The sequence below is a fragment of the Vombatus ursinus genome, unplaced genomic scaffold (genome assembly GCF_900497805.2).
Source record: "Vombatus ursinus unplaced genomic scaffold, bare-nosed wombat genome assembly UNPS02012515.1, whole genome shotgun sequence".
Classification (NCBI taxonomy): Eukaryota; Metazoa; Chordata; class Mammalia; order Diprotodontia; family Vombatidae; genus Vombatus; species Vombatus ursinus.
Genome location: NW_020952293.1, coordinates 2337307 through 2460469, shown reverse-complemented (window position 1 = coordinate 2460469; position 123163 = coordinate 2337307). Strand labels below are relative to the sequence as shown.

At 45.6% G+C, this 123163-nt stretch overlaps 3 protein-coding genes and 2 non-coding genes across 8 annotated transcripts; 4 read left to right on the top strand and 1 right to left on the bottom strand.

Moving 5' to 3' along the window:
- Positions 1–1471: 1471 nt before the first annotated feature.
- On the top strand, positions 1472–34894 carry FUK (fucokinase). Of its 4 annotated transcripts, XM_027857948.1 has the most exons (24): positions 1472–1520; positions 5935–6043; positions 8941–9092; positions 11489–11539; positions 13051–13176; positions 13737–13809; positions 14873–14970; positions 15325–15405; positions 16058–16177; positions 17120–17279; positions 18897–19009; positions 20289–20390; positions 21236–21406; positions 21952–22022; positions 22632–22996; positions 25603–25813; positions 27090–27256; positions 27374–27595; positions 30303–30446; positions 30637–30756; positions 31978–32165; positions 32316–32415; positions 33096–33319; positions 33525–34894. In XM_027857948.1, exons 2-24 carry the CDS (start codon positions 5938–5940, stop codon positions 33609–33611), a joined length of 3252 nt encoding a protein of 1083 aa, XP_027713749.1. In that variant the 5' UTR covers positions 1472–1520; positions 5935–5937; the 3' UTR covers positions 33612–34894. The 4 variants fall into 4 exon arrangements, with proteins under 4 accessions (XP_027713749.1, XP_027713750.1, XP_027713751.1 ...); XM_027857949.1 differs by lacking the exons at positions 33096–33319; positions 33525–34894 and adding an exon at positions 32827–33085; XM_027857950.1 differs by lacking the exons at positions 1472–1520; positions 5935–6043; positions 8941–9092 and adding an exon at positions 12791–12928 and having other exon boundaries at positions 11498–11539.
- Positions 34895–35143: 249 nt separating this feature from the next.
- COG4 (component of oligomeric golgi complex 4) lies at positions 35144–67212 on the bottom strand. Its single transcript, XM_027857952.1, has 19 exons — positions 67039–67212; positions 64411–64493; positions 62062–62176; positions 61035–61209; positions 60073–60266; positions 57730–57835; positions 57080–57237; positions 56214–56272; positions 54094–54227; positions 50321–50439; positions 48946–49112; positions 47586–47751; positions 43708–43770; positions 40559–40675; positions 38116–38208; positions 37082–37165; positions 36886–36987; positions 36078–36206; positions 35144–35807 (listed from the first exon to the last, which is right to left on the bottom strand). The coding sequence occupies exons 1-19, from the start codon at positions 67204–67206 to the stop codon at positions 35673–35675; spliced, it is 2367 nt and encodes a 788-aa protein (XP_027713753.1). The 5' UTR covers positions 67207–67212; the 3' UTR covers positions 35144–35672.
- Positions 67213–67715: 503 nt separating this feature from the next.
- SF3B3 (splicing factor 3b subunit 3) lies at positions 67716–100941 on the top strand. Its single transcript, XM_027857869.1, has 26 exons — positions 67716–67829; positions 68846–68985; positions 69765–70091; positions 71395–71567; positions 72072–72213; positions 74483–74595; positions 75423–75560; positions 75994–76097; positions 77714–77879; positions 79133–79228; positions 81932–82004; positions 87548–87699; positions 88149–88304; positions 89143–89298; positions 89723–89866; positions 90625–90747; positions 91128–91282; positions 93590–93764; positions 94322–94527; positions 94621–94777; positions 95986–96111; positions 96702–96914; positions 97336–97434; positions 98640–98783; positions 99487–99591; positions 100319–100941. The coding sequence occupies exons 2-26, from the start codon at positions 68916–68918 to the stop codon at positions 100457–100459; spliced, it is 3654 nt and encodes a 1217-aa protein (XP_027713670.1). The 5' UTR covers positions 67716–67829; positions 68846–68915; the 3' UTR covers positions 100460–100941.
- Positions 70880–70961, top strand: LOC114039983. The gene has a single exon (XR_003568724.1). It is a non-coding gene; the product is annotated as a small nucleolar RNA SNORD111 (small nucleolar RNA).
- LOC114039984 lies at positions 75040–75128 on the top strand. The gene has a single exon (XR_003568725.1). It is a non-coding gene; the product is annotated as a small nucleolar RNA SNORD111 (small nucleolar RNA).
- Positions 100942–123163: the final 22222 nt, after the last annotated feature.

Genomic DNA, 123163 nt, shown 5'->3' with positions numbered 1-123163 from the left:
TGTGTGTGTGTGTGTGTGTGTGTGTGTGTGTGTGTGTGTGTGTGTGTCCTCCATTGTCTTTGCATTCCCAAAATATAGCACAGTGCCTGGCCTCAAGCAAGTGTTACTGTTGAATCAAATCAAATTATAAAGAAGGGCTTAAGCAGATTTTGGGCAGCTAGGTGGTGAAGGGGATAGAGTGGGGGGGGGGCGTGCAGGGGAGGGGGGGCTCGGAGTTAGGAAGACCTGAGTTCAAATATGGCCCCAGACACTTACCAGCTGTGTGACCCTGGGCGGGAAAGTCACTTAACCCTGTTTGCCTCAGTTTCCTCATCTGGAAAATGAGCTGTATCCACTCGAGTATCTTTGCCAAGAAAACCCCAAAATGGGTTTAGGAAGAGTTGGACGGGACTGAACAACAACAAATGTAATCAACATAAGGTGAAGCAGAGTCATAGTTGAAAGAAGAGTGTTTTAGATCTGTTGTATACAGACGAGAGTCGAAACCACCTGTACTAGCCAAAACGGTTCAACTATAGAATGGACCGGAGCTTCTCGCTTCCCTGAATAAATCGTCTAAGACTGTGTGATCTGTGAGCCATTTGTGAGACCAGGTCACACCCAAAGCGATTTGTATGAAATGGCTCTCTCGGAACTAGGGGAGCCAGATTCAGAGCATTTCCACCCCACCTTTGAGAAGGACTGAGCTGTGACAAGAAGAGGAAATACTGGGGAGTCATTGGCTTCACAGACATCTCGGAGAAGAAGGACATCTCAAAAAAACGGAGGATCTTTCCCCAACTGCCTGTTAATCGAGACACTAGAATACGGGTCGTCCCAAAAGTCTCAGTGTAGCTTTAAGCTACTGAGATTTAAATGTTTCCTGTTTCCTGACCGAAATATTTGCAGTAAACTGAATTTTGTCTCAATCGCAGAGGCAGGGTCAGGCATTAATTAGAGATAGCGATAAACGGTAGTTTCGCAAAGCGCTTTACACGAGTTATCTCATTTGATAAATTTCGTAAATAAACTCCCTAAAGCCCAAGAAGAGGGGACCAAGCGGCCCTTGGGGGCTCACCTAGGCTTAAAACAAGGCAACGATTGTAACTATGAGTTGTTACACTAGCAAGCCCAGGGTTGCGCCAGTCTGCCTGAAATTGATTAGTCTGGGGAAAACGTGGAAGTCCCGGGAGCGCTCGGAGCGAGGGGGTGGAGTCTGTCTCTTCGCGATGCTCCGGGCGGAGGCCAAAGGGCTTTCTGGGAGTTGTAGTTTCTTTGTCTGCTCAAGGGGCCCTCCCTTGACCCTCTTCCCTCCGGGCAGGTTCTGAAGCCCTTTGGGAAGGGTACCAACACAAGAAAATACACCTTATTCCTTCTCCCCATTCTGTCAAAGGTTGCTGCCTAAGGCCCTTGGGGAGTCAAGGTCAAGACCAGGGGTGGAGGAGAACTCCATTTCCCAAGGTGCCCCACGCAGATCTTTTTGGGGGGAGGGGTCGGATTGAGTTAAAGGGCCAAGTCTCCAAAGAGCCTCGCGGTGGGAGGTACGTGTGATGGTGGGGGCGTGAGGATAGGGGTGGGAATCCCAGGAGGTGCCTGGAAGCGGCGAGGCTGGGACGGGGGTGGGGGTGGGGTGGGGTAAGGGAGGGGTATATACTGCTCGGGTCCCCGGGATTTTAGCCCTCCTCCTAACCCCCCAGGGCAGGACCTGGGTCACCTGCCTGTCCCCAGACCAGAAGTTTGCACCTGGAAGAGGACAGGAGTAGGTGTGGGACGTGCTGGAAGTATAGAAGCTGAGCAGAGTGTTAAATCTGGACCTCCCTTTGCCCTCTCACCCTCTGCTTCCCGATCAGCTACCCCTAGATCACACCCTATCTTGTAGGGTGGGGGGTGAGCTGTCTGCCCACGTCCCACTTCCTGCTTTTCCTGGGCTGGGCTTCTGGCCCTTGCAGAGCACCTGAGTTCAAATTCTGAATCAGCCATTTACTACCTGTCTGATTTTGAACTAGAGCCGGCCTTTCTCCGAGCCTCAGTTTCCTCATCTGTAAAATGAGAGGGTTGTTCTAGAAGATAATGTCTAAGGTCACTTCCAAGTTCATTCGTGATCCTGTAACCTCACTTGGCCTCGAGCTGCAAAATAAATATAAAAGCTCATTTTAGACACCTATGTACTATGTGCCAAAACAAGCAAACATATTGTACAATAATGTGTACAATTGATGATCTGGACAAACAAATCTGTACAATATTTTTTCAAAGCCTAATATAAATGACTTGTGGGTTATTCACAGTTTAGCGTTATCTGCATCATAATGGCTAGTATTATACCTCAGTTTTAGGCTTGCAAACCATACAAATAAATATTAGCGCATCTGATCATCACAGCAATCCTGGGATCTCCATTTTACAGTTTACAGTTGCTACCTTTTACAGTTGAGTTAAATAACTTGCCCAGAATCATGCAGCTAGTAAGTGTCCGAGATCACATTTGAACTCGGGTCCCATGTGGCTTCAGGTCAGGGGTTCTCACCCCTTTCACTACTTAACTGCTTATTGAAGCTGCTGGTTGGGAGGGAAATGGGTCTTAGAGATCATCTCATGCACCTCTACTCATTTTACAGATGTAGAAACTGAGGCCTCTGGTGGGGAAGGAGACAGAAGTAACAAAAAGTAAAGATGAGATCATCTCCATCCCTTGAGCCCTTTTGCCTCTAAAAGGCCAGTGAGGATGTGGAGGCGTGTTTGGAAAGCCCCATTGAAAAGGGCATGCTGAGTGTTATTAATAGCAATAATGCCCAAGTAGTAACTGCTGCTATCCGAGGCTAAGTTGTTAGGAGCATTATTACGCATGGTAGAAACTCCAGAAAAGAAGCTAGTGGCTTCTCAGTCCTGTGCTGCTTGGCCCTGACCTTCTTTAAAAACGCTAGTTGGGCTTTCTACGTGCTGTGCCCGCTCTCAGCCTTTCTCAATAGGATCCTGCTGAGCCATGTCTGGGAGAGACCCCCTTTGTAATCAGGAATCTGACTGGCTGGGCTTTCCCCTCTCATTCCAAACGTTAAGGAGCTGAGGGAGCCAGCCAGGCTTGTCTTAGTCATTCTGGGAATCTCCCAGTCATCCACTGTGTCCTGAGAGCCCCTGGAACAAAAGAGGCATAGCCACGTATTCACAAGATGGGTACATTTTATTCCATCACTCTCTCCCTCCTTACGGAGTTCAGTGTCTAATGACCAAGAGGAGACCCAGACATTTCCTACACTGTCAGAGCCGGGGGGGGGGGACTTTAATCATAGAATGCTGATCCTGGGAAGGACCTTAGAACATAGACTATTGAGACTGAACTGGTTGGACTTAAATTTGTTCTACTCTGTTTAAGGAAGCAGGGAAGGTTTTCCAGTCCAGATTTCCATTTAAAAAGATGATTGGGTAATTTAAGGAGTTGGAGGGGACCCTGGGTCCTGAAAGACAGCTCCTCCCAGGAGGGGAAGGCTTCAGGCACATTGCTGGGTCTGCTTTCTCTGGACCAGCCTCCCAGCTTTTGGAAAGGCTAATTACCAGAAGGTTGGGCTGCTAAGGAGAAAAGCTGTCAATGTGACTAAAGAATCCATTTGCTGATAGAGGAACTTTTCTTGACCATGTGTCAATTAGCCTCCCTCCCACCCCTGCCCTCCAATTTGCACAAACATTTCCAAATAAAAAACATTTCTTTTTATTGAAAATGATGTGATCACTTATAGCCTTATACCTTAGGTACCTTGGGGGCAGCTGGGTAGCAAAGTAGATAGCACTCAGGACCTGGAATCAGGAAGACCTGAATTCAAATCCAACATTTAATAGCTATGTGACCCTGGGCTAGTCACTTCCCCGTTTGCCTCGGTTTCCTCATCTGTCAATTGAGCTGGAGAAGGAAATGGCAAACGACTCGAGTACCTTTGCCAAGAAGACCCCAAATGGGGTCATGAAGAGTTGGATACGACTGAAATGACTAAACAACAGAAACAACACCATAAGTAGGGGTTCTTAACCAGGGGTCTGTGATTTTGTTTTAAAAAGTGTAGATTTTTTTTTTGGTAAACATAGTTCAGCAAAATTGGTTTCCTTTGTAATACTATGCATTTGATTTTATGCATTTAAAAATATTATTCTCTCTGAGGAGGGGTTTTATCAGATGGCCAAAGTGAGCCACAATACAGGAAAGTCTAAGCCCCCCTGGCCTAGTGGGTGAGATCATTGTATTAGTTTGGTTACTTATCTTGAAAAGTTTCTCAGAGAATGGAATAATTTGCCTGCACCTTTTGAAACTTCAGCAACCTGAGGCAGCTAGGTGTCGAAGTGGATAGAGCTCTGGCCTTGGAGTCAAAAGGACCTGAGTTCAAATCCAGCCTCAGATACTTGACACTTACTAAGCTGTGTGACCCTGGACAAGTCACTTCACCCCGATTGCCTCACCAGAAAAGAAAAAAGCAAAAAAAAAAAAAAATAACAGGAAACTTCAGCAACCAGGAGAGGCCTGTAAGGGATTGGGCAGAGGAAGGGGTTCCTGTCCTGGGGGAATAAATTGAACTTGATGGGGTGGGTCCTTCCACCTCCATTTCTGTGATCCGCAGGGGCCTGGAGAAGAAAAAATATCAGAGCCAGAAGAGACCTTACTTAGAACACAGGATTTCAGAGCTGGAAGGACACACTGATTAGATGGTAGATAACCTTAGTACATATATCACATGTGTATCATATATACACATGGCATACATATAAGACACACCAATTAGATGACAGGTAACCTTAGCACATGTATCACATATGTATCATGTATACACATATCATACACATAAGACACAGACCAGTTAGTTGGCAGGTAACCTTAGCACATATATCATGTGTGTGTCATATGGACACATAGCATACACATAAGACATACACCAGTGGGTTGACAGGTAACCTCAGCAAGGATGGCACCAGCAGCTGGGAGGGCCACCTGCAGAAGGTAGAATTTGAGCTGAGTCTTGCAGGAGCCTGGGAGACAGTTTGGACTCAGCTCAGACTTTGGTCTGTCCAGCAGACACTTGCCCACTCTCCTCGCTGCTCCATACACACCCCCATGCCTGGAAGTCTTTAGCTTGGGCAGGTCCCTGGTCATTCGCCTGCCCACCTCAGGCACTGCCCGAGGGACGAGGCACTGAAGAGCTGCCCAGAGAACCTTTCACTCCTCAGGAGCTGGGGCCGGGGTTACCTCATGGTGCCTTTTGCCATTTTTCAGTATTTTCTTCTAGGGAAACAGGAGAAATTCCATTCCCAGTGGATACTTTTTGTAAGAGCTCCAGAGAACTGTGTGTGAGGTGGGCTGGTATTTGGCAGTGTAATTTCAGCCTTCAGCGCGGTGATATGAAGAAGAACGTCCCGTAGGAGGAAGTTGCTGCTGCCAGTCTCTGGCTCCTTGACTCTGGGCGAGAGGCAGACAGATGGATGGGTTCTCCGATCTCTGGCCATGACGAGATCAGGGCTGCTCCCCTCCACCTCCTGATTCTTGACTCCTACCAGAACTACAAGCGTAGGACTTGTCATGGAGGTGGGGGGCAGAGGGGGAGGAATAGTGATCTCAGTGCCTTTGTCCAAAGCCTAGAGAATTCCCTAGAATCAAACCACACACAGCAAAATTGGCGACATTGTTTGTGTTTGGAGGGGTGGGGGGACACCTCCTAGGGACTGTGGGACGTTTCCAAGGTGTCTGGGAGGTACACTTGTTTCATGGAGGCAGAGAATGGAAGTAGTTTGGCCTCCGGGCATTTGCTTGGCTCTGGTAAGGTAGCTGAGCCTGCCTGCGTCCCAGCCCTGCAGGAGACTTTCCATCAATCAATTTTAGCTTCTCCGTCTTTGTTGATTTATTTCCTTAGCTCTAAAGATCCTGTTGCCAAGAAGCCCAGGGAAGCTCTCACCTCAATCCAGTCTCCCTTCTCTTCCCAGGTCATGCAGCCAGGGCCTCCAGCTGGGATGGAGCCTTGGCAGGGTGTCGACTGGACCGTCATTGTGCTGACATGTCAGTACAAGCACAGTGTCTATGCCTTTCAGAAAGGTAGGTGGCTGCCGCCCACTCTGATTTCTGACAGCCCCCAGGGAACAAGTCCAGCACCTCCATGTCCCTTAGTAGGGCCAGGGAAGAGGGCACCCCTTGGACACTTCACATCACTGTGCGGATTAGAAACAGTAATATACACTTATGGGTGTACACACATATGTAGAGCACCATCCTAGGCACTGGGGGAGATATGGGATTGAGATAAGGCAGGGTTCATGCCTTTATGGACTTTGCAGTCTAGGAGGGGAATCAGTCAATTAATAAGCATTAATTAAGCACCTGCTATGTCCCAGGCACTGTGTGTGCTGAGCACTAGGGATACAAAAAGAGGCAAGAGAGGGCCTCTGCCCTCAAGAAGCTTCTAGTCTAAGGAGGGAGACGTAAACAGAACAGTATAGTGCGTGACAAGCGTGTCAGAGCAGTGTGAAGCTATGTTTCGTGTGTCCCAAAGGGAAAAGAAGGTCCTGACTTGGGAGGTACACCATGGGGGACCTGGCTGAGACCGGCAGGGGTTCCCAGCCCCCTTCTTCAGGGGGCTTATGCTAAGCAGTCAGCTCTTCCTTTTCCCCCAGCTTGGGGTGGGGCCTCAGGGGAGCCTTTCTCCAAGGTTAGGTCTGTCTGTCTTCTCCCTAATGTTGGGGGTGGGATAGGGTGGAGCAGCCCCCTCAGGAAGCCTCGATCTCCAGGCCTCCTCAGCACATCCTTTCTCCCCCGAAACAGCCTGATGTGAAGACAGATCCCACAAGGGGCAGCCTCACACAATGCAAAGAGCCCTGGCTCTAGGGTGAGAGGATCTGGGTTCAAATCCTACCTCTGAGGCTCCTTAGCTGTGACCTTGGGCCATCCACTTCCCTTCCCTTGAGCCTCCATTCTTATTTGTAACCTGCAGTGGTTGCACCTGATGGCCTCAGCCTTAGAGAGCTCTGATCTCTTGCTTCGTAGGAAGGTGGACCATCTTAGCATTTGGCATTTACCTGTGGGGGAGATGCCCTTCATTTGTAAGGCAGGGGAGGTGATGGCCGTGGTCCTGAGGCGCTCAGCCCGGAACCCTGAGCTCTGGATTCCCTCTGCGAATCATGACTGCAGTGCTCCACCGGCTTCTGTCTGCCTGAGGAGTTCTGTCACACCCAGCCCCAGGCCTGGATGGCTGCTAGTAGTCATTGCGGATTAGCCATCCTCTTTTGGATTACTGGCCCATTCTCATTCAACATTAATTAAGAACCTCCTTCAGGTCAGTCTGTGTTGCTGGGTGGTAGGGCTAGAAAGATGAAGCAGCTGGGTGGTGCGGTGGCTAGAGCACCAGGCTTACAGTCTGGAAGATCTGAGTTCAAATCCAACCTCAGACACTTAGTAACCGTGTGACCCTGGACAAGTCACTTCACTCCTATTTGCCTCAGTTCCTCATCTGTAAAAAGGGGCCGCACTGGAGAAGGAAATGGCAAACCACTCCAGTATCTTTGCCAAGAAAACTGATCCGCTGACTGGACAATAACAACAATAACAATAAGGGCTAGAGAGACAAAAACAAGACAGCCCCTGGCCTCAAGGTGCTTACGTTCTATTGGGAGGAAACCCTGCTACACGAATCTGCTCAGCTAAGGGATGAGTCTGGACCTGGGATTTCCTGTATGAGGGAGGCCTGGTGATTCTACCAATCAGAGGGCAGTGTCTTCTCTGCATCTTTATCTTTGTGCATCTCAGTGGTTCTCAGACATTTTGGCCTCAGGACCCCTTTGCAGTCTTAACAATTACCGAGGACCCCCATTCCCAAAGAGCTTTTGTTTATGTGAGTTACAGCTATCAATATTTGCCACATTAAAAATGAAAATATGGGCAGCTAGGTGGTGCAGTGGATAGAGCACCAGCCCTGAAGTCAGGAGGACCTGAGTTCAAATCGAGCCTCAGACTAAACACTTGACACTAACTAACTGTGTGACCCTGGACAAGTCACCTAACCCCAATTGCCTTAAAAAAAAAAAAACGAAAACATTTTAGTATTATGGAAACTGTTTTGACCTCACATCCCCCCCGAAAAGCTTTCAGGGAGCCCCTTGAGTCTGTAAACCTCTCTCGGAAAACCGTTAGCCTAGAGGATTGAAAGGTTAAGAGACTTATCCAGCTAGGGTGTGTGGGAGGTGATACTTAACTGGGCTCTCCCTGGTTTGGAAACCAGATTTCTTCATCCTACCACATTTGCCTTTTAGAGAATTAAATACAAAATATAAGCCCAAATACTTAAGTAGAAAATATACACAGATTCACTACAAAGTAGTCTTGGGGTGGGAGGAGGGCACTAATTAACAGCCAGCTTGGAAGAGCTGCTTTGCTGCCAGCTGGTCTGGAACAGGTGACAAAGGGCTCTGGAAGGCTGGGGAAGAGAGGGTGAGCTTTGAAGTTAGTCTTGCAACAGCCAGATGTTTGGAGCACCCTCAGTGCTGGTGTCCTCCCTCCAGGCCAGCCTCTAGCCTCCCCCTCAGCGCCATCCCTCTCACCCCATATCGCCTCATCTCATCTCATCCCATCCTACCCCATTCTACCCCATCTTATCCCATCCCATCACATCCCACCCCATCCTGTTTCATCTCATCTCGTTCCATCCCATTGTATCCCATCCTATCTCTCATGCTAGCAAGGTCTGGGGCAGAGAACTTAGTCCTTTAGTGTTTTTCCATCAAGATTTCCTCTGATCCTGTCATAAATCTGAAGATTCGCCCTCCAAACCAACAGACCTTCCTTGGGTGGAGCGGTGACAAAGATAAACCTTTGGACATTTTTTTGCTGCAGCACATTTTTGTGGGGCAGGAGTAGTCCCACTGGGAGAAGATGAGCCAGAGTGCTGCCTGGAGGTGTGGGGCAGGGGAGGATGATGTGATGCCGCCTCCGTTTGGTTCCAGAGCTGGAGGTGCGGCAGAAGCGGGAGCAGGTGCCGCGGCGAACCATCCTGCTCACAGTGGAAGATCCTGAGGCCCAAGTGGGCAGTGGGGGAGCCACACTAAATGCCCTCCTGGTGGCTGCAGAGCACCTGAGTGCCCAGGCGGGCTACACGGTGAGTTCAACACTACCCCCCTACTCCCCACCGCTGCCGGTCCGGTGGAAGAAATCCTGGGCCCAAGTTCAGAGAAATGGGTTATGGTTCTGGTCCCTCCACTTAGTCTGTGGGATACCTTGAACAAGACCAGTTCTTCAGTCTTGGGCCTCAGCTTTCTCATGTGTAAAATGGGTATGACAGTCTTTTCCTACTTACCTAATGGAGATGTGAGTATCAGTGAGATAATAGATGTGGGAGCAGCCCAGATATCAAGGGGGCAAAATCCTAGGGGTCATTCTTGTAGTCGAAAAAATACTGACCATGGACTCAGGAGACTGGGTGTGAGTCCCAGCTCTGCCACTTAACTAGCTGTGGAACTAGGCACGTCACTTAAACTCTAGGCCTCATCTATAAAATGGGGATAATAATAATTCCTGTTACCTCCCTACAGAGTTGTATTAGCATACCGTCACGTACATGTGAAGGATGAACTGTCTTTATTTTTGCTGGTTCATTTCCATTCAATTCAACAGACATTTATTAGGCGCCTACTGTATATAAGGTACTGTGCCTGGCAGGCACTGAGAATACAAGACAAGAAGGGAGCAGACCTAGTCTTTAAGGACTTCCACTCTGTGGGAGAGATGCAGTGTATACATATGTAAGTATATAAAGAGTGATAGAAGATGAGAGGGAGAAAAGGAGGGGGTAGGAGGGGAGAGAAGAGAGGAGAGGAGAGAGAGAAAACAAGGGAGAGAAGACAGAAAAGGGAGAGAAGACAGAAAAGAGAGAAAGAGGGAGAGAGAAGAGAGGAGGGAAGAGAGAGAGAGAGAAAATGGAGAGAAGAGACAGGAAAGAGAGAAAGAGGGAGAAGAGAGGAGGGAAGAGAAAGAGAAAATGGAGAGAAGAGACAGAAAAGAGAGAAAGAGGGAGAAGACAGAGAAAACAGAGGGGGAGAGAGAGAGAGAACAAAAGTAGTACTGAAAACGGTGGTGGGTGCTATTAAGAAAGTTCTCGTGTAGAAGATGGTATCTGAGCCGACTGGACGCTAGGGATTCCATGCAGCAGAGGTAAGAAGTAAGTACATTCCAGCCCAGGGACCACTTGCACAAGGATACAGAGACAAGAGATGGAATATACAGGAAATAGTTGGTGGGTCATTTTTGACTGGAATGGAAAGTGTGTCAAAGGGAATAAAATGAAGAAAGACAAAAGAATAGGAAAATAAGTGACAGATTTTAATTATCAAGCTGAGGCTTTAAATACCAGGTTGAAAGATTTTCAGATTTTATTCTGAAATAATGGTAACAGGGAGTCATTGAACATTTCTGAAGAAGGATGACATGATTGGATCCATTTTGAGACTACCAATTTGGTGGTTGTGTGAAGGGTGATGCAGACAGCAATGAGACAGAGGTGGGGAGATGAACTAGTCTAGGTGAGAGATGAGGGTCTGGACTAGGAGGCTATGTGGGGTAGAGAAAGACAGATACGAGAAAGATTGTGGAGGTAGGATAGTTAAGACCTGGCCAATGTGACTGGATGTGGTTGTGTGTTGGGGCGGGGGGAGGTGAGGGACCGTGAAGAATCAAGAATGATTCCAGGCTTGTGAGATTTATGGTGAGGGCATCAACAGAACAGTGGAGGACTTTGAGAGAAGGACAGGCCTCGGGGGAAGAAGAATAGTCTGAGATGGAAATATGGTGTTGAATTTGCAATGCCTTTGGGACATCTAGGTGATACTCAGCAGGCAGTTGGTAATTTGGGTCTAGAGTTCAGGAGAGAGATTAGGGCTGGATGTATAGAGTTGGCAGTCATATGGTAGCATTTATAGAACATTTTAAGGTTTGCAAAGCACTTTAGCATGTGTCATCTCATTTGAACCTCACAACAACCCAATGAGATGTAATTATCGCCATCTTACAGAAAAGAAAACTGAGGCTGAGAAAATAAAATGATTTGGCCCAGGGTCACACAGCTAGTGAGGCATTAGAGCAGGGTTTGACCTTGGATATGCCTGACTCCATGTCCGGTACTCTGTCCCTGGTGGCACCAAGTTGCCTGGAGATAAAAATGGAACCCATGGGAGCCAATGATACCACCAAGGGAGACAATATAGCAGGAGAGGAGAACAGAAGCCACTTGGGAGAAACTCACTCTTACTAGGCAGGATGAGGAGGAGAATCCGGCAAGAAAGATGGAGAAGGAGCGGTCAGAGGGCTTGGAGAATGAGGAAAGAGCAGTGTCACAGAAGCCAGGGACAAGTGAGTTTCCTGAGTCCCTATGTAGTTGCTCCGGCCTCTTGCCATGCTTGTGTTTGGGGGCCCTTGGGGTAAGAGTGTCAGGTAGAAGTGGGAAGCAGTCCAAAGGTGAGGCCTAGGTCTGAGGCTCCTTGTTGATGTATTTTCCCATAGGTGGTCACTTCTGACGTCCTGCATTCTGCCCGGATACTTATCATGCACATGGTGAGTGGTGGAGGAGAAAGGGAGGACACACTACATTAGGGGTGTATGTTTATGGATAGATTTCGGGAGGTCCGTGAACTTGGGCGGGAAAAAATTATATCTTAATTCAATGTAATTGGTTTCCTTTGTAATCCTATATAGTTTCATTGTATGCATTTAAAAACGTTCTGAGGTGGCTTCATCAGGGTGCCAGGGGGGTCCGGGGCACAAATAAGGTTATGAACCTCAGGAATAGATGAAGCTATAGATGGCCATCTGGGCATAAGGAGAAGGCTCAGTGGTGTGATTGAGAGCTAGGGGACGGGAAGAGAGAGAGAGAGGGACAGAGAGGAAGGACAGGAATAAAGGAAGAGAGAGAGGAGGAGAGAGGAGAAGGAGGGAGAAGAGAAAAAGAGGGAGGGAGAGAAAGAGAGGAGGGATGGAGACAGGGAATTGGGGACTTTGGCTTCTAGCCCCACTTTTCCTCAAGGCAGCCCCTGCCTCTTATGTTTCCCCATCTGCAATGAGGGACATTTAAAGACCATGCTGAGGCAAACACACAGCCCTGGGTGATTCAGGAGCCTTAGATGTGTTGAATAAAATGTTTCGTCTCAGGCTGGCTTCCCCCTACCACGTTGCACACTCCTGTCTTAATCATCCTCTTGGTTAGAGAGAGGGCTTCTGAGCACCTGAATGGTCCAGATTCAATTTAATATCCACTCAAATATGCCAGAATAAATAAAGTCTTCTCTCTTTCAAAGAGGGGAAAATAGGCAACATTTCCAATGTCGCGCACAAAGGATTTTTGGATTATCCATGGTTCTGTGTTATCCAGGCTATTTCTCGCCTCCATCCAGGGAATCAAGAGTCAAATATGTTCATGAAAATAAAGACGCCAACCTTGATTGACTGAAAAGGATAGGGATTCACAGCCTGGTGTCTTAGTTTTGGATTCCTCGAGGTCAGGTGAAGGCTGTTTGGAGCTAGAGGACCCTAGAAAACAGGAGAAAGAACAAGGCCCCCTTGTTCCACCAGCCCCAGAGGCCTGTCTGAATGGGCCTGGGCAAAACATGATCACCTGTCTGGGGGGGGTATATTTTTTGATCCAGACAGATACTGGGCCGGGCTTTGGGACTGATGTAACAGACTGGTCTGGCCTGCCTTGCACTGGGGAGAAGAACCCACTGGTAAAAGAGTAAGGAGAGAGATGTAAAAAGGGAATTAGTCAGAGACAAGGGTTGCAGGTAAATGATCCCAAAGAATTCTGCCCAGGAAGAAGGAGAGAGAAGAGGATCTCCAACAGTCAGAGGAAAGACTTTGAAATCCCCACCAGAAATCTGGGTTTGAGGAGGGGGATGACAGGAGTAAGGACTTCCCTCTCCCGTGAAGAGAAATGGCCCACATGGGGAGGTGAGTGGAGAAAGCCCTGCCTTCTTACTCTCCTTTCTGCCTTCCCTCCACCCAAAGGGCAACCGAGTCTCTCCCTGGACTCAGTCCTGCTTCCTCTCAGGCTCAGCTCATTCCTTCTCCAGGGCCGAGACTTCCCCTTTGACGACTGTGGCCGAGCTTTCACATGCCTCCCGCTGGTGGACCCCACAGCTCGAGTGGAGTCTCTCACCTGTAACCTGGATGTGCTGCTATACATCATGACCCACAAGGTGAGGCCTGGCTTGGGGTCAGACTCATCTGGGCTCATCTGAGTGCTCACCCCAAGGGCTTTCTCCTTCCCTGAAATTTCCCTGTACCCCCTGCCTCACCCTGTCATGAATCAGGGTGTAGTGAGCCCATGGGGACGGCTCCAGGCATACACCATATTTGTAAAGTATTTAGAGCAATGGTCATGCTAATAAATTCTGGTTCTATTCCCCTTCCACAAGGAGGGCTTACTTGCTAGAGGACATCCAGGGTTAGGAGGTGGTTGGATAATCTGGTGCTGGCTTCCCTACATTTCATCAGATCTATGTGAAGTCAGAGGCAGCTGGACAGGAGTTAACCAGTTTCCATTATCATTGGGTAAGATGGCCTCCAGCAGAACTGGAAGACCTTGTATGTTCTTTAGCATTCTCCAAGGCCAAGGGCTAGAGTGGGTCAGAGTCCAAGAGGTAGCTACAGTCAGTTGGGGATGGAGCGGGAAAGGAAGGAAGGGAGCGTTCAAGCCCCACTCTCCATCCTCATCCATTTGGGGTGGCCTGCCCATGAGCTGTGCTCTGTCTTCCAGCTGGGCCGTGGCTCCCCGCCAGGTGTATGGGTCTGCAGCACAGACATGATTCTCTCTATTCCCACAAGCCCAGGTAAGTGGATTTTCAGGTTGAGATTGGCCTGGGGTCTTTAGCAGAGCCAAGGACAACACATTGCCCCCATCCCAAGCTATGGCACTACTGTTTTCTTCTCTTTCTTTACTCCCCACATTCTCAGCCTCATTACACTATCCCTATGGAGGAAATCTTTTCTTTCTGAAAGATATGTGGTGGGGTTACCTCGTCAACTGTCAGTGCTAGGGTCCCCTCTTTTACTGAGAATCTCCACATGAGCCCAAGGGCCCTTGACTATCACTTTTGTATATTTATTTAAGTTTTACTTTCAGTTCTAAATTCTCTCCCTCCCTTTACTTCCTTCTCCCTACTTATTAAGACTATCACTTTTTAAAGAAAATTTTATTTTTTTTTGTTTTTGTTTTTACATCACCTCAATTTCCCCCTATATCTCCTCCTGCCTGCCAAAGAGCCTCATATCAAGCACGGCTTTATTATTTTTTTTCAGTCAATAAGAATTTACTTTCTCCCTCTTACCTTCCTCCCCTTAAAAACACAAAACTGAACACCAGCCACAAAAGAATCACAAACCCTTACATCAAATATACATAATCAGGCAAAGCAAATCGCCACATTGACCACGTCCGAAAATGCCTGTCTTTTTCTCGCATCTGGAGTCTGTCCTCTCTCTATAAGGAGGTGCATTACTGGTCCTTCATAGAGTCCTCAGGTCCTGCTCACTTCATTCTGCATCAGTTCATACAAGTCTTCTCAGATTTCTCTGAATCCGTCCATTTCTTTATTTCCTACAGCACAATAATTACATTCGTTTACTGTCCTTTTTTTTGGCCATTCCCCAATAGATGGGAACCCTTTGAGTTTCTAGATGATTTTTTTTTTTGCTACCATTACTACTATTAGACTGGAAGCTCCTTCAGGGCAGGGATTTTTTTTTTTTTGCTTTTCTTTGTATCCTCAGCTCTTGGCACATAGTAGGTGCTTAATAAATGAGAGTTGACTGACTGTTGATACAAAAAAAAAATCTGTGAATATTTTTTTGAACCATTGCCATTACTGAATAGCCAGCTTCCCTTCTCCTTAGAGGTCTGCTGGGATGACTTCCGAGGAGCCAGGGTGTTCTCTCTGCCTGGTAGTGTGACCTATGCCCAGGACCATGGGGTCTACCTCACTGACTCCCAGGTACCCCCTGCCCCCAGGATACTAGGGTGGACCCAAGGTTGTGGTAGGAGAAGGAGGGCCTCCGGGGTCCCCAGTGGAACTTTTCAGCTCAAGGCCTTCTGTCCCTTTCTCTCGCCCCAGAGCTGCCACCAGCCCCTACTGTACACCTGCCATTCTAGAACGTTTGGGGAGTTTCTGAGAGACCATTTGCCCTCATTCCATACTCCTCTACCCCAAGGGTAATTTCCAGGGAGAGGGTCTGCCTGCCTCCGATTCTCCACCTTACCCAGCATCTTACCTGCTTGGCTGGAGGCTAGGGGTCTGACTTCCCAGCTCTCCCCAGTTACAATGCTGCTTCCTCTTCCTTTGATACAGGGCTTGGTCTGTAACATTTTCTACCGGGGCTCAGAGGTCCAGATCCAGCAGTGCGTGAGACCCGATGGGAAAGTGCCGCTGGTATGAGAGAGGACCGTCGGGCTTGGGAGTCTGGAGAGACCTGGGCTTGGGAGTCTGGAGAGACCTGGGCTTGGGATCTCAGCTCTGACCCTCAACAACCATGTGTCCGCTGTGACCTTCGGTTTCCTTATCTGCAAAATGGGGACAATCCTTGCACGGGTCTCAGGATTGTCATGGGAGTTTGCAAAGGGCTTTTTGTGCACTAGTGGCTAGGTGGCACCATTGTGCACAGAGTGCCGGTTCTGAAGTTAGGAGGACTCCTCTTCCTGAGTTCAAATTGAGCCTAGCTGTGTGACCCTGGGCAAGTTACTTAACCCTGTTTGCCTCAGTTTCCTCATCTGTAAAATGAGCTGGAGAAGGAAATCCAAACCACTACAGTATCTCTGCCAAGAAAACCCCAAATGGTGCCGTGGACAGTCGGACATGACTGAAACAATTGAACAGAACAGAACAGCTCATTTCACCCGCACAGCCTCCACAGGGATTACTATTCCCATGTCATAGGGCAAAAAACCGAGGCTCAGAGAGATCATTAGGAGCCAGTGCAGGCTGGCAGTGAGGCAGGACCACCCTGGCCACCTTCACCTGAGCTCAGTCCATTCCCCTTTTCCATTTCCGGGGCGTCGCTCATCAATCCCTGCTCTTCCTCCAGGTCTCCGGGATCGTTTTCTTCTCTGTGGAAATTGCTGAGCGACTCCTGGCCACTCACGTCTCACCACCGCTAGACGCCTGCACCTACATGGGCCTGGACTCTGGTGCCCAGCCTTTCCAGGTAAATCCCCCGTGGCCCTGCTCCTCCATCTTCTCTATCTCCTCTCTACCTTCTTCTTTTTCTCTGTCCCTCCCTCTCTTTTCTTTATCTTTTCTCTTTCTTCCTTCTCTCTTTTTCTCACCATCTCTTTTTTTCTCTATCTCTCTTCCCCTCCTTTCTTTTCTTTCTGTCTCTTTTTTCTCTTTTCCTTTTTTTCTCACCATCTCTTTACTTCTTGGTCTCTTTTTTCTCTCTTCTTTCTTTTTCTCACCATCTCTTTCTTTCTCTTCCCCTCCTTTTTTCTTTCTCTTTTCTCTCCCTTCCTTCTCTCTTTTTCTCTCTACTTTTCTTTCTTTCTTTCTTTCTCTCTTTTTCTCTCCCACCTCTTTTCTCCATCTCTCTCTCACTCGCCACTTCCTTCTTTCTTTCTCTTTCTCAATCTCTTTATTTCTCTTTCTTCTCTCTTCTCTTTCTCTGTTTCTGTCTCTTTTCCTTTCTCTCCCTTCCTTCTCTCTTTTTCTCTTCTTCCTTTCTCTTTCCCTGTGTGTCTGTCTCTTCTTTTTGAGTGGTGAGGCAGTGATATCACAAAAGTCGTCCCCATAGAGTTTATCCTTCCTCTAAGCTCCCTGTGCCCATTCAGAGCTGTTACTGAGAGACTACTGAATGGGGGAGCCCAGTGGAGGAGGCTTAGTACTAAGAATATGGCAGCACTGTTTTCATCTCATCCTAAATATGCCCAGACACCGACCTGACTATCCCTATTTGCTGGGGAGCCAAGATGGGTAGACATGGCTGTTGTGATATGGCTGTAGACGTTGCTAATACTCAGCAGCCTTCCCCATCCCACCCTGGTCTGTGGCTGATCTAGGCTGAGACTGGGGACTTTTCTGGGGTCCCCTGACCAGTTTGTGACTTTTCTAACTCTAACTAACTTCTCTAACTTCTCTAACTCCTTGCCCATAGCTGTCCCTATTCTTTGACATTTTGCTGTGCATGGCACGGGATGTGAACCATGAGAGCTTTCTGGCTGAGATGGGTCAGGGCGACATGGACCAAACGAGGGGCCAACGGAATGCACGGGCCGTGCTGTGGAAGGAGCTCCGGGACCAGCCTCTTAGCCTTGGTGGGTGTGACCTAAGTCTACTTTGATCCTTCCTAGGGATCGGGGAGCGCTGAGAGGGCTGGATGGGCTATGGCAGGAAACCACAGCCCTTTTAGGAGATTCCCTACCATTCTTGTCTTCTTACACGCTCCCCTCTTCTATATGCTGTCTGATCCAGTTACACCACACCTCTTGCTGAAACATGACCCTCCATCCCAGTCTCCATACCTTTGCAGTGTCTGTACCTCCTGCCTGGAATGCCATCTCCCCTTACCTCCCCTTGTTAGTTTCCCTGGCCTTCTTCAAGACTCAGCCCAAAGCTTATCCACTCTAGGAGATCTTGTCCATTCCCTCCAACTGTTGGTGCCTTCATCTTTAAGGTTCCCTACCACCTCTTCTGAATATATGTTTGTGGTTTGCATGTTGCCTCCCCCGCCTTAGACTGTGAGCTACTTGAGGATTTTATTTGTAGCCCCCAGCACTTAGCTGGGGGCTACAAATGTGCCTGGCACATAGTAGTTGCTTAATAAATGCTAGTCGATTAAAGGAGACTTTGCAAGGAATGAAATCTCTCCTTTCCTTTGCCCTTAGCCTCTTGGCTGAAACAGTGTCCGTCAGCCAACAGCCATTTATTAAGTGCCTACTGTGTGCCCTTGTTTGGATACCCTCCAACAGAAACTGCTGATTTATGAATCGAATGGGCAGATGGTGCTCAAAGGGCAATGCTTTCTGGGCTGTAGTGGAAAGAGCACTGGGTTTGGTGTCCTAAAGACCTGGATTAAAATCCCATCCTTTATACTTACTAGTTGGCTGAGTACAGGAAAATCACTTTGCCTCTGAGCCTCAGTTTCCTCACCTGTGAATTGGGCATGGTGATGTTTGCCGTACCTACTTCACTGAGGGGCTGTGAGTTGCCAGAGGGTTGAAGTGCTCTATACAACTCTCAGCTCTGTAAATGTCTGCCACTGTACCATGGCCCTCCCGGAATGCATCCCGATGAGCCAGAGAATTGGCCCAATTCTTTCCTTCCTCAGTGACATCGTAGCCTTTTGCCTTTGTGGAAGGGGAGCTGTGATGTCCCAGAAATGGCCCAGGGGTTCTTAACCTGGGATAGATTTCTGGGGGTCCACAAACCTGGATGGGAAAAAAAGAATTTACATCTTTATTTTCACTAACATTGGTTTTCCTTTGTATCCTGCATATTTTAATTTATATATTTTAAAACATGATTCTGAAGAGGGGTACAAAGCTTCTCCAGACTTTCACCAAAGGGGTCTAGGTTACACAAAAAAAGAGAACCCCTGGTCTAAGCAGAGGCAGCGGGTGGAAGGGGGAAGGTGGCATCCCATGAATAATAATAATAAAATAAAATAATAAGAATAATCCTGTGAATAATAACAATAATATAATAGTGTACACAGTGCTTTAAGGTTTATAAAGTGCTTTACAGGTATTGTGTCATTTCATAGCCTTCGCTTTTCATTTACAAGGTCTGGTCATCCAGCCTTAGTTCTACGTTGTCCTAGGGGGCTGGTTTGGGCCCTTAGCGGCAGCAGATACTGCTCGAGGTAAGGGCTATATCTTTCCCACCCAACCCTCCTGCCACCCATACACACCCGAGGGTCTGTGTCTCCACAGCATACATCCCAGACGGTACCTACGAGTACATGACCTCATCGGCCAGTGCCCACCTCCGCAGCCTGACGCTCCCCCGGCACCTCTTTGCCCAAATTGTACACTCTCAGGTGGAGGTGAGTGTGCCTTCCCTCCCTGTTCATCCCTGTCAATGCAAAGTGACTGAGTGTGTGCCCTGTACCTAGGGTGTGTGGGGTACTCGGGAAGGACTGGCACCTCTAGTGTGAGGGCTGCTGAGCCCTTTTCAGGGCTGCTTATCCACCTTTGGTTCCACCTGTCCCCCAACTCTCACCTGTGGCTCTCAGAAGCTGTAGCGTGCACAGCGGCCACACCCTGCTGAAACTGGCCAGGCAGATGGGCTAAACCAGGGTGAGGGCAACTGACAGGCGTCAAACCCGTTAGGGAGTTAGGGGAGTGTCTACCCCAGCACGTGAAGGCTTCCCCCGGTGAAACGGGTGGCTGAGAACAGTTTGTTCCAATGGCCACAAACGCGGCTGACACAGGAGCTGTGGAGCGCTTAGAGCTTGGTCAAACATGGAGGACACCAAGGTCACCCCTGCATCTCAGGCCATCGCCAGCCATCCTGACTTTTGTCCTGCCACTGGACTTTGATGACTCTGGAAGAAAGAGTGAGGGAGACGACTCTGCCTCAATCGAATCCAATTCATGAGAAAGTTGACATCATTGTGACGACATTGGTCTTCTTCTAAAACAAAGGATAAACAATAACAATCACCCTGTGCCCCGCCATAGTAGGTGACAGAAGAAAAGAGGCATGGCCCCTGCCCTCAGAGAGCTTACAGTTTAGTTGGGGAGTCAACACCCATACACAAACATACCTCCCTTATTAGACATGATATATTGCAATGTCAGATGAGTGGTATAGCCTCTGAGTGTCATGGGAATTCCGAAGAGTTCGTCGTGGGCTGCTTCTTAATTCGCTGTGTTACCTCGGCAAGTCATTTCCTCCTTTGAGCCTCTGTTTCCTTCTCTGTAAAATAAGAGGCTTGTCTTGGATAAATCTCCAGTTCTTCTGACATCTTATGATAGTCATCAGGAAAAGCTTCCCCGAGGGTAGGACTTGAGATTAGCCTTGAAGGATGGGTAGATAGGGTTGGAACATTTGGAGAGGAAGGGACAGAGCAGTCTGGGCTAGGATAAGAGCATGAGCAAAGGTGCTGAGGTGAGATGAGGGCATGGTGTGTATGTGCGTATGTGTGGTGGGTGGGTCGGGGGAAGCACCAGGAGACAGGGTTGGAGAGGTCAGGTAGGTCCAGATTTGAGACCTGACCCTGTAGGCAGTAGGGAGCCAGAGAGGCTTTTGAGCAGGAGAGGGATTGGGTGGAAATAACCTTCCCAGGCCCAGGTTTGTTTCCTTCCCTCCTGCCTTTGCAGAAGCCTCAGTTCTTAGAAGCCGGCTGCTCTGTGGTCAATAGTCTGTTGGAGGGAGAGGTTCGCCTGGGCCCTGGGAGTGTGATTCAACATTGCCAACTCCAGGTAAAAGCTGTTCTTTCCCCATTTCCCTTCACCCCAGACCCTGAGGGCGCCTCCTGTCTATCTCATGTTCCACCCAATGAACAGATTTGTCCAAGAAGGTAGAGGAGACTGAGGAAGGGGAGCCCCTTTCTCCCTGTCACCTCAGGTTGTCTGAAGAAAGAGAAAAGGAGGGAGGTCCATGGGCAAAGAGAAGGGCCTAGGAAATGAGCCAGCAGGGCAGCCAAATTCAATTAAAAAAACTTCTTATTCAGTGAACAATTAATAAGTGCTTACTGTCTGTAAAGGCTGTTTGAACAGCCTGAGCATCAGATACTCTGGGCCCTAAAGGCCGAGATTGGCACCTCTGAATATCATTGGCCTCAGGTCCTTTAACATATAAAAATATATAAAAATCCCTTTAATAAAAGGATTTGTTCTGTAAAACCTGGACACCGCACTCAAGGACCTAGAAGGCCACCTGTGGCCTCGAGGCCAAAAGTTCCCCATCCCTGGTCACTATTGTACCCACCTAAAGTCATGACAGTCATGCACAATCCACCCGGTAAGGCAGGCTGGAGCTCTCTATTGGGAAAGGTGTTACCTGCCAAACAGCCATGTTCATATTTTATCTAGAGGTCATTGGGAGCCACTGCAGCTTTCCAAGCAGGGGAGTGACGGGCTCGCACTCGTGCTTGAGGAGTAGAATGTTGGCGGTTTTGTTGAGGATGGATTGGAGAGAGGCAAGGCCAGGTCAGAAGACCAATCAGGAGGCCATTGCAATAGTCTCCGGCGCCTCTGACCTTGGTTCTTCCTATCCCTGGGGCCAGTCCCAGCAGCCACCTCCCCACTCCTTCTCTCCCAACCAGGGTCCCATCCACATTGGCCCTGGGTGCCTCCTGCTCGGGCTGGACAGAGCTTCTTCCAGCGCCCTCCGTGGCTTGGCGCTGCACGACGTCATCCTCCAAGGACATCACATCCAGCTGCAGAACACCTCCGTCCGGGTGTTCACTCTCATTGGGCGCCGAGACGACTGGCAGGTAGGGCCTTGCCTGGTGCCGCTGCTCTCTGAGACCCAAAGGTCATAGAGCGTTAGCGCCAGAAGGAACCTTAGAGATCGTCTGCGCCAATCCCTGCTTTCTATAGATGAAGAAACTGACCCGGGGAGGTTACATCGCCTGCCCAAGCTTATGGAGTTAGTAATGACCAGAGCTAGGATTCGAACCCGGGGCCTCTCACTTTAATCCAGTTCTTTCATCTCCAGCGGGCAGGGAGTGAGAAAGAAGATCCTTTCCTTATTCCTAAAAATCTTCTCACTCCACCTGTTAGGGGCCATCCCTATCACTGAGGTTGGCCAGGGAACCCACAAATTGGCCTTTTATCAAAGATAGGTATCAGGGCCTGCAATGAGGTGAAGTGGATAGAGTGGATCGTTGGAGCCCTGCTTCCTGCCTCTGGACTCCTTTATTCCCCAGCCTGGGGCTGATTGGTTACTCATCTCCATCCCCTTTCTGCCTTTGCCACCTTCACCTCCACTACTTTCCAGTTGTGTTCTTTTGACTCTTCCCATCTCTGTCCTCTCCAGAGCCCAGCGCTGGGGAAGGGCACGTATCTCAATGTGCCCTGGACTGAGTTCTTCCAGAGGACAGGCATCCGGTGAGGGCCATGGGATCCACTGAGGTAGCCAGAAGGCCTGGATGACTCCATGGGGGTACAAGAGCACTTCCCACTGGAGAATCCTCCCATCTCAGGAACCCGGGTGCCACCTACCCTCTCCCCATCCTATGCCATGAACTCCAGGTTCCTGAAATCTTAGTCAGGTCCTCTGCCATGTGGACCATTCCATATTATCTAGACAGGCCTGGTTTCCTCCCCTTGTCCCTCGTATTCCCTTTCCCCTGCCATGTGGACCATTCCATATTACCTAGGCAGGCCTGGTTTCCTCCCCTTGTCCCTCGTGTTCCCTTTCCCCTGTCATTTGGCCTAGGGATGGACTTGAACGTTTTCCCCTTGGCTAGGGTGGTGGTGGTGACAATGTGCCCTTTGCCAAGGTGGGCTGACAGTGGTTAATCCTAACCTATGGCTCTGCACCCCTAGTGACATCCTATCAAATGGAATAAGGTCCTCGTGTTGACCTTCTGTCCCAAGGACCTTCCAGCTCTCCCCGGTCACCCTGCACCCTGGGCCTGGTGGAGGGGGCCGAGTTGGGAGTGGACCCCCTCACCTTCTCATGACCCTCTGATCTTCGTCTTTGCCCTGCATCAGGGATGGCGACATATGGGACACGGATGCCCCACCAGGAGAGCGCTGCCTTCTCACCGCTCGGCTCTTCCCGGTCTTCTTTGCCTCCCGGTCCCCAGACCCACAGGATGTGCTCTGGCTGCTGGGGTCCAGAGGTGGAGACTCCCTCCAGGCGTGGAGAGCCGCCTGGCGCATGTCCTGGAAGCAGGTTCAGCTCCACCTGGACCAGGTTGCCACGCTGGCTTCTCGCCGGACCCTCTTCTTCCAGCAGGCCCAGGGGAAGGTGCGGCGTGTGCTGGAGGGGCGTCAGGACCAGAGCCTGCTGCCGCTGATCAGGGCTGCCACCCATGAGGGGTGCCATGGGCTGCTGCTGACGACACTGGACCAGGGTGAGTAAGATTTCCTGTCCTCCATCATTAGATTCCCTCCATAGGGAAGTCTGTAAACCTTTATTAAGCACCTACTATGTGCCAGGCACTGGGCTATGTGCTGGAGTACAAAGAAAGGTAGAAAGTGCCTGCCCTCAAGCAGCTCCCAATCTAATGGGAAAGACAACATGCAAGCAACTATGTACAAACTCAATATACAGGAAAAATTGGAAATAATCAACAGAGTTTAATACCAGCTTATGGGTACTGGGAAAGGCTATCGGTAGAAGGTGAGATTTTAGCTGAGACTTGAAGGAAGTCAGGAGGTGGAAATGAGCCGGGAGAGCCTTCCAGGCATGGCGGACAGCCAGGGAAAATGACCATCCTCTGGAAGACCACTCCAGTAGATAGGGCTTAAGGGAATTCAGACCCCAGCTATTCCTTCCCCTTCTTAACTTGGGGTCGGTGGGGACTGTGGTGAGCTTGGATGGGGAAAAAGTACACCTATATTACCAAAAGCAGTTGGTTTCCTGGGTGATCCTATGTATTTTATTCCATGCATTTAAAAACATGATTCTGAGAAGGGATCTGTAGACTTGATCAGACTGTCAGTGGGGTCCGAGACACCCAAAACGTTAAGGACCCTTGGTCTGGACATTTCTTTTCCCCCTCCTGCCAGGCTCCTCATTGCCTTCATGGAAAACCTCTTCCTTCCAGTTTCTGGTCCTGGATGAGGCTGGCGAGGAAGGAGAAGGCCTCTAGCTGGGTGTTTGCATAGGCAGCTCAGGACATCTGAGGCTGTGTGTGTGTATTTTTAGTATACTAAAAAGGGGTCTTTCATCCCAAATACATCTTCCCCCTCACCTGTCACAGTGCCCAAAATCCCGTCATTGGAAATTCATTCCTACTGCACTTCAAGCTTTTCTGGAATCTTCCATTAAAACCTGACTGTTTCTGGGAAGGATGGGAACATTTTAAAGCTTCTCCATGAATACCTGATAAGTAGGAGAGGAGGAAGGAGAGTCAGGGGCCCGACAGAATGAGACAGGGGATGGGTTAGGGAGGAGGGGGTGCAGCAGAGGAGGGGGAAGGGAGGTAGGAGAGCATCCTTCACAGTTGGCTGAGGGTGGACCCTGGCCTGCCGTGGTCTCCACTCCCTTCAGCTCCCCTGGGGAAGCCCCTTCTCTCTCTGCCAGGTTCCCTCCATCTACACGACCTGAGCCAGCTTATACCCTGAGAGGTGGGTGAACAGCAGGGATTCTGCTGCAGGGGAGGATCCAGAAAGTCTGCCCTATTTGCTGGGTACCTGAGGCCAGATGCTGTAGAGGAAGCTGAAATTGCCTTGTAAGAATACCAGGCATCCACTCCCAAGGCTCTATCACCCCAGTCCTTGGGTTTGTGAACTTTTAAAAGTTTTCTATATTTTGATAACTGTATTTCAATATAATTGTGGCATCTTTCTAGAACGTTGAGATTTGCAAAACACCTTACAAATATTATATCATTTGAACCTCAGAACAACCCTGGGAAGTAGGGGCTATTATTATCCCCATTTTATAGATGAGGAAACTGAGGCCAACAGAGGTTAAAGGACTTGCCCAGGTCATACAGCTAGTAAGTATCTGAGGCATGGTTTGAACTCTGGTCCTCCAGATGCCAAGTTCAGCACTCTGTTCGTTGAACCATCCAGCTGCCTATTGTCACCCTATGTGTTTTATTTTATGCATTTAAAAGCCTTATTCTGAAGTGGGAGTCACCCCCTTCTCATTTGCCAGGCTGCCCAGTGGGTCCACGACATAGCAAGGGTTAAGATCCCCTTCCCTAGACCTTCCTGTGATCCATCCTGAGGCTTGTCTGTCCTCCTTCCTCGTTTGAACCCTGACTGTCCCTGCATTTCCCTTTGAGCTTAGGATGTCAATCTCATGGACTGATTAATACCTAGAATAATGGATAGGGTAGGAAAGGTGCCCTTCTGGGGAGTAGGGACAGTTTCATGCTTTGTCTTTATAAAAACCCAGTGCTGAAAACCCCCAGTGACTGGCACATAGTTGTTTAATAAATGTTTGTTGATTAATTGATTTTATTTTATTGTGAGGCAATTGGGGTTAAGTGACTTGCCCCCAGGATCGCACAGCTAGTAAGTGTCAAATGTCTGAGGCCGGATTTGAACTCAGGTCTTCCTTACTCCATGGCTGAAACTCTATCCACTGCGCCACCTAGCTGCCCCAATTAACTGATTTTAGGGAGCAGATATATGTTTTATTTTGTTTTGTTTTCTAGTTTTAAAACTAAATTCCAATTTTATTTATTTTGCATATGTGTATTTTAGCCAGTGCCTTCTGGAGACACTCTCCCTAGCTTTGTTTAACCCACTAGTCCACTAAAATGATGGGAATTTCTAGAAGGTAGAGGTGGTATTTTGGGGGCAGTTCTGGGATTCTCTTTAAATCCTGTGCATAGACTCTCACTCCTCAGCCTCTGGTGGGGGTAGGAGGAAGTAAGCTTTTTGGCTTCTGCCTGTTGTCATGGGTCGCTGTGGGTGGTCGCCGCTGTTCTGCCTGCTGGGTACCCATCTGGGAGTGATGGGGTCCTCGTGGCCCTCCCCCAACTCTTATTTCCTCTTGTAGTTGCAGCTCAGGCTGAAGATCCCGGTGTGGCCGCCCGGGCCTTGGCCTGTGTAGCTGATGTACTGGGTTGCATGGCCGGGGGCCGTGGAGGGCTTCGAAGTGGACCCGCAGCCAACCAGGAGTGGGCCCTGGCCTTCCAGCACCTGGAGAGAGGGGATGTGGCTAGGGGCGTGGAAGAGCTTGCCCGTGAGAGGACCAAGTGGCTCGGCAGGTGAACTTGGGGATGGGAAGGGGAAAGCCACTCATGGGGATGGAATAATGATGATTAATAATAATAGTAACAATGATGAGAATGATTTCCCCATTAGAATTTCAGCTCCTCGAGGGCAGGAACTGTCTTATTTGTTTTTTCTTTTTATCTCCAGCACTTAGCACAGAGCCTGGCACATAGTAAGCGCTTAACATATGCTCTAACTGTCTTTCTATTTGTCTACTTATCTAATCTGTCTATCTGTCAATTCCACTTCATCTATATCTATCATCTATTATCTATCTGTCCTCTATCATCTATTTCCCTCTATCCTCTGCCTGTCTTGTCTTCTTTCTCCCTCCCTTTGTCTATCATCCATCTATCTATTGATTGATCTAGCTATCCATCTCTCTATCCATCCATCTATCCATCTATCTATCCATCTATCTATCTATCTGTCTCTCTGTCTATCCCTCTATCCTCAATCTAGCTTCCATTTTGCATACTTCAAAGCATTTTTCTGTGTGATGGATGATGAAACAATTTCTCTGACCTGTCAATTAACTGACCTAATCAATCAGCTAGTTGGGCATATGGTCCAGAGTAGAGCCCAGATCACTTATTTCTAGCCCAGCCCACTTTTTTTTTTAGTTTTTTTCTAATTAGGTAAAATCTATTTTTTTTTCTCTCCCATATCTCTACCCCATTATAAAAAAAGAAAGAAAAAAAACCTTGGTAATAATTATTTGTAGTCAAGCAAAATAAATTTCTGCATTGACCACATATAAAAAACACTTTTGATTTTGAATGCTGAACCCATTTCCTCTCTGCCAGATGGGTAGCTTGTTTCATCATTGGTCCTCTGGAGTTGTGGTTGATCATTGCATTGAACAGAGCTCTTAAATCTTACAAAGTTGTTTGTCTTTCCAATGCTGGTGTTACAGCATAAATTGTTCACTTGGTTCTGCTCACTTTGCTTTGCATCTGTTCATACAAGTCTTCCCAGGCTTCTCTGAAACCATCTCTTTCATCATTTCTTAGTAGGACAATAGTGTTCCATTACATTTACATACCATTCCCCAAATGATGTAGCCCTGTTTGTTTGTTTTTTTCACTTTGTCAGACCTCCTACTGTATAAGGGAAGAAAAAGGTGGGGAGTAGAACCCAAAGTGTCTTGGGCCTGGGCCGGTGATATCCTCATCTGTGTAATGGGAGGAGAGGTGGTGCTACGTTGCCTCTGAGGTCCATCTTAGCTCAAGGATTCTCTGATCTTTTCCTCCCGTCTGGTGTTTCTAGGCCAGCCCTGCTCGTGAGAGCTGCTCGGCATTATGAAGGAGCCGAGCAGATCCTTATCCGCCAGGCAGTGATGTCTGCCTGTCGCTTTGTCACCACGGAGCCAGTTGAACCCCCACCTCGGGGGCACTGGGTGGTGGTGGAGTGCCCAGCCAGGGTGGACTTCTCCGGTAAGAACTACATCCTGTGCCCCAGGGGCTGCTGCTGTGTGGGGGTGTTCTCTCTTCGCCACACCCAGGGTGGTTGGATCCCCGGGCCTCGGTGAGTCCAGGGATTTTCTATTGCAGGTGGCTGGAGTGATACTCCGCCCATCACCTATGAGCATGGAGGAGCCGTGGTGGACCTGGCCGTGCTGGTGGATGGGCGGAGGCCCATCGGGGCCAGGGCACGTCGAATCACTCAGCCCGAGCTGCGGCTGTCAATAGGGACCCGTGTGGGTGAAGTGTTCACAGAGCTTGTGTGCCAGAGCCTGGAGGACCTGCAGGATTACTGTCAGCCTCACGCGCCAGGTGAGAGTCTCCGTCCCGGCCAACTCTCCACAATGCGTATGGAGGCAGGACCTAGGCCCTCCTTCCTCTGACCGTTAGTGCCACCCTGTAAAATGGGGTGATCAGAGCAGATGATTTCTGAGGTCCTTTCCAGGCTCCTAATCCTATGAGTCACTGAGCCCAGGGTCCAGAAAAACCTTACTTCAGATCCAGCCGCAGATACTTACTAGCTGTGTGACCCAGAGCAAGTCACTCCACCTCTGCCTGCCTCAGTTTCCCCATTTGTACAGTGGGGATCATAATAGCACCTACCTTCCATTGTGAGGAAAAACTGAGATAATAGTTATAAACACTTGGGATAGTGTCTGGCACATAGTAGACACTTAATAAATGCTTATTCCTTTTCCTCCCCTTCCCCTTCCTCTTATTAACTAGTGGAGGTCAAGCATTCATTAAGCACCTGCTATGTTCCAGACACTGTGCCAGATACTAGGGATGCAAAGCCTCCTTATTCTCAAGAAGCTCACATTCTAATGAGGGAGACAACATGGCTTCTTCTAAAGCAGAGAGATGGTCTTGGAGAGGAAGTCAGTCATACAGTGTTAGCATTTGTGGTGAGTCTTAAAGGAAACCAGGGATTCCCAAAAGCAGAGATGAGGAGCGAGTTCATTCCAGGCAAGGGGTACTGCCAGTGCAAAGACACAGAGGTGGGAGATGGAGTGTTGTGTATGAGAAACTTCAAGAAGTCTAGTTGAGGGACAGCTAGGTGGTGCAGTGGATAGAGCACCGGCCCTGAAGTCAGGAGGACCTGAGTTCAAATCCAGCCTCAGAGCAAGCACTTGACACTTACTAGCTGTGTGACCCTGGGCAAGTCACTTAACCCCAATTGCCTAAAAAAAAAAAAAAGTGTAGTTGACTTCTGCGTGCATACATGGAGCTAATGTACTCAGGTGCCTGGTCAACAGACAAAGGAGAGTAAGGGATAAAAAGGTAGGAAAGGGAAGAGGAAGCCAAGCTGTGAACAGCTTTCAGAGCCAAATGGAGGACTTTGAATTTGATTCGAGAGGCAAGAGGGAGCCTCTGGAATTTCTTCCCCCCATTTGACCCCTTCGCTTCTTATCCTAGATGCATTAACATTATCTGGGCAGAAGCTTTTCAGTTTCAGTTTCTTCTGCTGTAGACAAGTATGTTCCCTCAGTTACTTCACTTTCATCTTTTCTAAGGGGGCCCTATTCCCACTGGCTTACTTCCCCTCACTCTTGATTCCCTCTTCTTGTTCGATATTCCCCCGCTTCCTTTCCTCCCCTTCATGTAGTCCTGTTCCTTAGTTTTCAAATTTCATTTGTTTTTCATCCCTTTCCAAAAAATGATTTCTCTTATTCTCTTCATTATCCGCCTTCTCTTTCTGTTTACACCCTTATTCTCTGACTGGAATTTCTTGAATTGGGGATGACACATTTTAAGAAAATTGTTACCATGAATGACTGGAGTTGGAGAGAGACATGAGACATGGAGAATAAATAACAGTGTCTTGCCATAGTCCAGTTGAGGGGTAATGAGGGCCTATGCTGGGGTGGTGGCTTTGGGAATGCAGAGGAGGTGTGCTAGAGATATTTTGGAGGCAGAGACAATGAGATTTGGCAACTGATTGGATGTGTGGTGCGAGTGAGGCGTCAAAAGATAACTGACACCAAACTTGGGTGACTTTGGGAGGATGGTAGTTCCCTTGACAGAAATAGGACATTTTAGAAGAGGAGAGGGTTTGGGGGGAAAGAGGACGAGTTCAGTTTTGGTTAGGCTGATTTTGAGGTACCTGTGGGACATTCAGTTTGGCCATTGGCGATGGCTAGTACTGGAGCTCAGGAGAGAAACTAGATCTGGATATATCTGGGAATCATCTGAATACAGATGGTAATTAAAACAAAGGAGCTGATGAGATCACCAAATCAGAGTGTGTAGAGTGAGGAGAGAAGAGGAGCCAGGACAGAGGCTTGGGGGACCCATCAAAAGAGACAGGAAGACAACACAGACAAGTAGGAGACCAAGAGAGCAGTCTCATGAAAACCCAAGGAAGAGATGGTAGTCGACAGTGTCAAAGGGTGCAGAGAAAGATGGAGGATGAGAATTGAGAAGAGGCTATCAGATTTGGCCATGAAGAGATCATTGGTCACATTGAGGGAAACTAAGGGGAGCTTAGGCCACTTCCTGCCTTTTTTCCACCATCTTGGCTCCACTCCCATTAGTCACTTTGGAGAGAGCGGTTTCAGTTGAGTAATGATGATGGAAGCCAGGTTTCAAAGGGGTTGGAAAAGATTAAGAGGAGAAGCCATGGGAGGAAGTGTAGGCAGCTTTTTCTAGGAATTTGGCTAAGAAAGAAAGAGAGAAGATGAAAGCTTGTGGGGGATAAGAGTTTCTAGTGAGGCTTGTTTTTAAGGACTAGGATGCTTGTAATGTGGTACTTCAGAAATGGGTGCTGGTGAGTTTGTACTTATGTCTGAATGTCCTTGATGTGTTGATCAATTATGCTGACTTTTTTCCTCTCTCAAAAAAATTGTTTATCATATGGGATGACTCTTGGGGAGGGAGATAGATACATGAGATGCTCTGGTGATGTAAGAAATGGAAGATCAATTTAAAAAAAAGAAACGTGTGTTGGATTGGGTTGAATGTCTTGGTTTAGCTTGGGATGGCGGGTTTAGTTCTCTTCCCCTCCTCTATTTCCTTTCAGGGGCTCTGCTGAAGGCAGCTTTCATCTGTGCCCAGATTGTGCAGCTCCCCTCCCCAGAGTCCCTGCAGACCCAGCTTCACCATGGCTTTGGGGGTGGCTTCGAGCTGCACACGTGGTCTGACCTGCCTCATGGCTCTGGCCTGGGTGAGTGGCCCCTCTGTTAACAGTGCTGCCCTTGGTCTGTGCTCTGGTCCCATTCTGTCCACCTCTCTATTCCAGACTCTTGGCCAGGGCCCTAGCCTTAAGTTTCTCTTTCTGCCAGTCCCTTCCCAGCCTCAACCCCTTCTGCCCAGTAAGGTGCTAAAGCAGATGCTGCTTTCTCCTAACACTGTAGGCACAAGTAGCATCCTGGCAGGGGCAGTGCTGGCGGCCTTGCATCGGGCAGTGGGTAGAGCAGTGGACACTCACGCCTTGATCCATGCTGTGCTACATTTGGAGCAGATGCTTACCACGGGTATGATGGGGAAAAGGAGGGAGAGAGGTTGGACCTTGGAGGAATGGGAGCTTAGGAAATGGCAGTGGGGTAGGGGCCCCAGCCCTTGTAAATGGGGCTCATCTAGAATTTTCCCAAGGCCCATAAACCATCAAGCATTTATTAGGTGCCTACTACGTGCCAGACACTATGCTAGTATGCTGGGAATCAAAGACAAAAAAAAGAATAGCCCCTACCCTCAAGGAGCTTACATTTTTATCACCCATGACCTGGCCATATCCCAGAACTCCATCTAGGGGACCTTCATCTCATAATCTACATGTGATCTGCCTGGCATTTTCGTCTCCCTCCATACTTAATGCTGCCCACCAAGTCTCTGGTTATTTTCAGCCCTTCTGGCCACTTCTTGGGGATGCTGAGGGACTGTAGACATTTGTGGACTCAGTTGTAGTCACCCTGGGTGCTTGGCATGGGAAGACCATTTTTGCTTCTGAGTTTCTCCTGGGCCCCTGTGCTCATACCTATGGTCAGAAGCTGGAAATTTCATCTCCTGTACTTCATCAAGGATATATTCCTGGGCTGGATACAGCTGGTCCAGGCAAGTTAGAATTATAATGATCATATCTATCTCACATATTTATAGAGCTTTATCATTTACAGAGTCCTGAGACTGAGCAAGGGTAAGGGGTCTGAAGAGAGTAGCACAGCTGTGAGGTGGCAGAGTTTGGGCTTTGGTGTCTTTTGGCTCTTTGCTCTTTTGCTCCTCTAGACTAAAAGCTCTGGAGTAAGAGAAAGAAGAGTTTGCTTTCCCTCTTTTAATTATGTCCTATTTATCCTGTACGTGGCCTGCCTGGTTTACATGTTGTCCCCCCCCCCCGTAAGCTCCCTGAGGGCAGGGACAGTCTTTTGCTTCTTTTAAAAAAAAATTACATTATTTATTAAATATTTCCCCATTACACTTTTAAAAATTTTGAGTTCCAAATTCTATCCCTCCCTCCTGCTTCTCCCCTCCATTGAGAAGGCAAGTGATGTGATATCAGCTACACATGTGAAGTCGTGCAAAACATAATTCCTTACTAGCCGTGTTTTTTGCCTCTTTTGTATCCCTAGCGCTTAGCACATAGTAGGCACTTGATATCTATTGAACGAATGAGTCAGAGGATGAGAATATGGAGTCAATGATGGGGCTTGGGAGATATGTCAAAAAATGTTTTACCAGTGACAGGGCCTTGGGATTTGCAGGAGGTGGCTGGCAAGACCAGGTGGGTGGCCTCGTACCAGGCATAAAGATAGGGCGATCAAGGCCTCAGCTGCCATTGAAGGTGGAGGTGGAAGAGATTTCGGTGCCTACAGACTTTATACAGACTCTCAATGAGCACCTACTTCTAGTGTACACAGGCAAGACCCGCTTGGCACGGAACTTGCTTCAGGTAAGTTCTTCCTCTGTTGTCAGCTTCTCCCTGATCCACTAGATGGATTGAGGAGGACGGATGATGGGGAGTGATGCCTCATTTCGGCCCTGTGTCCATGCCTGCCAATTTGCATTCCTTTTCCTTTTATGCTTCCATCACCAACTGCAGGATGTACTGAGGAACTGGTATGCCCGGCTGCCTGCCGTAGTGGACAATGCCCAAGCTTTGATGAGAAATGCTGAGGAATGTGCTCAGGCCTTCAGCCAAGGTAAGTCCTGTTTGAGGAATGGGTGCCTCACTTGGGGACGGTCAGGGGAGCTCTCCAAAAGGCATCTTATCCATGGGTCTCTGGGGTGGGGGGAAGGAGGGGAACCCAATAACCTTTACCCCAGTGACTAGACAGACTTCAGTGAGAGTTGGCATTCAGGACTTTCAGGGGAGATACATGCTAGCTGCCATCATTATCACTCACATTTCCCCTACAAAGTGATAGACCAGTGCCAGAGTTTACCTTTGGAAGTCTAACCATCTGGGGCTAAAGGTGCCAACCACCCAACGGGCTCCTTAGGCACAGTAAGGAAGAAGCACAAGTGGAGACGAGCCGAGAAGCAGGACTGAGGAGATCCCTGTATCTATAGCTGCAGTCTGACTTGAATTGGTCCATGCTGGTCTCCCCTAGGTCAACAAGATGATGGGTCCCTACCTTCCCCGTCCCTAGACTATCCCACGGGCCTTTTTAGGGGCTGTTACCAGTAGTCAAGGACTGGCAGCCCTGTCCCTAGAGAGGGAAGGTGGCAGTAGAGGACTCAGGAGAGATTCTGGGCCTCCCATCGCTGGTGTTGGCCCTGGGGACTGCTTCCTGCTCAGCAGACTTGATCTCCAAAGCTGAGAAGTAGACAGATATTCTGAGAATGCCCAGGGCTGCCCATTTCCTGTGTCCCCTGGCAGGGAGCCTGCCCCTTCTGGGCCGGTGTCTGAGTCGGTACTGGGGACAGAAGAAGTGTATGGCTCCTGGCTGTGAACCCCAGGCCGTGCGGCGCATGATGGACGCCCTGAAGCCCTATGTGCATGGCCAAAGCCTGGCGGGGGCTGGCGGCGGCGGTTTCCTCTACTTGTTGACTAAAGAACCCCGGCAGAAAGAGGTCCTCGAGGGAGTGCTGGCCAAGACAGAGGTACGTGCCGCTTCAGAGCAGGAGCGTGGGCTGGGGAAGGGGAATGAACAAGGCTAATTGGCTTAGCCGGGGTTTGAGGCTCCCCCCAAGTCACCCACTTTGACTGACAGGTGATGGGAGCTGCTCTTTGTGCTGGCCAACCCCTGGCCTTCTGTGGGGCCTCTCCATCTCCCAGAGCTTTTCACCTGCTGCGCTTCCCTCCTAGGGTTTGGAGAACTACAGCATCCACCTGGTGGAGGTGGACACCCAGGGCTTCAGCCTGCAGCTGCTGGCCAGTGACACTTCTGCCTGACGGCTCCTCGACTCCCAGGCCCCGTTCCAGCCAGACACAGTTGTAATGCCAGGCAGGGAAGAGCCCGAACTTTGTGCCCAGTGAGCCCCGGCTTTTTTACTTTCCTCATAGGAAGAGGCAAACACCATTCTCTTTTGTTTCTCTCTGGGAGCCAGAGCAAGAATTGTTGGGACTTGAGATGGCAAGCAGCCTATTCTTTGAGGAATGGCAAGGCGTTTGGGATTTCCCAGTCCCAGCAGACATTAACATGGTCTCTATCTCAGCCTCACTCATCTCATCCTCCTGTCATGGTGGCCTAGGCTCAGAGCCCCAAGGGCCTACCTTGCTGGTCGGTGATCACGAGTGATCAACCCCACTGTTCTACCGATGTGAGGAGGGGGACGTAACGTGGAACTGAGGGGAATCAATGAGAACAGGCCATCCCTCCCCTAGGTTATGCTGCTAATTCTGTCAACTCATTTCTACAAATTGGGTACACTGACATTTACTTGGGGTTTTGTTGGACTTTAGCACCACTGGGCCCACTGTCCTCTGGTGCTTCTCTGGCACAAATGGATCAGGAGTTGAAAGAAAGCGTGCAGCTCACGTAGAGCAGCGTTCTCATTTTGCAGATGAAGCTGAGGTCCCCAGGTCACACAAGACCACTGCCTGCTGACAGCAGTCCAGACTAGCCACCTGACATACTGACCCAGAAACCAAACCAATCGTCCCCTCGTGCACCTGATTTCCCACACCAAGCGGCCCTGTGAATCTCAGTCTTTCCTTTCTGCCTTCTCCAGGGCCCCTTCCATAGGAGGCTGGCTCTGTCTTGGGGACTCTAGGACACAATTCTAATTTTCTGCACACCTTGGCCCAATTGTAGCAAGCATACTAGGGAGTTTATTTCCCTTCTGGGCTGGGTAAACCAAAGGAAGCCAGACTTCCCTCCCACCAAGCTTCAGAGAACTACTAATGAAGTAGCAACTCCACCAGCAGGTGAAGGAGTAGGGAGCAGCGCCGTGGTCATTTTGGGCACAGGGAGGCTGGGGTATCCATGAGGCTGACTCACTTCATGCCAGCCACGAGTGTGGTGACATACTGTCTTCACCACACCCAATTCTCTAGCCTGGGGCCTGGAGCTAGAGGGGGTGCCGAACAAAGTCATTGCAAATTCAGGTTTTAACAAATGAATGTTGAGTCATATGTTCTAAAAAGGACACACGAGTCACCTGCACAAGCTACTGCCAGAACCAGGCCTTTCAGGTTGTGATTTTTAGTGGCAATAAACTGATCATTCTTTAGTAGGAAGCTTCTGAAAGTGATTTCCACTTGCCTGTTCATCATGGGACACCAAGGCTGGAGTGATCTGGTTCGCAGTGAGCTGTGTCAGAGGACGCTCCTGCTGGGGTGGGTGGTGAATGGCCGAGGAGGCTTCCTCAGTCCCCACATCACCATCTGCACCGAGGGCAGCAGGCGCTTTCTAGCCTCATTCTCTAGGCTTAGGTACTTCCCTGACCCCTCCTTTGGCCCTTCTCTTAAAACTACACCCCTAGCAGTTTTCGAGTCTCAGTCTTTATTTAATGTGACCGCTACATATAATGGAACATTCCGTACTTCCTCCATCTCCTGAGGATCTCTACTGTTCTCCAGCTGCCCCCAAGTCTCCCAAGAGGAGTCTATTGGCCCGGCCAGAAGGGAGGTATAACTGTTTTCTGTAGTGTCTGAGGGGTGGTGGCTCTTCTCCCCCACAGCAGGAAACCGGCCTGTGTTCTACATTCTGGTCGTTACCATACTCCTAACCTGATGTATGGCTTTTCTCTCCTCTGCAGGAATGTATATGGGGGTCCTTCGTGGGTTTGGTCAAACTTGGGAGGCAGACAGATATCCAGGGTGGCTCATTTACCTGTTTCTAGAAAGGGAATAGGCTGGGCCCCCAGACATTACTGCCATGCCAAAGAGATGGCCTGAGTCAGGCCTGCCCGGCTGCAGCAAATCCCGGGGATTTTCAGGCTGACAGCTCTCTGGGCCTCAACTACCGAGAGACTCCAAAACACATGGAGTTGGGTGGACTTGTCCTTCCAGCTACAAGCGAAGCCTCTTAATGTCTTCACCGCGGAAATCGATGCGTAGGGCCAACACCTGCCGCACCTCAGCGGGAGTCAGGCGCCATGTGAGTGGGCCTGAGTTGGCACCCCAATAATCCAGGATTTCTGTCACCTGGAGTGGAGGGCCAGAGAAGCAAGTCAGCAGGGAGAAGGAACATCCCCACAGACAGTCATTGCTGCTAAGGGAAAAGCCCCATGGTTCTTGTTAGAGGGGCAGAGGGTTCTACTGGCCATGGCTCTCTGTGGTAGGATGTGCCACACGGCATGGCTCTAGGTCCCCTCTGTCCCCTGGTCAGTGGTCTCTTGAAACTTAGCTCCTTCCCAACCCATCCTTCCCTGGCAAGCGAGGGGAGCTCTTGCCAGTCCCAAAGCCTCCACTCACCCTTTCCAGATTGAGGATGGTTGCCATCTGGGAAAGCCTGGCAAACTTGTCTCGGATGGTCCAGGTGGTCACTGTGGTGAGGTAAGCGACAAGGGACCTCAGCTCCTTGTCAAACTGCAGGCCGCCCAGCTGCAAGACAAAAGCCCAAGGAGGCCTTTCAAGTTGGAGGCCTGGGCTTCCGTACTCATTTCATCCAGTAAATGCAGGAGCAACATAAGGTGCTGCAATGGGAGTGGGATGGGGTGGGGTCCCGCGTACACAGCCCCTCCCCTCATAATAACACAACAATATAATGAACAATATCCCAAACAACTGGCTATGTGAGGTCCAGGAGGGTCATTATTTATGGACCAGAGGAATGAGGACAAGTTTTATGGAGGATGTGGTTTTGAGCAGTTTTAAAGGGTGAATACGAATTAAACAGGGGGTACTGGCCCTGGAGTCAGGAAGACCTGAGTTCAAATCCAGCCTCAGACACTTGACACTAGCTGTGTGACCCTAGGCAAGTCACTTAACCCCAACTGCCTCACCAGGAAAAAAAAAAAGGAATTAAGCAGGGACAAAAGGAAGGAGGGCATCCTAGGCAGGGGGACCAGGGGGAGCAAAGGATACTTCATGTTTGAAGGACACAGCGGTCTGGTTTGGCTGAGGCAGAAAGTGGAAGGAGGAGAGTAAGAGGGGAGAAGGCCAGAAAAGCAAGCAGGTGAGAGCCTGAAAGTCAGGCAAAGGAGTCTGGTCCCCTGGGAGGCCCTTCCCTTGGGAGGGAAGCGAGTGGGCAGGACTCTGACCACATGCCCTAAGGCCTTACCCTGTTGAAGGTGGATTTCAGCACCACTTTCTCCAGTTCAATGGCAATGAGGCTGGTCATGAGGCTGGTGAGGCTGTCGTAGATGACAGGGGAGAGCCCGGCCTGCACAGAGGATGGACATCAGCTTAGGGCGCCAGGCCCTGCAGGCAGAGGCTGCCCTGACCCAAGGCACTTTAGGGAGGCCCGGGATGCTCACCTTGAACTCGGCCATTTGCTGCTCGAGGTTAAGAATGAACTGTTGCACCCATGGGTCATTCGCTTCATAGTCATTGAATTCTTCCTAATGGTGGGAAGGAAAACAAAGCTCAGTGTCATCTCTGCCTCCAGTCCACAGGACACAATGAAGTCTGCTCCACTGGGTGGCCCGCCATCCCCTCGGGGGCTCTCCGACATCATTCCCTGCTCCCCCAACTCATGCTGCTAAAAAAGAGTCCAGACTCGCAAGCTGATGGCAGGACTGCAACACCCCAGTTACGTAACAGCTGAGAAACAACTCATCCCCGTAGTGTGACTCTGAACTCGGCTCTTGCTCCCACTACTGGAGGAGCTCACGAGCACTTGGCCACACAATATGCTGGGGCTCCAAACGCTTTTATTCCTTCCCTATAATGTGTGTTCTAGGTGTGTCTGTAAAATCAGGAACAGGTCAAGAGAAACGCAGAAGCTTTTTACAGACAAGGGGATGAGGCAATTAGAAGGTTCAATCCATGCTGCAGAATTCCCTTCAGACGTGCCCTCCGAATTAAAACCTCCACGACAGCACTCTATGCAGAGGAGACAACTTGCTTCCTAATGAATGACGGGGGATGTGAGGACATGAGGCGGGCAGAAGAAGCTGCCAGCACACCCGCAGGATCAAAGCAGCCCCGTGAGCAGGTCCTACCACAGGACAGCTCCAATACTCTCCAGCCTAGTCACAGTATCGAATCCTGGGGATAAGGGATCCCAGGGGCGTCCCAGGGGCATCCCAGGGGTCACAAACTGGACCTGAAGTCAGGACGATGTGAGTTGAATTCCTGCCGCAGAAACTTACTATCTGGTGACTGGGCAAATCGTGTAACAGCAGCCTGCCTTAGTTTCCTCATCTGTAAAATGGGGATAATAATTGCACCTCCCTCCCAGGGTTGTGAGGATAAAATGAGATAATACTTGTAAAGTGCTTTGTGAATCTTCAAGCACTATCTAAATGCTAGCTATGCTATCATCACCACGTCCCCAGGACAGAATTACCTCCTCAATGTTGTGGGAGACAGAGAGGAAGATGTTGATCCAGGGCTTCACCTGAGGTTTGATGGCGGTGCTGTTCAGCTCCGTCAGGCCTTCCTGCATCAAGGACAAGGCAGGATGAAATGTATCTGACAGATGATGGCTGCAAGATGGCCTCCACTCCCCCCGCCCCCTGCTCCTCCTCAGGGGTCACAGCGCTCCCCGGCAGGCTGATCGGCCAGGGTCTTCCACTGAATCTGCAGTGACGACGAACAGGACCACCAAACCTCGTTGACTTCCAAGCCCATCTAAATGGGTTTTGGTGAACCCTTTTACAGAAGCTAGAGACTTCGGGATGTCTGATGATGCAAAGTACTTTATTTCTAAAGGCAAACAAGCAAGCCTGACTAAGCTTCCACTTGGATTTCATGCAGGCATTTCTGACCCTCCTGTTGCCATGTGCCTTGGTACTTTTGGCAAGCTGAAGTACCCCTGCCCCATGAGAGAATAAGAACACTGAGCAGGCAGGGGACTAAGGGTTCAAAAACGTGTTACAACACACTCCACAACAAATTCAAAATCGACATACAACCTAAATATTAAAGATCTTTCAGTACTATAAAAAATTTGGAAAAGAAGCAAATCACAGTTCAAAGCTATGGGTATGAGATGCATTCTTAGCTAAACAATGGATGGAAGCAGTTATAAAAGATAGAATAATTCTGATTACATGATAAGAAAAAGCTTTTGCACAACCAAAATTAATGTATCAAGAAAAGAAAGGAAGTGGTCACAATTCTCAAAAAAAGAATGGTAAACTATTAAGAACCATATGAAAAAATGCTCAAAATCACTAATAAAAGAAATGCAAATCTGAAGTTTCACCTCTCATCCAGCAAATTGGCAAAGATGGCAAAAGATGGGAACAGTCAATGTTGAAGGGGTTGTGGAAATACAGACACACTAATGCATTGGTAGTGGACTTGAGAATTAGTATCACCATTCTGGAAAGTGATTTGGAATTATAAAAATAAAGTGGCTAAAATGTCCATATATTTTTTTAAGCCAGAGATTCCCCTGTGAGGCATATATCCTAAAAAGGTCACTAAGAGAAAGGTTCCACATACACTAAAATATTTATACTGCTTTTTGTGGCAGCCGTGAACTGCAAGCAAAATAGATTCCACATTAATTGGGGAATGGCTAACTGAAATGCTGCAACGTTTTAAGAAACGACAACCCTGATAAATACAGAGAAGCACAGAAAGGCTTAGGGGAACTGATATAACTCAACATGTCCCAACTCAACTCAATACGGTCATTTCAAACTGGATGTCCAGCAGTTATCTCCAAACCAAGGTGTCCAGAACACATTATACATGATATAAAGTGAAGTAAGAAGAGCCAGGAAAACAGTACACACGATTACAACAATGTCAATGGAAAGAATGACCACCACAAGAGAATAGAAAATGTATGCTGCAAAATTATAAAGAGCAAGTTTGGCCCCAAACAAGAGATGGAAGAAGACAGCTCCCACCACTCCTGTGCAGAGGGGCCCACAGGTGTGTAAGATAGACATGCCAGATTTTTTAATGTACTGATCAGTTTTGCTGTATTTTTTTCCTTTTTTTTTTTTTTTAAATTCTTTGTTATAAGGGACTGCTCTCTGGGAGGACAGGGACATAGGAAGAAATTTAAGCAATGTTAAAACAGAAGGTATCAGTACAAATCTATTTAAAAAAAAAAACAATTTTGGCACCAGTTGGATTTTTTTTTTTACTTAACTTTTTCTCTTTTGTTACAAGGGAGGGTTCGGTTTCAGGGTGGGGAATTCAGAAATGTAATGTAATCCAGAAACGTGATGTAAAAATAAAAGGCATCAATAAAACTTATTTTTAAAAAAACACACATACCAACAACTGGGGCTTTATTCCTAAAGACTCACATGAGTTCAATGACTGTGGTTCCTAGCTAGCCGGGTTAAAGTCAGTCAAGTCAGTGGGTCAATAAGCATTTATTAAGCACCTACTATGTGCCAGGTACTGTGCTAAGTAAAAGGGATACAAAAAGGGGCAAAAGACAGTCCCTGCCCTCAAGGTGCTGAGTCTAATGGGGAACCAACATGCAAACAACTGTGTATAAACAGGATAAACTGAAGATAATCAACAGAGAAGGTACTAGAATTAAGGGGGATCAGGGAAGGCACATTGTGGAAGGTGAAATTTTAGCTAGGACTTGAAGTCAGCAGGTGGCGATGAGGAAGGAGAGGTTCCAAGCATGGGAGATAGCCATCAGTAGCAGCGAGTGCTACCTCCTGCCACCACTACTTCTCTCCTAAGCTGTGTGGAACGGGGCCCCTGAGTCTGAGCGTATGCCAGTTTCTCAAGGCAACAGATGGGCTCCTCCTGCCCAAGAGGCTCACAGTCCTGGTGGGGAGCGTTAGGAAGCCTGGCCAGGCACTTACCTGTAGGAGATCTCGGAATTTGTTGGATACAGCTGCCAAATCAGAGAGGCAGCTGTCAAACTTGGCCTGGGCCTGCTCCCCTCCAATCCCTTGGCTGAACAGCTTGGTACAGTCACTCTAGGGGAGAGAAACAACCTTAAAGACTATAAATAGTACATATTTAAGTATGAAGCAAAAAGAATGCCAATCTCTGACAAAGGAGGGCAACACCAGCCCTTCTTCTCATCCCAAGTGGCTCTAGGAGTGGATGGAATGTGTTAGAAAAGGAATGAAATGGGACTCAAGAGACTTTCCTTTCCTCTCCCCAATCCCCCACTGGCCTCAACACCTCCATTTTTCACACTGTGAAATGAGGCTATTGATCTCAGAATTGTAGTAAAGAGACAAACGTGCTAGGAAAAGATGCTGCATTTCTGTTCCAAGTGTTCACACCCAGTGTTCAGCAGCAGAACATAAAGCTTCTGGTCTTGGCTGCGTAATGGAGAGACAGGCCTACTGTCCCGGGGTGCTCAGAGCCTCTCACTACTTAAGAACAACTCAGATTTATAAAGCATTTTATTTCCAGACATTCCCACCCGCCTTGTGAGATAGGCAGCATAAGTATTATCATCTCCAGTGAGATTCGGAGAGTCAGGTGACTTGTCTGAGGTGAGGAACTGAATCCAGAGTCCTTTCACTATACCCTGCTGGCTCCCTAGGAGAGACCTGCCTTTGCCATCACGGGATTACATGGGCAAGTCACGTCACGTCACATCACGTCACGTCTCTGGGCCTCTGTCATCATCTGTGAAGCTGAAGGGAATGTGCCCAATTGGATGATCCCTAGTCCTTTAGGCTCTAAAGCAAGCCTAGTGTTGGTCTAATCTATGGCAAGATGACCCCCGAGGACCTTGCTGCACCAGAACTCTGCACCTCCAGCCTTCTAAAAACAGCACTGGCTCAAGTCAGGAAGACCTGAGTTCAAATCCGGCCTCAGATCAAACACTTGACACTTACTAGCTGTGTGACCCTGGGCAAGTCACTTAACCCCAATTGCCTAAAAATAAAATAAAATAAAAGCCTTTTAGGAGACTCTATGATGTTTCAGTTCTAACCATGGAAATTCTCTTTCATTTTCTCCTCTCTTTGGTGGCACCAGGCTAACCAATCTGTTATATCTGAGTTTGATGATTTCCTGAATGGAATCAAAATACTATGACAACAGATGAAAGGGAAAAGTCAAGAATTCTGAAAACAGAGCAGTGAATTCTAAAGAACAATTAAATGATCTTTTAAATCTCACTGATACATTTCAGAAGGTGCCCCATGCCCTCCAAAGTACCCACCAGGGTTGAGAGCCACAAAGGTGACAGGTCTAGCTCCCATTCTGTTTCTTTGGACACATTTGACATGTTGACACTGATCTCTCCTGGCTCTCATTCTACCAATCTGCCTGCTCCTTCCCAGTCTCCTTTGCCGATTCATTACTTGAGTTAGAAGCACTAACCAGCTATACTCCAAAGCCATATGCTGAGCCTAGTCAGGTCTCTCTGCACTTTCACTCGGTGACCTTAGCTCACATGAGTTCAAGTACCATCTCTATGCAGAAGATGACTCCCACATCTACACATCCGGCTGTAAAGCCTCTCCCAAGCTCCAGGCCCACACCACAAACTGCCTATTGGTCATTTCAAACAGAAGTCCCATAATTATCTCTAGCTCATCATCTCCCCCCCAAGCCCTCCACTCTTCCAAGCTTCCTGATTAGTGTTGAGGGCACCATCACCCTCTCGGGTCCGGCAGGCATGTGGCCTGGGTGTTAACCTCGAATCCTCATCTGCCCCACCCCACGTGCCATTTTCTACCTCCACCATATCTCCAGCATATGCTCCCCACACTCCCTCCTGTCCATTCATTCATCCCCACATCGCCTCTCACCTGGACTGCCATTTGGGCTCCCTCCCTGCCTCAGGCCCCTCTCCCACTCTGAGCCATCGGCCACTCACCTGCCAAAATGATTTTCCTATAGCACAAGACTGAGCATGTCAGCCCCCTACCTGATACTCTAGTGGCAATAAACTCTAATCTTCAGGATAAAATAGAAATTTCTATTTGGTATGTAAAGCTCTTCCCAAGCTGGCCCCTTCCCACTTTCCCAGCCTTCGTACACGCGACTTTCCTCTATGCACTCTGTAATCCAGACATCACTGCTCCGTCCCTGTGACTTTGCACTGGCTGCCCTCCCCAGGCCTGGAGGCTCTCCCACCTCACCGCATTTCTTGGAATCCATGGCTTGTTTAGACTCGACTCCAGGGCCAGCTCGGTCCTTCTACCTGTTGGTGCAGTCTGCAAACCACCTCTGATTCATTTTTTAGATATTCTGTATCTACTTATGCTGTCTCCTGTTAGACTGTAAGCTAACGTTGAGGGCAGGGACTGTTTCACTCGTCTCCGTATCCCCAGTACCTAGCACAGTGCCCGGTACGCAGTAGGTGCTTAATAAATGATTTGTGATGGGTTTTTAATCTGCACCCCAGTCTCCTTTCTATGCTTCCTCTCGGGCACCCGAGGCATCCCAGTGACCACTGTCCTGCTGACTTTATCTCCCAAGACCCACACTCCCCTTTGGCTTGCTCTACTCTGACAGCCAGATGGAATCACTGCCACTGTTTCTCCCAGGTCCAGCACCGCCTCGGGGCTGCAGAGCAGCCTTCATTAGCCTCATGCCAAACACCACCAAGTTTCCATTCAGGATGGGGGCAGGAAGGTCGTTTGGCTGATTCTCCTTTACTGATCCTTGACAAAGCAACTGCTACAGGACACTAGTTTGGCTCATAAAATGTTAGTGACCAGCTTTTCCCAGAGTTTGGTGAAAAGAAGCATGGTGTAGCAGACAGAGTGCTGGGGCTGGAGCATTCACTGGTTGCATGACCCTGGACAAGTCACTTACCTGGCCTCATCCTCAATGTCCTCACCTACAAAATGAAAGGGTCGGACCCAATGATCTCTAAGGCCCCTTGCAGCACTAAATTTACGATCCTGTGATTATTAACCCCAATTAATAAACAACTTTCCTCACCAACGTGCTTGGCAGCCTGCTTTATACCAGAGAAAGTCACAGTCCGTAACGTAGCAGTATTAGGAGCTGAAAGTTGACAATTCCAACATACCTCCAGTGTCGTCTTCAAAGTGGAGATGTTTTCACTACAGACTTCCGCGTTGTTCAAGGTCACCTGGACAGGGAAGAAAAATGAGCACAGCTGCCTAGGGATCAGGGCACACATCGCACTGCCCCGCAGGAATGGCAGACAAACACAATTTCAGTGGCAAGGGAAGACATCTCCCTAGGGGGACAGACTAGGATTCGCCTCACCTAGAGTGGGTGTTTTTCTGCTAAAAAAGGTAAAATAGTCAGGATGAGTATCTGACAAGGTCAGGAAACAAGTTTCATTCCCACAGTGAGGTCAGCAATGACTCAGCGAGGGCAACACTCCTACTTCTGAGGAGTGACAGTCACCACATCCCTTTTCAAACTAGCTGGGCCTCAGACATGGGCTGGGTAAGCCCCGGAGGTCCACATCACCACCCCCAGGTCGGGGATTTTGCGGTACATTCCTTCATTTGAGATCTAATCAGTACAAGGGCCCATAAAGGATCCTGGGAGAGACTACAAGGATCACTAAGACACCATTCTTGCCCTCCTAAAGCTTACCATCTAGATGTGAGACAGGACATGTGTACAAGTAATTCTAATCACAGTATCTGGAAGAAGTTCTCATTTTGAAGATGAGAGCCAAGGGAAGCCCAAATGGAGGTTAGCAGATGATAAAATGATGCAAAAAGGTACAAAGTGCTAGAGGGATTCAGAGGAGGAGATCACTTCTAGGTAGGTGGCCCAGGGAAGGCTCCACAGAAACAGATGCTGGCTGAGCTGTCCCTTTAAAAGATGGCTAAGATTACGTCAGATAGAGGGAGAAGTGAAGGCATCTCCAGAAGAGAAAGAACATGAACACAGGGGACAGTGAGGAGTCCAGCGTGATGGGGGTATGGTCAGGGGGGCAGCGAGAGATAAGTGGAAATACTGGCAGTGGCCAGATGGTGGGGGGACCTGAGCTTGGTCCCTGAGGTGTCCCTGAACGTCTGTGAGTCAGAATGATAAGAATGGAGTCGTACTTTTTTTTTTTTTCTTTTTGGTGAGGCAAGTGGGGTTACGTGACTTGCCCAGGGTCACACAGCTAAGTAAGTGTCAGGTGTCTGAGGCCGGATTTGAACTCAGGTCCTCCCGACTCCAAGGCTGGAGCTCTATCCACTGCACCATCTAGCTGCTCCTGGAGTTGTACTTTAAGAAGATTAATCTGGTGACTGAACAGGATGGATTGGGGCATGAGGAATAAGGGGAGGGAATGGGACCAGAGACGGGAAGAGCAGCCTAAGATTACTGCCACAGTCCAAGCAAGAGGTGAAAGAACTGAAGTGGAATGGTTAGATGGAGGAAGCTTGAGAAGCTGGGCCTGGGGCAGCTCAAGGGCACTCTCAGATCTCTGAGCAATACAGGGAAAGGGATGCTGACCAGACTTCCTGTCAAAAATGAAAACCAATGTTGGTGTCCCAGACCTCTGTCACTGTTCTGACTGCATGAAGCCTCATCCTTGGTGCAGGGACATAGGGAGGGGGAAGGGAGCAAGGGGAATCACCTTCTGTGATCCTGGAGGCCTGGGGGCAGGCTCTCACCTCATAGGTGAATGAAACCCACTGCTTGGTTGTGATGACTGAAAGAAAAGAAGCATACCTGACAAAGGCGGACTGCAGAGGGACGACAGACTGGGGCGAACATTTTGGAGAACAATTTGTCACTAAGAGTCACAAAACTCATCCAAACTTTTGGCCCAGTGATTCCATTGTTAGGATTCTACTCCCAAAACTTCAAAAGAATGAAAAAACGATCCATCTATTCACAGTTGCTCGATTTCTAAGAGCAAATCTTCTTTTTTTGCTTTTTTTGGTGAGGCAGTCAGGGTTAAGTGACTTGCCCAGAGTTACACAGCTAGTAAGTGTTAAGTGTCTGAGGCCAGATTTGAACTCAGGTCCTTCTGACTCCAAGGCCGGAGCTTTATTCACCGTGCCACCTAACTGCCCCTCTAAGAGCAAATCTTTCTAACACTTGGAGAAAGGCTTAATAAACTACAGTATACTAATAGAAAACTATAGTGTCATGAAAACAATAAATACGAAACATATAAGGAAATATGGAAGAAAATCTTTATGAAATGATGCACAATCAGAACTGTAGCTATCATGACTATAATTATATTTTAAAAAGATGAAAAGGAAAGGAAAAAAAGAGGAAAATGGTGCCAAAGGTAGTGGATTTTGGATAGATCTGAGAGGGACCCACAAAACATCTTATTAGCTTATTAATTATTTTGGCTCTGCCTTATTAAAGGTTAGGTGCTTTGGGTAAGATTTTGCCCTGTTTTATGTGTTTATATATATATATATATATTGTTTTTGTTGATAGTTATTAAGTTTTTTAAAAACTATTTTAAAAAATTACCCCCTAAAGTCATTCAGTTTTCTTAAATGGCTGCAAATAATTTGGAAAAAAATGTGAATAAATTCCTGTTTTAAATGCTATTGGAGTTTTAAAAAAAAACTTGCTATGAAGGAGAAATGCAATTGTGTTCATATGATACTGACTTCAAAGTTTCTTTTGTGGTGAGAATCCCTCTTAGGCGTTAGCTCACTGGGCTTATCACTTTGCTCACAATGAATGATATGTCAGGACAATTGGAGGATTTCATCTTGACAACCAAATGAGACAAGGTGACAAGATAAATCGAGAGCTGCAGTGGAAGTGAAGACATTTTAAGTGTTTCGCTTCAGGATAACTGGAGACCTGTCACTAAGTGTTTAACACAATAAAACAAATGGCCTCGATTGTCTTCATTTGCTTGTCTTCTGGCTTCTGTCTCATTAAGCCTCTGTGCAAAGAGATGGGGGCCCTGAAGCTAAAGCTTATGCCAGCTTCTGACCATGTGTACTACACTATACATTTTCCACATGCAGGACCTCCAGAAAAGAAGCCTATTTGGGGCTAATCTCTTTCATGCTAACAGATGGGTCATCTCAGATTAATATCTAGAAAGAGGTCCCTTTCCTAGATCAGGGAGATGAAGGGTAACTGTGGGCTCCCCCTGAGTAAGAAATGAGGAAGCATCCGTACACAGACTTCTGCCTCTGCAGAGTTGGAACGACTGGAGCACAGGGATGTCACTCAGATAAATGTGGGTAAGCATAGTTAAGACATAAAAGAGAAAACAGCATACTATGTATGACTCTAAAGCAGAGTGAAAATTAGTGAACTGAACAAGGAATTAGAACTCTTCTGTTCTTTCTCCAGCTGCAAGTCAGCTGTTACTTTTTATAAATCCCTTTCTCCTTCTTATAAAATGTGACTAAGACGCCACCTTTGCCACTGAGGGTGCTGTTTTAACAGAGTCATATCTGCAGTGGCAGAGTGACTGATCGGAAATGTGTTCTGTAAGTAGTGTGGTGGCGTCCACAGGGATCTGAGAGCGTGCCCACTGTGCTAGGCTCTCCTATCACAGATCTGGTCAGGAGTCTTGGCACACATGGCACTGGTAGTGTCTGTGGACAGACATGAGGTTGAGACTGTTTACAGGTCCACTGAAGAGTTCAGAAGGAAGCCCAGGCTCAGCATTCAGAAAGAAAACGCTGCAGAGCTGAGAACTGTTGGCAAAGGAAAGGCTCTGCTGTCACAGTCCAGGTGATTTGAGGACACGTATGTGGATAAGAGAGACCCTGAGAACCTTGGGACAGGCTGGGGAATGGAGCCTTAGAAGCTCATGCTTCAAACAGATGGAAGATTCCTCCATGTCGTTTTGCAGAATTTTTATAAGAACAAAGTCTTGGCTTTCAACTTCTCCCAAGAACATTCACTTGACTTGATTTCCCTTCCACCCTGTCCACTCCGACCCAACCCCAAGGAACAGAGTCTGGCTCCAGCTGAGCCGCAGGTGCACCCTACCAGGAAGGACAGCTTGGCCTCGTCTGTGCTCTCAATGCCTTTGGTATCAAACTTGCCCTGCTGGAGGCTGCTGTGCATGATGTTCACGGCGCTCGTCACCCCACGCTGGAAGTCCTGGAAGGTGGTGGCGGGGAAACCCATCCGCAGCTTGTTACACAGAACCTCCCTGGAGGGCAGGAGGTACGTAGAGTCAGAGCCCTCATCCCCTACTCTTGATGCCCCTGCCCCTCCCACAGCCTTAGGGGCTTCTGGTGCCAACCTGGGTCTCCTGTGAGCTTGTCTTTTAAGTTACAGAACTTAACTGTAATGCCAAGGTGAAAGGAAAGGCCTGATTCAAAACACCAATTACGGGGAAAGGTAACAAAACAAGACCAACCCTCACTGAAACGGATCCTCAGCTGTCAGGTCCTAGATGTTGGCAAACCAGCTTCCCCACTGGTTCCCAGCAGTCTGACTACCCCCTGGGCTTGGCTTTGCCCGATGACCAGTCACCATGCTGCTCTTGTAGCACAACCAAGGCATGGTCATCCCTGTTAGTACTAACATCTCTCTGTGGCCATCCAACAGGGATGCACCCACCCCCTCTCCCCCCAGCCCCTTTTCCTGTGTCCTCTGCCCCCAGTAGCAAGAAAATGTTGCTGGTTCTGATTCTACCTATACGAGCACTTTAGGAGTTAGTGATGAAAATCTCCTCCCAGAAACAGAAGAGATGGCCAGGATGACCCATAAAAGAGACTGGTCTTTTCCCAACGCTTCCTCCCTTACTAGCTAACTTCCTGAAACAACGGTTCTCATAACTGAGGTTTCAGGTTGTGCCTCAACTTGAAAGAACTGTTCTCCTCTCTCCCCTGCCTTGTGTACCTTTCTACCTTCTTTCCCCCAACCAATCCAGCCCTGTCACATGACACTGACTTAGGGATGGCTGAGTACTATGGTCAAGGGCTACTTGGCCTTACAGTCACACTGCAGACCTGAACTGAAGGCACTGGAAAAAAATGAAGAAAGAGAAATGGATCAGGAATAAACCAAGAACTTAAATCTCAACAAAACCTGCATCAAAAATTATGGTTCAGGGGCAGTTAGATAGCACAGTAGTCAGGAGGACCTGAGTTCAAATCCAGCCTCAGACACTTACTAGCTGTGTGACTCTGGGCAAGTCACTTAACCCTGACTGTCTCTATAAAAAAAAAAAAAAAAAGAAGAAAGAAAAGAAAAGAAAAATCATGGCTCAGGGATACAAAAAGTTCTCGCATATCCACATATGCTGCCTGACCTATAGACTACCTCTTATATACCTGGTAATAAGAGCAACCCTGCATCTCAGAAGAGCGCCGCATGCCCCTAAGGAGACTGACAATACCTGAAATCTGATTCCAGCTCTGTGGCGGAGAGGTTGATCATGGCACAGAGGCAGTCGATGCTAGAGCTGGACAAGGCTCGCCCAATACATTTTTTGACAATGTAGAACACGTCATCTACCATGCTGGAAGTCAGCTGGCCCTTCTCGTAGGTATCTAGAGCTACTGCCTGAAAGGCAAGGGGTCAAGGTGAAAGGCTTGATTAGGGACCAACAGAGCCTGAATACCACTGAAGGATGGTCCTAAGTACACCTAACCACGACCCTTCTCTGTGGCTTGTTCAGGTGCTTCTGTGCTCCCCAGTCCTGGGCACCTTGGCCTGGCTTGGGCTACATCTTTCCCTCTCAATTTTAGTCACTTTCACATTTACCAAAGTATCAGGAAATTAATCATGCTTTTGAAGGTAATTGGGGTCTTAGAGCGTACTTGAGGGTTTTCTATTAACAAACACCAACTAATCAATAGGCATTCATCAAGTAGCTACTATATGCCAGTGCCTACTATGTAACAATTCCTACTCTTAAGGAACTTTCATTCAGGGAGACAACATGCACGTACACACACAGGCATGCATGTATATGCACACACACATGAGGGAGAGAAAGACAGTCACTACAGGTAGGAGGCACTAGGGAGAATTAGGCAGAGGGGATGCCTGAGCTGCACACTGAAGGAGATGAGGGATTCTGTGAGACGGAAGGGAGGAAGTACCGTGTGGGCGTGAGGGACAGCGGTACACAGGCACATGTGGGAGGTGGAGGGTGGTGTGTGAGGAACGGCGTGAAGGCCAGCGAAGGCCAGCGTGGCCCTATTCTAGGGTGTGGGAGGCAGGAAGCTAGAATGAGGCTGCAAAGACTGGGGGAGACTGGATTGGGAAGGACTCGAAAAAGCTAAACAGAGGAGTCTAAATCTGATTCTAGAAGCAATGGGAGTTTACTGATTAGGGGACCAACATGATCAGATCTGCACTTAATGGAAATCACTCTGGTAGCTGTTTGGAGGAGATAATTCACTGCCAGCACCCCCATTCAGGGCCAGCCAGGACTATGGGCTCTTCTCCCCTTCTGTCCCTCATGCAGACAATGACCTGGGGGTCATGTAAGCTGATACTCTGCACAGACAATCTGGGATATGTAAAAGACAACGTGATAAAACAATCAAGTTGTGGCTCCAGGATCTGCATTTCCTCAGCAGGAATTCTCGGTACCCATGAACGCCTTAGGCCTGCCTCTTTCCTACAAGCTAGGGGGTCAGAGGGGATGGAGGTCCGAGGCTGTGCTGGGGCAAGCTTGCATGCACCTGCTTCCACAGCAGGACCACAGAATGTTAAGCTGCCCATTGAGAAGAAAGGACCCGTGTCAAGGCGTCACGGCCTACCTTGTTGACGGTCTCTCGCATGAAATACTCTTCCATGGTGATGTAATAGCCGATGAGCTCCTGCATGGTACAGCTCAGGAGACAGTGGTTGAGCAGCTTGTCCAGACACTTCTGATGCTCTAGGGAGACAATATATACGGCAGCGATAAGTAAAAATGGATCTGGGGCCCTGCCACTTCAGAAAGAAAAAAGAAAATGCCTCCTGTTCTCCAACTGAGAGCTGACGAAGGGTGATGTGGGGAATGGGCCACCTGGCACTTCGTCAGATTCACACTCAGGCCGCGTGAGAGCCCGGGCCTGGGGCAGCTCGCTAGCTGGTTCAGTGGGCTCAGTTTGCTGACCCCCATAAAACCTGAGAAAGAACTGGACCTGCAGGCTGGTGGGAACAGGCTCCCTGCACTGCAGAATGGAGCACAATGGTGGGAGACGGAAGACTTAAGAGGTGTAGGGAGAGAAAGAGGGAAGGTGACCAATCACCTTTCTTCGGCTGGCCAAGCAGCTTTTACTTTTTAGCCACAATGAGTTTCTAAAACTTCAAATCAGATGAAACCTTGGAGACCTCCAGAAAAAAGAAGACATTTGAGACTATACAGAAAACGTTGTTCATCCTTCATTTTCTTTTCTTTTCTTTTTTTTTTTTGGTTTTGTTTTTTGCTTTTTGGTGAGGCAACCAGGGTTAAGTGACTTGCCCAGGGTCACACAGCTAGTAAGTGTTAAGTGTCTGAGGCTGGATTTGAACTCAGGTCCTCCTGACTCCAAGGTTTGAGCTCTATTCACTGCACCACTTAGCTGCCCCTCGTCCTTCATTTTCAAAGAGGACCAATGATGATGGGGTGACGTCCTGACTTGCTCATGGATTGGACCAGAGCGAGGCAGGGCTGCACAGAGTCATCAGCCTCACTCTCTCATCCAGAGTCATCAAAGTCCAGTAGCAGGACAAAAGTCAGGACGACTGGTGGTGGCTCAGGATGCAGTGAATGACCTAGGCATCTTCCATGTCTGACCAGGCTCTCAGCACTGCTTCAGCCGCCTTCATGGCCATTGGAACAAATTGTTCTCATCCTCCCATTCTGCCAAGGGAAGTTTTCACATGCTCGGGGTAGACATCCTCCTAACAAAGGGTTGGAGGGGTTACCCTTAACTGGGTTAGCTTGTTGGCCGAGACAGTTTTACCAGGGCATGGCCACTGCACATGCTACAGCTTCTTGGAGCCACAGGTGAGAACTGAGTGACAGGCTGACACCAAAGGTAGATAAGCATCCCTGAAAAGGCTTTGGCAAGCCCTCACCCCAGAAGTGCTAGTCCTCCCTGAATCCTCCAAAGAAAGAACCATTAACCATTGACTAGAGCTGGGCACACAGCCAAAAACTATGGACTAACTGCTATGTGGAAACATAATAGAAACTGACAAGCCCAGTCTCTACTCTGATTCTGGAAGGCACAAAGACCACTATGACCCTGGCAATGACTCCTTTCCACTTAGTAAAAGGAACCAAAAGAACTGCTATCATCTCAGGGAGAGGCAAAAGGAGCATCTTACTACTCGAAAAACCTGGGCAGCAGATCCACACCATTGGCCAGAACAGGAAAACAAAGCTATTGGACAATCTGAGACAACAATAACAATGCTAACATCTCACATTTCAATAGTGCTTTAAATATGAATACAGGGATAAGCTCCTTAGGCTCTAAGTATCTTGGGAGCAGACTTGCTTATGTTTAGTAGCAGGCTACTAAACGCAGTAGTAGTAGTAGTAGTAGTAGGCTACTAAATGAGCTCTGTTCCACGAGCTGAGCAATTATATAACAGTTACCAACAGCTAAAAGCATCATACCCTAGAGCCTCTTTTGAATATTAATTCAGGGCTAGACCTACCGAGGCACATTAACCAACCAATCAATCAATTAACAAGCATTTATTAAGGACCAATGTGCCACAGAGGGCTAGGTGCTGCGGATACAAAGGCCTATGATAGTTCAAGTAAGAGAAGCTAAGGGCTGGACCAAGGTGATGGCCATGTGAACAGAGAGAACCTGGCTGTAAGTGATGCTGAGGAGGTGAATGGACAGAACATGATAACTGACCGTTTGTAGGAAGTGAGGGAGAGTAAGGAGTCAAGTGTGAACCTGAGGCCACATATCTAGGTCACTGGAAGGCTGGGCCATGAGAAGCTGGGTCTGCCAAGAGGGACTCTATGGCTATTTGCCCAATGTTTGCTGAAAGATGCGTGCCTTTTAGAGCATGGGAAAAGCAAAAACATAAATGGCACTGGACTATTTATTATGCCTATTTCTTTACAGATACTTATCCCTGTAAAAAACATACAGCAATGGGAGCAATGACCACAAAACAAAGCAGTAAAAGTCACTAAATCTCAGAGCTGAGAGGCACCTCACGGGCCACTGGGGTCACCCCAAACCTACACAAGAATGTCCTCTACCACCCGCCTGACAGTGGCCCTCCAGCTTTGCCTGCAGACCTCCAATGAGGGGGAGCAAACCACCCCTAGAGGAGGCCTGTTCCCCCATGGGACAACTCTTCTAGTTAGCAAGCTTTTCTTTAGCCTTTGCAAGGCTAAAGTCGCCTCTTTCAGCTTCCACCCGTAGTTCTTAGTTCTCTGAGGCCCTTCAAACACCTGAAAACAGGCCATCATGTTCTCCCTAAGGCTTCTCTTCTCTGGGCTGACCACTTCCAGTTCCTTCAACTGATCCTTCTGAGGCCTGGACTCGAGGCCATCACTGTCCTTGTTGCCTTCTCCAGATGCTCCTCAGCCTCTCGATCAATGACCGTCCTAAAACGGGGCACCCAAAATTGTGGTTTGACCAGAGCAGAGAATAGCGGTCCTATCTATCACCTCCTCTCTTGTGGCCATCATGGCCCTCCTAACAAGCTAATAATTGCAGACTTTGATGGCTGCCACATCAAACTGTCAATTCATAATGAGCTTGCCATCTACCTACACCTCCAGATCTTCTTCAGGTAAAACGCTGTCTAGCTGCTCTCCCCTCATCTTGGACTTGCTTTTTTAACCAAGATATAAGAACTCACATTTATGCCTTTCAAATTGCATCTTATTAACTTCAGCCCAATCAATCAAGCAGTGAGTATTTATTAAGCTCCCTTGTGCCAGGCCTGATGTCCCAGCCAGGCTGTCACTGTATTTCTGAATCTTCTCTCAACTGGAGTCCCCCCTAACTTTGATCCCCCAAACCTACAAATTGGATAAGGATGTCATCTGTGCCTTTATCCAAGATACCGATTAAGGGGCATGTAGTGTGATATGGGGTAAAAAATATCAGACTTTTACATTCTGGCCCCGGTTCCTCCACTCACTCCCTTTGTGACCAACCTCATAACCTCTGGGAGCCCTGTTCCCTCCCCTACAAAATACAGGGGCTGGGGCAGAGGAGTTCTCCTGCCCCTTTCACCAGTTCTTTCCTATCAGCCTAGAACAGGGGTGGGGAACCTGCAGCCTCGAGGACACATGTGGCCTTCTAGGTCTCAAGAGCAGCCCTTTGACTGAATCCAAACTTCACAGAACAAATTCCTCAATAGAAAAATTTGTTCTGTAAAGCTTCAAAGGGCTACACTTGAGGACCTAGAAGGCCACACGTGGCCTCAAGGCTGCAGGTTCCCCACCCCTGGCCTCGGACTCCTTCCTCAGAGCCCCTCTTCCTAGGCCAGCACGGCTAAGCAGGTTTGCCCCATTTCATATCCATCGTGTGAGACTTCAGGAAGGCCCACTCTTTCCCCAGTCCTCAGGGAGTCTGACCTTGCTTCACTTCTTCTGAGGCCATGGAATCGCCCACCTCAAAATCGGAGCTGACCCTTTTTTTGAGGAAGCGCAGGTACAGCTCGCTTCGTGCGTTCATCAGAGTCACCTCTGTCAGAACAGGATCCAGTTCCCTGGGAAGCAGGGAAAATGTTACGATAGCAGGACACGCAATAGAGAAGAAGACAGTCTGACCCACCCCGCCAGGGCCCCTACGGCCAGGAATCGGCCAGACGGCCGTCATCTCACACAGGAAGCTCTGGCGGGTCACCCATTGACTACCATCAGCCTGCAGGGTTCCTCAACACCGCTGGCAGTCTACGATCCCAACAGGGCACTGAGCAGAACTGACATGTCACCTTTGCTTTGCTTAAGCCACGGAGACAAAAAAGCGATCTCAAGTGCTGTTGCCTTAAAATTGTCCAGCCCTGGCTTGTCTGGGTCCCACGGCAGGAGATACTGTCCATGCCAGGCCACCTTATGTTTCTATAGTTCTTCCCATTTCCTATTATCTCCTCTACGACCCTGGGAGAGACACAGCGTAGCCCAGGAGGGACACAGGGGAGAGGCGACTCATGGAAAATGACAGTTTGACAGTGGCAGAGCCAAAGCTCTAGGGGATTCAGGCCTCCTGACTCAGTTCAGCGCTCTCTTCCTGAACCACCAGGTCTCACACACCTCATCTGAACGCAAGAACTCCGTGTCTGTGGAGCCCTCTGCGCCCTGGCCGTGCTCCCCTCCACTAGGCACGATTTTGTTAGGCTTCTCAAGGGAAAATCAAGTGTCTCAGCCTTAAGGATGAACCATAGACACACAGACAGGAAGAGGGTACTGTGATTAGGAAGGCCTGTGCTGACTGTGCAAATGTCCTTTCCCCATTTGCAGAAGAGCAGAGCTATTTGACAGCACAGCTGTATTTTCTATACCACCTCCCTTCAGGAACACATAGAATCTCTAAATATTTTGTGCTGTGCAGAAGGAGAGGTAGCTAGGGCCACATACTGACTTAGAAAACCACACATTAACATTTATCTACTGTATTCTACTGTATTTTTTTTAAAGATTTCATTCAATATTTCTCAATTTCATCTGGGGCCTCCAGGAGTATGAAGGTTTCTGGTATAGGATGGAGAGCTGGCTTGGAAGCAAGGAAGACAAAGGTTCAGATTCTGCATCTGATACAAATGAAATGTGTGACTGTCAGCAGCTCCCTTAACCTTTTAGTGCATTTATTAATAAATGCCTTTTCTCTTATTCATGTCTCTAAGACTGTAATATACAGGTGAGTTGCTGTTCTACATCAGAGGCAGTTGTCTCCACACCAGGACTTTCCTGCAGTGATGACATCTTAAGTCTGGACCAGTTCCCCTCCCTCTCCAAGCCCCCAACCCCCAACCCCCCATACCACTACTCAGCTGTGTTACTTGGGGCAGACCGCTAAACTTCCACAGAAATCAGATGATCTTTAAAGCCTTTTCTACCCCAAGATCCTATGATTCTAAGCCAAAAGGCAGCAGAAGAATCCCCATCTTTTCATGTATCATGAAAAACTTCTGTTTCCACACATATCTCCTTACTCTTCCAGTACCTTCCACAGGGTTCCCAGGTCCCAACTTTCAGTGACATAGAATCAAAGCACAGGGTGTCAGGAAAACTGAGAACTTTTCCATTTGCTATAATCCTGGACATTTCATAGTTAACCGTTTTTGTTCCAAATTCGACTTAGTAAGCAGAAAAAGATTTCCCTCATACTGATAAAAGTGGTTTCTCATGAAAATAAAAATAAAGTATAGCAAATAATTTTTCTATAAAAATGCATGTCCAAATTAATAAAAACCAAGAACAAATTGTATAGTCTCAAAAATTCTAATAAGTGTATCTCAACAGGAAGAGACTAATATACTATATTTGGAGAAAGACACAGAGAAACATTATTATGCTTACCTTCACCACGAAAAATAACTCCATATGCATAAAACAACAATGCTAATTAGGAATAAGAAACACTTCTAAAAGATGGGTTAAAAAAAAAAAAAGAATCACATTGTCCTGAAAAAGGTTATGCATCCTCCTGTTGCCTACTAGCATTCCTACGGGCTAAAGAAGGGAAGGTTCATTACCTGGGTTCAATCTTCTCTGCTGCTGAACTCCTCATCATGCTATTCTGGACAAGCTGGAACTAGAATCACAAGAAGAGATGAGGATGCCATTACCCAGCTCCCCCCAGGCTACCTCTCCACAGGCTTATTTATCAGTTCAATCTTTGGGCACACCCTGCCAGTCTTGCCTATCTCTTGCCTTCTATGATGACCAACGAGTTGCTTAATTCTGGTTCTTTGTGATGCCCACGAATTCTCAGATAAATCTTACACTCAAAATGACACAGATGGAGTAGCAATTGATTTGTGAGTGGTGAATTCCAAAGTCTAGGATTCTCCACTCCAAGTGCTGCTAACACTAAATTCTGGAATAAATGGCACCATTCCTATGACCTTCCTTTTCATTTAATCACATTTGCTCACAAATGAGAGAATGGTTTTGACAGGATTTGTGCAACATCCATGGCCTCTGCAAAGTACCTGTATATACATGATCTCATTTCAAGAACTCTATAATAGCCTCGAGAGGTATGTTGGGCAGGGGGCACTTGTCCCGTTTGACAGATGAGGAAGGTGAGAATGAGGGGTCAGATGACTCTCCCAAGATCATGTAGCAGTAAAGAAAGGAGCCAGGTCTAGATGCCATGCTCCAGTGAGGCCACATTAACAACTTGACACTTTTCATGTCTTTCCTTCTCAGGCCTCAGCTGGGGAACAATATTCTTTCAGAACAGACAAGTGCAGAGTTTTAATTCTACTGGAGTTGTACAGAGATGCAGGCCTCTTCTCCTGTGCCCCCACACTGTTAACTCTGAGGTCTCCCAGGCTGAGGTGAGCCACTCCTCTGATGTGGTCTGCTTGGCATCCGCCCCACCCTCACCCTTTACCTGGCGGTGATAGTCCCTCTGCTTGATGAACTTGTCCACCACCTTCTCCACCTGCCGGTCACACTCCAGCTGCAGGTGTTTGATCAGGGTGTAGAGGCGGCCTGGCCCATAATAGGTCTCCACAATAGGTTGGTGGGTCTCAACAATTCGGGCAATTCCTGGGTGAGAGAAAATGAAAGACTGGATTTGTAAGTTCATGTGCCCGCCCCCCCCAAAAAGCTCATTTTCCTCTTATACCCCCAGACTCTGAACTCTTTCACCCAAAGTTGAGCCAGACTACAGTTCTAGCAATAACTCAGTTCTTATTCCCTGGTCAATGTTAGTTTCCTTTTAGTAATTTAGCTCAGGATTAAATTGCCTTAGCATTTGTTTCCAGTAATTACAAAAGATCAAAACATCAGATGAGCAGTAGGACCGGACCAATGGGAAATAAAGAACTACCTGCCAGGAAGGAATAATTTCTCCAAAAAGTCAATATATAAATTCCCTCATTCCTGCTTGGCATAGAACAAGTTATGCAGATTAGGTTAAAAATAAGATTAGTTCTACTGGAAAAACAAAAAGGGGAGAATAGAAATCCCAAAATACAGGTCTTCAATAAGACAACAGGAATGTCTGAATTTTTCAGGAAGGTGGGAAGAGAGGGTTACCTTCAAATAGAAGTGTTAGAGTATCTGCAAAAATGATTGCTGCTCTTCTGTCACTCATGTCTGTCCCTAGCACGAGAAGCAGGTTTTCTTCTGCTTTGTTTGCCACCTAAAGAAAAGCAAAACCCCAAATGATAACTATATCTTCGCCTGAGCTACTACTCCTATTCTCCCTAGCACAAGGTCCTTGGATCTGCCTATTTTTTCCAATTTCACCATTTCTCCAATGGCCAACACAGGGCACAAATTTGTCTCTACTATATTCTAGACTGCTTAAAACAATCCAGGGAAAGGAGGGTCTAGAACATTGAGGCAGCTCATCTTCAATTTACAGAGGTTAGGGTTTTCTGCACACATACACATATATCAATGGATCCATGATTCGTCAAGATATGTCTTCCTTCTAGCAGCAGAGACCACAGCCCATTCATGCTTTCTCATTCTGAGTGATGCAACGGAGGCCTTCCTCTAGGCCTTTATTTTGGGGGCACTAGTGAAATACTCAGGATGTCCACTTGCTATGGGACTGGACCATCTCCTTTCCTCCTCAGACTTTTATTTCCCTGACAATAGGCCTCATTCCTCTAAAATCTGACTCGCACCCAGCATTCACTTCTCCATCACCCTGTGAGTCACTTACAAATCTGACACTTCCAAGACTGTGGTGGTCCAAGATTCATATATATATAGTACATACACATTCACACATGAGACAGTATCACTAGGGGAACACTGGTGTTAAAATGGGATTTTTTTCTTCTGGAGAACAACTTGGCATTGTTAGGAGCACTGCACAATTTCCTACATAGAATTCATCCTGCTCTCTTCCTCCTACTCAATTCTAGCCTCAACTCACTGTCTATCTGCAGTGCCTCTCCAAATGTGGTGTTGCTGCCAGTGATGATTACAGAAATGCTGACAAATCTTTTCCATTTTATGCCTATTTACTGCCTGCCAGTTTTACCTATGAATGCTCTTGGGATGATGTGGCTTTGTGGGGTCCTTTGCCAAGTTTTCTGGAGACTTGTTTTTGCCTTCTCTGCTTTTCACTATTTTATGAGATGCTGCTCCTTATAACCTTCTGCAAACCATCTCCAAAATGTTTCATAATGAGTTTGTGTTTTAAACTCATGGCATTTGGCTGTCCCTTATCTCTGCTTGACAAAGAAATCAAGTGTTTACTAAGACAATTTCTGTGCCTTTGCGCATTCTCACCATGGCAACTACTTTATAACAGTTAAACTTTTACAGGAAATAGTTACACTTAAGGCCAGAATCTTGTCTTTTTTCCATTTCCTGTTTTTCAGCATCAATGGCTTCTCTGAATAGGTCAGGTTGAAGCTGTTGCCACTGTATATGGTGTCTCCTTCTCATCTTTTGTCCACCTTCTAATCTGATGTTAATTTTAAACTTTAATTAGTTTTCTGAGTTTTACTATGTTCTAAAAAGACATATTATAGTTACTGCCAGGTAAAATGCGTCAGTGGTCTTCCCAAGGCTAACTTGTCAATCTCACCCAATTAATGAGCAAATCAGGGGATAATATTAGGAGAAATATTTCTAACTGACCAGGGGCAGGAAAAGCTCCTTAAATCCCAGTTGGCACCAGAATTTCTAGTAAGAAGGGCTATTCTTGGTGAATTATTTATTCATAGATCTAGAATTATAAGGTAATTATGACACAAACTTTGTAGGTTTACCTAGTCTAACCCCTGCAATTGAGAGAGAAGGAAAAGGAGCCTCAGGGAAGCTAAATGACTTGCCCAAGGTCACAAAGGCAGTTAAAGTTAGAGGTGGGGTTGGATTTAAGGTCCTCTAACTCCAGAGTCAGTGTCTTTTGGTAGCTGAAGAAGCCACCCTCGGAACCTCTGCTCTGCTCTGCTTCACTTCTTATCAAGGAGGTGGAGGAAGAGGGGAAGGGGAGGGAGACATTTCTCCTATGTTTGCAAACCTGGCCCTTGTTTACTACCCAAAAGCCACAGGACCTGTTTGTTTCATCTAAATGTGGGTTGGCACAGGCCTTTATGTAACGCTGACTCATCAGGAGCTCTGTTGGCCCTAAGACAAGCAGAGAGCGGAAGGAGAAGACTGGATGTGCTGAGGATGGGCTGACATTACGGTCTGTCTCTTAAGTTTCCCAACAGTTCTTACTGGCCTATGGGAAGAGGTGGGTATCAACAGGTATCCAGAGAGTGCATCCGTCCTGCCTTGGGGATAAGTAAGAGGTGAAAGGAGGGTGGGATGCAGAAATGCCTCCTGGGGAGAGGGAGTACCCTCAGAAACTAATCTCAGCCCATTCTAGCGCAGAGTTCCCATCCCTCCCAACTGCACCACCTGACCTCATACCTGCTTGCACAGGTATTCTGAAAATCTGCTTAACCCTTCCTCGTGTAAACCCAACAAAGGAAAGATCTTGAAGAATCGCTCCACTTGGTGCAGATCTCCTTCCTTGGTGGCGATGTCAAACTTTTCTGTCACAATGGCCTTGAGACGCTGCTCAGCATCCTGAAGCAACTTTAGGTTAGCATCAATCATACTGCCTATATGGATGGTGGGAGAAAAGACAGGAGAAATGGGAAAATGAATATGAAGAAATACCTTACTATCAGGTCCAAGGCCCTTAAGAGTCTAGGCTCGATCATCTTATATTACTATGAGGGATTTACAAGATCTCTAAATGGGAGGAGGACAGAAAGTCCAGTCTGGTCCATTCTCAGTCTCATTTCTTACTCTTACATACGGCTTTTCCAGACCTCTCCCTAAAGCTCTGTTACTTCCGTATTAAATTGCCTTTCAAGACACTTTTTCTTAACAAAAACACCAGGAAATCTGCATAATTTACCTGGTAAGAGAAGGTGTCTAAGACTTGGTCTGAAAGATATTTTATTGGTACACACAATGGTCATGGGCCTAATGCCAGTTTAAATGGTGTCATAATAAGAGCTTAGTGACTGTGCTCCAGAAATATCATTTTCTTTTGTAGCTAAAAGCCAGGAGAAAAGCACTGGGAAAAGCTGGCCAAAGGGCCTGCATCTGCATCCCAGCTCTGCTACTTACTAGCTGGGTGACCCTGAATGGGACATAGTGTCTCTGGGGCCACCATTTCCTCATCTGTCCATGAGGGAATTGGAGCATAGGAGCTCTAAGGATCTTTCCAACTCTAAAGCCCATAATTGTATGACTTTTGGTTGCCCCATCCCACTCAATTCCATCCTCTAAGCTTGCACACACTTGCTCTGTTCAGCACTAATAAGTAAAATGGAAATCCAGCTGCCAACACTACAGACACAACTGCGGGGAAAGCTCACCTTCTTTGCCCTGCCGGCTAAGCTCAATGACTGACTTGTCCAGAGACAGGTAGCGGTGGATGTGAGCAGCCGCTTGCTCATAATCTTCATTCCTCAGAGCCGTCTGAACCCCATCCATACAAAACTTCAAGTCCAAGATGTCGTCAGCTCTCTGGATGGCTTGGTAGAGGCGATTCTATAATGAAACCTGGTTTTTAGAAACCACTTCCCATGCCTGTGAAAATAAATTTCTCCACAACGGTTGTGGATCTCCACAAGATATGAGCTCGTATGAGTGTGAAGTCACCTTCAGTTCCCAATGTTATGCATGTGTTAGGAGCTCAACAACTACTGTTTCAATCAATCACAGAGTGGTAATTCAAAGTAATATTGATAGTGATCAATATTAATGAGGAATAACATTACATTTATATGGTCAGCTCAACCATCCATTTTAACAGATACCAACAACAAAGATAACATGAGTAAATATATTTGACGTGAAAATCTGCATTTACATTAAAATATGGCTATATTTATCTGGGAACACATATCTGAGGATAATTAATACCCTGGAAATGAATAACACTTCAAACAAAGTAATGACATCACTATGAAGTATGAAGGGAGAGAAAAGGCTGAACTCCATCTCCAGGTCAGACTCCCAGAGAGAGAAGGGGCTGACCTCACAGTCATCTAGTTCAATCCCTGAACAGGAATCCACTCTATCTATAATAGCCAGCCTGCCTCAATTTGGAGATCTGCCATGAAATGGAACTGACTGAGGCAGCCCATTCCCTCTTTAGATAGCTCTAATTATTAAATAGTTTTTCCTTAGGTGGACCTTCGCTATAACAGTTGAAGGCAAGCAACCATGTTCAGAAAAGATTAACATGGAATTTGAAAGTATGGGTTAAGAAGAGTTATTACATCATTTCCAGGTGGGGAAACTGAGACTGAGAACCCAAACTTAGGGAGACACTTCCTGACCCTCCAGTTTTTCTTCTAGGCAATACTACCTCCAACAATAAAAACTCAGTTTGATCACCTTGGCCAGGTCAAGCTGACGGACTTTGCTGGAGACATTTTCTGCTAGGCTGCAAGTGAAGGTGATCATTCCGGCCAGCTGCTTGGCATCTCCTTCAATCAGCTGCAGGTTGGGGCTGAAAACACATATGGGCAGTAGATATGCAAAGAGCCATAACATTTAAGTTTCAGGAGAGATTTTGTCTGTGTCTTCTGTGCTCCCTGGTCACTCCCAGCACAGCTCTGGACAACACAGTCAGCACCAAACCAAGCCTCTTCTTGACGGGAAGGTTCAAGCTTACTAGAAAAGTTCTGTCTACCAAAGTTACCAACCAGAAAGATATGATCAAAAAAAAAAAATTGAACAATAGAGTTTCCAAACTAAGAAGCAAAGAAGTTTAAGAAAATCATGCTGTCAAAAAGCAATTTCTGATGATGTTAGCAAACATCCAAATGTGGCTTCAACTCTAAGGATAAGCATTCTAGACATAACTGACTTGGCCTCTGTATTGCAATCAATCAATCAACAAGCCTTCATTAAGTATCTACTATGCACCAGGGACTATGCAAGGCACTGAGGATACAAAGACAGAAAAATTCAATAATCTCTGCTCTCAAGGAACTTATGTTCTATTGGAGGAGATAAGACATACATCAGAGGTGTCAAACCTGGGGTGGCCTAAGGCCACGATGAGCCTGCAACATTATTGAGAGTGGCCCAAACCAGATTAAAATGTCATTGGGAAATGTTTAACAAAATAAATAAAAATACAATAGAACACAGATGATGTTAACATGTGGTTTTCTGTCAATCTGCGGTCTGCAGGGATCCTCATGTACAGTTTAGTGGTCCCTGCTTCTAGTCTGACACCACCGATATACAGATGTATGAATAAGTAAAATACATATATATAAGGGAGGGAGGAAGGCTTCTGGTTGAAAGGCTCTGTTTAGAAGGAGGGACTTGAGCTAAATGTTGAAGGAGGGAGGGAGTCTATGAGGCAGAGTTGAGGAAGGGGTGCCCAGGAGGCACAGAGGATGGTCAATGCATGAAGAGAGGGGAGGAGTGCTGTATGTGTGAGGAACACAGAGAAGGCCAGTTCGGCTGGACTACATAGTGTGGGAAGGGCAGTAAAGTATAATGGGGAGGGAAAGATAAGGTGTAAAACACTTAAACTTAAGTCTGATCCTAGGTGATAGGGAGTCACAGGAGTTTATGGAGGAAGAGAGTAAAGTGGTTAGACCTGTGCTTAAGTAAAAAGACTGACAACTGTGTGGAAGATGGCCTGGTTTGGTCTGGGGAGAGACTTGAGGCAAGGAGACCAACTGGGAGGCCATCGCCAGAATCTGAGAGAGGTGAAAAAAGGTGGTGGCTGCGAGAGTATACGGAAGGGGAAGGACACAAGAGAAGATGTGGAGGGAGAGACAGTAAGATTTGGAAACTGACTAGATGTGAGCAGAGAGGGAGTGAAGAGAAGGATAATGCCGGGGTTAAGAAAGTGTGAGATTGAAAAAATGGTGGGGTCTGACAGAAATAGAGAAGGCTGGTAGAGGAGGGGTTTGGGGGGAAATTTAATGAGTTCTGTTTTAGAAAGTTTGAATTTTGAGATGTCTCAGAGACATCCAATTTGAAATGATAAGGAAGAAGTTAGTGAAGTGGGAATGGAGCTCAGGAGACAGACTGTATCTAGGTATATAAATCTGTTAGTCATCTGTATAGGTGATAATCAGACCCAATCAGAAATTTATAAAAAGAAACTAACAAAATTGCTAATTTATCCAAAAGAAACTATTAAGTTTATATCTTTTTTGCTGTTGTTCAGTTGTAGATGACTCTTGGTGATCTCATTTAGGGTTTTCTTGGCAAAGATACTAGATTGGTTTGCCATTTCCTTCTCCAGCTAATTTGACAGATGAGGAAACTGAGGCAAACAGGGTAAAGTGACTTGGCCACAGTCACACAGATAGTAAGTGTCTGAGGCCACATTTGAACTCAGGTCCTCCTGACTCCAGGGCTGGGCCCTATCCACTAAGCCTCCGAGCTGCCCTTTTCATCTTTAACTCAATAAAATGGGTTTGTCTTTTAATCTTATGTATTTAAAAACATTCTGAGAAAGCGTTCACAGGTGTCGCCTGACTGGCAAGGGAGTCCATGATACTGAAAAAGTTAAGAACTGCTGACTTTGTCTAACTCCCTCACTTTACAGATAGGACACTGAGGCTCACAGAGATGAGGTGACTTGTTTAAGGTCGCACAGCAGGGATGGGGATTCCACAGAGTGGGTGCTCTGACTCCCAATCCAGGGCTCTTCCCATCCTACTACACTGGACTAGGAAAACTGTCCCTGACGAGCCAAAGGGACTCACTCACCCCATCCGATGCAGGGTGATCATCTTGCTCTCAATTGGGCTTTGCTGCTCCAAAAGGGCATCCAGCTCTTCTTCCACCACTTTCTGAAACAAAAAGCAAAGCTCATGTCACTCCCCGGTTTACACTATCTCTGAAGAGCCAAGATCAGCTCTTCAACGCTGGGTCATGTACCTAGGGGAGGGAGGGAGAGGAGGGAGAAGAAACGCACAGCAACTGCAAACATTATTTTCTAAAAGCCAAAAAGTACAGTCCTATCCAATTCCATTAATATAACAGTCTGATTTCAAGGGAAAACTTACCATAAACAGTATGGAAGTACACTTGGTATATATAAATAAAACTTTATATAATAGCCCCTGGAGACTCCTACAAATCTTGACAAATTCAACAAATGAGGTACTTAGGATGGTGGTAAAATGCCAGGTCAAAAGTACCAAACCTGAAAAAGCAGATAACTGCTTAAAAAATCTTGTGTGGGGTACACTTAACTGCTGTAGTTGGTGCTCCTAAAGGTTTGATCATACTCAAAGATATCAATGATAAGAGAACATGACGCCCTTTACACCTAACTTTAAACAGAAGCTTTGGCTGGGCATTAATCTTGGAGCCAGGAGACCTAGGTTTGCTGCTTAGTACCTGTGTGACCTCAGGCAAATCACTGAACAGATGTTCAGTGGGCCTCCGTTTCCTCCTCTGTAAAATAAGGGGATTGTACTAGATGGTCTTTAAAGTTGTTTCCAGCTCCAGATCTACAATCTTGTGATTTTTTTCACTATTCCCCATGTAGTTGCCCAATCTGACTACTGGATCAGAGGGAAGGATTCTTACTTCTGCTCTGTAAAGAACATGACAGACAAGCAATAAATAGTGAATTTGGTACATGTGATGAGAAAGTAAAGTTCTCAGCTTGAGAGATCTCAAGGTTCCAATTAACAGGCTCTGGCATTTAACAGAGATCTATCTAAATCCAGGCAAGAGGCCTTAAAGAGTATCACAGAACATTTGGACTTTTGGAGGACAATCTGGCAGTACACAGCAAGAATGGCAAAAATAATAATTTTTGACTCAATTATCCCATTACTGGGAATATACATTAAAAGTGTTAACAGTTATAGATATTTAAATATATATGTATATGCATATATATTCATGTGTACCTATACACAAATACATGTGTACATACATACATACACCCACATATGTCAATATTATTTATCATTACAAAGAACTAGAAATACATCCAACAGTTGATGAATGGTTGAATACACCATGGTACATCAGTCACAAAGCAGTGAATAGACTATGGTTTATCAATGTAATAGACTACAATGATGTCATTTAAGTATGAAGAGTGTAAAGAAATTTGGAAAAACTTTTGTGAAGAAGTACTAGTGAAAAAATGACAAGAACAACAGAATGTATGACTATCAAGGGGCTACGTGAAAGGAAAAACATACACACAGACAAATGGAGGAAGAGATACAGTGACGTTAAATAACATTATTGTGCGTGGAAACTTTCAAGTGTAAATGACTGTGAACAGGTTTTGCAGTTTAAAGTGCATATTGCTATTTTAAAATCAAACAAATCTGCAGATTTCCTCCTTTCCAGTACTAAGACTTGAAACACAGGGCTCTCAGTCAGGTGAATATATCTCTGCCTAAGGCAGGACTTAGGAAAAGCTAATTACCAAGAAGCAGAATAAACCCAGAGAGGGGGGGCCGGGGAGAGGGTGATGGAGGAAGGATGAGGGGAGGGTCTTTTGATCTCCCAGGGTTGGGAAAAAGCCTTGAGGCCTCAGTTGCTAGTACTTAACACAGTGCCCGCACGTAATAGGCACTTAGTGTTTGTTGAATGGAATGAAGTCTGCTTTTCCTCATAATATACCTTCAAATCCTTAAAGTTCTATCACGTTTTCTTTTCTTCAGTCTAAACAACCTCATAGGGTGTGTGTAGGGGCTGGTTCTTAAGCTGGGGGGGCTGGGTGTCTGATTTTTTTTTCCCTTTTTTTAATGTTTCTAAAACTTCTTCAGCATAACTGCTTTCCTTGGTAACCCCGGTGCATTTTATGTTATGCATTTAAGGCATCGATCTGAGACAGAGTCCAGGGGCTGGATTCACCAGACTGCCGAAGGGGTACACGACACTGATCAATCAATCGGCATTTATTAAGTGCCTGCTGTGGGCCAGTGCTAGGGGTTCGGAGGATGACCGGGCCTCCAGGGTCGTCGCCCTGCCGGCCGCCCAATGGTCACTCCCAGGTCGGTCCTTAGACCAGATCGCAGGAGGAGGCCGCTGCGCCCCCACCCCCAAGCCAGCCCCGAACGATGACAGTAAACCTGACGTTTGCGTAGCGCTTTAAGTATCAGAAAGCGCTTTGCATACGTTATCCAGGGATGGGGGAGCGATTCTCGTCCCCATTTTACATAGAGGGAAACTGAGGCTGGTGAGATTAAGTGAGAGACGCGGCAAGCGGGGCTCCCTGATTCCCCCCCGACACACACACACACCCCGTCAGGCCTCACCCCCTCCCAGCCGCCCGTCCCCGAGCTGTCCCAGGGCCCGGAGGCGAGAGGGAGGCCCGGGCCTCCCGGGGAGGGGGGGGAGAGGGGGAGGTGGGACCCCCACCTCCTCACTGCAAAGACGCTCGTACACTGCCTCCAGCTCCTGCAACTCGGTCAGGGAGCGGATGAGCTCGGCAGAGAGCTCTGAGCAGCAGCCTCCTCCCGTTCCCTCAGGCGCCACCGCCACCGCCGCCCCTCCAGACAGCTTGACAGGGGAGCTGCCGTCCGCCATCTTGGTGCCGACACCGCAGTTCCGGCTGCGCAGCGGAGGATCCCTCCCTCGCGAGTGTGGCTTCCCAGGTAAGTGCCTGTAACAATAGGAATGGAGAAAAAATGACTAATTGGGGCTGTTCCCCAGGTCCTAGTACACATTTAAGCTTTTAATGACATAGATGAGCACTAAGACTTTTGGGCATAATGATAATAACAAGAGCAGCAACTGTCATTTTTATAGCGCTTCAAGGTCGGCACTGCTTTGCATACATCATCTCGATGTAAACGCCAGACGCTTTCTTCACTGACATATAAAATGGTGCACTTTGATTCCTGATTATCTGTTCCCCTGCCAGGAGGGAAGGAGGAATTTCACATTGGTTTAAATAATTTTCAAAATGAAACAAGCTGACGGTGGGAGAAGGGCTAGAGGTGGACCACGGATCAGGCGCAGTGTCGGCTACCTCCTTTCCCTCTGGCGCGGGACCGAAAGGTCCTCGCTCTGCGTCTGCGCACTTGGCTCCTGTGGACGGCGAATGTAGGAAGCCGGAGGAATGGCGCTCTTGGCAGCTTAGGCCCTGTGGCGGAGGGGGGGGGAATCTCTATCCGTCGGATATCTGCGCCATCCTGCCCGCCCGCGGGGTGAGTAGCGACTTCGCGAATCCCCTGCACCCCGGGGGACAGAAGGGATGACGGGGAGCTGGTCCCCGTCGAAGCTTTGAGGGCCTGGCGGGCCAGGCCGGCGGCGGGGGCGGGGGGGGGGGGGGGGGAAGCTAGGCCTAGGCTTCAGGTCGTGGGCCTTCTTCGGGTCAGTGAAGAGGGCCCGGCACGCGTGGCGGGAGGCCTCCCTGCCCTTTTTTGGGCCTTTTTTTCTGAGCTGAGCGCACCCCGGGGTGCTCCCTGGAGGCGGCCGAGGGGGCTCCGGGGGACGAGGAGGCCGCCGCGGGCCCGCGAGGGGGTGGGAGGTCTCGGAAGCGCCCGGGGCGAGCACTTTGGCGCGGCGCAGAGGGGGAGACTGAGGGATGACCCGGACCCGTTATCCGGTCGTTGCTGCCCGCCTGCAGCGGGCTTGGGGTGGGGGTTGGTGGAGACCCCGCTGGTGGTGCTGTGGCTCAAACCCCACCGCAGACCCCTCTTAGCTGTGTGACTTGTAGTGAAGATCAAAGCGAATAATAGTAAAGTGCGTAGCGTAGTATCCGAGCACGTAGTAGGTACTTTTATAACGATTGTTTCCTCCTAGAAACAACCCTGAGAGATAGGTGCTGTTATCTACTTTTTACAGATGGGGGAAACAGGATGGAGAACGTTGAGGGACTCACCCAGGGTTACATAGTTGCTAGTGAATGTCTGAGCCGACTCCAGGTTCAGTGCTCTGTACACTGTGCCTCTTGAGACATTTGATCCAGCTCAGGTACTCTTTTAAGATAGAATGAATTGTGGATCCTGTCTTGAAGAGGGAGTGCTGCTTAGTGTGGACACTACGCTGCATCCTTGGTTTAATATTTTGGGGAAGAAATACTGAGAGCTTGGAAAGGCTTACATTAACTTTTCCTTTCAAATTATTTTTTGCTTTATGCACTCACCAACCATCTAGACAAAGCCATGAAGTTTGAAACTAACAGTTTTTTTGTTTTGTTTTTTTTTTACATATTCTTTAGTGCATCTTGGAGCAGGTCTATATTGAAACTTGAATTCAGAGGTACTGGGTGAGCCTGTTACTTTGCCACCATGTTCCTGTATAACTTGACCTTGCAGCGAGCCACGGGTATCAGTTTTGCCATTCATGGCAACTTCTCAGGTAAGTTCTCCAGCCATGGTTTTTCCAGTTTGAAAACAAAGTAACATTTGTATTTTTGTTTAACCAACTAACAAATGACAAGTTTTCAGTCATCTGGTAGGATTGTCTAGAGCCAGCAGTTTTCATGTGTAAATTAGCCTAATCCATCTCAAAATCTCTAAAATTGGTGTAGTAACAGGTCACCTCCAGGTTATATTTTCCTGTCTCCCAGGATATTTCCAAAGTCATCAGAAGTTCAGTAAGCGTTAATTGATTCCCCAGAGTGCTGTGGGAGAAAGAAAGACCGCCAGTGCCTTCGTTGAAGGAACTGGGTCTAGCTGGGGAGATAGGGTGTATAAATCATTCAATAAGAATTCATCGCTTACTGTGTGTTAAACTGGATTGGAGGGAGGTGGGGAGGGCGTTACAAAGAAGGTGACTAGTACGCAATCTCAAGGAGCAGAGACAGACACATGTATATAAAATGGTATATACAGAATATGTCCACAATGAAAGTGAAGTGGTTTGGGAAAGGAGGATACTTGCAGCACTGGGGATCTGTGTAGAAGGTGGAGCTGAGTCTTGAAGGAAGCCAGGAATTTCCAGGCGGTGAGAAGGAAGTACATTTCTGGGGACCCTCAGTGCAATGATGTAGAGACCTCTTAGAGAGAATAGGCATAATAATAAAATTTTTTTTAATGCATTTTGTTATTTGCTGTGGTCTGTCAGTACTTCTGTGTTCCTTTTTCAGATAGATTTTGTTGATTGTTCATGATCATCTTTCCTCTTTGGTAACCTAGGAACCAAACAACAGGAGATTGTTGTTTCTCGAGGAAAGATTTTGGAGCTGCTCCGGCCTGACCCCAACACCGGGAAGGTGCACACCCTATTGACTGTGGAAGTGTTTGGTGTTATCAGATCCCTCATGGCCTTCAGGTTGACAGGTGGTACAAAAGATTACATTGTCGTTGGCAGTGATTCAGGCCGAATTGTCATCCTGGAGTATCAGCCATCCAAGAACATGTTTGAGAAGATTCATCAGGAAACTTTTGGCAAGAGTGGGTGCCGCCGAATTGTTCCTGGACAATTCTTAGCCGTTGATCCCAAAGGCAGAGCTGTCATGATTAGTAAGTGATTTTTGCAACTGGATTCTATATAGTTCTGGTTGTACTAATGGCTTAGTTTAAGGTGAGGTTGCTATATAGGTTAACCTGCTTAGAAAACAGAGAGTTTCTCTTGATAAGATATCAATGCAACTCTACAATTTGTTTGCTTGTTTCAGTGGTGTCCAACTCTTTTTAGGCAGTTGGGGTTAAGTGACTTGCCTAGGGTCACACAGCAAGCAAGTGTCAAGTGTTTGCTCTGAGGCCAGATTTGAACTCAAGTCCTGATTTCAGGGCCGGTTCTCTATCCACTGTGCCATCTAGCTGTCCTGTGTCCAACTCTTTATGACCCCATTTTGGGGTTTTCTCGGCAAAAATGCTGAGTGGTTTGCCATTTCTTTCTCCAGCTCATTTGACAGATGAGGGAACTGAGGCAAATAGGGTTAAGTGACTTGCCCAGGGTCACACAGTGAGAATCTGAGGCCAGATTTGAACTAAGGAAGATGAGTCTTTCTGACTTTAGGCCTGGCACTTCCTCCACTGTGCCACCTAGCTGTCCTGCTGTATAATTATTGCCCACCTCTACAATTACTGATGCGTAAAATGTGTCATATCCAAACAATAGAATAGTGACTTCTGTCTCTTTAAATGGTGGGGTCAATATAAAAAATCCTTTCTCTGCTTTCTGTAATTTTCATAGCCACCCATCCTCCTCTCGAACAAGCTTGTGTCATTTTAGATGTGGTAGGGAGGGGAGATGACTGTTTCAGGGAAGAAGTTGGCTTGTTTGACCTTGGGTATAAATGTTTCATCAGCCTGAAATGATGATTTACATTCATGTCTCTTCTCTGAGATTTCTTCTGGAGAAAATATGTTGTATAACTGATCAGGCTTTGAGGGGGAAACTCTCACTGAGTATTCCTGAAATAATGGGAATAGTTGATCTTAGACTGAAAATTTTTCGCTAGGTCCCAAATTACCTTAAACACATAGGAACACACGAGCCAATTTTTAGAAGAAGTTGCTAAGTACAAACAAATGGAAAGTATGATATTGTCGATCTATTGTGGGAGTGATAGTTGTTGAAGTGATATTTACAGTCAGGAATACCCAGGTTCAGGTCCTGTCACAGCAGCTGTGTGATTGAGTCTCAGTTACCTCATGCAGAATGAGGGGCCTGAACTAGATGGCCATGGAGGTCCCTTCCAGCTTTAAGTTGTGTGATCCTGTAATCTTCATGGTATATGAGCTCTGGATATAATTCTTTAATTGTTTTTGATGAAGATGATATGGGGTGCTCATGTTTGTGTTTTATCTTCACCTTCAGGTGCCATTGAAAAGCAGAAATTGGTTTACATTCTTAACAGAGATGCTGCTGCCCGGCTTACCATTTCCTCCCCTTTGGAAGCCCACAAGGCCAATACTTTGGTTTATCATGTGGTTGGAGTAGATGTTGGATTTGAAAATCCCATGTTTGCTTGTCTGGAGATGGATTATGAGGTAAAGGACGCCATAGAGTAGCTTTGCTTCTTACTTTGCTTCAGATTGGGTCAGCATTTTTTAGAGTGCCTTCTGCTGTGTAGCTTCTTGTCTCTGTTCTCATGCCCTCTCCATTCCTACTTTTGCCAGTGGGCTGCTGCCTTTTACTCTGAAGTGTTTAGGAATTGATTTGCATGTATTAAGTGTTCTAGGCTGTGGTTTGAGCTATCTACCCAAATCAATAAACATTTATACAGCACACTGAAGACACAAAGGCAAAAGACATCCTTGCCTTCAGGGAGCTTCCTGTCTAATGAGAGATGACAGACAAAGAACCTGTACAAACAAGCTGTAGATAGAAGAGGTTAGACAGCATCAGTGAGAGGAAAAGTGATTTTATTACCTCAGAATGCAGACAGCGGGGAGCCCCCTGAGATGTAGAAGAAAGGCCTGCCTTCATTCTGCCAGGGAATTGTATTACCAGCTAACCTGGTTTTGTTCCTCTCTGCTTTTTGTTCTTTGTAGGAAGCAGACAATGATCCAACAGGAGAAGCTGCAGCCAATACCCAACAAACCCTCACTTTCTATGAGTTAGATTTAGGGTTAAACCACGTGGTCCGAAAATACAGCGAGCCCTTGGAGGAGCATGGCAACTTCCTCATAACAGGTATCACCTCCCTAAAGCTGCTTCTTGCCCTTCCATCTGTCAGGCTGGGGTGAGGTAAATGAGGTGGAGGAGTGATCCCGAGAGGTGGGAACCACAGGGTCGATGAAGTTCACTGAAGTCGTGAATGTCAAGAAAGCAAAGTGGAGGACTAAAGATAGGTTTTGGGTAGGAGGGAGAGCAAGGAAAAAAGATGCCCATGGGAAGTTAAGTGTCATTGAAACCCGGTGTGGGAAGCATTTCAAGAAGGAATTTGTTACCAGTATGATGTGGAGGGGGTGATAGCAGAAAATGGGCGCTGCGATAAGGCCCTTGGATTTAAGAAGATCACTTTGAAGAACTTGGGATCATAGATTGACAGCTGAAGGTCATTGAATCCAACTGCCTTATGTGATGATTTCAGTAAAATGGAAGCTAGATTACAGTGAGGTCTGGAGGGGGAAGGAGTGAGAGAGAGAGAGAGAGAGTGTGTGTGTGTGTGTGTGTGTGTGTGTGTGTGTGTGTGTGTGTGTGAACACGGGAAATCGAGGGGTTTATAAGGCAGGAGGGAAGGTTTTTGAAAATGTTAGGGAAAGGGGAGTGGTGTTCAGTTCTTGTTAACTTGTCTGGAGCCCCTCGCCTGCTGTCCACATAGGGCATCATACCCTTACCTGTGGGTGCTTTGCCCAAAGGAATGTAAATTTTGATGGCTGAATCCTTGCCAGGTATCTTGGGGGTTTTGGTCTAGATTTCTTCTTTAAAGACCTTGCCTTAAACAGAATTCACTGTGCTTCATTGTTTGGCCCTGGATAAGTCCCTGCCCAAGCCCACTTAGTGGCCATTGTTTAGGCCCTGATGGCTCAGTGAATAGAAAGAGTAATTGTTTCTTTTGACCAGAAACCTTGAGGGTCTTCCCCTCCCAGATTGATTTTTTTTTTAATTGGGTAAAAGAGGCCATTCCTTGACTTTTTTCTAGCCTTAATCACTGAATGGGCAGTGGCTCAGTCCAAGTGAGAACTGAAAGACCTTAGCTTTAAAAGACCAAGGTCTCCCATTGTGTCTCTAGCTGTGCTGATTTATATCCTTCCTGTTGGACCCAGATGACTCTGGAGGAGAAAGTGAGGCTGGTGACTCACAGCTCTCCCTAATTCAGTTCACACGCAAGTCATGGCATCACCTTCCTAATGTCATGGTCCTCCTCTGAAACGACAAACAACAATATGTCAGGAGATAAGAGCTGTAGTCTTAGGCTGGGGTGGGGAACCTGCAGTCTGCCACCTGTGGCCTTCTAGGTCCTCCGGTGTGGCCTTTTGACTGAATCAGAGTTTTACGGAACAAACCCTTTTATTAAAGAATTTGTTCTGTGAAGTTTGGGTTCAGCATTAGAGATGAGTAAGAGAAAAGGAATGGTGCTAAAACGAGTATTTTAGAACTGACAGATCTTAAAGATTATATTATCCGTCACCCTTTCTCCTTAATTTTTTTAGGTGAGGAAACTAACTATTGGGGAAGGGGAGGCAGGAATTATATATTTAAGAAGATGAGAAAGGGACCATTTCTTTGGCAAAAGTTATTGTCCTTTGAAAATCTACATTATCCCCAACAAAGATTTTTTTGAACACCTTTTGTATGTAAGATTCTGCGAAGTACTATAAGGAATATAAAGGAATATGGTACAGTTCATAAGATTCTTGCCTTGGAGTGTATCGTGTCTTTTGAATTAGGCAAAAACTAATTTAAACTCATTTGGAGCATTTTAATGGTCTCACAACACATTTGTATACCAAGTACTGTATTGAGAGAGTTTGGGGGACCAGGTATATGTCATGAGAAGTGGTCCCTAACTTTGATCTAAAAATGTAAGATGTAAACCTCATAGATTTAGAGCTGGAAGAGAGACCTTAGAGGTCATTTAACCTAACACTTTACTTTGCAGGGAGGGAACTGACTTGGAAACTAGTACAGATGAAAACTGGGCAGGAGGTTGAGGATTTCACACATCCACATTGTATACTTCAGCATGTTATCATAGCCTTTGCCTTTGTGAGGATTTTGTTCTGCCACCGTTTTCATAGGTCCACAAACATTGCGCTTGACTCTGCCCATATCTAACTTTAAAAAGGTACATGTTGCACTTGTATGTCAACAAGATAGACCATTATAATAGCAAACTTAAGAGCACGTCTCAGTGGCAAGTTTCTCCACATCAAGCCATGGTCTGCCTTTGGGAGAGGGAATTGTTAAGATTTTGAGATTCTTTGGCCTCATTAACATGTTTTGCTTCATCCCACAGTGCCTGGAGGCTCAGATGGCCCAAGTGGTGTATTGATCTGTTCTGAAAACTACATCACCTATAAGAACTTCGGTGATCAGCCTGATATCAGATGTCCCATTCCTAGGAGGCGGGTGAGACCTTTGGGGACAAAGGGGAGAGCTATTTGGAAATAGCAATGGAGAAGGAACATAGAAGGATACAGTTTATTGTATGTGCTAAGAGAACTTATTTTTATGACCAGAAGGGTAACAGCAAATTGATTGGACTTACTAGTTCTTACCTTCATTACTACATGTTGAGTACTCATAAGGTGAGTTACCCTGACGTAAAGGAAATTTGCTGCAAGGGAAACAAGGAGATGCTTGGCTAAGCTTTTGAAAGGTGACCTCTGGATTTTGGTGTGGGTGAAGGGAACTTAGTGGGGGATATTCGAAAAAATTTAATGAGATGTAAATTCTCACTAATAATAACATCCAGAACTTGGGTGAAGAGAAGGTAAAAGAAGTAATGGATAGATGATTGAGAGATAGCAGTGCTTTGTGTCATAAGCCAGTTGTATATGATGACTTTGCTCACTGCCTGAAATGATGATTATTTCATGATTATTCTCTGAATTTTTTTTCCCTGGAGACAAAAACTTACCTCTCTGAATCTGATCAGGCTCTGAGACCCAAATATGGTTGAGTTGTTACAAAATGACATACTGGCCACAGACTTCATAAGTAATATTGTTGAGGCAGCTATTGGTGACATGGGGCAGTAGAGTCAGAATTCAGCTGCATTTCTAGAAGATGTTCAGGAGTTGTTTTTCGAAAAGGTAGATACTTGCTTTGTTTTCCTTTTCCAAAGTAGTTTTTACTGTGGTTAAATTGTTGGCCTCTGTTTCAGACCCATTGATTCTTCTGAGAGGAAGAGTATCATTTCTAAGATCTTGGTTGTGTATGTTTGCCTTTGTTAGAATGACTTGGATGACCCTGAGAGAGGAATGATTTTTGTCTGCTCTGCTACCCATAAGACCAAGTCTATGTTCTTCTTTTTGGCACAAACTGAGCAAGGAGACATTTTCAAAATCACTTTGGAGACAGATGAAGACATGGTAAGTAGATTAAGAAGGGAGTGAGATGTCATTTTTAATCTCTTGGAATAAATGTTCGTGATGAATGTGCTTGTCTAAGGTGTTTCTTGTCACGTCCTGTGTTTTGATTATATCCTTCCCTTCATTGAAAGCTTATGTAACAGTTCATTCTCTGTTTGGTCGGGATGTCTGTTTAGACATCTGTTTCTGGATGGAGGTTGTCAGATTTATAGAAGTTAATTGAAGCAGAGAGCTGCCTCTCTCTACTTCATTTTATGTTGGGCAGAAAGAAGGTGGTGCTGTGCACCATGTAACAACTAGAAGAATTGCTTGATCTTCATTTCAGCCTCCTAGCATTTTGGGTGCTACTAAGAGTTCTTCAATAACATACACTTGACATAAAACCCCCAAGTTGTCCCCTAATGTGTCACACATTTCTGTTCTCTCCTGTTAGGTTACTGAGATCCGGCTGAAGTATTTTGATACTGTCCCTGTGGCTGCTGCTATGTGTGTGCTCAAAACAGGCTTCCTCTTTGTGGCATCTGAATTTGGAAATCAGTGAGTAACTCTTAACCTACTCGATCAGTTTTACCAGAGAAGATTGCGGTCAAGGAGGGTTGCAAGGCCTTTACGGCAATTTGAAGTCATCATTAGCCTCTAACTCACTCATTCTAGTAGCCTTTTCTCAGTCCTTATCTTTGTAGCATTTAATCCTTACTACAGGCTCCTCTTTGAGTCCCTCGTGCCTTGGCTTCTGAGGCACCATGTCGTCATGGTGTTACTGCTGCCTCTCTGACAGATGTCCTCCATGGCTCCTTGTCATCGTCATCTCTAACTATGGGCATCCTTCCAGGTTCTGACCTTTAGCTATTGTCTGTACTTTTTCTGTGATTTCATTCCTTCAGTCAGCATTCATTGAAATACTTTTTACTAGGGTGTCTTGTTGGCATCTCAGACATTACATGGCTAAACCAAAGTTGTTTCTGGTGTGACCTTGTACAAGTCACTTATGATCTCTGAGGTCTTTTGCAGCTCCAAGTCTATGTTGTAGTGAGCTTTCCCTCCAGATAGATTCCTCCTAACTTTCCCATTTCTGTGAATAACATGCCAGGTCTCTCCCAGTAACCTGGTCTCCAGACCTCTGTAAAAAGGCGTGTGGCATTAAGAATAGAGGAAATTGATCAGTATCTTCCAGCTCTTTGTAGTGTCTCTTGCCTAGACCATTGCAGTGGACCCTCTTAACTGTTTTTTTTTTTTTTTTTTGTCTTATCTCTAATCCATCATGAGCACAGACTTGAAATTAATCTTCCAAAATGAAGCTTTTCATTAAATCAGCTCAGAGTTCAGAAATCTTCCTGTGTCTTCTTATTGCAAAGCAAATTGAGTTATTGAAGACCCAGCCTGTTCTGAATGTATCTTGTATGTGAGTTAGCTGGGAACTTTTTCTATTATACTAGCCTAGGATTTAGTAATCTGGGATTCAGTCTGGTATTTAGATTTACTAATTATTTGTTTGGTTTAGGGGCTTGATATTTGACTTAGTTGACCTCTTTGCTTCTTGTGGATTCTAAGTGCATTTCATCTTTGTAGCCTGAAGCTAGAGAATGTTGCTATTGGCAATTCAATTTTAGTTATCTTGTGGTGGTGTTTTCCCTTCCTTTTGTTGGTTTGCCCTCAAGATACACCATCTGTGAATTAGGCTGCCTGGGTAAGGGTAAATCAGTCATGTTGCTTATTAGCAGACTGAAATAACTGCATTGTTACACCAGGTCACTTCCCACTTCTCTGGTCTAGACTTCTGTTTTGCAAAGTAAGTTTATAGGGCCTTATAGGGAATATGTGCAGGGGGAGAATAATGACTAAAATAAGAGTCTGGCAGTCCTTTGGATTTTTTTTATTCATTCTGCTGCACTAAGATTGTTTGTGTCACATTTATGCAACCTTTAAAACTATCACTATCTCCTTCTTTGATTTTACTCTACTTAGCAAAGAGTACTGTGTTGGTGTGTATTCAAGAAATTCCTTCTGCTCTCTGCTTAATGATGATGAGGAATACCAAATCCTGAGAAGCACAACTTTTCCTAACTCCGCAGAGCAGTCTCTGCTAAAGTAATACAGGCTGTTCGTGGAGCAAGAAGGTGTATTTGTTCTTCTTCCATTTTCTTCCTCCACAGTTACCTGTATCAAATTGCCCATCTCGGCGATGATGATGAAGAACCCGAGTTCTCCTCGGCCATGCCCCTGGAAGAAGGAGACACGTTCTTCTTCCAGCCCCGGCCTCTCAAGAACTTGGTGTTGGTGGATGAGCTGGATAGTCTCTCTCCTATTCTGTTTTGTCAGGTACTGCCCGGTCCTCCTCCTCTGTCCTGAGTGTGAAGGTGGGGGGAAGCACCAGCAGCTCAGGTGGACATGCACATTTTTTTCCCTGGCTAGGTTGGGATTTGCAAGGCTTCAAGAAGCCTTTCCTAAGGGGGAAGAACTGTAGGTACTCTTCTAGGAAGCATGGCAGTGTTTCTTCGAGGGGCTTACTTAGAATTTTGAACCCTCCTTTAACTCTTTAAACTACTGGGGGTGAGGGGTGGGAGGAGAGAGTGTGTGTGTGCGCACATGTACATATTTGCACACACACACATATTATTGCTTCTAATTGTCTAGAAGCTTCTTGAAGGCAGAAATTTTTTCAATCTCATACCCACTATCTTGCACAGAATAGGCATTTAATATGCAAATTTTAAAAAAATTGAATGTCATTCCCTAGAGATAATCATTTCCTAGGGGAGGGGACACAGACAACTACTGGGGAAAATTTTGGTTCTCATAGGGATGCTTCAAAAGTGGAATTTTCTAGCATTCAAAATTAAAGTTATGAGATACCAAGTCAGGCTTTACCAAGATAATCAAGACATGGCTAATGTTTGGTCCAGAACATTGATTTCAGAGAGAGAGAGAGAGAGAGAGAGAGAGAGAGAGAGAGAGAGAGAGAGAGAGAGAGAGAGAGAGAGTGTGTGTGTGTGTGTGTGTGTGTGTGTGTGTGTGTGTGCGCGTGTGTGTTTTAATTTAGACTCTTCCCTCTTGAGAAAGGGATAGACCTGAGAGCAACAGAAAATGACACCAAGGACCACTGTTCCCATTTAGCTAATTAGTTTTTTTTTTCCTTCAGTGACTTGGAGAAAATAATTTTCTGCTCTAAATCCACTTGGGACAATTTTGTAGCTGAAGGGAATGAATGCAGACTTAATAAAGGAAGGAAAAAGTACCTTAGCAAAGTGTAGCATACCCTAGATTGAAGGGAATTTCCTTAAACCTCAGGTAATTGAGAATATCTGAGCAGGCTGTCTTCAGTTTTATCCTGTAATTAACTAAATGAAAAATCTTGTGCTGGTAACAGAAATTGAAGACATTTTCAGTGAAAGGGTTTCTCCTTCCACTCCAAAATTGATGTTGTCTTTTTGGAGCTAGGGGAACTATATTACTACAGTAGAGTGAAATGATGTCAGTTTAGCTCCAGCTGAGTCAGCTTGGCCCTGTTTGGTTGGGTGATAGTCAGAGAGGTATATCCTAGAGGTATATCCTAACTATGTTACTCTGTGCAGATTGCTGATCTGGCCAATGAAGACACCCCACAGCTGTATGTAGCTTGTGGCAGGGGCCCACGATCTTCTCTAAGGGTTTTAAGGCATGGACTAGAGGTAAGGTGGATTGCCAGCTTATTTGATGGGATCATGGGATAACACTGATGTGACAGGATATACTTTTACTCTGGTTGTAGTCAAGAGAGTTAGAATTTGGTCTGTTGTGCAAAAAAAAACAAAAACAATGCTATTTTCCAGGTGAATGATCTTCCAGCCCTGTCTTATCCCATTTCTATCTGGGTTTGACACCCCTGCTCTACACTAACTTCTCCAAAAACCAGGGGTTCCCTTGGTCTAAGGCATCTAAGGGGAAAAATAGCCTGGGGTCAGTGAGACAGTGGTACGAAAATTTGACTACTGAGCACTAACATGACTAAGTCCATTTTGAATGCTACAGGAAGAATTCCAACCTGCATCCTTACATATAATATTTACCCAGAGGGGTGGCTCATGGTCCACAAGATAATAACCCTGGAAAATGTCATTTAAGAGCCCAAGTCATCCTTCTGTTGGTGATTCTTTTTTTTTTTTTTCCATTTTGTTTTGAGCGTTCCCTTCCATAAGCTTTTGAGTTTTAAATTTTCTCCCCCTCCTTCCCTAAAACGTCACACCATCTGATGTAGGCTCTACATGTACATTCCTATTAAACATATTTTCACATTAGTCATGTTGTAAAGAAGAATTGGAACCAATAGGAGGAACCACAAGAAAGAGGAAACAAAACAAGAAAAAAAAAGAGCAAATAGTATGCTTCGATCTGCATTCAGACTCCAAAGTTCTTTCTCTGCATGGGGATAGCATCTTCCATCATGAGGCCTTTGGAGATGCTGAAAAGGGCTAAGTCTATCAATGTTAGTCATTCATTGCACAACGTGGCTGTACTGTATACGACGTTCTCCTGGTTCTGCTCACTTCGCTCAGTATCAGTCCATACAAGTCTTTCCAGGTTTTTCTGAAGTCTGCCTTCTCATTATTTTTTATAGCACAATAGTATTCCATCACACTTACATACAGCAGCTTGTTCAGCCATTTCTCAGTTGATGGGCATCCTCTGAATTTCCAGTTCTTTGCCGCCTCAAAAAGAGCTGCTCTAAATATTTTTGTACACGTAGGTCCTTTTCTCGTTTGTATGATCTCTTTGGGATATAGCCCTAGAAGTGCTATTGCTGGGTCAAAGGGAGGGTACATCTTTATAGCCCTCTGGGCAGGTGATTCTTTTTAGAAAGGGTTACTTGAATTGGTTCCACTGTGGTAGAATCTATACATGTGTCAAGTTTTGGTTTTTAGTCTTCCAGAAAAATTGAAATATTTTTAGAATTTGTAAAACCTTTTAGCAGGCTACTGATTTTCATTGGCCTTATATACGGTCTTCTATCCATAACACTTTGCTACCTATCTTTTAGGTCCATGTTTATCATTAGTCCCCTCCCTCACTTTGTCACTTTAGCTTATTTCCGATCCTGCTGTCCTCCTGTTCTACCCCTAAATTTAAACATAACCTGAGCCTCTTTAGTATCATCTGTGATGAGGTTGTTATCCTACTGTGCCAAGTCTTTAACTCTGGAATTAAATCTGGTCCTGAACTTAGTCTGTTGACTTAGTGCTCCTGATGAAATTTTTTAGCATCATCTTGTGGACCATGAGCCGCCCCTCTGGCTAGGTATTTTATGTAAGGATGCAGGTTGGAATTCTTCCTGTGGCATTCAAAATGGACTTAGTCATATTAGTGCTTAGTAGTCAGTATGTCATATTTTCTTACCACTGTCTCATTGACCCCAGGCCTTTTTTTCTTCTTGTAGGCCTTAGACCTAGGGAACCTCCCTTGGTTTTCTAGAAGTTAGTGTAGAGTAGTGGGGTCAAAACCATAGAGAAATGGGAGCCACACATTTATATATATGTATATTTTTTATTAGTACATCAACACATTAAAATCAGATAGGAACTACATTTTATCTAGCTTGAACTACACTGGGCAGTGTTGTGAGTTATATATGGCCCATCATATTTGACACCTCTAGTGGAGAGAACAGATAAAAACCACTTATTTGCTACATTTAATTTTTAAAAGAGCATCTGTCAAGCATATGCCATTGCTTTAAGGATGCTCCTTCCTCTAACAGGTCACAGCCCTCCTAGATAGTCCTTTTTTTGGTGACTAAGCTGATAGTGCTGAACATCTGAATGTAGCTACTTTGGTTTTCATCTGATGGACAAAATCCATGGTTAGGCCTGTACTCAAAAGCTTTCTAGCTTAGCTGGCCTTTCAGAACATGTTTTTGGGGGTAGCTAGGTGGCGCAGTGGGTAGAGCACCGGCCCTGGATTCAGGAGGACCTGAGTTCAAATCCAGCCTCAGACACATAAGACTTACTAGCTGCGTGACCCTGGGCAATTCACTTAGCCCCATTGCCTAGGCCCCCCCCCCCCAAAAAAGAATGTTATTGGTGGTCTTTGAGAAGCCAAGGCTCCCTCTACTTCATAATGAGGAGGGAAAGCATTATGGTACTGTTCATCTGTGTTACTTTTGAGCAGCCCAGCGGGAGAAAAAGTTAATAGTGAGTCCCGATATTAACCACAATAGTGACTAGATCGTTCTCTCTTGGGTTCTCTGTATTTTGCCTTTCTTTGTCTGCACTCTGAAACACTCCTAGCAATTACAGAGAAGATTCCTGAGAGTTGACTTGGAGTGTTTGCTGTCCAATCAGTGGGCAGCAAGACTGTCCTTTTTGGCCAGATTCAGTCTTTGTCTCTTTTTCTGCCAGGTGTCAGAAATGGCCGTCTCTGAGCTGCCTGGTAACCCCAATGCTGTCTGGACCGTACGGCGACACATTGAAGGTAGGTAACTTTTTCCCAGCAGCCAAATACAATCCCTTGGGCAAAGGCCCACGACCCTAGAAGGCTGCAGTTATGATGCTTCTGATTGTTACTTGACCCAACACCATCTATAGGCTTTTCATGTTCTGACTTTTCTGTCTTGAGGCAGTTCCCACAGTAGTCGGAGACTGCTTAGACAAGATGCTCTCCAGTCGCTAGGAAGGCAGTGGCCACCTGTTAATGCCACATAGCGGCATGCAGGACATTACTCATTGCACCAGACAGTGTTCCCTGCAGAGATGGATCCCCCAGGTTCCAGGGAGATACATCACAGTATATTTCCCTTTACCTCAGATTTGAGCTCCAAGGCGATAGTTACATCTCTTCCTCATTTCCTGTTTTGATAACCATCATTTGGCCATAAAAGCAAAATGTGCCTGATAGACAATAGTGACCTGACATGTGGGCGGAGCTTCCAAGAGTCTGTTGGGCTCGGCCAGAATGGTTATATTTAAGAAAACCGGACTCTGTACAAAACATTCTGCTAAGAGTGAGGAAAGAGCTGATGGTTTGGCTGAAAACTGAGACCCTTTATGGAAGGTGCTCTTCACTATTGCTCCTTGCCCAGAGGTTGAACGGGAAGGAAGAGGCAGTAATATTGATAGAGTTTGTTCCTGGGAGTTTCTGGTCCTGGGCACTTGAATCCAAATCTGCCTGTTTTCTTTTGTCACCCACCTGTTCTCTCAAGCTGTCCCTACTGGACCTCCTCATGGGAATACTGTCCTGAGGGATGAGTGAGGTGGAACTCTTTCTGGGGTTGTTCATTCCTGTTGTGGAGGGAGAACTTAGCTGCTAGGTGAGAGAAGAGGCAGGCAGCGTGGGGTGGTGGAGTGTCACCACAAATGGGTGTGTGAGCCTCAGCTTTACCCCTTTGTCACTCTTGGAGGGAGCAAGTCACAGCCTCTCTGAGCTTGTGCCTTCATCTCTGCATGAGGGATAATGCTGCTTGCGCTGTGTCTACCTCAATGGGTTGTCACAAGGAAAGTACTTAGGCACTTTTAGCCAGGAGGGACGACGCTTCCATCTCCGATGTCTGGTTTCAGATTGTATTGTTACACTGCTCTCTTGGCTACTTAATGTAGATATGATAAGAAATTGCTTGGAACACGAAGGCGGCAGGACCTCAGTGGATTACTTCAGTAATTTTCAAAGTTTCTGGGAATTTCCAAAACCATTTTAATGCTGTTTGTAATGCCCCTAGAAGTGAATTCAAGGTAACAGCAAAACCCATTCCTTTGACTTGGTGACTCTGGTGTTGCAGGTTTTTGAAAAGTACTGTGTGAGAGACTGCACCATCTTGACCTGACCCAGATCACTAAGATGTGGGAATTTATGGGACACGGGGTTTGGTTATGGTAAATTTGGACAAGACTGTGGGTCCTGTGCCCTCTCCCAGTAAATAACATGGGAAGTTCTGATTCCTTCCTGCCTGTGCCAAGGCTTTTTTATGAATTCATTGGTTCAGTGAATACATAGTGTGCACAGTTTATTCATGAATTCATTTGTTCACCAAATACATACTATGTACAGTGCTCTCTAGTAGGCATCATGGAAGTTAGAAACATGAAGGAGACTTAAACCCTACTCTTACAGAACCCAGAATCCACTGAGGGGGAAATAAGATAATATATAACGCAAAGCCATGTGTGGTACTTACCGTAAGAGGAGTCCTGAGGGCTCTGAGGATTCAGAAGCTGAAGAGAGACCAACACGGTGTGGGAATTATCATTCTACTCACTTGTGGTTGAAAACCGAAAATGAAACAAAAGTTTTATCCACATAGGCTCTTTTTCTCCTGAAACCCCAGGTTATAGTTGTGTTGCTGTTGAGTGACCTTTCCTTCTCTTGCCACATGCTGCAGTCTTCATGGCAAATACTAACCTTGGCTGGTACTTGGTGATGCACACTACCAATACCAAGCCTTTTTTTCTCTTCCACAGGTGGCTGGTGGAGGTGCTGATCACCACAGGTGTGTACCTACGGCTAGGGTCTACTGTGGGCTTTCACAGGTTCCCCAGGGAGAGGAACATGCAAAAAGTATTGGGGCTGCCCTGCCAGCAGAGCAGCTCCCAGAGAGTGACTTTGCAGCTGGACATCCGTCTGTTGTAATGATACTGTGAACCCACCTGCCCAGATCTTCAGTGGTCAGAGGCAGAAATTAGTTGCCTTCTATTTCCCTTCTTTTCCCACAGCTTTTAAGGGTCCATGATTCATCTGGCTCTCCCACTAACCCTAAAAAACATATCTAGAAAACATCAGGTGTGCTCTTTGTAATTACTTTGTAATTGGCACAGGCTGAGAGATTTATCCCCAGAGCAGACTTGTTGAGTGTATTAGGGCCTTGGTTGAAGCAAAGGAAGAAAGAGCAGCATGGTAGCAGATTATTTCATTGCAAAGCAAAGTGTGCAGTTGACGTAGTTGTCCAAGAGAGGGTGAGAAGGGTGTGGATGTTTCCATTCTTGTCTTCAGTGCTCAGCCAAAGCCACTGGGCAGAGGGCAGTCGTGAGCAGTTCATGTTGGAAGTGTTTCCACGGTGGTGAGTTGCTCCTCCAGCTCAGAGAGAGACTGAAGTCTTTTCCACTAGCCTGTGTGACAAGGTCTCAACCAGAATCTTGACAGGGAGTTGGCAGATCGTCCCAAATGCCTTCTCATGACCCCTTTAGGGTCACTGACTTAGCTTGAATAAATTTTGCTTTGAGACTTAGAAGTTTAACTGGGCCCATGAATTGTACAGGTGAACAGGCTTGATTGGTTGGTTAATACTATCCCATCAAGCAGGGTAACAAATATTTGTAGATTTTTGGTCAGTCGTTATGAATGAAGCCTGTTCTTTTAAAAAATTTTAATTGTTGCTTTGGAGCAGCTGAGGGCAGGGGCTGCTCTAGCTTTTCTTGGCTATAGTTCAGGGTATGGGGGCTGTTCCTCATGGCATTCAGTTTAAGGAATATGGAAGAGGCCTTCTTTTATAGTGGAGAAAGCAGTGGTCTCGCTTTTGATACCAATTAAAAGTCCCCAGCTCACTGAATTTACTGGTGTGAGTGTAAAGGCTTGACAGCAGCAGCAGCAGCAGCACCATCAGCACCATCCGTGTAGCATGAGACCTCAGTCATGGAGCCAGGCTTCTGATCCTGTGCTTAGCCCTGTTGTGCCCTGAGTAGGCTTTGTCCCTTCAGCAACAAAGATGCGGTCCCTTTTACTTTCATGGAATGGACTTTTACTAAGCCCAGTCACATGATTAGAAATCCTACCCAATTAGAGCTCTTTAATTTCTTTCATTTACTTGTACACACTGTTCCTTTAGGATTAATTGCCATTAACTAGAAAAAAGAAAATGTCAATCTTGTTTTTAATTAAACCATTCCAAGCGTATACCAGAGCTTTTAAAAGTGTGCCAGGAAGCTCTGACCAAGGAAGAATTGTCAAGGTTTACATGTAGCCAGGTTCATCAAGCATGTGCTAAATAGACTTGGATTTTGAATGTGTCCTTTGCTTTTAAAAACAGAATGGACGAAAATCCCCTATCCTTATTTATAAGATATTTAATACTTGGAATAGTTAGGTCATGTGAAGCTCTCAAAGCGTCTGGCATCTGTCTCCACTTACATCAGAGGTACTGAAATGCAGTTATTTGTCCAAGGCCATTCACTCTTACTGTTGTGTTAGAAAGTAAGTCTGTAGGTTTCTGATCTAACCACAGACAATACTCTCTGGGAAAGAGACTTCAGAATTTTCCCTTCAATTGTAGCTGATGATACCAAGTCATCTAATGTAATATTCATAGATTTCTTGTATGAATATTGTTCCCTCTCCATATACTTAAATGTGTGCGTGAAACAAAAGATCTGTCATTTTTTTTCTATTAGCCTGTATGCCAAATGTAAAACTTGGGTTGTATGCATGGAATCTAGAACTGGAAAGGACCCTAACAACCATGTGGTCCAGTTTCCTCATTTTACAGGTGAGGGAGCCAAAGCCCAGAGAAGGTAGAGAAATTGTCTGACCTCCTGCAGGTAGTAAGTAGTAGAACCAAGAAACTACCCCTAGGCTCCAGTGCTCTAATCAGTGCACTCAGTTGTTTTGGGATTAGCTCAGGTGACGTGAACAGAGTACTACAGAGACCAGCGTTGGGGGTTTGGTACCTCCATGACCCAGGTAACCTGCTCATAGAGGAAAAATGTCCATTAGACACAATCAGCATTTCCTGTCTGGCCATCTCAGAAGTGCTTATTGTTGATTATAAAGTAGATTGGATGGTAATGTGGATGGCTCAGTGCACTCCCTCATCACTGATGGAAAAACTGTTGTAAGTACGTGCACTGTTGTTAGGAGGGTCATCTTCAAATAAGAAAGTCAGTCAAGGTGGTCTGAAAAAAGACAATTCAATTTCTGCTTTAGTTATTAACCAGCTACTCTGATTATACCATCCCCCTGCCTCAGTACTTTGTTATTTACCTGTTGAAAGGATAAGGTCCAAAATTTACTTGTGGAAAAAAAAATATCTCAACTATTATTTAAAAGACATTTTTGTGCAGAATTGCTCAGGCCTTCTGTGTTTTCAGTTACAAATAGCTGAATGTGTGGGAAATCAATGGCCTATAACATGCTGGATTGTATGAAGGAGTCTTTTGGAGTGAGTGTGTGTACCTAAAGGTCTCTGACCTCCTGAAGAATTTCATTAGTGTTTGTTTATTCAACTGCATTTCTCTAAAGGAAAATTGTGTCCTGGTAGGCTTGGTCTGGGGCAATAGGTCATTTTTGGTTTTTGTTTTGTTTTTTTAATAGTGAAAAATCCTAATTTTATTTCCCGGAGAGGTCAAGGACTAACAGTACAAACTCTTTCTGTGACCCCAATCAACTAGTGTTGTCGTGTCATTCCTACTGGAAGAGACTGGTAGTCTTTCCATTACTGATTTACTTGTTTTCTCCTGCCCTTTGAGATTGTGTTCTCATGAAATACTCTACTAAGCTTCTGTGGAGAAAAGTAATATGGAATCCTTCCTGGATCTAACCGTTTCTCCTATGGAGTGAGCTCTTACTTGGTAGCCAATAGAAAGATGTGATCCCTGTTCATTGTATGGAAAGTGGGTTGCTTTACAGTTCCCTTAAGCCGATGTTACTCTTTTTTCTCCCTGTAGCCCTCTGTCAATAGTAAGCAGCTGTATCTGGGGAGGTGTGTTAGTTTTCAGTGGCATTGGAGGCAAATATCAATAAATCTCCTGTGCTTGAGATGCCTCTCTGTTCAGATTGAGAAAATCCGGTCAATTTGGAAGCAGTGTTCCCCAGATTCTTGCATAATCTCCATCATTTTGATGATCTGCTCCTGGTTCATCTTGTGCTATTTAATATTTTAATTGCGTGCTGATGACCACAGATACTAAGAGCTGTGCTCTTGACAGGTTGCTGGAAGAGGAGCTCTTTACGTTGTGTATGTATTCATTTGGGGTTACAGATGTTGTCTGCACCAAACTAACTGACTGACCTCTTCCTTCTCCTTTCTTCTTTAGATGAATTTGATGCTTATATCATCGTGTCTTTCGTGAATGCCACCCTGGTACTTTCTATTGGAGAGACTGTAGAAGAAGTGACAGATTCTGGCTTCCTGGGTACCACTCCAACTTTGTCCTGTTCCTTGTTAGGAGATGATGCTTTGGTGCAGGTGAGGAAATTCAGAAACTCGAAGACAAATCCGTTTATTCTGTCCCCTTGTCACTCCAATTTGGGGCACAGACTTAGAACACTTGATAGAGAATAGACGAGGCTAAGAGAGTATACTGTATTGAATTTTCAACTCTTGAGATATTAATCACTCAGATTTTAGACCAGGAATTTTTCTCTAGGCCTCAAATAAATTGTCTTATCTGTTAAACTATCCTCATCTCAGGAGGACTTTGTAAGAATGTTATAGATAATTAGATTTGAATATCTCAACTTGGGAATGCAAAATATAAACTGTGATTTAACATTGCCTTCCTTTGGGGCTTATGAGCTCTATTTTTGTAACCTCAGAAGTTACTGGCCTGAGTTGGCAGTCCTGGGATTGGGGATTGTTTTGGGCAGTGGCCAGAGTAACTTTAAAATGTGTTTCCCTTTTGCTGTTGCCTCCAGGTATATCCAGATGGCATCCGGCACATCCGAGCAGATAAGAGAGTAAATGAGTGGAAGACACCAGGAAAGAAAACTATTGTGAAGTGTGCAGTAAACCAGCGGCAGGTGGTGATTGCCCTGACAGGAGGAGAGCTAGTCTACTTCGAGATGGATCCCGTAGGTTACTTGACCACCACCATCCACCTTCTCAGATAGGACTTAGTGTAGGACACCTGATGTCAGGGTTGTTGGCCATGGTCCAGGCTGCTTAGGCAGATGGCTACAAGAGAAGAGAACTCAGGAGGGTGAGTGGCTGGAACCCCACTCGCCCTGGACCCCTTCTGATTGTAAAGTTTCTACACAAACCTTTCTGGGAATCCAAACTAAAGTGTGCAGCTTCCATCAGCTTTAGAGAAGTCAGCGCCTTGAACAGCTTCATACCATGCTTTTCTTGAGTTTGACTTTTGCCCTCTTCTACTCAAATATGTGTGCCTTTTGAAAGGATGCAACATTTAATTTCTGTAGTGTTGGCGCACTTCTCACAATCATCCTTCCCAAATGAAAGGAAGTTGGTAATTCTTATTTCCTTTGAGGGCTGCAGAGTGTGGGTATGGCTACTTCACAAAATAGACTGTTTTGTTTGTCTATAAATCTTTTGTTAATTTTCTTTAAAAATCAAGCCTTAAAATCGTTGGCAGTTTGCCCAGAGGTTGAGTTTTTTTGTTTTTGGGGTGGTTTTGTTGTTGTTTTGTTTTTCTTTGTATTTTTGTCACAGGATCCCAAACTTGTAGGTCTTCTGAGGCCCAGAACATTTTCATAGAATGATCAGTGTCCATTTTTGGTTGGTAAAATTTATGGAAAAATGAATGTCTCTCAAAGGGCTTGAACCTAATGTCAGTGGGTATCAATGGTACCAAACCTCTATGCTGGTTAAATCTTGGGTGTGGTTGTGGCTAGAATGGTTCCTCCGTCCACGTGTGCAAGTAGTGATATTTCCCTGTCCTTATGTCTGCAGTCAGGACAGCTGAATGAGTACACTGAGCGGAAGGAGATGTCTGCAGATGTGGTGTGCATGAGTTTGGCCAACGTGCCTCCTGGGGAGCAGCGCTCTCGTTTCCTGGCTGTGGGGCTGGTGGACAACACTGTTCGAATCATCTCTTTGGACCCTTCGGTGAGTGACTTCCATGTCTCCGGAATAGATTGGAGCTTTGACTGAAGAGGTCGCCCCAAATACAAATTTCCATTAGGGGTATAGACCTAGCTAGGGTCCAGTGTGGAGTGGATCATGATGTTGATATGGGGTAGAGTGAAAAAGAGTTTATGGCTTCTTTGTTAGCCTAGCTGCATCCTGATATTTTTACAGGTAGCATGGAACCTGTATCTTTGTAGGGAACTGGGAAGTTTACACATCCTTAGCACCCCTCATATGGTTAGCTTAGTCGTTAAGCAAAAAGAAGCCATGGCTTTCTCAGCCCTGGTTTTTCCTTGCAAGGCTCCCTGAGCAGGTCAGAGAGCCTCAAGCTTTCTGTAGACATGGTCTGAAGTAAGTCATTCCTTGACATCCGGACTCATCCTATCCTTTCCGTCTCCTCTAGGACTGCCTCCAGCCACTGAGCATGCAGGCCCTCCCAGCCCAGCCAGAGTCGCTGTGTATTGTCGAGATGGGTGGGGCTGAGAAGCAAGATGAGCTGGGGGAAAGGGGCTCCATTGGCTTCCTCTACCTAAACATTGGGCTGCAGGTAAGGGTCTCCAGGGCTCAGAATGCATGTCCTCAAGCACTTCGGTAGTTGCCCGTGTTCCCTTTGTTTAACTGTGTCTCCTATAACTGTGTCAACCCATCACTGGGGGTTGGTAACCCAGCTGAAGAGGGTGGAGAAACTTAGGTCCATAGCTTGGGAGGGCTCCTTTGTGGATTCCTGATCTCCAGTCTGCAGAGAGTAGCTCCAGGATGCAGGCTTACATTCGTGAAGTTTGGCATTCCGTTAAAAAAAAGTCTGTTTTAAAAACATCTACTGGAAATGTTTTTGGGTCACTGGTCAGGTCCGAGGGACCATTCCAGAGTTCCCACGCCAGCATTTGGGGCCAGGCCCCCTGGTTGTGGTTGGGCTTGTAGAACAAGTTGCTTTAGAGCTGGGTTGTTAAACTAGCAGTTCCCAGAGTGTGTAACAAGGCCTCCCTGCCCAAGGAGAAAGGATAGTGCCCAAAATTAAATTGCCCAAAATGTTTTGAAAATTCATCTGTTGGGTCCGTCCTGCCTTATCCAGGGCCCTAGTCAGCTGGGCGAGGATGCCTATGTGCAGGAAGAACAGCCTGTGTTTTCACCCCCAGCCAGGCTATTTTCTCCCTTAGAGAAATAACTAAGCAAATAAGCTCCAGGGTGGGGCCAGAGTCTGCAGAGAAACTTCTTCAAAATGAGTTTTCTTGTGTCACCACAAATCATCTGAGGTTCTTTTTGCTGTAACCACAAACTGCTCCTTTCCTCCACTCTTCTGCTCAGAATGGTGTGCTGTTAAGGACTGTCCTAGACCCTGTCACTGGTGATCTGTCTGACACCCGTACGAGATACTTGGGCTCTCGCCCCGTGAAACTTTTCCGAGTCCGGATGCAGGGCCAGGAAGCGGTAAGTGAATCAGGAACCAAGCCTGCTAGTATAAAAGGGCACCATGAGAAGTAGAAGGTGAGATAACACGTCATTGAACACCTGCACCCTCCAGGAATGCCCCACATCCCATCCCACCTCATAACCAAAGAGCTGGTATTGGGGAGGCATTTCTTGTCTTTAGCAGGCTCCTTCAGGAATATGAGGAAGACAGGGCATATAGGCCTAGGTGCCTTCCATAGGGCTCTCCCTTTCACTTTTGGACATTCTTAACACTTTTATAAAATTGTGTAGTAAATTCTACCGTCTTCTGCTTGAGTTGCTTGAATACAGCAAAGTTATAGCAACTTACCCTGGCATCAAGTGTGACTGGTGCTCAGAGTGGACACTTCCTCATTCAGGTTTTGGCTATGTCGAGTCGCTCGTGGCTGAGCTATTCTTACCAGTCCCGCTTTCATCTGACCCCTCTGTCCTATGAGACCCTGGAGTTTGCATCTGGGTTTGCATCTGAGCAGTGTCCTGAGGGCATTGTGGCCATCTCCACCAACACTTTAAGGTGAGTTTTGCAACCTAACAGGAGTACTCAGGAGGTAATTTACCACAATGTTGGTACATTCAGAGTGTCAGAAGAAGATAATATTTAGGGGTATTTGTTTCCCAGTGTCCACTGATGTAGTTGAAACCCTTACAGGTTTGGCTCTTCAGAAATTCTAGTGTAATGGAGCCAAGTTTCATTGTTTGGAGTTTCGATTTTTATTTAGCATCCTGGAGCCAAATTTTAGTTTTTATCAAGGCAATCTGTTCCTTCTGGGATCTAATAATGGCTCCCCATTGGCTGCTGAATAAAGGCCAAACTCATTAGCTTGGCATTAAAGCCATTCTACAATCTAGCCCTTACCCATCTTTTCAAGCACATCTATCATTGTACCCCTATGTAAACACTAACCACCAAAGGTAAAGTGACCTAATCACTGTCCCTTGGCCATGCCATGCTTTCTTGCCTTCCATATCTTTGCTCATGCCATCCCCTCTACTAGAAATTTCCCTGCCTCGCTTATTGGAATTCTACCTATCTCTAAAGGCCCAGCTCACACTTCCTTCCTGGAGCCATTCCAGATTTCTCTAAACAGAGTCTCTCCATCTGAACTCCTGTAACCAATCGAATGGCCCTTCATGTATGTCCCCCCTTGTTATGTATGTATGTGTCTTTTCCCCATTGGGTCCTAAGTTCTCTGAGGAGGAGAACAATTTCTTACATGTTTTTGTATCCCCAAAGCACTTGATACAGATTTTTACATGTAGTTAGCACTTAGTTTTGTTGAATGAAAAGACTCACACAGAGTTTATGCAAGTTGGGACAGTTGTCTCTTACTTGGGACACGAGGACACTTGTCATTGGAAACTGACAGAAACAGAATTAAAAGAGAGAATGAGCCCTGGGATTGTTCTTGGAAGGCCTTGGTCTTCCTCATGTGATTGCTTTTCTATTAAGCCAAAGCTACTGTGCTTTCTAAATAACTACAGACTGACAGAGTTAGATCACTCCATCCCTCCTGTGCTCATTCCTCAATGGGTACAGAGGAGTTATGCAAGAGGCTGTAAGAACTGGCAGTAGGGTGGCTTTTGGAGTTGGTTGGCAGTGCTGTTTCTTTTGTCATGTTGTTATGTGTGTGGTGGTCAAGGAATTAACCTTATTAGGTCATTGGGAGAGGAAGGGGTAGCACAAGTTTGGAAATTGAATGGATTGTGATTCACTGAAATTGTAACTAGAAGAAGGAATGTGGGGATAGAGTTTTGATCTGTCTCTTTAAAGAGCCCTTAGACTAGAAAAAAGCTCATTGGCTTAATCTGGAGAGATTACTCCACAGTTAGTGGGAAAATTTTTTTGTGTATTTTATTTTTGCATGGTGATATGCACCCAGATGAGGCAAAATAGGTCATGTATATATCCCCCCCCACACACACACACACACAGAGAAATAACTCTAAGAAGCCAGATTTCTTAGTCCTGTTTGAGCATCATAAATATCTGTTTGCAGTTTAGCATAGAGCAGAGGTTTGGATATTTGGAATAGCAAGATTGCAGGACTGTTTGAGGTGATAGATGAGTCATCAAGCCTGGAGTGAGGCTCATTAAGGCTGACAGGAAATGTGAGGATGACTTGAGTAGGGAATCAGCCCAGTTTAAGTGTCCTTGTGCACCAGAGTAAGGAGAACTTGCCCAAGTCTAGTGCACTTGTGTCTTTAGGAAATATAGAGTGGAGTGCTAATAGAGAATTAGGTCTGTGCTTCCCTTGGGCTCATTCCCGAGTTCCAGAATGAATGCTTACTGTTAAAAGTGTGTCCCTTTGTTCTGTTACTTGTTAAAAAGATGGTCAGGCTCACCCACCCCCATGTTTCTGTCCTCCAAGTTGCCAGGTCCCCTGTGTCGATGATGGCTGATGTCCCAAAGCTGGAGTAGTTTGACTTTAGTGAAGGACTCCCTAATTATACTAGGAGTTGCGGTCAGCACAAATGTTAAAGTGTTCTCAGATCACCTTACCAGTTAAGGCCAGTTTCAGAATGGGTTCTTTGAGTTTCAGTGTTTGTAGTGGTGAGGAAAATATTCCAACTTAAGAGACAATTATCATGGCCTTTGGGCAAGAACGAGACTCCCATGGAGCAGAGGGATCGAAGAGGCAGCTGCCCAGCAGAGGGTGGTCCCACTCCAGTGATATGTGGGTCCTGTACGTGTGATCCCCTGGCTAGCCACATCTCCCCAATCCAGGATCCTTTATTGGTTTGTGTTACTTATTGCTAGTGCTCTGGTCATGTATTCCCTCTTGAGTGGGTCACCCATTCATAAGCTAGTCTTTCCCTCTAGGATTTTGGCTTTGGAGAAGCTCGGTGCTGTCTTCAACCAGGTAGCATTTCCCCTGCAGTACACTCCAAGGAAGTTTGTCATCCACCCTGAGAGCAACAACCTTATCATCATTGAGACCGATCACAACGCTTATACTGAGGCCACAAAAGCGCAGAGGAAGCAGCAGATGGCAGAGGTAATGATCCCTCCCTGCCCTTGGAGAAGCCCTGGAGTGGAGCACCAACAGCTAGATATGACTAGAATCAAGATGTTTGACCTACTTGCTGATGGAGGTGCATCCTTGGGCCAGCTGCCTTCATAAATAGCACCAAAGGGGTCTTAGACCAGATCCAGGCCAGTCCCTTAAGGACAGGCCTACAGAGCTTAAGTGACTTGTTCATGATCACCCAAGAATAAAGAGTAGAGCAGAAGTTTCAAACCTAGGTCTGAGGCCTCAGCACAACACGGTTTCCCCTATGTCGGATCCTGGCCTAATCAAGACAATCAGCTTTCATTTTCCTTTTCTTCGTGGGCAGCAAGAATCCAAACAAAACTACAGTCAAGTAGAAGCCCACTGTGCCCTGGAATAGGGGAGGCAAAAACCTCTCATTTAGGGAGATTGTTCTGCCTAAACAAATTCCCTTTCCACTCCCCAACACATTTTTATTTCTTTCTTGACTTTAATCTTTTTTCCCCCCTCAGTGGACCTCAATTCACCTCTTTGTGGCTCTTGCCTTCCATTCTGTACTATAGGAAATGGTAGAAGCAGCAGGGGAGGATGAGAGAGAGTTGGCAGCCGAGATGGCTGCTGCCTTCCTGAATGAAAATCTCCCAGAATCCATCTTTGGAGCCCCTAAAGCGGGCAATGGGCAGTGGGCTTCTGTGGTCCGGGTAATGAATCCCATACAAGGAAACACACTGGATCTTGTCCAGCTGGAACAGAATGAGGCTGCTTTTAGGTAAGGAGCCTGAGGAACTGCAGAGTTGCATAGAAGGGGGCTAGAGATTCCTGGGTTGAGACTTACCCCTGAGGCCTTCTTTTCTATCCACAGTGTGGCAGTGTGCCGATTCTCAAATACTGGTGATGATTGGTATGTGCTGGTGGGGGTAGCCAAAGACCTCATTCTGAATCCCCGCTCTGTGGCTGGAGGCTTTGTCTATACCTATAAACTGGTGAACAGTGGAGAGAAACTGGAGTTTTTGCATAAGGTAAGAAAGAGCCCATCTAGTGACACTTTTACTTTGTACTGACCTTCATTGTTGTTAGTCTAGGACTATTTCAGTGACTGACCAAAGCCCCCTACTGAGAGGACAGTGGCATTTTTAAGAATGTTGGGGTTTTCCTCCTGCACTTCATTACTTCCAGGCAGTTCCACCCGAAGCTGCTGGGTATTCACTGCCCACGCCAAGGAGAGACAGATTGAATTGGCCCCTTGTTTACTGGTCTGGCTCGTTTGAGGAGCAATGCATGACCCAAGACCAGCCTTTCCAAAGAAATGGTATTGTCAGACTTGCCTAGACTCAATGAATGTGGTGCCTTTAGCTCTGTTCTTGGGTGAAATTGCTTATTTTGTGTTTTCTCCTATATGTGATATTAACCCCTTTTGTAATAGGATTCAGTGAATTTTTTTTTTTCCAGATGAAAAAGCCAAGCCTAGACAGAATAGTAAAAGTGCACAGTTCCCTCTAGGTTGTCTGGCATCCAGCTGGTTATTTTCATGAGTACCCTCCCCCCCAAGCTCATACTGTGCTTAGCTCAGCCCTTGCTGTTGTTTGGAGGCAGCAGCTGAAGCCAGCTAAGTTGACATTTCCTCTCTAGAAGAGGCTTTTGGAATTGAGGTTAGAATTCCCAGATTGTGTTCCTAGTTAGGTCGTTGATTTCCTTGATGACTCATACAAAGTATGAAACTTCAGTACCTTTGTTTCCCATTTGCAAAATAGAAGTTGACTCTGATTCTTTTCTGTGTGACTTCAGGCAGAATAAGACTGCTAAGCAAATTCCCCTTTTGGGGAAAAAAATATTTTAGACAAAAGCATGGAAGTATAGCAATCTATTTCTCAAATGAGCAAAAATTATAGTTGGCAATGTATCTTATTGCCATATGCGTGGAATGTGTGGGAGGGCATTAATCTCTGGGCCTCAGAGCCAGAGCTCATGGCTGGAATTGGACATCTGATATTGATAGGCATTAATTAAGTGCACACTACTGCCAAGCATTGTGCTAGGTACTGATACAGATAGAAAGAATGAAACCTTCTCTACTCATAGATAGAGAGATAGTAAGATAGAAAATAAATATAAGGGAGTTGAATGTATGGCATTTTGGGAAGGAGGTCACTGGCAGTTGGGGGAATGAGAGGTTTCCTGCAGAAGGTGGCGCTTGAAATGTATTTCCTCCCTCCTTTCTCTTCTTCAGACTCCAGTGGAAGAGGTCCCTGCAGCCATTGCCCCATTCCAGGGCAGGGTATTGATTGGTGTGGGAAAGCTGTTGCGGGTCTATGACCTCGGGAAAAAGAAGTTGCTCCGAAAATGTGAGAATAAGGTAACGTGGGGGTCAGGGAAGAGGTAAGAAAACTGAAGTAGTGGGTAAGGAATGTTAGGGAGAGGCAGGTTTGGGGTGGTGGGTGTAAGCAGTAGTCTGTGGTTCTCTTGAAGGGCTGATCCAGAACCCAGTTTCTGGGATATTAGGGAAAGGTCATTCTTGAAAAAGTTAAGAAGGTGGATTGGCGTACCAGGAGGAAATAATAGGAATCTATTGCCCAGGATTTTGGTAGTAGGGTTTAAGATGTCGATGTGGTATTAGCTGTCCATCAACAGGCAAACATCTCTCCGGTGCCTTTGATGTCATGTGCCAGGCACTGATTGGGTAGAGAAGAGGTGCTAGAGAGACCAGAAAGACTCCTTACTTGAGGCATTATAATTGGTACCATTCCTAGGGCTGCAGAAAGAGCTGAGCTGTAGTCACTATTTGCTTAGAACTTTTGACCTGAGACGTTATTAGGTATCATTGTTGGTGCTGTCACTGGCTTCCAGCATTTGGGCTGTGTGTTTGCTCTGGTCAGGGAAAGGTGGAATCCAGTGGGCTCTGCCTGAGCTCTTAGGATTCACTTGTACCGCTGTCTCCTCTCACAGCACATTGCAAACTACATCTCCGGGATCCAGACAATTGGACACCGGGTCATCGTATCTGACGTCCAGGAGAGCTTCATCTGGGTCAGGTACAAGCGCAACGAAAACCAGCTCATCATCTTTGCTGATGACACCTATCCCCGTTGGGTCACAACGGCCAGCCTCTTGGACTACGATACCGTGGCTGGGGCTGACAAGTTTGGCAACATTTGTGTTGTGAGTGTCCTTGCTGAAGGGCTTTAGCAAGGTGGGAAAGAATTGTCAAGCTGGTGGGAGACGAGACAATGGAACATAAATCTGTTGCTTGTGGTTGGATTTCCACTCCCATCGTACACCAATGTCATTTATACTCACAGATTTATTACTGACTGGTCTGTTAGCTACAGACTAGGGGTGGTGTTTTTTTGGTTTTTTGGTTTTTAGCATTTTTGCTTTGTTTACAGCCTAATTTTTTTTTACGCCTAATTTTTTTCATAGGGGCATGTGCTTAAATTCTGTGACTTTAGAGCTGTACTATCACCTACTAGCTGCCCAGGTCCCAGCTTAGAGTAGCTCCCCAGCAGGTATGCTACCCAGGATAATGCCATGGCTCACAGGGCAGAGGAGAGACCCTTTTTTGTGTCTTATTTCCTGGTAGGTGAGGCTCCCACCTAATACCAATGATGAAGTAGATGAAGACCCAACAGGAAACAAGGCCCTGTGGGACCGGGGACTTCTCAATGGTGCCTCACAAAAGGTAATGTTTCTGGACCTCTGGGGGATCAGTCTGGCTGGCAGGTCCAGGGCCTAGTCTGCTCTCCTTTCCTCTGGTAGAAAAACCTTTGGAGCTGCCTGCACTGCTCCCAACTCCATTAGAGCCATGGACTTTACATAGAGTCTTAACTTTACAGACACACTCATGCCTAAGAGCACAGACCTTGATGTTGGAGCCCTGGGCTTCCTTCCTCTGTGCTTCTTTTTTACTGTCAGTAGAGTGAAAATGATTTTAGTATAGGGGTTGATGAATTAATTTCTCTAAGTCATACTAAGTTCCCGGGGTAAGGGGGGAAATCTAAATATGGGGAGGGGAGGGATGTAGTTTTCTTAAAGGATCCTTCAGAATGCCTCATGTTGACCTTTATTTCCTTCTCTCTTGCATAATACCGCACTGGCCTTTTTTTTTCTTTTTTTCTTTCTTTTTTGGTCCAAAACTGTGGTTTCATTGGTGTAGGGAATTCCCAGGAATGATTCTTCTGTGATTCAGCTAGACAGCTGTCTTGCAGCTTAGAGTTTTGGCAAATTGTGTGGGGCTCTGAGAGGTTAAGCAGTTGCTTTAGGCCACACAGTCAGTGTGTTTCTGAGGTAGAGTTCGAATCCAGGTCTGAGTCAGCCTTGAGTCTGGCTGTGTACCCTTTCCCTCCCTGGATCCTCTTATGTGCTTACCTAAAATTCTGCCACTTTTGTTTCTGGCTATTTTCCCTGCCTACTTTTTTTTCTTCTTTAAAGTGTATATACCTAGTTGCAGTCAGTGTCTGTACAGTTCTGTTTCTGTGGCCAGTCTGACCAAAAGTATATTAAGAAGCCTGTTTCCCCACAGCCTAGGATGGTTTAAGGCTTTCTTGAATTGCATTTTTCTGATGATTAGGGGAATTTGAGCATCTTTTCATGTGGTTATTGGTAACCTTTATTTTTTTTGTAAATTATTTTTCTTGCAGTTTGACCGTTGCAGAGTGTGTATTGTTAATCTTGAAGATCTGCATCAATTTCTTATAGATTTGGAATGTCAGGGTTTTAGCTTACATGATTTACTTCAAATATTATTTTCCCCATTCTTTAAATTCACTGAGAAGAGCCCATCACTTGAAGAGTAAAGCCAGCCTCACCCTCTTGGGATTTGAGACTTTCTGGGTAAGCCAGAGCAGACTCCTGAGAAGACACGAATTGGTGTGATTCTCTTTGCAGGCAGAAGTAATCATGAATTACCATGTAGGGGAGACAGTACTTTCCTTACAGAAGACCACACTGATCCCAGGAGGCTCAGAATCCCTTGTCTACACTACCTTGTCAGGCGGGATTGGGATCCTTGTGCCTTTCACATCCCATGAGGTGAGTACATTCTTTCTTGATCGAGTAATTTCTTGAATCTGCAGTGAGCCACTGCCTAGAAAAGCAAATCGAGAAAATTCTTTCCCACTTAGCAGTTATCAGGCCCCATGCCTCATTTCAGGAAGACAAAGGGAACAGCCATAGCCTGTTCACTGGAGTGTTAGAGTAAGGTGGGTGAGACACTCTGGCAGGGAGGGTCCTGGAAGTTCTTCTAAACTGGGTATTTGAAGGGTTAAGGGTGTGCTCTGGTGTGAGTGCAGGTTTCTGTTCAGTTTGAAACCCATCAAGTCTTCCCCTAAAGTAGGAAAAAGTCACCACACCTGAACCCTAGTGCCCCCCCCTGCCCCCACATTGAGAGAGAGCATTAGTCAACTGAGTTTGTGCTGCTCTGTCTGTAGGAACAGCGTGAGGCCAAGAGGCCTCCGCAGTAACAGTATGCCTGCCACTTGATGGCCATAGCCTTTTTATGTAGTCTAGCTCACTGGATATAACTGTCCCTGCCCTGAGGCCCTGAGGTAATACAAAGAAAGCCTTGGAAAATCCAGTAGAAACATGTTGCTCTTTGAAGCCAGAGCACATGTATTCTGTGGTCTAAGAGATGAGGACAGAGAAATCAGGGACTCGTTTAGGTGTTTTCTCAGCATCTCCAACCTAGGAAGCCACATCATGGAATTAGTTTTTCTAGTTTTTGTTTCTTTCTCAGGATCATGACTTCTTCCAACATGTGGAGATGCATCTGCGGTCTGAGCATCCTCCTCTCTGTGGAAGGGACCACCTCAGCTTCCGTTCCTACTACTTCCCTGTGAAGGTGGGTCTGCACTGAAATGGAACGCCCTCTTTACCATCCTTTCTTCTAATTCTACTTGACCTGGGCCCTCCCTACTGAATGTTCCTTCCATTAAGAATCAAAATAATTTTGAATGATTGAATTGGCAAAGGCAGGTATGAACACAGATGTGGTTAGAGATAGCCCTGCTCTGGGCATGGTAGTCTGCATCTATATGTGTTTACAACTTCTGCTCCCTCAGGGGAATTGATTAATACAGTCCTGTCTTCAGGAGAGCCATAACCAGCAACTGTCTCATCTTTTTTTTTTTTGGCCAAAGTTCAAGAGTCTTAAGCTTCTTTTTCACCTCTTCTCTGCCCCTTGCCCAGGAACAGTTCTTTCAGACCCCGTATCCATTTTTAGGAAGCACTTACACCTAGGCATTTCACGGGCCAACTTAAGGCCCCAGCCCTAGTCATGTGATCTTACAGTTACACCTCCAGAGCTGGGAGCAACCCCAAAAGACCATCTAATTTGATCTCTTCGTTTTACAAGGGAGGAAGCTGAGGGAGACCTAGGAAGGTTAAATGTCAAAGAGCACACAAATAGTAAGCATCAAAAGTGGAATTTGAACCCAGGTCCTCTATCTTGTGTTAAAGGTTTCATGAGAGAGAAGGCTTTTCTTAATTTTTCACTGTGTCTTCATTTGCTCGTAGTAATTGTTCAAATTCAGCATTAGGGTGCTGATCTTCTCTTCCTTTTTTCTTAGAATGTGATTGATGGTGACCTTTGTGAACAGTTCAACTCAATGGAGCCCAACAAACAGAAGAATGTATCAGAAGAGTTGGATAGGACACCACCTGAGGTCTCAAAGAAGTTGGAAGACATCCGTACCCGCTATGCCTTCTGAGCCCAACAGTGGACTTGCCCCCAGGCATGTCAAAGACTGTGTTCTGAAGAGAGTTCTGAGGACATGCCGGTTGTTGTTTACCCCCTCTTCCCTCCTTTTTTTCTTCGTGATCACTTTGCTTTGATCCCATGGGACAGGAGGAAGGGGCAGTTATTAAGATCTTGAAACATTTAAACTGAGAGATGATTCCATGCACTCTTTGCAGTGATGCGTGGCCCTGGCCCAGCCTGGGATGTCCCCTCAGTCCCAGATGTATTCCCTGCTTGAATTGCCTTTCCCTCCCAACCAAGCCCTTCTTTTTTGTACACACCCTTCATTTTTAACTGGTTTTCTTGTAAATACAGTTTTGTACAATGTTGACTTTAGAAGGGGGTGAATGGGGACTACTGGGGAGAGCTGAAAGTGGGACTGGTTATATAGTGCAGACACCATGAATTGTACCACTCTGGATCAGAAGAAATACAAGCTCATTCTTTTTACAAGTGCTCTCTTACTGTCTTCCTTGTGGCTTAAGGCTGGAATCCACAAGGGAGATTTATTTCACCCATCAGCAAGATCTAGGTGGCAAGATTTGGAAATAATTGTTTTTTTTCTTTTTTGGTACCTAATTGGACTTCAGCAGTCTTTCCAATTTTGTTCCCTTCTAGATTTTTCCCTACTTTCCTGCTATTCATATCTGACATAGGCCACAAACTACTTCGTAGCCCTCAAATTCAAAATACAAATCGAGTGGAGGTTATGACATGTAATTATCATTGTAAGGCAGATCAGGCAGGCAACACTTGACTTCTTCTAATTGATTTAATTGAGTTCAAGTTATCTAGTAAGTTAGGTGGATTTCTTGTCTTCTTTCCCAGCCTGATTTCCTTCTTTATTATTTGGTGAAACAGAACCTGTTCCCTTGGCCCCATAGATATTTTACATTAATTCCATCAGTGAGTCGCCTTTTGAGAAAATGCCGTCCCCCCACAATGACTGGCTCAAGATGGCTTCAGATCCCAGTGCTCACAAGGAAGCCAGTGACATTGGCTGTCAGGGTGATGGCCAGTTCTGGAAGTCACGTAACGTCTTTCACCTTCCCGGCCAAGTCACATAACTGACTTTGAAACAAAAAACAAAAGGGGCCCCTGTTAAAAGGAACATAAGCCTTTTCAAAACAAGAACCAGTTAGCAGCAGCCATGCCATTTCCTTTGAATTCTATATGGTTTCCAGGTGTGATGGGAAATGGCCTCTAAGAAATAGATGTAGAAGAAGGCATCTGGGGACTGAGAATTTGCTGATGGCCTTTTGGAGTCACCTCCATTCTTTCATGGCAGTAAGGAGTGGCACTAGAGTGCCAGCCTAAACACCCCACCCCACCCCCATTATCCAGTGTACCCTCAGCACTTCTCAGCCCACCACTTGGGACTTCAAGGAGAGAGTTCACTTTTTCTGATTCAGTAAAATGGTAATGGTACCCACACTGGCATTGCCCCCCCCCCCCCAAGGCATACAACATTATGTGGCTGCTGCCCTGACCTCTGCTGACAGACTGTCTTGATTACGGATTAGTTAAGTGAGTCTGCCACAGCTTTACATCTCAAAAGAGCCAGTGTTGTTATTGCCTTGTGTTTTAACCTATCTTCAGCCTTCCATCCTCTTTAGTCTGTGATTTCTCCTGATGACCAACAGTATTTATACATAGGAAGGAAAGCAGAGACAAATTTTCTTCCTCTTGCCTCCTTGTTACCCACCTCTGTTTGAGCTTGGATACTTGAGCACTTCTGTCTCTCTAGCCTCTTTCCTAACTGAAGATTTGACCTCAAGTCCTCATTTCATTTTTCCCACTGTCAGGGGTCATTCCCCCTTGTTTGTTTATTAGTTATGTAGGGAGGGAGAGAACACATTGCTTCTGCCATGACCTAAGAAGCCCCATCATTCCCTTCCTCTCCTTGGGGAGAACATTTCCTCGCTTGAGAATTTGGTTTGTATGAATTATTTTAAGTTGATGACTTCAGCCTAAAGCATAAACAGTTCTCCATCAGCCTGCACTGCTGCCATCACTAGAAACAGGGATAGCTATCTGGGAAAATTGAAATAAGGGATGAAGGCTAAAGGGATCCTGCTTCAGCAATGCTATTCCTTCACCCGAGGCCAGTTCAGATTTGTAGAAGGTAGCATCTTTGCTACAGATGCAAGGCCAACTACACGTCCATTCGTTCTTTCATAAGACTAGATTGTAGACCTGTTTCCAACCTGTGCTGACAGCTGTTGGGAATTTTTGTATATGAATATTCCAGCCAGCTCAGTGGATTTGGTTGAGCGAGGGAACAGCTGTCCAACAGCTAAAGCAGGAGCTGTGATTCAGCCCCAAATCTTTCCATTACTCATGCATCCTGTCCTCTTAAAGGAAGCTCTGGATAGTGCTAAGCATCTTGCCCTGTTCCATGTGGGACTGACTCAGCAAAAGCAAGCAACTTAATGGTCTCCCAGTGATAACAGGGAACTGAAGCTTCCTTATCCTGGTATCTGAAAATATTCTTACCCGTTTGCCCTGTTGCATTTCTCCAGTACACAGTCATCTAAGTGCACCAAGCAAAGATCAAAATTAGTCTCTTGCGGCTTTTCCTCAGAGCTGGGGTTCTGCAGATATTTCTTTTTTAAGTTCTTCTAAAAGAAACATTCCTTCATAAGTTGAGATTCAAGTTGGAACTGTGGCTGCCCCATTGTTTATCCTAAATTTGGGTTGATCTCGGAGAAGCTGCCACCAGAGGTGCAGAGCTCAGGTTCTTGACCCCAGAAGGCAGAGCCAGGGACAGTGGGCAGGGTGAAACAGTCACTTGAGGAGGACATTCTTGGTCCTTCACTGCTGGAACTAGATGATCTCAGGGGTCCATTCCAACTCACGCTCTGGCCCTTCTATATCTGGGATTTTGGGATTCATGTGACATCATTAAAGGATGGAGCCTTTGAGGATCTCTTATGTGACAGAGCTGAGCTATATCCAAACCTGAACAACTTGAGGGCTTGCCTGGTGTTAAGATCTTCAATAAGGATGAGAAGAAAGATTAGGACCTGTCAAAAGGGACATAACGTGACCTGGCTCCGGATTTGCAGGTGGTTGGTGGTGCTGGCCAGTAAGAGGTCTGAGGCTACCTCATTCCCCAAGCAAGGTCCTAAGCATGGCCAAAGCTAAACCCATCTGTGCCCTCCATCTGCCCGCTCTTGCCAGGCAGACTTGAACCAAGAACTGTAACATGCTTACAGTTTACACTGATCTGCACTCGTCTGGTGGAAGAAGTCTCCGTCTGTATCATGAGGTATGTACTGAGTGAAATGTGATCTTCATGGGTCTCACCTTTAACCATCAGCTCCACCTTGGAAACAAACCAGTCAGCCCAGCTGCAAGTTGGCAGAGTGCCCAGGACCTGATAGAGAGTTGTGTTCTCAAACTATCTCATCAGATAATGCCTCCATAGTCAGAAAACGAGAGGAGCTGCCTAGACCCTGGCAGAAAAACCATGGGAGCGAGTGGAAAGTGATGAGCAAGCAGAGACAGGTGGGCCTGCTGGGGTGTAAGGTGTTCACTGACTTGGGGGGGTGCAGATCTAGAGAAAGGCGTGGTGGGGAGTGGGTGAGCCTGTCACCCAGAAGCCGATGTGGTTGGATGGGAAAAGCAGCCATGTCAACAGTGCAGAGGTGGTGATTGGAGGACTGTGGGGGCTGGGAAAGGCCTTTAAGTGACCACAGAAAGGGACTTTTCTCTTGGCCTCTTAGGCACTGCTCCTGATAAACTGGAACCCTCTTGTTCTCAGCTACCACCTGGCCAGGTAAGCTTCCAGGTCACACTCCCAATCTGTCTGTTTCTGCCCAGGTGAGCAACCTGAAGCTCATCCTTTTTCATTTGCCCAGTGCACTGGCCCTCAAATGTTCTCAGTCCAAGAGCCAGGGGACACATTTCCACTGTCAGAACTATTTTGAGCAGTCGTTTGCTAGATCATGGTGATTTAAAAAATAACATACAAACAAACAACCTTCCTTCTGCTTGAATGAGCCCTTCCCAATGGCAAGAAAAAAGCAAGAACATCTGATAATCTGCAATATTCTGCTTCAGCCATGAACTGTCCCCTCTATTCACTATCTATTGTCAGGGACTTGATTTGGGATTTCAGTTACTTTGACTTTCTGTTAGTGATCTTTTCATTAACAATGTTGTCATTGTGTATATTCCCTTCATTCTTCCATCATTTTGCAGTCAGTTCAAGCAAATGTTTTTCTGAATTACTTGTCATTTCTCACCACACAATAATACATTAATACACCCTAGTTTTTCCACCATTCGCCAATCGATGGTTACCCACTTTTTGTGGCACCAAAGATCTGGAAACAGGCTCCTATGAATATTTTGGCATTTACTGGATTTTTGTTTCTGTCTTTCACTTCTGTTGTATCAAGGGATATGAACAATTTAGTTTTCTGTAATTCCACATCAATATCCAGCCTAGATGGACCAATTCACAGTTCATGCATTGGGATTGTTTTTGATCAAACCTTATTGGGGTCAATCAAGGTTAATGATTTATTCTTTGAATAGAAGCTTAGGTGTTTTCATCTTAGACCCATATGTATACATCCCTTTAACACTGATGGCCACTGAAAGCAATGGTATAAGGCAGGGGTTAGCACACCATGGCCCACTGTCCACAGCTTGCTTTTGTATGGCCAATGAGCTAAGAATGGCTAAACTTTAAAGTTTGTATTTTAAAATGTAAAAACCAGTTGTAGCTCAAAGACCATATAACAGATTTATTTATCTATTTATTTTTTGATGCCTGTAGTTCACCAGTAACGGGCAACAACACAAAAACTTAAGAGTCCCGGATTTTTTAAACAAAGGGATTACTCTTTTAGGGCTGATGTTAACTAGAGGACTGAAACACTTAGAAGGACTCTTGGGAAGTATACTCATCGTTTTCAGGGTGAGTTGGCTCTTACCTCCTTCCCACAAGCGGTCAGGGTGAATAAAGATGATATAACCCTGACTTTGGCTGGGGAATAACAAGAAAAACTTTAAAATTGAGTTGGAAGGGTGGCGTAAAGTATAGTGAAATCTGAGGAAGGACCTTAATGGAACACTGAGATCTCAGTGGTCTCACCTTGACCCCTATGAAATGCCTGTGACTTTCTCCACCTCCACAGCCGGGTTTGTATGAACAATAGGATCATGCTAAAGCTTAGTGTGTCCTCTGTCCTAAGTAAAATGGCACCAGGTTGGGGAGAGCTTTATGATTGGGGGAGTAGAGGTTACAGGTGTACAAAAAAATGCCCATCAGTAATTGATGGTAAACTGGAAAGCAGTTTGGCAAAAACTAGAGACCAACATCTCATGCCATATACCAAGATATGGTCAAAATGGATACATGGAGAGTGACATAAGCAAATTAAGGGAGCATGGAAAATTTTACTTGTCAGATTTATGGATAAGGGAAGAATTTATGACCAAATAAGTGATAGCATGGGACATAGAATCAATCATTTTGATTTCATTAAATTCAAAAGGTTTTACACAAATGCAGCCAAAATGAGAAAGAAAGCAGACAACTGAGGGGAAATTTTTTAACACAAGTTTCTTTTATAGCAATGAGTCCTTCCCAAATTGATAAATGGTTAAAGGATATGAACAGGCAGTTTTCAAAAGAAGAAATCAAAGCTCTCAGTAGTCATGAAAAATGCTCTAAATCACTATGGATTAGGGAAATGCAAATTAAATGAGGTATCACCTCACACCTATCAGATTAGCTAATATGACAGAAAAGGAAGATAAATATTGGAGAGGACATGGGAAAATTGCGATACTAATGCACTCACTGTTGAGCTGTGAACTGATCCAATCATTCTGGAGAACAATTTGGAACTGTGCCCAAAGGGCAACCATACTGCATACCTTTTGACTCAGCAATACCACTGCTAGATATATATCCCAAAGAGATCAGAGAAAAAGGAAAAGGAACTGTACGTACAAAACTATTTATAGCCACTTTTTGTGGTGGCAAAGAATTGGAAACTGGGGAAACATTCCCCATCAATTGGGAAATGGCTGAACAAGTTGGGGTAGATGATTGTGATAGAATATTGTGTTCTAAGAAATGAGGAGCAGGATAAGCCTGGAAAGACAAGAACAAAGTGAAATGAGCAGAATCAGGAGGATTTTGTGCACAGTAACAGCAAGATTGTATGATGATCACCTGTAGAATGACTCAGCTATTCTCAGCAATACAGTGATCTCAGGCTCTTAAAGACTCATGATAAAAAAAATGCTATCCACCTCCAGAGGAGCTAGTGGTGTCTGAATGCTGATTGAAGCATACTTTTTTTACTTGTTTTTTTTTTAATGATCTGTTTTCTTTTGCAACATGGCTAATATGGAAATGTTTTGCATGACTGCCCACATGTATAATCTGTCAAATTACCTTCTCAAGGAAGGGGGAGGGAGGAAGAAAATTCGGAATGGAAAATTTTTAAAAATGTCAACATTTTTAACATTTAATTAAGAAAAAAAATTTTTTAAAAGAAAAAATGCCCATTGGTCTCAGGTGAGAGCTTGGGGCCCTTCTATAGCCTCAGTATAATTACAAGAGCACTAGATCCAATTCCCAGGTGTACTACTTAAAACTCTCCGGCCTTGGGTGAATTAGTTCTCTCTATGCCTCTGTTTCCTCCTCTGTAAGATGAGGGGATTGGATCAAATCATCCTTCTAGTTCTTCCAGTTGGCATCACCTAGGGCAGGGCTTCTTCAACTTTTTCCTCTCGTGACCCTTACACTGTGGGTTGAAACCTCACATGGAGTCTCAGCCTACAGTTTAAGAAGTGCTGACCTAGGGCATCCCCTGAATGGTGGTTCCTGGGATGCACCAGCAACGTCTGGTGCCCTGCCTCCAGCCCCACGTGCCCAGGTGAATCATTGGGAGGTGGTTGGGGGCAGCCCTCGAGCTTCCCTAAGCAGAGTGTCAGGCCTCTTCACCCCCGGCACAGCACCCTCAGGTCCAGGACTGCTTGAAGGAATTTCTGATAGGTTTCAACCTGTGCTACGTCCTTCAGGACCCAGCCCTACTTCACCTTTCCATCCAGTACCCCAACAATCTCAAAGCCACGGGAAAGCTGGGGCAGCCCCAGAGGGGTGGGCGGGTGAGGGAGGAGGACTTTCTGAGAATCTAGTCTCCCCCCAACCTCCCAACACTCCTTTTAGCTGATGTTTATACAGGGTACCGTGTGGTTCGAATGCATTTTTACATCTGCTATCTCTGGATACCACAAAAGGTTGTTCAAGTAATAATATTGCACTTTATAGATCAGGAAGCTGAGGTTTAATGCTGTTGAGTGGCTCTCTCCAGGTGGGAAAACTGGACCTGGAACCCAAGCTTTCTGGCTCCAAATCAGCCTCTCTCTGCCCTGGACCAGGCTGTTTGGGGTTGGGGTTGGAATTCTTGAAACTTCAAGGTGTTTTTCATATCAAAGTCATCCGTTGGCCTGTGATATTTGCTTGAGCTAACCCACCTACCCAAGAAGGAAAAGCAACTACAAAGACGTTGTAACATAAGGTGAGGCTGTTTTGTTTAAAACAGAAAAGCTCTCATTGCTTGATGGACCCAGACTGTCCAAGTAGTCCCCTTAGAGGTCTGTGCACCCATTCCTCTGATGCTGCCGTTGTTGTGGACCGTTGGTTCCACAGTTGTCTTTAGAGTTATTTTCAGAATCACATGAGAAAATCATCTTCAGGTGCTCCCTCCTCCCCCTCCTCTTCTTTGGAATGTGAGGGGAGGTACTGAGGGGTCCCAAGCAGAGAACCACTAAGTCCACTAATCCTGACCTCCCTTCGGTGGAAGGCAAAGGGAGCCGGCCTGTTGAGAAGCCAGGGAGAGGTGGAAGAAAGCGGGAGGTTGATCGGCTGAGCTGGGGGTGCTCCATTGGGAGGCAAGGGCACCTGAGCTTCGTGGGAAGGGGCTGCTGGCAGAGCTCAGCCTCTGAGAATGCTCAGGATTACGTCAGCCCCCTGGGCCTGGAAAATTGAGGTTAGATGATCTCTTCAAGTGCCTTCTGTTGCTATGATACTAGGTGGGAGGGACATCAGTCATTATTGCTGATACGAGCTTCTATTAGACCCTAGAGCCCGACCGAGGAGAGTAATCTGAGACCTCCCTAGGTGTCATGGAATCTGGTGGATTCTGTCACAGGTAAGCAACTCGGCCTCTCTGGTCCTCTGTATACAAATTGTATAATGGGGGACTAGACCTTTAAGGTTCCACCTCTAAAACCCCATAATCCTATGATTATGATGATCTGATACACAGTACTGTGACTCTACCAGGCTGTCTCTGTCTCTCCCTCCGTTTCTCTCTCTCTCTCTCTCTTCCTCCCTCCCTTCTTCCCTCCCTCCACCACACACTCTCATTCTCTCCTCTCTCTCCCCCTTCATTTCTCTCTCTCTCTCTTCCCCCCACCTCCCTCTACCACACATTCTCATTCTTTCTCCCTCTCCACCCTCATTCTGTCTCTCCCTTCCTCCCTCCCTTCATTTCTCTCTCTCTCTCCCCCTCTTTCCCTCCCTCCACCAGACACTCTCATCCTTTCTCCCTCCCCCTCTTTCACTCCCACTCTCCCTCTTCTGTGCTTTCTTTATGTCATTTAGAGCTGTTTCAGGAGACAGCTTTCTTCCTCACCTCCCCCTCCTGCCACTGACGATAAGCTGGGATGGGAACCAGTCCCATCTGGTCAGCTGTAAATAAAACCAGGGGACCCCCAGCTCCCAGCAACCCTTGCAGAGGCAAGATCATAAGGGACTTTGGATATCATCAAGTCCAAACCCCTTATTTCAACAGCTCCAGAGGCCCAGAGAAATGCCGTGATTTACTTAGGTCACACAGCTGATTAGCAGCAAGTGCAAGACTAAAACCTGCTTCTGAATTTTCACCAATGATGCCAACAACCAGGCAGTATCAGTCATTTTTTTTTTCATTTTTTATTTTCAAATATTTCATTTATTTTCCAACTACATATAAAAACAAAATGTAATATTCCTTTTTTTTAAATTTTGAGTTCCTGATTCTCTCCCTTTCTTTCTCCCCTTCCTCCCCAATGAAAAGGCAAGTAATATATTGATCATATTTTTTTTTACAGATGAGGAAACTGAGGCTGAGGGATATTAAGTGACTTGCCCAAAGTCACACAGGCAATGACCCTAGGTTTTCTAACTCCAGAGTTAACTGGATCCTTCTTGCCCTTCTTTGTTGATGATCTTCCTTCCCCCGGACTCTTTCATCCCGGGACCCCAAGGCCCAAACATACTTTTTATACAATATTGTTGTATGCTTGCAGCTTCTTTTTTGGAGACAATCGGGATTAATTGACTTGCCCAGGGTCACACAGTTGCTAAGTGTCCAAGGCTGAATTTGAACTCAGGACTTCAAGGCCAGTGCTCTATTCACTGTGCAACCTAGCTGTCCCTTGTGCTTACAAATTTTAAACCATTGCCCAAGCAGTCTGTAGATTGAGGCAAGATGAATAGGGCAAGACAAGGTGGATCAAGTTTATTTTGACAACAGTCACAGAAAGAAGGCTTTTTCTAAGATGTTTGCTTAGGAACCCAGAATGTAAACTTATTTCGCTTTATAAATGTGACTGTTTTCTTGTGTCTGTTTCATTTCCTCAACTAGATCATAAGATCCTTCAGGGCAGAGACTTCGCCTTGTTTCTTTTTAAAAACCTGTTCACATTGCAACATGGCTAACTTGGAAATATGTTTTGCATGATTTCACATGTATAATTATATCACCTTTCTTGCTTTCACAATAGGGTGGGGAGGGCTGGGGAGGGGAGAGGGAGAGAATTTTGAAACTCAAAAAAAATTTTAAATAAATGTTAGAAATAAGTAGATAATAAAATTTAAAAATAAAATAAGAAAAAACATCAAAGATTTGGGAATTAATTCACCCAGAAACAATTTAGGATTTTTATGTTGACTAATTACTGAAGTAAAGGAAAACCTAAATAATTGGGACAACAAAAAAATAACTATTAAAAAATCTGTTCACACACAATCCCTAGGGCAGGTGTCCCCTAACCAAAAAACCATCTACAGTCCCTTTCCTCTATATCACCTTAAGCTATCATCTTTCCTTCCCTTTCACTTTCAAACTACTAGAAAGAATAGTCTATACTCATTGTCTCATCAGCCAGTAACTCCCCAAACTCTTGCAGTCTCCACTCTATCCCTATCAATCTGCTGAGACGATTTTCTCCAAGGTTACCAATGACCCTTTATCACCAGCTCAAGTGGTATTTTTTCTGTCCTCATCCTCCTTGACCTCTCTATAGCACTTGGCACCCTTGGACCAGCCCCTCCTTAATGCTCTCCCTTCCCTTGGCTTCCATGACATTGTACATGACTCTCATGGTTCACCTTCTACCCCTCTGACCGCTCCTCTCTATTTTTTGCTATCTTTTGTCAATCTGACCAAGGCCTTTGATACTGTCAGTCGAGAGGGCTTCTGGAAAATTATGTCAAATAGAGAAGTTCATCACTATCGTACATCAGTTTCATGATGGCATGCTCCCACGTGTTCATGGGATGATGGACGATGCTTTCACTCTTTCCCAGTCACCAGTGGAACGAAGCAGGGCTGTGTGCTTGCCCCCATGCTTTTTAGCATGATGTTTTCAGCCATGTTGTCAAAAGCTTTCAATGAGGACGAACATAGCATCAACATCAGCTACCACACTGATGGGCTATTATTTACCTTGAAAAAGCTACAAGCCAAGACTAAAGTGGAGGGAGAGTTGGGGCATGATTTTTTTTGTTTGAAGATGATTGTGTACTCAATACAACCTCTGAAGAGGAGATGCAACAAAGTATGGATCAGTTCTTTGCTACCTGTGTTAATTTTGGCCTAACAATTAACATCAAAAAAACACAGGTGCTCCACCAGTCAGCAGCACACCATCCATACATGGAACTATCAGTTATAGCAAATGGAGAAGTTTTGAATGCTGTGGATAAGTTCACTTACCTTGGCAGTATACTTTCCAGGGATGTACACATGGATAATGAGGTTGACGCACACATTGCCAGGGCTAGCTCATTGTTAGGGAGGCTCTGAAGGAAAATGGGAGAGGTGGTATCAGCCTGATTACCATACTGAAGGTCTACAGAGCCATTGTGCTGACCTTAGTGTTGTATGCCTTTGAAACCTGGACTGTCTTATCAGTCATGCCAGGAAACTGAATTGCTTCCATTTGAATTGTTTTAGACAAAGCAGAGAAAGAAAATTATAGATGATTCATATTTGTATCATAGGAGTGTGGTAGGATCCTTTCTTTTTCCATTTTTGCAAATGATTTGTATAATATTGAAATTAATTGTTTTTTGAATATTTGATAGTACTTATAAATTCATCTGGAGTTTTTTGTTTGGGAGTTTACTTATGTCTTTTTCTAATTCTTTTTCTAAAATTGAATTATTAAATTCTCTATTTCTGTTAGTCTGAATATTTTATATTTTAATAAATATTCTCCTATTTATCTAAGTTATCAATTTTGTTGACATATAATTGGGCAAAATAGTTTCTGATAGTTTTCTTTATTTCACCTTCAATTGTTTTGAATTATCTTCATTTTTTTTAGTGGCAACTGGTTTTCTTCCCTTTTAAGAAAAAGTTAAACTAGTTTATTAATTTGTATGTCTGTTTACATTTTGTAAGTTGGTGTTTTTTTTTAACTAGTTCCTGGTTTTATTGACCTGTGGATTTTTTGCTTTCTTAATCTCTTTTTGAGTTTTTCAGAATTTTTAATTCAGTGGTTTGTTTTTTGTTGTGTTTTTCTATTTTTTGTTTTTATTTTCATTTCATGCTCAATTCATTAATCTGTTCTTTTTTTCTTTCTTTCTTACAAAAGCATGTAAAGATATACATTTCCCCTTAAGGACTGTTTTAGCTACATCCCAAAAGTTGTCTCATTGTCATTTTCTTTGATGAAATTATTTATTATTTCTGTGATTTGTTCTTTAATTTACTAATTCCTTAGGATTAAGTTTATTCTCTGATATTTAATCTTTTCTTTGATAGTTCTTTATTGAATATAATTTTTATTGCCTTGTGGTCAGTAAAGTGTTTAAAATATGTTTAATATTTTTGGTATTCTGTATTTGTGAGCTTCTATGAATCAATCAACGAGTACTTATTAAGCACTTGTTATGTGTCAATCACTGTTCTAGCTGCCTGGAATACAAGTACAAAGAGCAAACCAATTCTTACTTGTAAGGAGCTTGCATTGTAATGGGAGAGACAATACATACATATATAAATATAAAATGAAGTGTACAAACATACACAAAATAATTAAATGCAATTAATTTTTGTAAAGGCACCATGCACAATGGAGAAATGCATATACTCCTTTCAGTTTCCATTTAGTAATTGCCAAAATTTATCATCCTTAACTTTTAAAATATTTTATTCTGGTCCTTAACTTCTTTTTTTTTCTTTTTTGTAGATTTTCTAGATCTGAATAAGATAGAATCAATCATCCTACTATTATTGTTTTATTCTCTATTTCTTTCAGTACTTCAATTAACTTTTCATTTAAGTATTTGGATACTATTTCATTTGGTGCATACATATGAAGTATTGCTATTGATCATTGTCCATAGTAACTTTAAGCATAATGTAGTTTCTCTTTTTATCTCTTTTAATCATATCTATTTTTACTATTCCCGTACCTGAAATTATAATTGGTACGTCCTTGTTCTTTTGAGTTGACCTGAAACACAAGACATTCCTTTCTCTAAGGACTCTTTCTTTGTTTCTTGTCTTGTCTTTTCCCTCTTTCTTTCTCTCTCTCTCTCTCTCTCTCTCTCTCTCTCCTTTCTCTTTCTTCTTCTGGGTTTATCTCTTGGGTTTCTTTCAAGCCATTGGCCATTTTCTTTTGTTTATCCCTATCTCCAGCCTCAGTTTCTGGACTGGGACTTTGCTTCTTCCCTGTCTTCTTGGATGCTGTCAGCAGGCCCTGCTTATTCCCAAAGATGGTGGTGAAGACCAGGCCTTACCATCTGCAGGAAATGCTGGGTTTTGGTTCAGGCTCTTGGTGGCTCAGTGAAGAGTTGTAGTTTTGGGTTTTTGGTTTTCTCTATCTCCTTTTCCTTGTGTAGCCCCAGACCCAGCATTAGTTTTGTCCTTTCCTCTGCCCCTAACAGGCCCAAATCCAATGTTGTTGACTATGCTAGTAGAAGGCATCCTGAAAAACCCTAAGTACTGCTTTCCAAGGTGCTGCCTTGGATTATGGTGTGGCTCCAGCAAGGGTCGAACAGACACTGGTCTGGTCCTCTTTGGGTGACTTCTACCTGAGCACTGGATTACCTGAGTGCCAGTCTGGTCACGTCTTCTGCTGTGGCTTGGATACAGGCCTCCTGGTCACTGGACTGGCATGGGTTGCCTGGGCACTAGTCTGGCTCTGGCAAGACTTCCTGGGTGCTGATGTGGCCCTGTCTCCTGTTACGGCTGGGGATGGTTGCCTGAGTGCCCCACTGCCTAGGCATAAATAATCAGAGGAATACAAATTAAAACAATTATGAGGTACCACCTCACATTCAACCGAAACAGCCAATGTGATATTTCTGGTGCATCTGGCAAGAGATGGGAAAATTCAGCCATAGAGAGTCTGTGTGAAGCCAGGTATGCTAATCTCCTGCCTGTGGAGCTGAGTCACTGGTCTGGCCCTGTCTGTGCCAAGGCTTTGGCCTGGGCGGTCTCCCTCTGCTAGCCTTTCTGTCCTCATAGCCTTTGTAGATTTGTGGCAATCTTCTGGAGTCCTCAACTGCTTGGAGGAGCTTAGAGCAGTTCTCTTTAGTTTTCTTCATGAGTCTTCCTTCTGGTCCAACTTTGGAACTTTCCTGTGTGGGGCATTTGTGGAGGATCCAGGCTCCCCTAGATTCTCTTCATTCACACTGCCACAGCCCCAGGGCAATCCGTTATCACTTCACCCCTGGACTGTTTCAATAGCCCTATGGCTGGTGTCCCTCCCTGCCTTTGGTCTCTCCCAGGCCATCCTCCACTCAGCTGCTAAAGTAATCTCCCCAAAGCAAAAACTGACCATGACCCCTCCCTGCTCAGTAAACACCAGTGGTTCTGTGTTATCTCCAGGATCAAATAGAAGATCTTCTATTTGGCATCCAAGGCCTTTCACAACCTAGTTACAACCCCCTACTCCAGTCTTCGATTTACTCTCCTCCAAGGATACTTAGCTACATAGGCCTTCTTACTGCTCCGTACACACTATATTCCATGTCCCAACTCAAGAAGGAGATGATTTCGAATGACCTCCGTTTTCTTTTCAGTAAAGTAATAAGAGCACTACCCTGCTACAATGAAGGCCCACTTGAGGTTGCATAACATGAAATTGTAATGTATCCCATCAGCATATTTGTGAGATTTCCTCCACTTGCATTAAACAGCTGAGGTTAAGAGTGGAGGAGGCTGATGGTGGGAGTAATTCCGAGCAAGAGCTAAGCAGCAATATTACAAGGGGCTAGGGGTTTGAGAGCAGAGGACAGGGTATGGTTGAAATGGCTAATTATTGGAGTGGAAAGGGAGGAAAGTGAAATCAGAGCAGGGTTAATGGTCTGAGAAAATATGGGGTAGAGAGATTGGGGGTCATGATCGAGTTAAAGAATAGTGTGGCATTTAAAAAGGTTCAAGAGACATAATTTCTCGGTAATTTATTCATTTTATTAATAACGCCAGCATGTTTATTAATAAAAGGATGGTTATTTGGCCATCCATGGTGGTGGTCACCGGCTTATATGCTCATAGAAAGAGGGGTGTTCCCAAGGGTGGCATTCAACTCGGGTTAACCATGAGAGAATGAATATTACAATGAAGGGTTGGACCTGAACTTTGATTATGTCATTTACTTCTTAAGTTATTCGCTTCCCCCCCCCCCAGCCTTGGGCAATCTATTCAAAGAACTCAGCCCCGCCCAAACCTGAGTAGAGCACAATGGCTACCTTACCTGGGTGGGGTCTGGATGGAAGAGAAGGTTAGCTCAACTGTCATAGACTAAGGTCTTAAATCATTTTAAGGTTAAAAGAAAAAGGGGGAAATCTGAATCTCCCCAAATCATTGGTTATTAATAATCATTTCTCAATAGGTTTAGGGTGGGTGAGGCACAGGGAGAAGTAGAATCATAGGAGGTTATGGTCAGATGGGGGAATTTGAGAGTCTCTAATTAGGGATAGGCAACACCTAGAGGTAATGGTGTGTGAACATCCCTATACGTAACCGAGATAAGGAGTAGGTTATGGGGCTTAAGGAGACTGAGAAATTGGAAGGTTCAGGAGTTTGAAGGAACATGGATTTAAATGCTGAAGTGTCCTGCTATAAGAGCAGGCATTGATGAGGAGGAAAGAAAGATGGCAAATCAGGTGCTAAACTCCCTGAGAGAGGAGAGAAAATGAATGGCTGGGGGTCGGTATATTATAGCCATCCTAATTTGGACTAGGCAAGAAATTTTGCTTGAGTGGATTTCAAATGGGAAAAGGAATCTGAATGCTGGAAGTAAAGATAATTTGGAAAAAAAGTATGTGCCCAGTGATTGGGGAAACTGGATGAACTCAGATGTGAATGTAATGCGATATATTAGAGAGACATAAGAAGACTTGGGTGAAGAAAACCAAGCCCAAAGAATACAGAGAGACTCCTGTAAAGAGAAATTAAATGCCTCAGAATCAAGTCCACTCCGATGGCGAATGATGAAAGTCACAGAAAGCATCCTTCCTTTTTCTTACAATCAGCAAATTACAAAAGTGGAAGCTTACTCATACGACCACCTACAACCACACCCCTGGGGGTTTTGCTTAACTGTTTAGGGAACTTAGGGTTCATGTTGTCTATACCCTTCATTTTATAGGTGAGGAGACTGAGAACCGGAGAAATCATTAAGCAGCTAGCTTAGTATAACACAGAGAGTAAGTGGGGTTTGGTAGATTGAGATAATGTATATGGAGTTCATAAATCTTATAACTCAGATGTAAGTGTGAGCCATTATTACTTTGTTAGGCGCTCCAGGGGCTCCCTATTTGATCCCACAGGACCAAAAACAAACTCTCCTGTTTGACATTAAAAACCCTTCACTTCTTGACTCCTTCCTCCCTTCCGAGTCTTCTCACTCGTTACAGCCCTCCACACATTTTATGATCTGGACATGCTGGTCTATTTTCTGTTCCTTACTTGACATTCCGTCTTCCATCTTCTGTCTCCAGGCCTTTGCAAGGGCTGTGCCCCATCTGGATTACCAGGTCCCTCCCAATCTCTGACTCTTAGAATTCCAGGCTTCCTTTTTTTTTGTTTTTGTTTTTGTGTTTTTTTTTTTCCAGGCAATTAGGGTTAAGTGACTTGCTCGGTCACACAGCTAGTAAGTGTTATGTGTCTGAGGTCGAATTTGAACTCAGGTCCTCCTGACTCCAAGGCCGGAGCGCTATCCATTGTGCCACCTAGCTGCTCCCAGGCTTCCTTTTAAGACTCATGAGTGCTCAAGGTCTGCCTCCTCCAGGAGGCCTTTTCTAGTCCCCATCCCTCCCTCCCTTCCATCCTCCCTGCTGCCAGCCCCTTTTCCTTTAAGGCCCCCGTCTTTCAACTCCAGATTCATCATCCGAGGGCTGATTTATATGTGATGCCTCCTCCATTAGAATGTAAGCTTCTTGAGGACAGGGACTGTTTTTGCTTTTCCTTTGTAAGGAAATTTCTGTTGTGCAAATGTATCCATAAAAAAGAAAATTAAAGGAACATAAATGAATACTGAAGGGGCCACAGTGATGGCGCTATGGGCCTGGGGTGGTCAGGGAGAGCTTTGCTCAAGAAGCAGGCCTTGAAGGGTGGCTAGCACTGGGGTGTTTGGGGAAGAGGGCTGCAGTGAGCAAAGACACTTGGGCATTCCCCGTGTCCCTTCTGTGCCTGCCAACTTTATGAAACCATTCTGAGTCAGGCAGGGACGCAGTCTATTTGGAAAGATGCATCATATGCACACAAGGGCAGTGAAAGCAGTGCCAGACTCCAGAGAGAGGCGGGTGAAGGCAGCCAGAGGGTAAGGGCATCGAAGCCAAGGCAGCTCTGGGCCTCAGGATTCCTCCTCTCCCTGGCCCATGGACCCACTTTGGGCTTTTGCTGTCATGTTTCTAAACTTCTAGAAGATAGAATCGGAGTGGAGAGGGTGGGATCCCAGAACTACAGAAAACAGAAAAGGCCTTAGGGATCATATGGTCCAACTGCCCCATTTTATGGAGGAGGAAACTGAGGCCTCACCCAAGGTCACACAGCTCGGTTATAGCAGAGCCAGAATTTGAGCCCAAATCTTATGGTTCCAGCCGCAGTGTTCTTTCCACCCCTAGAGTCAGAAAAGCCAGAAGTTAGGACACTCAAAGTCTTTTATTTTTGCATTTTTTGTTTGCTTCTTTTAAATTTTTAAAAATTTTCTAAAAAAAAATTTATCAATAGCTTTTGCTTTTTTATCGCCTAAATATCTCCCAGGATCCCTTCCCCCTTCCAGAGAGCCCTCTTGTAAAACAAATATTCTTTTTTTAAGAAGAAAAAATGAAGAAAAAAATCAGCATAACATTTAAACATCAAGGAAAAAATAATATATTATGCAATGTTCCATACCTGTGAACCCCATCCCTCCTTGCAAAGGAGTCGGGGGAGGGTCTTGTCATATGTCTTCTTTGGGGCCATGCTTATTCTGGGTAATTTTGAAACATTTACTTTTGTTGATTTTGTGGGTTGTGGTTCTTTCTATATTTACTGTTGTGGTCATTGGGTAAATTGTTTTCTTAGTGATATTCACTCTCCTCTGCATCAGTTCCAATAGGTCTTTCCATGTTTCTCTGTATTCATCATGGAAACTCAGGCTCTAATGTGAGCTCTGCCATCAATTAGCTTTGTAACCCTGGGAAAATGCCATCCATTCTCTGAGTTTCAGTTTCTTTCCATGTAAAATGAAACAAAATTCCATGTCCAGCTGGTCTCAGACACTCACTAGCTGTGTGACCCTGGGGAAGTCACTTAACCTTTCCCTGCCTCAGTTTCCTCAACTGTAAAATGGGGATCATAATAGCACTTACCTCCCAGAGTTGTTGTAAGGATCAAAAGAGATGATATTTGTAAAGTGCTTTGCTGACCTTAATGTACCATATATTTAAATTCTAGCTATGGTTATTTTTATTATTGTCCCTCAATATAATAATAATAATCATACCTCACATTTACATAACACTTTAAGGTTTTTCGAAATACTAAAAATATTATCTCATTTAATAGATCTAAAATTCTGTTCCTGACCCAAAATAAGTTCTGCCATCATATACTAAAGTCCCTGGGATTATGGCATTTATAATCATGGATTAAGAAATGGAAGGGCTATCTCATTTTACCGATGAGGAAACTGAGGCCCAGACAGGGGCAGTGGTAGTGAGTTTGGATTCAAACACAAAAGCTCTGACTCCAAGTCCAGTTCTCTTGCCACCACACCAGACATGAGTTTCTGATGACTTTTCAGGGTCCAGTCAGGAGGGCTCATGCTCCCGGTAACATGTCCACAAAAGGCTATGGATTTGCCCTGGCTTAGCCATACTCTTTTATCTGATGTCCCATGGGATCAAGGGCCTTCATTTAGAAGACAACTGGCTGACCTTAGGGGTTCAGTCGGTGACTCACAGGAACATTTACTGGCATTTATGGGAATTAGACTCATGGCTTTTGCCCGCTAGAAGAAATCACAACGACTCAGCTAACCTGCCACAGATGGACTGCGTGGGCCGTTATGTCTCCAGCATAGAACTAGCTGCTAGCCCGGGACGGACAGAGCCTGCTACATAACCCCAGTGGGAAGATCCCTAGAAACCCATTACAGTTTTCAACTCTTCTTCTCATCCTGTTACACCAGCCTGAAGCTACTAGATTCATCTCTTGCCTACCTTGCGTTTCATACCTCCCCAGTGTTAACAGACCACTATTGATCCCCCTAACACACGGACAACATTAATACCAGTTCAGCGCTTTGCCTCCCTGTCCGTGGTCCACCCCTTCTCATCATTCCCTCAGATCTCGCTGGAGACTCTCATCCTATATAGGTATATTTTCCTGCATAGGAAAAGGCTGATATTGATCACAGTCTTTGCCAGACAGTGTTATTAACCTGGAAGATTTTGGAACTAGTCTTTGATGAAGGGTAAATTCCTCTTCCTCTTTTTCCTCAGTTCCCCCACTGTAAATTAGGGATGGCATATCTTGGATTAATCTGACTTTCGGTTTAATGACCATTGCTATGGTTCTTGAGTGGTAACTTTCTCTTCAAAAACTCATTTTTACATAGAGGCTGCTAGTTGAAAAAACTTATTTTTTTTTTTTGTCATCTAACTCTGAGAAATTGTTGTTGGACCCACAAGGGTAGGGATACCACATCTGCTCCCTGTTCTGTATACAGGCATGTCTTTGGACCAGGTTTAGTCCTGGGGAACCTGGTGTCTGATGACAACAGGGCTAGGCTTCCTGCTTTCACATTCTTGTCTTGTTCAGCCCACGCTTTGGTGTCATGTGACAATTTTAATTATAGCTTAGGTTATGGTTCGTGTCTAGGGGTTTTTTTCAAAGAAGAGAGTAGAAAAGTGGTAATCCATGTACAATATGAATCAGATTAGGGACAGATCATTTATTTCTACACACAAAAGAAATGCCAAACATAGAAGGCAGAGCAGATTAACAGAACAATTTAAAACAGGATTCAATAATTTATGATTACTGTTACAGTCTTCTGAGAGGCTTATTAGAATATAAAGCACTTTCTAAAATATATAGAGAACTGAATCAAATTTATAAGAATACAAGTCATTCTCCAGTTAATAAATGGTCAAAGATATGAACAGGCAGTTTTCAGATGAAGAAATTAAAGCTATCTATAGTCATGTGAAAAAAGTGTTCTAAATCACTATTGATTAGAAAAATGCAAATTAAAACAACTCTGAAGTACCACATCACACCTATTAGATTGGTTAATACGATAAAACAGGAAAATGATAAATGTTGGAGAAGATGTGGGAAAGTTGGAACACTAATGCATTGTTGGTGGAGTTGTGAACTGATCCAACTATTCTGGAGAGCAATTTGGAACTATGCCCAAAGGGCTATAAAAATGTGCATACCCTTTGACCCAGCAATAGCACTTCTAGAACTATATCCCAAAGAGATCATAAAAATGGGAAAAGGACCCACATGTACAAAAATATTCATAGCAGCTCTTTTTGTGGTGGCCAAGAATTGGAAACTGAGGGGATGCCCATCAATTGGGGAATGGCTGAACAAGTCATGGTATATGAATGTAATAGAATACTATTGTGCTATAAGAAATGATGAGCAGGCACACTTCAGAAAAACTGGAAAGACTTGTATGGACTGATTCTGAGTGAAGTGAGCAGAACCAGGAGAACGCTGTATACAGTAATAGCCACATTGTGCGATGAATGACTAACATTGATAGACTTAGCTCTTCTCAGCAATGCAAACATCTAAGACAACTCCAAAAGACTCATGATGGAAAATGCTATCTACATCCAGAAAAAGAACTATGGAGTCTGAATGTAGATTGAAGCATACTATTTGCTCTCTCTCTCTCTCTCTCTTTCATGGTTTCTCCTATTGGTGCTAATTCTTCTTTACAATATGACTAATTTGAAAATATGTTTGATATGAATGTATATGTAGAGCCTATATCAGATTGCACACAGTCTTGGGGAGAGGAGAGGGGAGGGAGGGGGGGAAATTTAGAACTCAAAATCTTATGGAAGTGAATTTTGAAAACTAAAAATAAATAAATAAATAAATAGATTAAAAAAGACAGAAATGATGAGCAGGCAGACTTCAGAAAAACCTTGAAAGACTCTCATGAACTGATGCTGAGTGAAGTGAGCAGAACCAGGAGAACACTGTACACAGTAACAGTAACATTGTATGATGACCAACTTTGATAGACTTAGCTCTTCTCAGCAATGCAATTATCTAAGACAATTCCAAAAGACTCATGATGGGAAATGCTACCCACATCCAGAAAAAGAACTATGGAGTCTGAATGCAGATTGAAGCATACTATTTCCTCTCTCTCTCCCTCTCTCTCTCTCTCTCTCTCTCTCTCTCTCTCTCTCTCTCTCTCTCTTTCTTTCTTCTTTCTCAAGGTTTTTCCCTTTGGTTCTAATTCTTCTTTACAACATGACTAATGTGGAAATATGTTTTTTAAAAAAGAATATAAGGCAGGCTGCAGGGCTGTTAATAAGACATTTTACATGCCACCTAGGCTCTGAACTGTCTAAATAATTTCCCATGTGTCTGCTGGGAAAATAACCAGTCCTCTTGTTGGTGTCTATCCTATCTAAGAGCCCTGGGGTAGCTGCCAGGAACTCCTTCCCTTCACTTGAACCAAATGGGACCCAGGACAACTAGACCTCTCAAACTCACAGTCACCTCTAAGCCTAGAAATAGCCATCTCAGGATAGAAACTCATTTGCCAATGATCATGAAAAAATAAACACAAAAACCAAAAAAGGCAGCCAGGGGCCCAGGAGCCCATTTGCCTAGTTAAATCCCACTGCCTTAGCTGCCATGTGGGCACAGTCACTATGATGCTGAGTGGAGACAGACAAGCTCTTCCTCACCATTCGTGGAAGTCGTGGAATTACATGAAGTTATCTGAAAGATCGAAGGAAAGAGATACTGAGACAAAAGTCGCTTCTTCTTTTAACTGATGCAGCCCCCTTCCCCCCCTGCCTGTTTTGGAGCAGGGGAGTTTGAAGGGACCATTCAAGGTCTGCCATGTTGTACCAAAATTCCAAGCCCATTAAGCTTGGAGCCAAGTTCCCACAAGGCCAACTGGAACCAGGTAGAGCAACTCTGAGCCTTCTCCATTGGGTGACCCATTGAGGTCAATCCAATGTTTGGCCTAAAAGTCAAACTCTTTGTTGGTATGCTTGTGTCTTAGATGCTTGTTTTCATGGAGGGCGGAGATCCTGAACATGTCACTTAATTTGTGTAGCTTTCTAGACAGTGCCTATTAAACATATTTCTTATGATGATAACCAAGAACTCCCAACTCCCAAATCTTTCCCCCATACACTTGAAGATATTTGAAAATACACAATTAGAGAATCCTTCCTTTGGCTTAAGGCTTTGCTTTGTGAAAATACAAAGATCTCTTGAAAGGGACAGTACATTAGGACTTTTCTTCATGTGAAGAAGTTTCTCAGATCTTTTCCTGACACTTGTTTCAATAGGGAGAAAGATTACCATGCACCCAAAAGAAAGAGACATTGATGATGTCACTCACAGTCATAAAAAGCATAGAAAGGGGAAACCAGGGGCAGGGAAGAGAAATGACCTATTTCTCGATTTTGTTGAGATTCAGCCCTGCCTGGGAGATGCTAGGTGTGCTAGGACACATCTCTCCTCTGTGGGCTCAAGGTCAGTCCTATTTGTATGACAAATATATGTTGCCTGGGGGGTATCTACTCACCACCATTGGACAGATTCCCACCATTAGAGTGTCCTATTTGGTCTCTAAAGTCAAGGAAGGGTCTGGTGCATAGGGTGCTGCACTGATGGGCCTTAGCAACCTTAGCAACCTTAGCAACCAAGACTATCTA

Excerpts from the sequence above, each read along its gene's own strand:
- FUK (XM_027857948.1), top strand. The coding sequence starts at position 5,938 with ATGCAGCCAGGGCCTCCAGCTGGGATGGAGCCTTGGCAGGGTGTCGAC. Across the intron at positions 30,447-30,636 it reads GCCTCATGGCTCTGGCCTGG|GCACAAGTAGCATCCTGGCA; the intron begins GTGAGTGGCCCC and ends CTAACACTGTAG. Across the intron at positions 32,416-33,095 it reads TGCTCAGGCCTTCAGCCAAG|GGAGCCTGCCCCTTCTGGGC; the intron begins GTAAGTCCTGTT and ends GTCCCCTGGCAG.
- COG4 (XM_027857952.1), bottom strand. The coding sequence starts at position 67,206 with ATGGCGGACGGCAGCTCCCCTGTCAAGCTGTCTGGAGGGGCGGCGGTG. Across the intron at positions 56,273-57,079 it reads AGAGGGACTATCACCGCCAG|TTCCAGCTTGTCCAGAATAG; the intron begins GTAAAGGGTGAG and ends TTGTGATTCTAG. Across the intron at positions 37,166-38,115 it reads TCTCCCACAACATTGAGGAG|GAAGAATTCAATGACTATGA; the intron begins GTAATTCTGTCC and ends TCCCACCATTAG.
- SF3B3 (XM_027857869.1), top strand. The coding sequence starts at position 68,916 with ATGTTCCTGTATAACTTGACCTTGCAGCGAGCCACGGGTATCAGTTTT. Across the intron at positions 72,214-74,482 it reads TGGCAACTTCCTCATAACAG|TGCCTGGAGGCTCAGATGGC; the intron begins GTATCACCTCCC and ends TTCATCCCACAG. Across the intron at positions 74,596-75,422 it reads GTCCCATTCCTAGGAGGCGG|AATGACTTGGATGACCCTGA; the intron begins GTGAGACCTTTG and ends TGCCTTTGTTAG.